Raw genomic sequence first — 111,988 nt, forward strand, 5'->3', positions numbered from 1 at the left:
TTTCATTTTATTCCTCCCTTTATGGTTCTTATAGAACATTAGATTGTAAAAATTAATGTTTTTTTTTTTATGGTTGGTTGGTTTTGTCTGTCCTCTCCACTGGTAGGGGGCCACAAAGGATAACTGAGGCCACCTTCCCATAGATGCCCTCTCTGGCAGTCAGGGTGACCTACCTCTTATAGGTTGTGCCAGTCTTGAGGGAGCCACACCACATGTGCTTGTCAAACCCTGTGTTGTATGTCATGTCTTGCTCCCATAAGAAGTTAGCACAATATTGTCTTGGATATGGATTAGTGTGACTGGTGTCTCTATATATCTCATCACCATCATCCTCAGCCTATATCGATCCACTGCTGCATGAAGGCCTCCCCAAAATGTTCCCACTTGTTTTAATCTACAGCTTCTCTTTTCCACGTCACGCCTATAAACTTTATAATTTCATCTTCCCATCTTTTATGTGGTTGTCTTTCAGGTATTTTTTTCATCTCTTGGGATCCATTTGACAGCTTCCTTTGATCATCTTTGAGCTGATCTTCTTGCAGTTTGTGCAGCCCATTTCCAATTTCACTTTTTCAGTGTCGTCACATTTTTTAATTTGTTCTTCGGTCCATTACTTTTATATATATATTATATATATATATATTTGCTTATTGCTAGCTAGTAGTTTATATATGTGAGATCAAGTCTGGTCACACTGAAGAATGCCTGGAAAGGGATAGCTGTTCAGGAGCTACAGCTTCCACAATACAGAGGAGAAGAGAAAGGGAGGTGTGTGGAGGGAGCAGGCAATAGGAGACAGGGGAGCTATATACATAGCTGTTAGAATGTAATAATGTAGCCTTTCTTTAATTTATACACCTCCTGTTTAGTGTCTGAAATGGTGCTGTATGATTTATCTGCGTGGCTCCTGCCTTTGTCCAAAGCAACTTGCGGTCGATAACACAGCGGCACTATATATATGGCAACACTAGAAGCTCGTATCTGTAGAGAAGAATTAGAGAATGGAGGATAATGTAATGAAATTCACTGCAAACTCTTGGCACTCAATGCTTTCGCTCTTCTGCTTCCTTTTCCTCTGCTTATGATGTACAGCTGTAAAAACCATATCACCTCAGGCCGAGCTGTACATAAACTGTGCTGACCAGAGATCAAAATAAATACATACATAAATAAGCCAATAAATACATAAACAGTAACTGCCTTTTCATTTAATTTTTTCCATATTTCTAGTGAACGCACCTCAATGATTAAACTGTAGTTTCAGCATCGTGATTATGAATATCGAGATATTTCTTGGCGAGGGCAGTCAATACAGAAGGACATCCTTGTTCGAGTGTGAGCTGAGACCCAGTGTGCCTGTTTCTAAACTGTGGAATGAAGAGATCTTAGCATGTGTGATGTTATATCTAGGATTGTTGGTATGTGACTAATATTATTATTGTTAATATGATAATTGCTGCATTACCCAGTTGTTTAATGATCCAGTAAGCAGCGAGATTCTGGGGGAGGGTGAATGTGTGAAAGCAGTGGGGAGGGGGGAAAGGTGTGATCCACCATCTGAAAAAGAGACAGGAAATACAGCTGTTTTTTTTGTGAATGTGGGATATTTCCATTCTCTCACTCTCTCCCCCCTCCTTCTTCCTCTCCCTCTGTGTGTGTCTCTCTTTATTTCTCTTACCTGTTCCCATTCCCCGCTCTCTCTCTCTCTCTCTCTCTCTCTCTCTCTCCCTTCCTCTCAGTGTCTTTGAACCAGCAGTGTAAGGCTGGTGCAGGCTGCTGCTTTCAGGTGCCTGGATTAAAGGATCTGTGTGTTTGAAAATGAGCACTGTGTGTACCGAGTTAACGTTAGCTGGAGGATGCCATTTCTTTTCTTTTCCTTTATTTTATCCTCCCTTGACAAACAGTGGGTCTCGGAGTTGGGCTAGTCTCGTCGTCTTGAGGGATGAAGAGATCTGGTTAAGCAGATTGTTTTTCTGTTTTCTTTTTGGTCCATTTTCACTGTTGTTCTTCAAGGAAACAGAGATACTGCAGCACTGTCATTTTCCAAATCCGTGTAAAGTTACAATGCTCTCTGTTATAAGTGACAATTTCTGTTAAGGCTGAGAACTGCACAGTATTTAAAGGCACTGATAAACTGTTTTTTGTTTTGTTTTGTTTTCACTCTTCAGAACATTTAACTTTATCACCTGTATTATGTGGATGAAGAAACTATAAACCACTATGCCACACAAAAGGATTAAGACTTTACATATAGGTTTGCAACCAACATCCACACCTTAAACAAGGAGAGTTATAGGGCTGTTTTACTTATTATTTACCCAGTGGCATTGCATTTTGTGAAACACAATCATAACGGCTCTGTGCTTGAATAAGCAGTTGCATAACACAGGAGGATATCTAGGATAAGCAGTCTGCAAAAATGAATAAATGTGTTTCATCTACACGTTGTTGGCTTTTGCCTCATCGCTCCCCATAATAAAATAGATGACATTATTTTGTGTCTAATTTGGTTTCCTGTAGACTGATGCTGCCGCTGTTCATATGCAGCATTTAGATGTGCTGTGTTGCTCTAATAGATTAAGTGTTTTCATTTTAGAGGGCTGCTGTTGTTTCCTCTACAGCGCTGACCGTGGTGCTGATCCATCGGGGAAGAACATTTGTGTTGCAGTCTGATCTGAAAGGCCAGATATGTATCCATGCAGCTGCAGATCTCTGAGTTGTGCACTTGTAGGGGGAATACATTGCACCATATAGGCCTTTCCATTGTAACACATGTAACCCAGTTTGGAAGCTTGGATTGAGACAGACACGCACGTGCAAGGACTCAGTTTCTTAATAAGCATAGTGATTGGTTTTAAGATAAGAGTTGTGTATACCCCTTTAAAGGAAGAGACAGGTAGGTAATAACACTGCACTGTTTTCACTCCCCCTTATGAGGAGCTGTGAATGCAAATGCCTGTGTCACACTATCCTTTTGTAATCCTCAGAGCTCAATAGACTCCAGACAAATTATAGCTGGTCTCTGTGTACATCGTCGAGTGCAGCTATTTTTATCTCCAAGGTTAAAGGCAGATCCCTCTTTTTTTCCTTTTTTTTATCAGTCACGAATTGCATAAAAGGATAGCTCTGCCTCTGAAGGTGGTGCAACCCAGACGTTGCTTTCGTAAAAACCAAGTTGTGAAGGGGAGTCCCCACGGGGTAGGGAGGCACCCCTGGGATAGGGTAGATTCCCAATTTGTGGTGAGATCAGGGACAGCTTCATCTGATGCCATCACTCTGCTGGTGGCACTGGGAGGGTACTGCATAGAAAGCAGCAGATGTCTTAGAGGTGCCTGATTGAAAGGGCTGGACATCTCGATCCGTGCCAGGACAAAGTAGGTAGCAGTAAAACCACACAAGAAAATAAATAGATGTGAAGCATACAATAAAAGAAACATGTTGCTGAGAATCAGCGGTGGTCTACATCCATGAAAGGAACATTTGTGTTTTCCTTGCATCCACTCGGTGTGTAAAAATAAGAAGCTTTGTAAAAAAATACTCAAGGTAAAGAGGAGGGGGGTATGCTTTCATTTCAGTACAGCCTGACACTAGACTGTCTGATCAAGCTGATCCAAACCAGAACAGTCACATAAGCACAATGAAATGTAAAATAAAATACGAATTAATACAGGCTTTTGTTTTCTCTTTAATTAAAAATGCGGAAGAGCAATGCGGCTCTTCAAAAGGAACACGCTGTTTAAACGAGAAGGTGACAGACACAGAGCTTTGATATTTCTGTCTCCCGTGTTTAATTGGTCTGTCATCTCGTCATGGCTAATACTCTGTGGGGCTCAGAAGCTACTGTGCTTTTATAAGTAGTTTCAAATTAATTCAGGTATATGTAGTTATAAATATGCAACCATTCAAGAATAAAAAATAAATAAAATGCTGCCTTCAAGCCAAGGAATCCTTGTGTGCTCTATATGAAGAAAACCAAGGTGACAGAACATGTTTGTGGTATGCTGTAGTTTGAACTTGCATATCTCTGTCTTAATTCAGTTTTGATTTCAGGAGTCTGTGAGTTTCTGCATTACTATTGCAGCAGGAATGTGGCTCCATAGACTGTCCCAGCTGTTATGAGCTGTTCTTTAGGTATAAACACCTGTATGCTGTGAACTTAAGAGGTGACAGGGAATGTGTAGGCTCTTCTATTGTATCCTCCTTGTCCTCTATATGAGACAGAAGATTGAAGTCCTCTCAGAAGCGACTCTACAGGAGACGTTCTCAATTAATATTTCAGACCGCTGGCCTCTGTGCCTTGTCTTGAAAGACACACTCATAATTATTAAGAATATTATTATTGGTGGTGGTGATTCTCAGTGCTTTTTTTGATTTAGTTTTTTTCCATTTGGATTCTGAACAACAAGCAACTAAATAAGTTGTAGTGAAGGCTGTTGGGGGAATTTCAAGGTGCTGTCTTCATGCACTCTTTCTCCCTGCACACAAATCAACAGGGATGTGTGTTTATAGAAAAATGCTGCTGAATTGTGCCGGCACACAGGCCTAAGAGACCATGAGATACATCTCAGTTTTCCCCCACATGGTAGAATTAATGCATTTATGCCCAGTGGATTTGCTTTGGTTTTGAGAACTGCATCCTTTTTTTAATTTACCGTATTTCTCAAGGTTTGTCCTTCTGTTGTCTAGCCTTAGCTTACTTTGTGAATCTGCCAGCCGTGAGCAGAGAAAACCAACTGTATAAGTTTTAAAGTAAGCTAATTTTGAAAGCAATTAATTGCTTAAGGGGAAATTGTTTGTTTCGATATCCAGCACGTGCTCGAAAGCAAACATAACAGAAGAATGTGACTGATGTAGTTCAGTTGTGGTCAAGGACACGTTAGATTAAAATGTATTCTACACCCACATATTAACTTTGCACTGGTTTTGGTACAGTTATACTGCAAAAATAGTGGATACTGGTGTGTTTTGTGGCATTCACAGATATATTTTGCAGTTACATAGATACACATACAGTGAGGGGAAAAAAGTATTTGATCCCCTGCTGATTTAGTATGTTTGCCCACTGACAAAGAAATTATCAGTCTATAATTTTAATGGTAGGTGTATTTTAACAGTGAGAGACAGAATAACAACAAAAAAATCCAGAAAAACGCATTTCAAAAAAGTTATAAATTGATTTGCATGTTAATGAGGGAAATAAGTATTTGACCCCTTCGACTTAGTACTTGGTGGCAAAACCCTTGTTGGCAATCACAGAGGTCAGACATTTCTTGTAGTTGGCCACCAGGTTTGCACACATCTCAGGAGGGATTTTGTCCCACTCCTCTTTGCAGATCCTCTCCAAGTCATTAAGGTTTCGAGGCTGACATTTGGCAACTCGAACCTTCAGCTCCCTCCACAGATTTTCTATGGGATTAAGGTCTGGAGACTGGCTAGGCCACTCCAGGACCTTAATCTGCTTCTTCTTGAGCCACTCCTTTGTTGCCTTGGCTGTGTGTTTTGGGTCATTGTCATGCTGGAATACCCATCCACGACCCATTTTCAATGCCCTGGCTGAGGGAAGGAGGTTCTCACCCAAGATTTGACGGTACATGGCCCCATTTCACCCAGTTCTCCTCTGAATCATTCAGATGTTCATTGGCAAACGTCAAACGGGCCTGTACCTGTGCTTTCTTGAGCAGGGGGACCTTGCGGGCGCTGCAGGATTTCAGTCCTTCACGGCTTAGTGTGTTACCAATTGTTTTCTTGGTGACTATGGTCCCAGCTGCCTTGAGATCATTAACAAGATCCTCCCGTGTAGTTCTGGGCTGATTCCTCACCGTTCTCATGATCATTGAAACTCCACGAGGTGAGATCTTGCATGGAGCCCCAGACCGAGGGAGACGGACAGTTATTTTGTGTTTCTTCCATTTGCGAATAATCGCACCAACGGTTGTCACCTTCTCACCAAGCTGCTTGGTGATGGTCTTGTAGCCCATTCCAGCCTTGTGTAGGTCTACAATCTTGTCCCTGACATCCTTGGACAGCTCTTTGGTCTTGGCCATGGTGGAGAGTTTGGAATCTGATTGATTGATTGCTTCTGTGGACAGGTGTCTTTTATACAGGTAACGAGCTGAGATTAGGAGCACTCCCTTTAAGAGAGTGCTCCTAATCTCAGCTCGTTACCTGTATAAAAGACACCTGGGAGCCAGAAATCTTGCTGATTGATAGGGGATCAAATACTTATTTCCCTCATTAACATGCAAATCAATTTATAACTTTTATGAAATGCGTTTTTCTGGATTTTTTTGTTGTTATTCTGTCTCTCACTGTTAAAATACACCTACCTTTCAAATTATAGACTGATCATTTCTTTGTCAGTGGGCAAACATACAAAATCTGCAGGGGATCAAATACTTTTTTCCCTCAATGTAGATGGAATACATGGAAAACACACGCATTTCAAAGAGTTTTGCAAGATAAAGCAAGTTTGTTCTTCCTCTCTCTGACTTTCAGTGTAGGGTTGTATTTATAGATACAACACCTTGCAGTTTACGCTGGAAACTAAATCTATCAGCTCACTGACAAACTGGGACGTTGTTAGTGCTGCCATGTATTGAGCACTTCCCAGCACAACAAGTACAACAGTGGCAAGGTGTTAATGTTATTTTTGCACTGACTGCAATGGTAAAATAAAAAAAGCCAAAAACATTACAAAAAAATTAATTGCGTGGCTGCTACAAACTCGCTCAGGGGGTTCTTCCAGTCTCTTGGGCATTCCTCACTAATAAAACTTGTTAATTCACTGGAACTGAAACTTAAATGGCTTGAGTCATGCATTGCAGTCAAGACGCGAGAAAGCTGGAGGTGTATCTTTGATTCTGACCTTCTGAGTTTGTATCTTTGCAGCTTGGGCAGTTTCCATTCCTGTCATTCAGGAAACATGGGCCTAAATGCAGCGACTTTTCTAAATCCGTTGTTTTTCTTCTTTTATTCACGTATATTTTTTATCTCCTTTACACTTGATCCCTGAAGTCAGGCTAAGTCTGTTTTGGTGGACGTTTGGTGGACAGAGATACATTGATGTCTAGAGAAACCAGACGCCTGATTCGAGTGATGGGGCTGGTATTACACACTGTAGGTGGTCCTATGAGTTCAGAAACTCTTAAAATGCCCTCTCCTTATCTACGAGAACTCCTTATCAATATGTTAATAGGATTTAATTATATCTTAAGTGGAAGCCTAACTTTCTCCAAAATATTTGATGTGAGAAGTTCTTCACTGTAAGAGGATCCAGCACGTTGCAGAAAGTCAAACAATGAAATGCCACAACATCTCAATGTGTCCTGTTTTAAGGCCTCTTTTTGCGCAGGGTAATGTGGAGGCTTGATGAAGATAAAAATGAACTGTTCTGAAAATTAAATAAACCCCCTGATTGTTTTTTTTTAATGTGTTGTACAAGGAGTAGAGCTTCTCACTTCACATGTGGTACAGAGTTCAGATGTGGAGTATTGAAGGGGGACTTCTGTCACAGTTTAAGAGTTTGTTTTTAAAGACCTGATGGCATACAGGTCTTGCCCGTGTGAGGTTTATTTTAAGTAATTGCCTTTCCAATGTATAAATTAATGTGTCTGTCTGTGTATTAAATGTTTGTAGGGGCAGCACAGCCCTATACACCTTTACTGAGTTATTTTTGTAGAGTTTTGTATTGTTTGTATTGGGAGAATAGCAAGGAAAGTTTAATGTGTGACAAAAACGGTTTCTTTTCAAGTGTCCCATAAATTATGGCTTTTGTTACCTTGCGGCTACCAGAACAGGCTCATGCAAGGCCCCCGTAATGCCTCATACACTAATGCTGGATGATTTTAGGTGAATTTGACTGCTATTGATTTCCCTCTCCTGTGTGGTATTAACACAGTGAGGCTAAATCAGTTGAATAACTAATAAACGAGTTTGTACATCTCCGGCGCAGCTCCGCCAGGCCCAGGAAAAATGCAATTGGAAGGGTATCGTCCATTACCTCATGAAAGCTGTGAGGGAACGAAACCGGTATGGCACTGAAACACAGACGGAGCGGCACGTCTGCAAATTAGAGCTCCATCGATCCAGACCACCTGTTTAAAACAATTTCTCTGTGTGTATTAATGAAGCTCAGAGGAACACGGCTCCTCCATGTGAGCTCGGGTCGGAGGGGGTGTCAGCGGACTGCCTATTTATGAAGCCTGTGTAACATAGCAGTGGAATTCACCGAATGAACAGAACCTGCTTGCAGTTAATGTGGTGTGTAAATATAAATGTGTACTGTTTGGCTTTGCAATTGTCTGAATTTTACATTCTCTTACACACTTACTAAAGGTCTTTCCCTAAGCTTACAGTGTCATGTCACTGGCTTGGGATTTGCATTTTGTGAAGGCAGTGTACAGCAACAGGCACTATATAAAAATAATATGGAAGCTTTCTGTCAGCTCAGCTCCTTGCACCGGTGGCAGCTGTTACAGACAAGCCTCCTTTTCCTATTCCCCATCCCTCTGGTGAGCAGACCTCCCAGTTTGCCTGAGCCTGGCCCAGATTCCCCATTAACCATTCCCAAGCAACTTTCAATTATCTCCAATCTTTCAAGACATAATAGCGACTAAAACAGCGGCGGCAGTGAGCAATGGGGGTTAAAGCTATGGCGGCAGTGGTGGGGAGGTACAGCGAGTGAAAGCAAATATGCCATTTTCATCTCTGCAGCAATTTAAGTGTTCCCAAAAGGATCCGCTGCAGCAGCCTAGATTTGTAACTCGCTCCAAATGGCCGCTCTTCTGTGTTAAGAAGGAAAAAAGAAAAAAGAAAGGGAGAGGGAAAAAAGGAAAAAAAATCTCGTTCCAAGCTGACCTGAATCTGTCCAGTCAATTTCACAACGACTCATCCTTTTCCTTACATGAGGCAAACTGCAGCGGCTTGTAGACTATTGACAGCGTGTGATGATTGATGGACATGCAAATGTCCCAGAACACACCAGACAGGCTGTGCAGCCCTGCCACACACGGGAGGTCACGCATCCTTCACCACTCCTTCTCTCTCTCTCTCTCTCTCGTCTTCCACTGAATGGAAGCTCTGCTCCTTTCTTCTGTCTACTCTCCTCCTTTCTTTTGAACCTGTTGCTGTGTCCTGCTACGATACCAACACAAAAACCATCCTGGGGGAGTTTGCTCCATCTGTGCTATGCATCTCCAAAATCTCGCAAATTTCATGGTGTACATGGATGAAAAGGAAGACACTTCATAAATTGGCATCCATGCTGTGCTGAGCTGTTTCTGGCCTGACTTTCAAAGGGTCTACTGGCCACTGGGAATCAGATTATTACATGCAGTGACTCTTGGATTTTGACTGCCCGTGTGCTTTAATAGCACACCATTTCATCGGAAATAAAGTTTGCTGATTTACGTAATGTCGAATCCAACTCCAGAAATGATGTGGCCTGCCTAAAACTTATTTCCTTCAAATAGGCATTGTAAGTGGTATATATTCAAGTGGCTGACAGCTTTATAGGAGACTTCACCCATCCAAGGGCATAATGACATTATAAACAAATTGTAGAAAGTTACCCAGCATAGAGTGTAGCAGAGAAAGGGTGAAAGTCAATTGTGCTGCCCCCTCTCCCCAGCTCTCCCTTGAAATGAGATCTTAATCTCACTAAACACAAAGTTCAATAAATAAACTGAAAACGTATAAGAAGGTGCTGTTGGCATCTCACCTTTTGTAATGAGTTCTGATTGGCAAATCCTCACTGTGCAAACCCTACATTAGACAGCTTTGCTTCTGTCCCCAGACGTCAATCTTTCAAAGCACTGCATCCATGCATACTTGTATTTCAAACTGGTGCCTTACAGTTCCTTCTTGCACTCCATTACCAACATATTACTGTAGTCGTCACTCGCAGCTTTGGCAGTATCCTGGGGCTGAACAGGATAAAGTAAGGTAGCGACTATATTAGAGGGATTTAGGGGAGGCTTTCCAAATTACAGTGGTATCAGGCCCAGCTGGTAGCTTTTGAGTCACTGGATAAGTTGTCCTGTCCAGCTAGCGAGGACTATATTGCGGCGCGTGCAGTTGTCAGCGAAACAGACACATCTCATGTCTCCCTGGTCTGCTTCACAATGTGGGGAAGATTACATTTCAGTATATAGCAGTTTTCCTGATGTGTTAGATAGCAACTCTGGTCAAGATTGTAACTCAATAGTGGTCTGTTATTTCCTAATGCCTAATTATTTGTTTTTGCTCTATTGATGTACGGTAGTTATTTTCCGTTTGCCCTTGTTTGCTGCAGCCATCAGCCTCTCTCTGCCAGCTTCACAAAGAGACACGTCGCTAAATGACACAGAGAGATCGTGGATGGTGCTTTCTATTGATTTCTGGATCCAAGACAGCGATTATTGCTTTGTCCGAGGACACCTGTATGAGTGTGAACAGCCTGGTGCTGTATCTGAGATCATGAGATGAATGCCTTTTTTCTCCTAATCTTGCCTCATTTGTTTTTTGGATTTACCGATCGTGACACTGGTGCTCGTGAATTTTGAGTTTTCCTTTCCAGTATGCAATTGGAAAATTATACAGTGAGGGTCAGGACACTAGTCGAAATGAAGAGTAGGTTCATTTAGGGCAGAACACATCAGGCAATTCTTTACACCTTGACTCCCCAGCCCAATTTGTAGCATTTTGAAGATCCCCCTCCCACCTCTCACCACCTCCGTATTATCTCCTGCTCTTTCTCCTTTCCCCAGCCCCAAATTAACTGCAAATGAAATTAGCAGCAGTGTTTATCTCTGCTGTCAGTCAATTTCAAACGGAGCACCATTACGAGGCAGGTTACAAGGGAGCAGGCCGGTCCCTCGGTCTAATGACGCCAAGGCTTGAGTCACGGAGTGGAGTAATTATGTGGAGATGCGATATAACAGCCACTGTTCAGCTAATGAGCGGGGCAACTGGCGGCTCCAGCCCAAAGGGTGCCCAGCGGCGTCACCCTGGCAGCACTCCTTCACCGCCTGCCCCAGGACTGGGCGCTTTGTCACTCACACGCCCCCACATTCCTCCCTCTCTCTCCTCATGCCCCCCTAGTGCCAGCCTGCAGCTTAGGAAAATAACAAACAGCTCTGACCTCAACTCAGGGTATTTTTGGTCCAAATCACCAATTATTTTTTCATTTCTGCTTGCCCCTTAGTTTATATACATTTATACAGTAATTTATCAGAGTGAAGCAGTATGCACACACCTAATGTGGATTAATAGTAGTCTCTGTGTATACACAGCTAGTATACAGGCGATTACTGGAGCACCTTGTGGACCCCTTTTATATATCGGCCTGGTAAACAGGGATGGGTTGGAGTCAGTGCAGGTTAACGCATGGCACAATGCTGTATAATGAAGCTGCAGTCAGCACAGAAGGAGGGACAGACAGGAGAGAGAGAGAGAGAGATGAGTGTGACGCCCCCAGGCAGTGCCAGCGCGTGCAGCAGTCTCGTGTAATTGTCCATTAATGGAGCCATTTATATTTCTCTTGTTTTAATTTGTTTTGTGCGCGGCCTCGTGCGTCCTGCATGATGATCTTGTACCGGCTCTGTGTGCAGGTCTGTTTGCAATGCTCATTATCAGCGGCAGCAGCCGCACCGTGTCCTCTGGCAGACGAGGCGAGCGTTCGACGAGCTCGGCACAGATGCAAACAGTGGGTAGAAAGGGCGTATGTGTCTAATACAGCAGACTGGAAGGAAATATCCAGCCCATCTTTCATCAAAGCAGTTAATAACGATTTTTATATATATTTTCCCACCTAGCTGATGTCAATTTCTAGCCTGGATCGACTGGACCACATTTCCAGGGTATAGTTACAGGACATTTGTTATTGGAAATACACAGCAAAAGTCAGTATGTAAAGGCGTGCGGCCCTCTCGGTCTGTTCCTACACAGAGCACGGCCATCTTGCTCTTGTAGTCACCTGACAGGGTGGTGTTCGTGCTTAGCGCTTCACCTGCCATGGCTCTTGAAGTTTGAGGTCTGACCTCCTCTGTGCCGCCCGGGTCGCTGCCCGAGCCCAGCCAAACCCCCGAAGGCATGATTACGGATTAGATTAATATTAGCAACACTCACTGAAAGCCTTTTATTTTGTTATTATTATTTTATTTTATTATAAAGTCCGATGTGATGAGGGTCAGGGCCGAGCTGGATCTTCCTGCTGACTCCTGGCTGCTTTTTATATTATCCTCCCACTTTGCAAGTCAAGTACCAGCTGCCATGCATCATTCATGCTTGAGGGGGCATGGAGGTCAGGGTGTAATCTTTCTCTCTCTCTCTCTCTCTCTCTCTCTCACACCTGAACACAGAAGCTAGTTTTACAGCATGTCATGCAAACTCCCCACCCCTGTTTACATGGGTTCCCAGTACTGAGAGATCAACCCCCCTTGTGTCTTCACAGGAACTTCTTCCTCTCTGTGTGGTATTTTATAGTGCCTTGTGAAGTTTAGTACCATCTCCAAGCACTTTCTAAAAGCATATTCCCTCAGTCAATTGACTTTAACCAAGATTCCAAGTAGCAGGGTTCCCATAATACGTTGTGGTATAAATCGCCTTTTGAAGGGGCCAGATATATCGCCAACTGTACTGCCAAGGTTTATGTGAAGACAAATCCAGAGAAAGATCAATATCTGGTCAAGATTGATGTGATTGTTTTTAAAACGAAATTGATAATGTTTATGGAGATTGTATATTTTGAATCATATTGCTTTGTGTATTAATTTTGACCCTTGCGTGTTCGGATTACACCAAGCCAAGGCAGTTTTTGCAGAAAGCAATGAGGTTTAATGACGAGTAGTCTTATTTACAGTAGTGCACATAGATACACTGTCAGCCTTTTTGTTTGTGAGGGACAGGTGTTTTCCTCTGGTGTGTTGGCGCCATACCAGATTGTGAATGAGCGTGCTGCCAGATTGGCGTGTGTGTGCATGCTTCTGCCATCATTAACTCTACAGGTGACAGGTGTTGACAAGAGTGTGGCAGGAGAAACATGCTAAGTGCTTGGAACCACAGCAGTCTATTGTGACTCCCCATCAACAACAGACATGTCCCCTGCATCACATTCAAGACCTGAACTGTATACTCTGGCTTGCTTTTTAAGCACTTATTAGAGCTATGTGCACAAAGAGTTGTGGGTGTGTGGATCAAATTCTCTATAAACACAAGGTTTTCCATGCCATGAGATTAAGCCAAAAGCATCCTCTGGTTTTGTATCATGTCTTCAGATCCTGTATCCGACAACATACAGGGCTTCATCAGAAACTGTCCGTGTCATCCCTAAAATGATATGATATCGCTTATAAAAGACATATATATATGGTTGCACAGTTTATCAAGCGTTCTAGCTTCTTGGGGCAAAAAATCCCCAGATCGTAAAAAAAAACAGTTGACTTCAAAAGCCAGGTTTTTCTCCAGGACAATCAGAAAACACTCATGAATATTTATCTAGAAGGACAGGGTAGGGGGTGTGGATTGGGGGAAATAAAAGTCAATTGAAGTTTTAACGGTTAAAAAAAGGATTTATGTGTGTGCCATAGATGGGAGCTTGCGAGCGAGAAAAATAAAATGCTTTGGGGCCAGCTTTCTCCCTGAGTCAGGACTATTGATGGGGAAGAAAGAAAGAGCCGTAGATTATATTGCCAAAACAGCCTTAAAATAAGGCATGGATGCATAATTAAGATGTAGAGAGATATATATTTATAGAGGAAGAGATCAATAATGCATGGACTAGAAAACTATTTGTTTCTTTGAACGTCCCCTGGCCATACCTAATATAATCTTCCTGAGAAATATTAGTCCCTTTACTTGCTTTGTCTTCAATTAGAAGTTGGCTGCTCACTACAGCATTGGCTGTGCTGACACAAACTCTGGTCTGTGTGTGGGAGGAACAGGGAACTGGGCAAAGTGTGTACCACTGACCCAGCATTCCCTGGTGCCCTACCTCAATGCTAATTCAGGCTTGCCCAGTCTGGCCTACCTACATTTCTCTAGTTTATTTGATTAGTCATGCCTTCCCTCAAGTGTCCAACTACCAGGGCATCCTGTTTCTGAGCTGCCTTTGAGTTATCAGGACTGCACAGCATCTTACCAGCTTCCGGCATCTCCATTGGACCACATCGGTTCAGATTAGTACCCATAGACCAGTCTGATCTTCTCTCCCATCTTATATTTAATCACTGTCATATGTGAAGAAATGTTTTCGGAGGGATTTACTTGCGAGGTAGTGTTTGTCAAAGCGTCTACGTTACCTTGGATGCAGGCATCTGATAAAATGACATACTAATAGTTTAACTGGCTATGGAATTCCCAGTCCCAAACCCGTGGGTCTGAAATGTGTTTCAGTAGTTGCTAATGAAGCCAAAACAGTGTTCCTCAATCAAGGAGAAGACCAACTCTGTGTGTGTGAGGTCAGGGAAGGAACTGAAAGAGAGACATGGGAGAATCATATGTAAATCAATATGTCAGATGTCAATGTGATTCAGTCTGATTGAATGGCAGTTTGGCTGATTATACATAAAAGTACACAGAAACAAAATGCATATAGAGGTACATGACACACGCAAGCAAGAGCATGGAGAGGTGCAGATGGAAGTTGGGGGAGCATTCCTCCAACTCTGATGAAAGAAAGGCTGATGATGATGATTTTATAGGAACTGAATACCTCAAATACAGGTTGATTTGGGCTAATAAATCCCAATAATGGAGGCTGAAGACATCATTGCTCTCCAGAGGTGTATATCTGTTTTCCTTTTTCTCACCTGAACTTATCTTTTGTTTCTCTCTGTTTGTCTGCTATTTCTGCCTCACTGACTAGGCAAGGAAGCTGTGGCTGGTCTACTGCCCTGGGCCAGACACAGAAGAGACAGTGTGTGAAGGTCCACAGCCTGCCCTTGGCCTGTCACACGGCGCACCCACCTTCCACCAGGTTCTGTGTGTGTGTTCAGCTGCGGCTGTGTGTTTGCTGACCTGTCAGTATACGTTCAGGCCACAAAAACTAAACCAAAATTGACAGTAAGATGTTGTCGCAGTTACAGTTTGCACCGTTTTTTTAATTTCACAAAAAAATAGCTGAAGCAAATCACTGTTGGTGTTCAAAAACATCTTGTGCCAGATTTACACCTTTGAAGTTATTACCATTACAGTCTGGGAATCTGTGGCAAATGTGATTTGTTTTTTTTTTAAAAACACAATCTATTATCTCCTTGTGTAGATTTAATTTAGAGCAGTTAGGAATAGGAAATTTAAAATATATGAGGTAGAGGATTGTACTGCCAAAAACGCTACAGCTTGGGTGAGTGTGTAGGTATATGTGTGTGTGTTGTCTGTCTGTGTTTGTACTGGGTGGTGGCGTTTCATGTTTTGCACTGTGGTTGGGCATGTGCCGGTCAGTGGGTTGGTTTTCTCAGCGGTCAGTTGTTTTTCTTATCTGTTTTCCTCATTTTCCCCCAGTTGATTATTGACTGCCACGCCCCCTGCTGTGGGGGAGGAGGAGATGCTCGATAAGACGAGGCGTGTTTTATTTATTTTTTTATCAATCCAAAGTGGTTATTTTAAATTCATTTTAATTTTTCTTTGGTTCAGATGAAGCTTAATGAAGGGCATTCGTTCCAGGAGAGAGACAATCCTGCAGGTTTCCCAGCTCTCTCAAATTGATCGATTAAATACCTAAATACGTTGAGTACATGGTCATTTGAACTAATTAAGCCCAATTATTCAATCAATCACGTTGGGATAAATTTTAAACCTGAAGACATGATTGCTTTGCAGGACCAGGGCTCTGGCAGTTTTCTTCTATTAGTTCAATTTGTAATATGTTAGAAGAAGACAATTAACAAGATACTTTTCTGGTTCCTTCACAAGGGTTCTTGTTATTGCAAATTCATGAACTGCAAATTTAACTAATGTCATGTGCTATCTTTGCACCATTCTCTCAACTCCCCAGGAGGTGTCGGACTGTCTCTGCTCAAGGGTGTGGGTTTAGCGCAGGGATAGGGAGCACTACGAATTGGATGAAGAAGAGGTGTCTGTGTGGATAATCCATGGCCCTGGGACACTCCTGGAGATGGGTTAAGTGGAATCTTTTAGAGCAACTAGAACGTTGTGAAAAAGTACGGGAGAAAGCTACAGAAGGTGCTAGTCTACATTGGAGACCCCACAATGCATAGCTTATATCCATGTCAGCAGTGGGTGTGGTTGGTAAAAGCCTAAATGTCCCAGCGACATCAGGGCATGGGGCGGCTGGCCCTTGAAAAGTACTGGAGGAACAATTACATCACACTCTTGTGATAGGATTGGTTAAAATGGATGTGAAAGGCTGTGCCACGTTTGGAAAGGGCATATTTTGTGTGTTATTTGTGAGACACAGTCAATAAGAGGACACATGCAATATAAAAACATATTTTAGCCTACCGGCTATGTTACTTTAACTGCAAAAGAAGATTAGGTTTGAATGGTTGTTTGTTTTTGTATGAGTCTATTATAATTACATTTCATTGCATACACCTTCAGCTAAGTGACTGGAGAAAAATCCATTCACAGACAAAGTGTGGTATCAGAGTTCTAAATTAAGATGCATTGTCGCCATGGTGCATGTCTGTGATGATTTTCAGGACTAGTTGCCAGCAGTGATAAGAAATGCGGGCGCCGCAATGTGTGCTGGGTTGCCGTATACCCTGAGACGGCAGTGTGTGGTATGGTGCAGATCTGACTTCTCTAGCAGAGACGGTATAGATTTGCCAGTTTCTCGAATGCCAGGAGTGAGGACTGGGCCTTTAGGCTCCCCTAGAACTCAGTCAGAGAGAGCGTCCCGTTCCCCTGCAGAATAACAACTATGAATAATTAACATCATCATCATCATCATCATCATCATCATAATAATAGGATCCCAAAGCCCTTTGCAGGTACAAGGGGATTCTCGTATCCCAGTTTTGGTGTAGTTGGCTGTTTAGGTGGCTTTTGGATGAACAGTGTTTCATTGTATGCTTCCTGTGAAAGAAAATAATACCACAGCATCCAGCAACATCTGTATTGAAGGATGGGGTATAAAAGGTGGCCTTGTGCTCCTGCTGTGATGCCAACCCCAGAGGACCGCATGCGTATGCAGCAGTGAGGGGTCTCCCAAGGGTGCCCACTCCAGCTCAGAGACGCTTATTTGTCTACTCATGATTTCTGCAGGTGAAAGTGGAAAACAGCATGTGTGGGAGGCGGTGTATTCCTGAATGTGCACGGCGGCCTTCCACACTGACCTTGAGGTAGCAGAGCACAGAACAAATATACATAACTATCGAATTGGAGTCATTGTTTAATTGATAAGCCATTCATTAAAGTGTGCTGGGGGGGTGTGTTTCTGATTGGCTGTTGGTAACGTAGCAGGGAGGCTGAGGATCATTGGGTGATGCTGCAGCAGTCGCAAGACTTCGATCCTGGAGAGCGAGTTGTATACGGATCCCTAAATTATGAATCTCCCTCCCTCCCTCCCTCCCTCTGCCTCTTATTCCTTCCTCCTCCTCTTTCCCCGTCTCCCCCCCCACTTCCCTTCCCCTGATCAAAAACAGTGTGCAGCACAAGTGTAACCTAACACTGCCCCCTAGTGAATGGCAAGATGAACTGCGGCTCAGAGGAGTTTTCGGATTTCTTTCAACCTACAGTCGTAGTTTATTTTTCTTGTTGTTGTTTTAATCGTATTGCATTGTATTGTGATTGGCAGATTGTTGTCACTGTGACTTCAGGTTAATGAAGGTCTTCCCCAATGTCGAAGGTAAGAACGTACACAAAAAATGCAAATGAGAGAAGACAGTTCAGGCCATGTTTCCTATCGGGTGGAAAGAAGCTAATCGTTTTTTTTATAGGATCCCAGTCAGCTGGAGCTACGTGGCCAGGTAGCTTGTTACAGTCCTCCAGCACTCCATGTAAAGAAGTGTCTCCTGTTATAATTCCCACATGCATCTCCTCTTTGTTCCCACTTGTGATCTTGGCATTCAGTTTCAATACCAAGTAGGATGTATGGTGTGGTGTGATTTTGTCAGCTTTGCAACACTTGAATCTAATACCCTGTTGCTAATAACCTCTTCTGGGAAGGACTGAGGAGATTAAATGTACCGACAGGCTGACCTGGAGCTGTCATTTCCTTCGAATGTCATTGGGTTGCGTAGACCTTTCTCGGCACCGCAGGTGTCTGTTTTAACCCAGCTTTGTACCTGAGTGTCCTTTGCTTAACCCCTCACTGTTTTGCATCACTCTCATTTGCGCTCATCCATTATTGAACTATAAAAGCTGCAGATGCGGAGTGACAAAGTGCAAGGGCTTCACGGCGGCCAAACCTTTGCACAGAGAGCCCTGGCCCCACTCCAGATTCATTTCTTTTTTGAAGAATTTATTTGAATCAATGCACATTAACAACCGCCTGAGGCCTCGAGGCCTGGCTTGCTGTTACGCATCTTAACAGGTTCCCCTGGAGTGTTCCAGAGAAATGCATAACGCAGGCGCTTGCGTGCATTTTTGATTGTCACTTCTTGTACATCAGGAAGGTGACACAAGGAAGGAGGACATGCAGCCCCCTTCTTGGCAGCAGCTTCCAGAGGCAGTAATGGCCATCAGATTAATACAACGTGGATGCGTAGCTGCAGCAGCTGTGTTGATCCCTTTTCTTGTTGTTGTTCCGGTTTATTCCCTTTCCAACTGGTATATTCCTGTCCAAGGCTACAGCTTGCACACGATCCCGGAGGTTTGTCCTCAAGGCTGCCGTCTTGTCTGACATCACTAACGGCCACCGGAGGAACACTTCTGCTCTGGGGTCACAATCTTACGTCCAAATACAACCTGTCGATTTCAAGTGCGATTCCATACCTGTGACGTTTTTTAACTTTTCAAAGTGAAATTTCCCCTCTGTGCATACACTTGCTCCTGATCAAGTTAGCTTACATGTTTAAGCCAACACACACACACACAGATAAGAACAATCCCAAACTCCCATCACAGCTGCAGAGCAGGGACAAGGATGCTGAGGTGATTTCTAGATGGCGCTAACAGCTGAAAAGGGAGTGCATTGGATATGTTGCTGTTGTTGAGGTGAAGAAGGGAAGAGAATTTCTGGTGATGTGTATCGCTGTGCACGTGGGAATGTGGGATTTCCTCTGTGGTGATCCTAGTGCCCCATCACCGCTCCTGTCGAGCGCCCGGGCGACTTGGCGCCCACTGCATGACTCGGCAGCTTGTTCTACACACCCACGACTCTCTGTGTTTTCCGGAGTCTGTTTGACAGATAAGACCATCCTTTCCGAACTCTGAGCAAAGGAACCTGGAGGGAGATTAGATCGAGGTGTTTCAAACTTGTAACGAGGCTCAACAAGACCTTTTTTGTATTTTCGTCTTCCTTTCCCTCTCGGACTCCTCAGGGGGAGAGTGTGTGATTGCGAATTGTTCTATATGTCCTGTCTGAAATTAATGGGAATGCAACTTGAAATGGTGGAAATCATGAATGGCATCGACCACGTCAAACCAGAGGAGCTCTTCCAGATCAGCAGGGACACATGCACCCGGAGACACAAATGGAAATTGGGCTTCAAGGCATTCAAGACAGAAAACAGGAGACACTTCTTCACACAGAGAGTTGTCACAATCTGAACAAACTCCCCAGCGATGTGGTTGAAGCTGAAAATTTGGGAACATTTAAAAATCGACTGGATAGGATCCTTGGATCACTTAGTTATTAATGGACACCAAACGAGCATGATGGAGTGAATGGCCTCCTCTCGTTTGTAAACTTTCTTATGTTCTTATGTAAATGGCTATATAGTTTTGTAAATGCCTGGACCTATGGTTAGACCATGTTGAGTGAAGTGTGCAGTGTAAAAGAAAGTTATTATGATGATGATGATGATGATGATTATTATTATTTTAGCATGAAGATCTCTGTCCATGCATCATACAGAGTACCTAACAATAAAATGCAGGTTTTCCTCCAGTGTGTTCAACAGTAGAGGTTCTCATTTACACAGGTAATGTTCTTTTAAACATAAGCTTTTCCACTTGAAGGTTATCGCTCTTGTCCAACATTTCCATATGCAGCTGTTTACCACTTCATCACAGTAGCATCACGTCTCGGTTCCTTGTTGTGTGACTTGTGTGCTGTGCTGTGTCCAAGTCAAGAGCATGCAAAATCATTCCCGGTATGATGTGTTTGGCCGCAGTATTTATTTATTCCGCTGATGTCTTTCATCCAAGGTGACTCATAGCAAAGAAAACAATCGCATTAGGAAGCAATAAGGAAATGTGAAAATAAGCGTAGAGTGGCATAACCACAAATGTAGAGCAGCAGTGTCATATTTTATACAGCGAAGCAAAGTCCTGCACACGATTCAGCATCTGCAAAAATTGAGCTGCAGGATTACAATATGCTTTGAAAAGCAAGCGTGTACAAGTACAAACGAGACCGGCTTGTGATGGGATGGCGAGTAATGGGCAACGCAAAGCAGCGCTGCACTCCCAGCAACCATTTCTAGGTATCGGTTGCAGTGTGGTCGAGGGCCAGCGTGGGTCTAAGCGGGGAAGTGGACAAAATTGCAGGATTGATTGGATGTAGTGGAGCGGGATAAACCACATCAAAGCTGAACTTTCACTTGTTAGGATGTACAATCTTGGGGGGACTAGAAACAGTCTTTGAAACAGCCTGTGTTAACCACATATTATGCTGGAGTCTAACTCCACAGGGCTTAAGACTTCCCCCAGCCTTTCTCACATGCATGATTGAAGAATGCAGCCAGCAGCATCCCTCCTATACCCAAGTGTATGAGTAAACATTACAGCACAAAACCTATTATCAATAAGTAAATAACTCTTCAAAAATTACAATATAATCAACATCACATATAACGTGTATATATATAAATAGTCAGTTCCTTCCTTTACTTAAAAATTGGTAAGTCTTTTAAACATATACAATCCTCCACAACCCATTTATCTAGATAAAATTGATACCATCACATGGGTACTACTCTTGAAGCAAGCTTTGATTCAAAATGGCGCCCACTAACATTCCTATTTCTGCTCCCAAATGGTGTCCAGCAGTCCAGTCCAGTCAGTCTGTGTTTGCTTTCCTTACATCTTTGCTGTTTTCATTTTCAAATCTTATTCAGCAGTCTTTTTAACACAGAAAGGTGCATCTCTGTGATGTGATGGCTCGTTGAACACTTAAATTCCTGCTTGTCCTTTCTCTGACAGGTTGTGCACAAAAGGCGGGATCCCGCCCCACGCAGGTGAGAAACTTTTACAAGGTCATCTCCCAGTGCAGTATTGACATGACAAGCTGAAGGCTGTGAAAGGTGAGTCTAGTGAGTCGGGTGTCAATCTACGCACTTGCTGTGAAAAAGTTTTAGCAGTAATTGTGGTTGTAGTAGTATATTATTATACTATAATAGTAGTAGTCTTATAAGTTTCTTCCTCACTTTGAGCTCAAATAGTATTTTGCCTATATTTATGCACGTGTGTGTTTTTGTTTGTTTCCTAAGAACTAAAATCCATGAAAAGGAAACGGAAATGAAGGCCGGGTACACCCTTGGATGGGATGCTGGTCCAGCCCAGGGCAATGAATAATTTGTTTTTCTTTGTAAGTAAATCTGAATACATCCATAACCTGTGGACTTGTGTATCATGGTTATGTGTGATGTGGTATCTCCCAGGATGCTGCCAGTGACAACTGAGCAGGAAAGCAACAACGTGTGATTGGAGTGCTGCCAGCGGTGTCGATTACCACCCAGACTGGCCAGCCTGGGTCTCCGGGCTCCAGAGAACAGCACAGCCAAGAGGCAGAGGTTGGGGGCAGGGTGGTAAGACGCACAGTACATTGTCTCCTCAGCTTTGGTCTGTAGTCTTTAATCAAAATTGTTTGTGTGACTGTCTTTCACTTTTCACCTTTCCATAGTTTATATCCTGACTGTGTATGTATAGTAAAAGTTTGAAGTCTGTCTGACTCGAGATGTAATATTGTATCATGGTTTCATCATGTGGTTGGATTTGTAGCTGTATGGCTGTGTATGATTTCACAGTTTGTGGTAAGAGGACACAGCTGTTCCTCTCCGCCAGATAAGAACCTATGGAGGCACTGGGACAGAGAGGGGCTCGGCTTAGCTGGTCTCTGGCTGGGAAGATGTCTTTGGGTAGAGGTAGGGGGCAGTGGAGGAAAAGGAAAACTGTAATAATTCACATCATATGTTTATTAGCAGACACCCTTAACAACTTACAGATTTCACAAGAAACATTTTCAAAGCATTTAAATTACAATCAGTCCAAAATACAATATACAGTCAGCATACAGCCTAGTACAAATGACAAAATAAAGTCCCAGGTATGTGCTAAAGGAGGGGCTTACATACAAGACATTACAGTAAAATGATAGAAGTGATAACAATACATTAGCAGTCAGGAGCAGATTATGTTACACGGTCAGGTCTCTCCTCGCTCGTAAGAAGACCATATCCTCTGGCGCAGTCTGAAAAGCACGATCCCGGCTTCCTCCCTGGCCCAGACGCAGTTATTGGGTTTTATTTAAGCGCTTGAATATTTGATGGAGTCGCCTGTGTTCTTTACGCACCAGTGGCTACCAGGAGAACAAGCAGCCTCCCTCGCCCATCTGGGGAACCTTGAGCTAAGATCCCTTTCAAATTACCTAGCAAGACAGAGCTCATCTAAAATAAATACTGCTCAATATTTCATGATTATTATATATGTGTGTACGTCTCCAAGAAAGATCCCTTTCCTTACGCCTTGCAAATGCACGACCGGCCTGTCTCCTGGCTGTGCAGGCAACACTGCCCTGCTAGAAAAAGAAAAGAGAGGAGAAAAAAAAAATAACTATTGACTTGACTTTGCATCATGGGGGTTCGGTCTGATTGATTCCACAGAGAGAGTCGGTCATTGTGTCTGGGCTCCGGAATGGATTTTTCCAGGTCATTGCCGACTTTCAATTTTGCATCCCTCGATTAGCTAATGTTGTGAAATATTGACAGTTTGTGGTGCATACTCATTTATTAAATAAAGTGGGCAGATGATGATGATAAGATATTGTTTTTGTGTAGTTCTCATCTACTGCAAAGCATCTCGATGTGCAAGACAGCTAGCCGGAGAAATGGATACCCAACTGTCAGGGAGATTTTGTTTGGGCCTCGGTCGGCCAGGTCGGTATAATATCATTCTGGGGCGTAGGTTTCATTTCAGAACTGGGGGGACACATCCCCTACACCTATGGAGCCGGGCATACGTTATTGGGTTGGGACACTTTAACATCGGGACGCGCCCCCCCCCTTCAAAACCGATGCCTATCATCTCAGTGTATCGTGAGGATGGGGGAATGTTTCTGTATTGACTGGAAAACATGACAGGGTCAGCATGCACAGCAGACACGGCCCTCAATAGACAGAATGGGCTCGCGTCACTTTTCCAATTAATGTCCCTTGCATATCATAAGGGATTCCCACCCCCACTCACTCCAGCACACTCAAACACACACACAGTATTTGTTGCCTGGGAAAGCCAGTGGTTTCCACTAATGAAATATGTCAAATGATTGATTGTGAAGGATGCTAAAGGATTCAACTATAGAATTTTCAATTTTTCGAATTGTATTTGCAATCAAATGTATTTTCGTATGTGTATCGCAATGGCTGAGTGTTTGTTTCAATGATCCGTTTACAGCGAGGAGAACCATTTTAAAACCGCTGATTGGTGCTCCGGTCTGATTTTCACACAGGTGCACTTAGCTGCTAAAAAAAGCTCACAAACAACACACACACACACACAATCCAATTTAAAGTAGAAATGTAATGTCTCTGCTGTGGTATGTGCTGTCCCCAGTGTCTGCCTCTTATAATTTATCTCATTGATTCTGCCAGCTGGAAGTGGGAATGCTGCCCTCTAGTGGCCTTATTATGTCTTTGTAGAAGGCCTGTTTAGTAAAGAAAAGAGGTTTTAACTGTGGTCAACGGGGACGGAAAATCTGCTGTATTGGAGCCGAGTTCAATATAACTTGTGCTTTTTGAACCTCAATATTGAATTATGAGTGAGATGTGATCTTTCTTTGATGGTAGGCAGCACTGAGAGGAAGCCTTCTAACCACCTTTGGGCTTTTAAAACATCCCCGGCTGGACTGAACTGGCTCGGACAGAAGTGGACCAGGTCGCACTTATGGCACATAACTATATATACCTGTATATGATATTTGAAAGGGGTTGAGGCCAGGCAAACGGTAAGAGCAGCACAGTGATTTCCACTTGCTGACGTGCAGTCAATCGTCTGATATCAAGTGTGCGGCTGAGCGTTTAAGGGCAGTAGCCTACTCACCACTCTGACTCTATTTGGGGAAATGTTACCATGGCATTCAGTGATGTGAAATGGACAGAAAACATACCCACTGCTTGCTCTTTTGAAATGTTAGCCCAAGGGAATGGGTTGTTGTTTGTTCTTTTTGAAGTAAGGCCCAGAATAATTTCCAGTCAGGGCTATACATGTGACCGGCAGGCTGTATGTGCAGCAAGCAGCACGGACACAATGGGTCTTCTGTTATTAAATCCAGAAGCTCATTTGTTGTTGTTTTTTTTCCATTTCTGTGTAATCCAGTTGTAGATTATAGAGCATTAGAAACAGTGAGGGGAGTTGGTGATCGGTCTTTTTGCATGCAGCACTGTAGATTGTTGGTTACATACATATTGTAGTCTTAACTGAGTTAGACTGGAGAAAGCTGGTGTGTGTGTGTGTGTATATATATATATATATATATATTCACAAACAAAATAAAACATATCGACTATGCTACTAAAATAAATGTAGAATTGCATTGTGTTGTTATATGGCATTCACATTTTAACACAATTTGCATTGCCAATATGCATTAGCATTAGCATGTCTTCACCAGTGTTCTGTAAAAATGCTGCAAACACAGATGTCGCTCAGATGTTCTAGATCTATATTCATTCTAGATCTGTGCCCGCCCTCTTCACTGATTTCGCCACCTGTTTTGTAGCATAACAACAAACTTAATCCTTAGTATCGTACTAAAGCTGGGGATCAGCTAGTCTCCAACTTTATTCCACCTCTTTTTTCATTTCAATGGGTACTAACTTTAGTACACAGCTGGGGATAATCCCGAAATTAGTACCATACTAACTCTGCAAGTTTGTTGCAATTGACCCATTGTGTCTGTGTAAGCTATCCTGTTTACTTTTCTCTTTCCTCAGCTTTTTTTGTTGGTCACCTGCACTCACTCCACTTCCTTTCATCAGCAAACTACTAAGACAAAAGAAGGCAGAGGTCTCGGTTATAAAGCCCAGGTTGATGAGCTCCACCCATGAGTGCTTGTATTGGGGTTATCTGCAGCAGTTATCCTCTCTGCTGCTCTGTGGAAATCTCCACACTGCTGTCCATGGTCCTGATGCTGGGAAAGCTCTCTGTGGTCCTGTAGACTAGAAAAGATAAGAAACGTTCAGATATATAGTGATGGTCCATGAACCAACCACTCATCCCACTAATATTTATACATATACAGATGGGTGACAAATTAAAGGAAAAACCTGAATAAATGAGTGGAGGAACATAATGAATGCAGATGCCTCCAAACAGGTGTACTGCATGATACAATTAAGCAATTAACATATATTAGAGTAGGGTTGCAGTGCATAAACCCTTCAATTCAAAGACAAATGCATATTTGAGAGTTTGCACATATGCAAAAACCATAGGCACTGTGGGACACCAAGAGAACGTTACAGGCCTGACTGCTGGACCCCTACAGTGAGGGGGTCCGGGGGCTCTGTTATGCTGTGGGGGGCATTTTCCTGGTATGGTTTGGGTCCACTTGTCCCCTTACAGAGAAGGGTCACTGCAAATCATTACAGTTATTCTGAGTGATCACCTTTATCTTCTGGTAAAACATTTCTATCCTGATGGGAGTGGTCTCTTCCAGGATGACAATGCCCCCATCCACAGGGCACGAGGGCTCACTGAATGGTTTGTTGAGTATGAAAATTATATGAATCATATACTATGGCCTTCGCAGTCACCAGTTCTCAACCCAATTGAACACCTATGGGAGATTTTGGACCAACGTGTTAGACAGAGTTCTCCACCACCATCATCAAAACACCAGATGAGGGAATATATTTTGGAAGAATGGTGTTCATCCCTCCAGTAGAGTCCAGAGACTCGTAGAATCTGTGCCAAGAGCATTGAAGCTGTTCTGGGGTTTGTGGTGCCCAACACCTTCCTGAGACACTTTGTTGTTTTTTCCTTTCATTTGTCACCTGTCTGCATGTATGTATTCGTATGTGTGTGTATATATATATATATATATATATATATATATGTACACACACACACACACACACTGTGATAGTGTGGTGGGTTAAACCCGGTACCGTGGATTTCAGGGTGGTGGGGGGAGGATTTGAGCCAAAGTCCTGTTAAATCAGCATATACATATGCATACACACACACATGCTATGTTTTAGGTATTTTTTGTTTTATCTGAATGCACTTAATCACTTTTTGTTTTGTGTTTGAATATAATTTTATTTTAATGTTTTAGAAATGATTTTAGAATTGAATTTTAACAAATTTTAATCACAAGTATTAAAATTGTGTGTTTTTAAATACTCACTCTTAATAAATAGTATTTCCAACCCCTCCCACTCTGCTGGATTTCTTTCTCTCCTTCACTCCTTTAACTTCTCTCTCTCCTTGTCTCCACCCACACAGAGGGCAGGCTGCCAGCTAGACCTGTTTTTCCCAGCTGTCTGTCAACTGTGCTACCTCCTTCTTTTCTTCATTCTCACCTCTCTCTGACTCTGAACTTTCCTCTCTCCTCATGGTCACAAACCTACAACGTGTACCCTGGACCCTCTCCCTTCTCGCCTCCTCCAAGTGACCGCTCCTGATCTTCTCCTTCATCTCTTTTTTTCCCCACCCTTCCTCACCTCTCTCATCTCTTCATCTCCATCTCCATCACCATGGAATCTAGTCTCTCCTTCTTCTTCCGCTAAGAACCTAGGAGTCACCCTCGATCCTGCACTCTCCTACACTCAGCACATCACCACACTGACACGCACCTGCAGATTCTTCCTGAGCAACATACGCCGAATCCGTCCCTTCCTCACCAACTACTCGACTCAGTTACTCGTCCAGTCACTGGTCCTCTCCCGTCTGGACTACTGCAACTCCCTCCTGGCCGGCCTGCCTGCATCTACTACCCGCCGCTCCAGCTCATCCAGAACTCTGCGGCTCGTCTGGTATTCTCTCTGCCACGATTCGCACACGCTACTCCACTGCTCCGCTCCCTCCACTGGCTCCCGCTACAGGCTACATGAACCTGTCCTCTTTCTGTTACGTTGTCTTAAATACACTACATATACATACATACATAAATAAATACACAAATGTATAAATAAAGGCTCCTTCAAGACATCACGTTTAAAATGTGGCCTATCAATTCGCCTCTCCATGGAATCAAATGAAGCGACAAATGCAGCGCTGTATACGGAACTGAGAGAATTAGGCTAAAGCAAGTGAATTACGGCTTCTGGAAGCACAGAGCCCGTGGGCTAAAGCATGCTGTTTGTGCACCTGGAAGTTGTGAGATGTAAGGCTGAAGCAAGTGAATGCCAGCTTCTTGGGGGCATAGGATAAAGCAGCGTGTTTATGCCTCTAGCTGGGATTTGCAGAAGTTGTTCCATAGACTACAATGGGGGGCTAAATCGTGAAGGCTCAATGCAAGTGCCTTTGTTTCTGGGAGCTACAGGGGCGCCTCCCCCCCCTTGCCTCGATTGCATAAAAATGTATTCTACTAGGCACTTTGATGCATGTAGAATCTCGAGGATCTGGTGATTGAAAAAGTGTGCTGGTTGGGCAAGGGGAGGATGCTTGTTTAGTCTGGGCAGTTGTGCCTTGTTTAATGCTGAAATGAACTTGTCCAAGTAACTGAAAACACGTGAAGAATTAAACAATTAGTGAATTAATCCAACCGCTAAAGCAACAAGTGATTTAAACAAGTGAATAATAGAAACATGCACAATAATAAATAAACCAGTGAAGTGAAAACAAAGAAATTAAATGAACCCAGCAAGCACCTCTCGTGACATAGTCGGTGTTATGCTGTTGCTTATTTTCTTTTGGCTGTTTGTTTTTTTGCTCTGAAATTTCTATTTTTGTGAAATAAATAGTTTCTTATTGCAAAACTTAGTGCAGTTCATCCCTGAAAAGTCAAATCCAGTCACTTGGCCAGGTAACATATACATGTATAGATAGATATAGATCAATATATATACTCACCTAAAGGATTATTAGGAACACCATACTAATACTGTGTTTGACCCCCTTTCGCCTTCAGAACTGCCCACATCCAGGGCACGAAGCTCCCGTTCCACCACATCCCAAAGATGCTCTATTGGGTTGAGATCTGGTGACTGTGGGGGCCAGTTTAGTACAGTGAACTCATTGTCATGTTCAAGAAACCAATTTGAAATTATTCGACCTTTGTGACATGGTGCATTATCCTGCTGGAAGTAGCCATCAGAGGATGGGTACATGGTGGTCATAAAGGGATGGACATGGTCAGAAACAATGCTCAGGTAGGCCGTGGCATTTAAACGATGCCCAATTGGCACTAAGGGGCCTAAAGTGTGCCAAGAAAACATCCCCCACACCATTACACCACCACCACCAGCCTGCACAGTGGTAACAAGGCATGATGGATCCATGTTCTCATTCTGTTTACGCCAAATTCTGACTCTACCATCTGAATGTCTCAACAGAAATCGAGACTCATCAGACCAGGCAACATTGTTCCAGTCTTCAACTGTCCAATTTTGGTGAGCTTGTGCAAATTGTAGCCTCTTTTTCCTATTTGTAGTGGAGATGAGTGGTACCCGGTGGGGTCTTCTGCTGTTGTAGCCCATCCGCCTCAAGGTTGTACGTGTTGTGGCTTCACAAATGCTTTGCTGCATACCTCGGTTGTAACGAGTGGTTATTTCAGTCAAAGTTGCTCTTCTATCAGCTTGAATCAGTCGGCCCATTCTCCTCTGACCTCTAGCATCAACAAGGCATTTTCGCCCACAGGACTGCCGCATACTGGATGTTTTTCCCTTTTCACACCATTCTTTGTAAACCCTAGAAATGGTTGTGCGTGAAAATCCCAGTAACTGAGCAGATTGTGAAATACTCAGACCGGCCCGTCTGGCACCAACAACCATGCCACGCTCAAAATTGCTTAAATCACCTTTCTTTCCCATTCAGACATTCAGTTTGGAGTTCAGGAGATTGTCTTGACCAGGACCACACCCCTAAATGCATTGAAGCAACTGCCATGTGATTGGTTGATTAGATAATTGCATTAATGAGAAATTGAACAGGTGTTCCTAATAATGCTTTAGGTGAGTGTGTATATATATATATATATATATATACACACTCAGCAAAATGGAAAAATGTGTCCCTGAACAAAGGGGGGGGTCAAAAATCTAAATCAAAATCAAAAGCTGCATTAAGTACTGCAGTGCATCTCCTCCTCATGGACTGCTCCAAATTTGCCAGTTCTTACTATGAGATGTTACCCCACTCTTCCATCAAGGCACTTGCAAGTTCCTGGACATTTCTGGTAGGAATGGCCCTAGCCCTCACCCTCCGATACAATAGGTCCCAGACTTGCTCAATGGGATTGAGATCCAGGCTCTTCGCTGGCCGTGGCAGAACACTGACATTCCTGTCTTGCAGGAAATCACGTCCAGTGAAGATGGGTTTGTGCCCATAGGCGACGTTGTTGCCGGTGATGTCTGATAAGGACCTGCCTTACAACAGGCCTACAAGCCCTCAGTCCAGCCTCTCTCAGCCTATTGCGGACAGTCTGGATTGTGCGTTCCTGGGGTAACTCGGGCAGCTGTTGTTGCCATCCTGTACCTGTCCCGCAGGTGTGATATTCAGATGTACCGATCCTGTGCAGGTGTTGTTACACGTGGTCTGCCACAGCTGTCCTTCCTGTCTCCCTGTAGCGCTGTCTTAGGCGTCTCACAGTACGGACATTGCAATGTATTGCCCTGGCCACATCTGCAGTGCTCATGCCTCCTTGCAGCATGCCTAAGGCACGTTCACGCAGATGAGCAGGGACCCTGGGCATTTAGGCATTTAGGCATGTGACTTTAATTGCCTACCGTCTGTAAGCTGTTAGTGTCTTAACGACCGTTCCACAGGTGCATGTTCATTAATTGTTTGTGATTCATTGAACAAGCATGGAAAACATTGTTTAAACCCTTTAAAATAAAGATCTGTAAAGTTATTTGGATTTTTACAAAATTATCTTTAAAATACAGTGTCCTGAAAAAGGAATGTACATTGATCAGCCATAACATTATGACTACCTGCCTAATATTGAGTAGGTCCCGCTTGCCACCAAAACAGCCCTGACCCGTCGAGGCATGGACTCCACTAGACCTCTGAAGGTGTGCTGTGGTATCTGGTACCAAGATGTTAGCAGCAGATCCTTTAAGTCCTGTAAGTTGCGAGGTGGGGCCTCCATGGATCGGACTTGTTTGTCCAGCACATCCCACAGATGCTTGATTGGATTGAGATCTGGGGAATTTGGAGGCCAAGTCAACACCTTGAACTCGTGATTCATCAGACCAGGCCATCTTCTTCCATTGCTCCGTGGTCCAGTTCTGATGCTCACGTGCCCATTGTAGGCGCTTTCGGCAGTGGACAGGGGTCAGCATGGGCACCCTGACTGGTCTGCGGCTACGCAGCCCCATACGCAACAAACTGCGATGCACTGTGTGTTCTGACGCCTTTCTATCAGAACCAGCATTAACTTTTTCAGCAATCTGAGCTACAGTAGCTCGACTGTTGGATCGGACCACACAGGCCAGCCTTCGCTCCCCACGTACATCAATGAGCCTTGGCCGCCCATGACCCTGTCGCCGATTCACCGCTTTTCCCTCCTTGGACCACTTTTGATAGGTACTGACCACTGCAGACCGGGAACATCCCACAAGAGCTGCAGTTTTGGAGATGCTCTGACCCAGTCGTCTAGCCATCACAGTTTGGCCCTTGTCAAAGTCGCTCAGATCCTTACGCTTGCCCATTTTTCCTGCTTCTAACACATCAACGTTGAGGACAAAATGTTCACTTGCTACCTAATATATCCACCCACTGACAGGTGCCATGATAATGAGATTATCAGTGTTATTCATGTCACCTGTCAGTGGTCATAATGTTATGGCTGATTGGTGTATATATAATTGATCATTTGCTGGGTCTGTACAGAGTGACATTTTCATGGTTTAATAGTAATGTTTTATATCTTTGTGTTTGAGTAAGTGTGAGAACATATTTTACAGACAGAATACATAGCCCATTTGCTTTTGAAGGGGCTGCTTAACAGGACATGACAACATTCATAGCTTTTCTTTACTTTTTACAAGCACTTTTCCAAGTGAGGTGACGTGTGCAATGGAGATTCAATTCCAGTCATTGCGTTTGTGAGGGCATGTCTCAGGATCGACCATTTATACGTTTTGATGAGCCTGATGGGATGTCACATAGAAATATGCGTCAGGTGTGATCTGCTTTCACAGAGCTTGGTAACAAGAGGTCTGACGTGCTTCTGTGGGCACACTGTCAAAAGCAAACTGTAGAGTTGTCTGGAGAAGTCAGTCCTCCGTCATGAGAATGAGAACAAAATGTCCAAGAAACAGTATGATTTGTGTTTTGTTCTTGACACACGTCTCCTGGTGTTTGAAAAGAAAGCGGGGAAATTGAAATACATGGTGATGTGGTCAGTGTGGAACATAAAACCACATAATAGGTCCTGAAATAGAGAAGAGCCCCTGTCCCAGTTGTGTGTAATGCTCCCAGACTATGTGATTAATGCTTTTCTTGAAAAGTATTTAACCATCCTCTCCATTGCTTACGCTGTTTGTCCTTGAAGTTTATAAACATTTAGTTGTTTAACATTATTTCCATCTTATTTACAGTATTTTAACATTTAAAATGTAAAATAATGAATTGTTATGGTTATTAAACAATCAGACTTTAAATCAACATTCAACACACTATGTAATGTTAATTTTCTGTAATCTCACTGTAATTTTTATAGTTATTTAAGTGTGCAGATTTTGTCCTGGCATGTTCTTCAAAACAGAGTATGGCAACTAAACGTTACTTTGTAATTCCCACAGCCACAATTTAACGATCATTAACTGTGTGTTTTAATTATTGACATAACCAATGGCTTTTAACACAAGAAGATAAATACGTGAAAATGCCATGCCACTTTGCTGATTGCAGCTGTTTGTACATTCATTTTCACTGAATTAATATGATTTACATTATATTGTTGGTGCTAATAATAATAATAATAATTCAATCAGCATTTGTAAGTCCTTTATTCCAACTGTCCCCTTGAACAGCACGGCTCCGAGCTTCTGGTCCAACACATTGAATCTCAGCAACAACATGAAAGTGCTTTAGTAACATTTCATTATAAAAATCTAATTACAGCTCATGCAGTCATCTCCTGTTTTGACACATTATTTTGCAGCCCTGACACTAGTGCATCTAGCGCACACAGGCCATCCACTGTGCGGTGCAGATCAAATTCAGAGCTGGGCAACCCGGCCGACAAACTATACGGTTGGTTCTGCCGAGCCGAGTATCGTGGCACTGATTCTTCACATGCAATTGAAGGGATTGCCCTTTTTAGCATGTAAATAGGAATAATTAACTTGCAAATGCAATGTAAGAATTGATTTTGTAGATTGTATGTTAACATTTGAAAATCATACACCGCCTTGGATAAAGGCATCTATAATATAAACTGGTTGGCATTGTTAATGAGCCACTGGCATCTGATTGGCCACCCCAGGTACCACCCCAAACTTTCATTCAATACTGGCAGTTTGATGCTGACTGACATCTCATTTCACCTCTTGTTGAAAGAAGCATTTATTTTGACATTTGGCGGCACATTTTTCAAATCGAGGACAAAGAAGAGAGATATTAACGTTGGTTGTGAGATACAGAAGGATAAGAATAAGAAGAACATACAGAAGAAGAAGAGAGAATATCTCCATAGCTCCACGAGCTCTTTTCGCGATTGTTGAAAACATCATATTTCAAGTAAGTTTTAAGGTTTAGCATCAGGTTTAGGTTTCCTGAACAACTTTTACGAAAAGCTGAGTCACTGTGTAAGTTAACGTTAGACCTTTGGCTCCATTAACAGACTGTTAATCAGATAAGAGAGATCGGTTCTCAATTTAGCCTAAGATTATGTGTACGTCTGTGCTAGTAATACACGCATATATAGTGCAGTGTCATAAATTACAGTACACGAATGTTTAGCTAATGTGGGGTAACTAGTAGGCTACAGCTGTCAGTGTTCAGCAAATTAACATTTAGCTATTTGAAAACTATTAACATATTTTCGTACTTGAACTCAAAACGAACAATTGTTATTATCAATTTGTTAATGTTACTCAAAAGATGACCACAATTTGCACACAGCCCGTTTGCTATCGTAAAGGTGTAAGACATTATAGCTAGCTAAGTTACTTATTGCAGAGTAGGGTTAGCCATTATCTAACTAGTAATTTAGGATTAATTAAGATTGAGATTGGACTAAAATGTGGGTAATTGGATGCTTAGATGTAACCTTATTTTTGCATAGGGTCAGTTAAACATGAAAAGAGAGATATCAGACTTTGTAAATAAACTATGCAATCTATGTAAGTAACACACAAATGCTATCTTATCTCCTTGGTGCTTGAGCTTTATTTTCAGAAAATATTTTGGATGTTCAACCCTTATAGACCCAGATTATATATTCATGAAAACAGAGTCACAAGTCTCTCCAGTATGTGAGTACAGTACAGTGTGTGTGTGAGAGAGAGTGAGAGAAAGAAATTGAGCTGCAGTTCCGAGGTAGAGACACTGACTATTCATAGCATGTTAAAGAATTCTAGTGAAGTAACCCTTTTGGACCACACTATCTGCCACACTGAAGAACTCCGGGTTAAGTCAATTATCACCTCTAATCAGCAATCATAGGATTCATTCATGCTCCTTAGATGACAGGTTAGGGTTACACACTAATTTTCTGTCATGGTCTATGCACCCCCTGAAGTAGCCTTGGCCACCCCCTGGCCACCCCATGTATAAAACTCTAGTTCCACCACTGTAATGAGCCATGCTTACTGAAGAGGGTTTTTGTGTTGTGAATAGTTCTTATAGTACAGAGGAGCAGTCTAGGGGTACCCTGCTCATACACAATGTTGCCACAGCATTGTGTGTTAGCTGGGTAGGTGGCTGCTATAGCCAAATAGATTAAACCAGCAGGTCCAATATAGGTGCACTGTTAATAATTTGTGTGAAGAGACCTGCAATAATAATCGATGTTGCTTATCTGGGGTTGTATAGTATTAGATGAAGGATGACTGAGCAGAATGCCCATACCTGTGGAAGAAAGTCAGGAGCACTAGGGCAATATTAGGATTTAGTTATCCTAATCATTATGACCCTGAGCCAGGATACTAAGTGATAAAACAGCGCCCTCTGCTGCTCAGATCAAAATTCAGCTCCGTTTTAGCCACACCAGCCCCCCCTAACCTAACCACAAACAACCCCACCTCCCCCCAGCACCGTCTGTGTACCTCTGTTGCACTCACCTCTGACCTGTCTCTGCTAAACCTAACATCACAGGGACCAGAAGAACAGACTCCCTGTACTGGGCCCAGCAACATCCTAGTTGTGATTGAATAACCGCATATATTAGACAAAGAACATCACTAAATAAATGCCTAATAGCTAACCAGTGACACAATACTTTATAAGGGTCCTGTGTTTTGGTTGATCATGTCACATAACCTTAAAAAAAGAAAAGCTTAAAATTCAGGTTATCAAACTATGTCAGATGGTCCAGCATGATCCTCAAACAGTTACTTTCAATTTCATTCTAATTATCATTATAAATTGTCAAAACTGTTCTCTGATTAAGGCTTTGTTTTTATTTTGAGGTCTGCACATCTGTTGTGTATGAGTATTTTATTACCCATTGCGGGAGATTACATCGCTGACAGACAATGCAGATTACGTCTGCTGCCTGTGTAACACCTAGACACTATCTCAAGTACATAAGTTATTCATGTGTTCTCCCGACTTGACTTCTCTCTCCGCAACACTGCATATCTAGAACAGAAGCAAACAAGCAAATTAGCCGTCATTTGTCTAAATTTAATCTGCACGTGAAAAGCATTTACGAACAGAATATAAATCAGATGTTGCAGTTAAACGACATTCAGTGTAAAAATGATAAATCCTGATTTATAAATCCGTGTATCTAATTAAAACCAGCGACACCCAATATAATTAAAAAGTACTGTCGAGATTTGGCCCTTTGTTTACCTTCGTTGTTGGAGTTCGTCAAGATCGGCAGGAGTAATGGAGAGGACTCGGACGAACAGGAACTTTTTCTGCACGGTGCTACTGAGGCTGGACAACACTTCTCAAACACAGTACCCCAAAACACCCCCACTCAGCTCACTGGACTGCACTGGACCGGGCACCCCTATTTAAGTCCTCTGGCCCCGTGACTGGCTCCTCCAATCACGGAGCCCCTCGTGTTTCCACGCGGGGCTAACCCTTAACCCCGGAACTAACTAGTACACGCATGCACGCACACACATACCATTAACCATCTTTTTTTTTTTTTTTTTTTTTTTTTTACAATCCATCTCTAATTAATGACGCCAAAAGTGAGTCTCATGTGCGTTTGACTTTTTTTGAATTTACATAACCATGAGCTCTACCTCCTCCTTAGCTAATCAGAAAACCGGGTTGGCCATTGCACACGGATCAGCCACATGCTCGTCATGACAAAAAATAGGGCAAAAACGAATTTCTATCAACTTTGACTGGCCCACCTAACTAAGAAAATGGTACAGAATTGCCAGATGGCCAATCCACAATCAACAAAAATAAACCCAAAGTCCCTCCCCAAACCCACCATTCAAATCGGCATGCAGGGAAATTGATTGTACAACATACAAAGGTTTATACATCTCTACTTTAAATAGCATCAGCATAGACACATGACATGTACATTCCTTTGCTCTACATTACATCTGAAACATTTACACTACCTAGCCTACATACCTAACAAAAGTTACCAAAATCTCACGTACAACTCCTAGGTTTAACTCCGCACCCTGGGGGGCAGATGTTACGCAAATTTACTGCCCCCTAGGAATCATGTGTCCCTGATTGGTTTGCACATGATCAAGAAATTAATTTTCTTAGCAGACATCCTTACACAGGGTGTCTGGGTAAGAGCAGATAAAATACACAACTTCTATGCTGATGAGTGCAACTTTTAAATATGTATGTATACAGCTCGATAATCACCATGTAGTAAGAGTACATACTTACGTCCTAAGAGTGACGCGTCCATAGGGGGCAGAGTCGTATTAACACACCGCCATCTACAGACAACGAACCCGATTTCTATGGGTTCTAAATTAACACATACTGTTAATGACATGTTACAGAAACTACACACACAACTACAAATTTAATCCTGTATTTGCAGATCTATATTGTCTTGCTATAGTTGGCTAGAGACTTGACACTAGATATACACACATCTCTGTGTATGTGCATTTCTCCTGCATATCCGTTCGTATGTTACTATATATTTGAATTAAATACATGTATGGCGTTTCAGCTGTTAAACTCATCAAAATTAATGAGCTATAAATACGTTCTTCTTCAACCGCCAGACCCGCAGTTTATGTGAGAGGCTATAGCCTGAATATAATAAATATAGCCGACGATATGGGCTTTGCAATCAAATTAGTAATTGTGAAAGATTTATAATCATGTTGCTTGGTGAAACACGCTATTTTCTACACATCATATATTACTTATGTATTGTATTAGATTTGCACTTGATATATCGCTGGTCTGATCGGCTCAGCGAGTTTCTAACCTTCCTGTGGAATTCAATCCTGATCTCGTTGTAAACCCGGGTCTCTGGATCAATGCCTTGATCATCACTGTTTGATCATTAATGCTAATTGTTCATTCCGTCCACGTAAAGCAAAGTACATTTTACTTTTCGTCCAAAATTGCCAAGCACGAAATATGTGGGCATTTCGTAGAATAAAATGTGAATTATGTTCACGAAATGCAAATTATATTAACGAAATGTGCAGTTCGAGGGACAAAATACTAATACTAAAATATTATGTGGACAAATGCGTTTCGCGGATGAGATGTCACACGTGGTTTCTCTGCGGCGGCGCTACACACAGACGCACACCGGTCTCCACTGCTCAGCCAATCAGCGCTGCCGACGCGCAGGACGCACAGACGCGCTGTTGATCTCGGAGGAGTGACGTCGGCGCGTCGGCTCCTGTGCGGACTACGCTTACCCAGAAACCCCTGCTCTGCGTCGCTACGCAGACACACACGCACAGACATACGCAGAAGTATAAATCGGCCTTTACACTTGCCAACATCACCAGCGGACATAAGCAGCGTTATACCTCTAACTCCACCTCATTATATAGGGCAATTTTAAGAATTGAATTGATCACAAGTATTAAAAATTTGAATTGTTTTTATATGAAAATGTAAAATACTATACACAATAAAACATTATATAGGGCACCTTCACCGTAGAACTCTAACCGTTGCCCTTGTTGACAAACCAGACCAACAACTGCAAGCAAATGCCTTCCTCTAACTGTATGGCAAGCCAAATTATCATTTAGAGATATCTCTAAATCATTTAAAGATATCTGCAAATCTATTAGAGAGATCTGCAAATCATTTAAAGATCTCATTGAAAAGTACATTTAGAGATATCTCTAAATTATTTGCAGATATCTCTAAATGATTTGCAGATATCTCTAAATCATTTAGAGATATCTTCAAATCATTTAGAGATATCTTCAAATGACTTCCTGTTCATTTAGAGATATCTTCAAATAACTTCCTATATGGAGCCCAAGATTATCACTTCCTGTTAACTTGTTCATTCTTTTCTTTTTAACTGAATAAGGAAACAGGAAGTGATAATCTCAGCCAAAATACAGGAAGTCATTTGAAGATATCTCTAAATGAACAGGATGTTATTTGCAGATATCTCTAAATGATTTGCAGATATCTCTAAATCATTTAGAGATATCTGCAAATCATTTAGAGATATCTTTAAAAAGCACCTTATTTAGATATCTCTAAACCGTTTGCAGATATCTCTAAATTATAATTTGGCTTGCCATACTAACTGCCCCTTTGCCCCTCTTCATGGTCTGAGAGATGCACATAAGATCATAAAGTTTACAATTGAGAGGAGGCCATTCAACACATCATGCTCGTTTGGTGTCCATTAATAACTAAGTGATCCAAGGATCCTATCCAGTCTGATTTTAAATGATCCCAAATTTTCAGCTTCAACCACATCGCTGGGGAGTTTGTTCCAGATTGTGATGACTCTCTGTGTGAAGAAGTGTCTCCTGTTTTCCATCTTGAATGCCTTGAAGCCCAATTTCCATTTGTGTCCTCGGGTGCGTGTGTCCCTGCTGATCTGGAAAAGCTCCTCTGGTTTGATGTGGTCGATGCCCTTCATGATTTTGAAGACTTGAATCAAGTCCCTACGTAGTCTCCTCTGTTCCAGGGTGAAAAGGTTCAGTTCCTCAGTCTCTCAGTAGGACTTTCCCTTCAGACCTGGAATAAGTCTGGTTGCTCTCCTCTGAACTGCCTCTAGAGCAGCAATATCTTTCTTGAAGTGTGGAGTCCAGAACTGTACACAGTTATCCAGATGAGCTCTAACTAGTGCATTGTACAGTCTGAACATTACTGCCCTTGTTCTCAATTCTACACTTTTGACAATATACCCTGTTTGCCTTTTTATTGCTTCCCCACATTGTTTGGATGGAGAAAGTGAGGAGTCCATGTAGACTCCTAGGTCTTTCTCATGCGTTACTTCATCTAGTTCTATTCCTCTAATAGTGTAATTATAGTGGATGAAGAAACCCTCTTAAATTGATGAAAACGGCAGCGCAGGAATTGTGTTGCAAATGGAAAATAAGTCTTTTATTCAGGCCGGCACGGAAGAACAGAGCGAACGTGAGGCGGTCTCAGGTTAAAACAGCTTTTCTTACAGATATCTTCCAGGTTTGCATTTTTATAAACAAAAGGTGCATAATGTGCAATCAGCAGATGGCAGTGTCCCAGTACTAACTTCTCTACTTCCTCTTCCTCCTTTGGAGGGTGGAGTTACCAAGCATCGGGGTGACGTCACTGCTTCCTCTGCATAGCATTCTGGGATGCACAAAGGACTGTGGGGGAGAGAGTGGTTCAACGTGTTTTGCACGTGGAACCAGACAAAGAAAAGTGGCTGCAGGGGGAGGGGAGAATGCTTCAACGTGTTTTACATGTGGAACCAGAAAAGTGTGGTGGTGGTGTTCAGGGGGAGAGAGACAGACAGACAGAACTATACAACAACATTTTACATATGCCATTCAAAGAAATATATATATTTCATATAAACTTGAATATTTATGCAGAGCTGAAAATTTGACAAGACCTCAGGTCTTTCAGTGGACATTTTTGTTACCTGCATGTATTACCTTGCACTTGTCCACATTGAATTTCATCTGCCAGGTGTCGGCCCACAACTGAATATTATCCAAGTACCTTTGAATAGCCTGTGCTGCCGAGATTGTATCTGCTGAGCCACCTATTTTAGTATCATCTGCAAATTTGACAAGTTTGCTAACTATCCCAGAGTCCAGATCATTAATATAGATTAGAAAAGGCAAAGGCCCTAGTACTGATCCCTGTGGATCTCCACTCCAGTTAGAAGAGACTCCTCTAATCAACACCCTCTGTTTCCTATACATCAACCAGTTCATAATCCATCTACTTACATTACCCTGAATGCCTACAGCTTCCAATTTGAGGATCAGTCTTTGGTGTGGAACCTTATCAAAAGCTTTTGAAAATCTAAGTTTATCATATCATATGCTTTCACATGATCCACAGCTGCAGTTGCATGTTCAAAAAATTCAAATAAATTAGTAAGACATGATCTGCCTCATCTAAACCCATGTTGACTATCTCCAAGAATACAAGTACAAGTACGTAGAAAATATCCCATCTGGCCCAGGTGATTTGTTTGTTTTTAATTCTGCTAGTCCCTTTAGTACCTCCTCCTCATTTATCCTGATCTCTCTCGGGGTTTGGCTGGACTGGTTCTTAACCTGTGGCATGTCATCTGTTTTTTATTTTGTAAAAACCTCTGTGAAATACTCAGAGACCATTTGCCACATCTTGTTCATTTTCCAAGATACCTCAATTTCTTGCCCTTTATCTGTTTCACTTCCTCCTTTATTGACCTCTTGCTGTTGAAATATTGAAAAAAGCTCTTTGCATTAGTTTTAGCTCCAAGAGCTATGTTTCTTTCCATTTCCCTCTTTGCTCTCCTGATCCCTTTCTTAACATCTGAGTTTTTTTTTGTATTTTTTGTATTTTGATTCGTCTGCATCCCTTTTGTATGTGCTATACAACATTTTCTTTCCTCTTATATTTTTTGCTTTCTTCTATTAAACCATTTTGGCCAATGTTTTTTGGTCCTCAGTTTGCACAGTTTTGGTACAAATTTCTCCTGGGCTTCTAATAGTATATTCTTGAAATATAACCATCAATTTTCAACTGAATCTGTATCCAGCAGGGGCATTGTGGGACTCTATTTAGGGGGGCTTCAGCCGCCTGTGTTTTCTCTCAGCCCCCCTAAAAATAATACAACAAAAGAATTAAGAAGTAACCCTGTAACAGTAACACTGTCAGCAACGCCCCCGCTCCCCTTTTATTCAAAAGTTTAACACACAAAGATTGTTTTGTTACTGGGATCTAATTTGAGTTCTTCTGCCTCAATGTCATTTCTGATATATGTTGTGGTCAAACATGGTAATATTTGCAGCATTTATCATCTCTTTGGTGGGTCTGAACCTTTTGCTGTCACTCACTGGTATTTTCAAAGTCAATATCAATATCTGAGTCAGCATTTCTGTTCATTTTTTTTTTTTTTTTGGGTTTTCAACTAAATTGTTTGTAAGGTTAGATATTAAGTGTATAATCGATTTCACATTGACCTATACGCTCATCATCAAACTTGTGTTGATTTTTTTTTTTTTTTTTTTTGTAACTAGGAGGAAAGTTTAATGGCAATCCGACATTTTGCAAAGAAGCAAGTAATAATATTAACGGGCCATTTTTGCGGACAGTCAAACGTTTTTTCACGCATTTACGGACAAGGACAAGCCAAAGGATTCTGTACTGTACGCACATTTACGGACGGTTGGCAACACTGCCGCAGCTGCACCACTCGGTCTGGAGCAGTTTATTATTAATAATAATATATACAGATAGATAAGACATATATTACAAAATACTTGTCTTCATACCGTCCTACTCTTGAGCATACGGCATGCATGTGTGTTGGGTGATGAAGCCTACTGTCCCGCTTAACCAATACGATCAGACGACTCCAGCACATCACCTCCTTTTCGCATTTCCTGAAACAATACAAAACAGCATAACGCAACATTCAATCTATAATCGACGTTTGTGCCAAACGTATTCACCCGTCAATTTGGTAGTTCGTTTGACAGTCTATTCGGCAATTCATGAATTTGGCCATTCAGCTGGCAGTTTGTCCATTTATTAATTTGTCCGCTGTGTCAATTCATCCATAAATGCCCTTATGGGAAAAGAAAATGTACAGGTGTCCTGCAGGAAAATGGTTTGGAAATCCTATAGCATTTCCTTCAGGATATTTTTTTTTCTGTAAGGGTGCATGCGTTGCTTTTCCAACTATAATGAATGTGACTATTCATTAATATGAAACTCGCAAATAAACAAACTTGTGTTTTGTCATTGGTTTGTCTGGAAGTTTGACTATTTATGTGTAGTAAAAAAAAAACACATTCTTAATGAGCGTCTTTCAAATGTTGTCTATTCCTCCAGCAGTTATACTTCGTCCACTGACAGTTTGTATTGCAAACATTAGACCTGTTAAACACATTTTGGACCCACTCCAGGTCCCTACCACACATGCAAATCTGAAAACACACATGCATATCTGTCATTACAGTAACGCTTCTCATTGAGTGCCTACTGCAGCTACAAATGCTATTGCCTGTGTTTGTTATGTATACATGCATAGCTGTGTAATACCACATCATTCGACTGCTTTCTGAAAACATGACACTGCTTGCACGTAGTTCACAAGTACTTTTATTAGCAAACGACCAGAGCTGTCCTCAATCCATTCCGCATGTCACTGCTCAGGTCAGAGTGGACGGGGAGTGTTTTGGGACCCGTGTCTCGCCGGCCTGCCTCCAGCCGCGCCTCCGCCTGGCACCCAGCGCCCGCCCGCTGCCAAACCGGCTGTCTTCCGCCCGCGCCGCCGTCCCCGGCCCCCCTGCCCGCACTCGCCCGACCTTAAATACATCCCCGCCCGCACCGCAGCTCTCACACCCTGCGAGACACCGCCGCCGCCGCAGCCACCGCACCCTCGACGCACGGACTTCTCCCGCAACACACACAGCCAGCCATGGATCTGGATCTATCCGCAGGTACCTCTTTTCCTCCTTTCCCGGTCATGTGTGATGCTTTAACGGGCGTGTGTTGATTGTAGACTTGGCAGCCCCGCACTGTCTGCACATACGCACTGCGTGTAGCCTGCGACCGCACTCCGGCTCCTCCACACCCGCCCTGCGTTCAGTGTAGAGCCGTGGATCCCGCTCTCCATCTGCCCTCACCGCAAGCGCCATCAGCCGGCCGTCCAGTTCCTCATCCTCGCCGACCTGTCCGGCAGTGGGGACGGTAGCGAGCCTGGCCCGACGGTGGTGGGCTGTGTCGCATTACGAAAAGCAACCATCGTCATCACGTCATGCTCATGGATTGATGGATTGATGGATTGATTGATTGATTGATGGATTGATTGATTGGCACACGATAGGCACGAGATCCAACATAACGTCCCTCTCCAAGGAGGGAAAAAAGGGGAAATTAAACACTTTAGTGAGCGGGGGGGTTGTAAATGTAAATCGCGTGGAAACAGCTGCGATGAGGCTCGGGATCAATAGCATCGATGCGGCGAATGACGCACAATCAGTAGTCGAGGCAGCCGTCCCAGCTGCGCACGCAACAGGTGTCCCTTGCCGCGCACACTTTCTGCGGTCCTTTAAGCTGGGGATTTGTACTTGCGGATACGTGTGCATTTCGCTCTCCACAGATGTGGTTTCGTAACTGTAAGCCGCTTTCAGGACGCGGTGAGCGCTGGGCCCGCCGCGCCCTGCCCTCGCCCGGTTCACCTGCGCCACGGCGGTGCGGCTCCGCGGGTTGTGTCGCAGCAGACACGGAAGCCTCGCTTTTCGCACCGCGCCGACGCGCAGACCCGTCTGGTCCCTGCAGGCTTCCGTAGCCGAGGCGACGCCACTCGAGCCCTTGCCACCAGGGAGCGGAAGGCATCGCCTGCGTGTGCGTGTGCGTGTGCGTGTACCTTTGTCACTCGCTATCACTATCATATCACATGCTCCCAGCAACACACCCGCCAGCCAGCCAGAGAAAACATGCTTCACGATATGACTTTATGTACATACATGCGGGTGGATGGGTGTGCATAGTCGCAGCATAAGCAAAACTACCTTGCAACCGTGTTCGACACCTATTTCAATCATGAAATATCGCTGTATGCATCAGTGTGCTGTACAGAACATTATTCAGAGAGATGAAGAACCGCTTACAGCAATATTCCTTCCTGACAACAGCAATGTGCATAATATTTCAAATTAAAAATGCATATTAACAGTAGTCACAGGATAATGGTAGTATTAATAACCATAATGCATTACTGTAGTCTTTATAGGGATGGATGTTTGTGCTTTAGGACAGTTTTGTTAGTTTGTTAGCCGGAGTCAGATAAGTGAAGACAGAAAACAATAGGCACACCACACATACGTACACACTACACAAAGCCAACACCATCATCCGACATTACCACCGTCACCACAGCATCTCGTAGTGCGTGAACAACACCTGGTCATAAGGTTAGCCTGCCCCTTCTGAAGTCATCTCTAACCCCGCCGTTCTTTCTCCAGCGGCAGGATGCGACAAGGACAAAATCGACAAAAAATGCGCCAGCAAGGATGAAGCCGGGCACAAGAAAAAGGAGGGGAAGGGAAAGGTGAGTGTGAGAGCCCAGCTCGGTGGCATATTTGCTGCTTCTGCTACTATTTTTCCACAACGTAAAACCAATTAAAAGCTGCTCCTGCTCCCATGGTACTGTGCCCACTACAGCACCCCGGATGCCAGTGCATACAACATAATTGTGCCACCCAGAAACTGCCATGACCCTCCGGTTTGCTGCTGCTTTAGGCTTTTATTTTTGAATGCAACAAAGATATCCTTTACAGCATGAGATAGTGTGCGTCTCTTCCACTCCCAGGACACACACATCATCTGGAACGTCAAAAGCATACTCGAGTTTGTATACTCAACACATTTAAAAGGGCAAAGAAACAGCAACAGATACCTTAAATTGGTCTTTATTGAAACAATACGCATGGTATACTTTTAATCCGCTACATTCGAAAGCATAGCTACACATTTTATTGTTTATGACTCATGTAGTCAGACTAACTATTCCCTTGTTCATACAGGCTCATTTACTACATAAAGTACACGATAACAGTACAAACGCTTTACACTTCATAAAGCGTGCAATTGACGACAGTCGGTTTCACAGGTCATCCGATAGCGTAGGGCCACACCCTCTCATGCAAAGTCCCCACTATCACAGAGAAACAAAACAAGACACAGAGGCAGGGGGGAGGTGGTGGAAGGAGGGGAGAGAGGATTGACAAGAGGTGGGTAAAGTGGGTTACATTTGGGGGAAAAGACTGACCAGCTTCTCTTGCAGGACTGCAAGGATCACTGCAAAGATCACAAGGAGCACGGCAAAGAGCATAAGGATCACTGCAAAGACCACAAGGGCCATGGCAAAGACCACAAGGATCACTGCAAGGAGCACAAGGGCCACGGCAAGGAGCACAAGGGCCATGGGGGCTCCTCTTCTTCCTCCGACAGTGAGGGCGAAGGAAAGGTAACGCTCCCCACGTGCTACAGCACACACCTACACCCACAGCCCATTAATAAGAGTGAAAACATAACTTACCTACGTCTCACTGGTCAGTATACAATACATTCTTTGGGGATCCATTTTTAAATAGGCTCCAAAAATACCATACCAGCCCCTTCAGACCTGCCTGGAGTGAGCCAGTTAGGATGTCAGTAACGCCTCAACACAAGTGAGCAGGGTACTACACAAATGCAAGCTTCAACTTACCATGAAAATATATAAACAAACAGATCCCCTTTACAGCTATAAATACATCTAGGATTCCCAGGGTGGTAATGAGACTAATCTCTAACGAGACTACTTCTTCAAATGCAGGAGACGTAAAATCGACAGTATGACAGGTTAATAACCATCTCCCTGCATGGGCAGCCACCAGCCCCTTGTCCCTCAACAAGGCCACTGTTTAGTTAGAGGCTGTTATTTGCCTTTACACTGCCATCACACCCTTTCACTCAGCGACTCCACAGTTGCGGACATCAAAGCAGAAATACAAAAACAATGTGACGGTTGAACAGGTTCCGACCAGCTTCATCGCACACTCTCCTCCTAAACGATGGCAGTAAAAAAAAAAAATCACACGCATCTCCACAGACCGGGTGGACACAGAGATTGCTCCTGTGAAAAGAAAATATTTTAAAAATTACTCTAGCAAAGGGCAGCATTCACAAAAGTCATTTTATTTTTGTAATCTTGTGATTAAAAGAGTGCCACCACATGACTGCTATTCTGCTCCAGGGCCTTTTCCGTTTGACACTGCCGTGCGTTTGTAAAGGTCGACTGAGGGAGCGGAATGGAATGCACAGCGAACAAACCCACCCTGTATTCCCAGCTCTTCCGCAGGGCCCTGGAGCAAAACAGTCACTGCCATTTTGACATCACCTGCTACCAAAACACACGCATCATCTTTCAAATACACTGTGGCCTTGTGGTTCACTGCAATACAGACCCCTTCAGAATATCGACTACTGCTTACCACCACGCTGCTGCATGGTGTCAGATGCTTCAGCTCTGTCTCGCTTTCTTTCCAGCAAAAGAAGGACAAGAAAAACAAGACCAAGAAACACTGATGACTCAAAACCACCCACCCCCTCCAGTACGGCTTTTTCTCCAGTGTGAAACGTAACCGTCTCTGCCATTTGGTTCTTTTAATGACAATTAAAACTAATAAACTGTGGCTCTTACCTAACCTGCTTCTGTCGTTCTTTCTGCCGTTGCCTACTCTGCAGATTCACAGGACCCCTTCAGTGCTGCTTCTATCAACTCCAGCAAAGCACCCACAGTCTGCGCAAATACCTATTAATTCCCTATTACCTACCTATTAAAATGTCATTTCTTAAATGAAATCACAAGTTACTCCACTCGTCACCCCAGCCTCAAACTCACCTCATTGTACCTCCTCCATTCCAGCACAATTCCCCACTCTATCTTGGCGCAATAAAGAAAAGGAAGCCATCATTATATATAAAAGAGGATAAATTTATTCTTTTTCTGAAACAAAACAAGGATAAAACGCAGCAACACGGACATAGATGGCCTCGGGCTCCGTGTTAAATGCGAGGCGTGGCTGGTGTGTACACTGATATAAAAAAGACAGGCAAAGACATACAAGACGAACAAAACAACACAAAAACTATTTACAAGTCAACGTCAACTCGTGTCAGCACTCTGATCAGGAAATGCTCAGCGGCTGGTAGTTTTTAAAACTATTGGTTTAAAAATAAATATAGCCCTCCCTCCCCCCATACAAACCCTGAAATGAAAAAAAAAAAAAAAGACAAACGCATTGCACATTAGAACAAAACTTGACAAACATCCTAGTGCCCAAGATCTATCTAAGATAAGAACCTGTCTGTGTGTGGCAGAATAGTCTGGTGACAACAAAACTGATAATTCCCAACTGATGAGGGACCTTTAAGCAGGCCATACTTACAACAAACAAAACAACCTGCAGTTTCTGAAGTGCAATGGCGCTTGGTGAAATGGCGACTAACATGGCGATATAAAACGAAGGCTCGCCTTGGTGTTCCGCTCCTTCTACATCTCGCGTTGAAAGCAGCACGGCATGAAAAGTAGAGCATTTGTAAAACCAAAATTAACCAGCTGAACTAGTGTGCATATATTGGATTCCCCACTGTCACTAGTCTTTGAGGAGGAGATTCGAAACGGATCTGGTCCACTGCTGATCCACCAGTAGTACTACTATTTAAGGACCCAGCAGCATTACGATCGTCTGTTTTCCACTTGCTTGTAATGCCATTTCCAAGCAGTAACCTCACAGAATGCATACAACACAAACACTACATATGATTGGGATATCACTGCAACCGTTACAGTTATTGTTCCCCCAACTGGGTTTTTAAAGAAAAGAAAAGCCATCCTACAACTGATTTAGACTCATCTGTGTTCGGACGACAGGAAATCGGTGCTGGGCTAACGGAGTTCAGTGGAAGGTAGACGTCGATTCGTGACATTTCCGTTTCTAGAACCTCCACTTCTCGGGTACGGTCGAGGGGGAAGAGAAAAGGGCGGGACTTGGAGGGGCATGCGAGGCAAGCACCGAAGCAGAGTGGCACAACCTTGACTCAACGCTGCGTAACTTATTTATTTTTAAACGTATCCGGGGAAAAACAAAAACATAATAAACGTTAAAAAGACGCTTTAAAATTATAAACATGGGCTTAACCGCAAGGGACTTTACAGGTTTCAGAACCACAATGTAGCTAAAATGGAGGGAAAAATAACAATAAATACCCTAAATAAATACGCAAGAATCATAATTAATCTAAAACATGATTGGCAGAGTGAGGAAGTGAACCGAGATGCAGTACGTGCTGCACCCGTTACGGCTCGCCTTATCTCAAGTCTGAGCGGCAGCGGGGTGGGTGGGTGGGCACCACAGTAGGCCGATGTGCTCGTGGACGGTGGTCCCAAAGTCCACCTTGGGTGTGGCGTCTTGGTTTTGTTCCCGCACAGCTCTCAGTTTCTGAATTTTGCCCTGGACTCATAATGACTACTTTTTTCCTGCATGTGCTTTTCTTTGGGAGGGGTTTGGACATTTATTCCTTACACAGCTCAGGAGTTCATGTTATCTACAACACATACAAGGAATCTCACAGACAGTTACAATACAGGTCTGACTATGGCTTCTTTTAAACACACGATGGGGAAACTAAAGTAAGATGAGGCACCGATGGATATCCGGGACCGGGATCCATGGTCTCTGGGGGGTTTGGTCTGGGCAAAAGGCAAATCAGAGGGGCGAGGGGTGAGCGGACCCCTCAGTTACAGTCCAGTTTCCTCTCCGTGATCCTCAGCAGCATCTCGGAGTACCTCTCCAGCAGGGCCACGGTGCGCTCGTCCTTTAGCTGGCGGGAGGGCGAGGGCGTGGGTGAGGTTTCCGGCCTGGGCCCAGGGTGGCAGCTCTTGTTCGGGCTGCACACGCCGTCCAACTCCACCTGGACCGCGGAGAAGGCCTGCGAGAGGATCGTCCTCATCTGCAGCTGCTGCTCCGGGCTGTCTGACGCCGAGCGCAGCTGGAGAGGGGAGGAGAGATGGATTGAATAGCGCCAGAAAGAAAGGGTGGGGTGGGGAAGACGTGAGAGGAGAGACTGGAATAAGCAGAGACATCAATAGACATAGCAGATGGACTGGGGTTCTGTCAGAGGTTAGAGCAGGGGGCAGAGGGTGAAAGGGGGGGATTGACGAGAGGTCTCCGCGAGCTGGAGGGGTCGATCTGTGGACTCACCTTGCCATACAGGCACACCGCTTTCTTCATGCACTGCTGCAGCTCGTTCACGATCTGCTTGCAGGTCTGCAGGTTGGCCGCCTCGCTCGCGACTCCTGGACACACACGGAGGCAGAGAGAGGAGAGTCGTTATACTATTACTGGCATTGCTGTGGACAAATGGCGGTTGAAAGTTGAAACCTAAAACGGGGCAGGGGACTTGTGCGTTTCAAAACAAATCTAAGCAAACCACTGCAGGGGAGAGGAGAAGGAAAATGAAAGGCCAGTTGTATGTAGGCCCGACTATGCCCAATCTGCACGTCACAATCCACATTGGTCTTTAGCTCTAATGATCAAGCTTGCAGTACAGGGGCTCTCCTGGCCTGGTGCCCTGATATGCGGTGTAGTAAGGACACTCTGAATGGCTTCCTCTGTGCTCGACTACAAGGAAAAGCTGAAATGCTCTCAACTACAACTCAAAAGGGGCCAAGACTTGGCGTGTCCGGCATCAGAACAGAGTCAAAGGGGTGGCTACCTGTGTCCTTGGGAGCTGCGTGTTCAGCAGGCGGGGGCCCGGTCTGCGTGGAGCCCCCGGGGGGTTGGGAGGGGTAGGAGGGCCGTGGCTGCTCTCTGGAGTTTTCCGACTCCTTCCCGACGGGGGCAGGCGTGACAGTCTCCCTGGGGGCCGCTCTGGCCTGGGGCAGCATATGGTTCTGCAGTCTGGCAGGGGTCTGGGGGCTGGCAGGGCTGCTGCCGGCCATGCTGCGTCGGAGTCGGGCCGGGCTGCGGGGCATGGGGCTCAGGATCTCCTCGATGCTGCTGATGTAACTCTTCCCTTCCTTGCCCAGCGACCTCATCTCAGTGGGGGTGACCAGTGCGGGGGGGCGGACTGCATCGATCGAGCGGCGCCGGGGTTTGGGGGCCACAGGGGGCGGCTGGGAGGCGGCGAGGGGGCATTCGGGGACGGGAGCAGGTGGGAGGGGCAGGTCGAGGTGGAGGCCTGCCCTGGCGAGGTGGTTGCCTGGGAGGGGAGGGGGCTGAATGTTCACAGGAGCGGCGTGGTTACCGGCCGGGGGCAGGTTCTCTTTGTGTTCCTGGTCTCGGCCCAGGTCCGCCATGGAGGACGATCCTGGGTTGTTGGCCTTGGGCGGCTCCTCCGTGGTCTTGTTGAGGTTCTCACCCATGGAGCTGCAGCGGGACATCTTGGCGCGGGAACTGGCCGTAGGGCACATGTAGCTCTGCCGGGTTGGCCGGGCGGGGAGCGCCGGGGGCTCCTTACTCTGCCCGGGCAGAGACTGTCTGCGAGCCGCGGGGTGAGCTTTGTCCTGGGACGGCTGCAGGGTGGCAGTCTGGGAGTCGCATGAGACCACCGTCAGCGGGTTTTCTTTGAAACGATCAGGAGACGATGTCAAAGCAAAATAAAAAAATATATACAATTATAGTTAATATCCTTTCACAGGTGTAAACGTCAACAAATATGAAAGGAAAATCTGAGACACACTGGTTGAGTGCAAATCAAAGGAAGAGAGGACTCGGAAGTATGCATTCATGTTCCAAATGAAATCGCCAACTTAAATTACACAATTACCCACATTTTGATAATTTTTCTCCCTTACATTGATTTTGTCTTCCTTCAGACTAATAACTTGAGACACCAGAAAACCCAATACAGTGCAAATCACACATTTCAGGCTTTCACACCCCCCCAAGAGTGTAAAAGTATTTTGAAATGGAGAGCGCTAGAGTCCCAACCCGGCACCGACACGTGACAGGTGAGCCGCAAGTCAGAACATCATTTGCCATTTCAGAGAGACTGGCGCAACACAAACTCTCTATATCTACTCCCATACCGCCTCTTCCCAGGTTGCCCAACGAGCTCCGTGGCCGTCTACAGTTCGTTAACGAGGAGCTTCTCTTCCGTGCTGCGGAGAAGGGAGGTGTCAGACGCACAAAAACCTCTCCACGTTGCCCGATAGAACGTAACTGCCAATGGAGAGCGTCCATAGAGCACCGCCCGCAATAATGGAGCCTTCCCCTCAAAATACACATGCCTGACCCGGACACTCACCTCTGGGCTTCAGTTCTTTCTCTGAGCAGGACTCTTCCGAAACGGGCTTGTAAGCGACCTGAAAGGAAAACAAACTCATCAGCGTAACAAAACGCACCACACCTCTCCCCGCTGTACGATTCCAATAATCCGCCTTAATAATTCACATAACCCCCGGACGTAACTGTAAGAACACATTTCAGACTTATTTTAAATGTCCATCCGTGACCAAACAAACCCTGAATATGAAGGAAATGAGAGGAACTGTTTTTCCCCCATTACAGCTTCCTCACAGTTTCAATCTCAGGGTTTCAAATGACCTTTAAAGGGGAAAATTCACAAATGCTTTAATAGCAGCATCCCTCTCCCCAGTGGAACCGCTGGGTATGCGTGTGGGTGTATCTCAAGGCAAGTGGACTGTACCTCAGCAGTGCTCTTGGCCTGGCTGGGGGGCCTGCTGCTCGCATCCTCCTCCGAGATCCTGGAGTGGGACGCTCCCAGCCGGGGCACAAAGGCAGCACCCAGTCTGACAACACAGCACATGCAAAATCACAGCGTTACTAATGCACAACTCTGCACAGAAAAAATAAAACGCTAACCACCACCTTCGGACACCGTCGCTCACCTGGTGCGGCCCAGGCAGCGTGACAGGAAGCGGGTGGAGATGCTGAGGCGAGGGTTCAGGAAGATGTTCTCTGTGGACGGCTTCAGGTCCCGCAGGTCTGTGTCAAACTTCTCTGGAGGGAGGAATGGGGGGAGAAGGGTGGGAGGTATGCATTTATTAATCCTGCAACTATCTTGTTTGATGGACTCTCCCTGCACAACTTTCAAACTGAAACCACAAGTCCCTTGCCCTTGTCGTATAAAGCAACAGGGCTCTAGTGAGAAGCCCACTGGGTTGTGATGCAACCCAGAACTCCCTGCTGCTCTCTAGTTGCAGCAGACAGGGCTGCAGTGGGCCGCAAGCTGTGGGCCAGACGTACCATTGGAGAGGTCGTCCCCCAGCATGCCAAAGTGGTGCAGCAGAGAAGTCTCCTGTTCTGGGGTCATGCCGGGGCGAGGTCCTGCCTCCTCCTCCTCTTCCTCGTCAACTCCAGAGCTGCCCGCTGAGCTCACCTGACTCAGGGAATCCACATCTGAGAACGCAAGAGCGAGAGAACGATGAAATATGAAACCTAGAGAAATATGCCTATGCGTTTGTGATCTGTGTGTGCCACATTCCGGGATTCGGTCCGTGCATGTGTCTGCGTTCCCCAGAGAGAGGTGGCACTATGGCTCACCGTCTTGGTGCTGATCCTGGCTGAAGGCCTGGCTGCCAGCCGAGCCCACGCAGCAGGCGCTGTCCGGGCTGAGCCCCTCCACTCCCCAGGCGCCCCGCCTCCGCACCGTGCCCTCCTTACACAGCTCCTTCACATCAAAGTCACTGTGGTGACACACACACACACACACACACACACATACATTACAGCACAGCACAATGCCTATATTGTTATAGTTCAGAGAATCCTTAAAGAGATCAGTAATTCAAAAGACATACAATATCGGTTACTAGTTACTAGAATCGGTTACTAGTAATGACATCAACACTATACTTAGCTATACTACTTCACTCTTCATGTTTGTAATCTCATCACAGCTTCTACTGTCGGGCCCAACATGTCCTTGGGGACTTTCCCAGCTGAGCCACTTCAAAGCCACATGTTTATAGAGCGATCGAGGCATGTGTGTTTTTGTGTGTGTGTGGTGCCATACCTGTCAGTGGCAGTGGACAGGGCGGTGCTGTTGGCCGGGTACAGCACGTCGTCGCTGGTTTCTGGGGAGTCCAGATCCTGGGGGAAGAGATCCTCACAGTCCGTCAGCTGCAGGAACCCCGGCCGCTGGAAACTGCCCACGAACTGGCCCTCTGCCACCTGCAGCCACACACCGAAAATGCAGGGAGGGAGTTATGTACAGTAAACTAATGAGAAAGGGAGACAGGCTGAAGGATAGACTGCTCCCCCACCGCCCCGCTCACCCTCCGCCTGTCAGGCACAGTATGGTCAAACTGGGCACAAGTACCAAACTGAGACGCGTTGCTGCTCTACGGTACTCGCCTGTCTTCCAGTGGGCATCAGTGTCTCTTGGCTTCTGCCCACGTCCCTCGGTGTCTCTTCCCCACCCCCACTCTCTCCCTCTTTCAATCTCTCCTCTCTCTCACGCTCTTCTCTATTGCTACTGTGTCTGAATTTTCCTCAGTCCATCTCAGTCTGCTCAACTGGTCGGTGGACGGCTGGTGCTCTCTATTATAGGGAGCACTGGACTGCAGCTGTCTTTTAGAGTGCAGTGCTGAGGCTAGGAAATCCCCTTTCACTGTCCCCCCCCTCTCCATGTCTGACATCATCCTTCACTACCAGACTCTGACACCACTGCTCACACACTAAAGGGGAAGGGGGGATGGGGGGGGGTGACGTAATGGAGCATTCCAGAGAGAGGGATACTAAGCACAGACAAACTCCATAGAAAAACACTTTAAAAAACAATGGCTTAAAATGAAAGCGAAAAGGAAAGGAACGGACGTGCAACTTTTCTACAGACCCTGGCAGCGACTGTCATAAAAATGTCTGATCCAATGCCAAAGCAAAAGTGAAAAAGATCAATTGAGAGACTGTCTCGCTCCCCACTCCCTTCTGTCAAATAGGATCTAGTAAAAGAAGGGGAATAAAAGAGAAAGAAAAATAGGACACTACATAGTCAGACACAAACAGTCAGGACTGACCTCTCCCTCTCCCTCCTTCTCCTCCTCTTCCTCCTCCTCCATTCCCAGCAGACTGTCCAGGCTCTGGGGGTGGAAGTTGGAGTCATCGGGGGCCGGACTGTCCTGGGAGGGGCCTTCCTCTCTCTGGGGGCTGGGGGACATGGGCAGCTGCAGGCTGTGGGTGGCCAGCACGGTGCGGATGGCCTGGGGATCTGACTGCTCGGCCCAGCGGCCCCGTGGACGGTAGGGGTTCTGCTCGGCGGCAGGCTGCTCCACCGTCTCGTCCGCTGAACTCTCGGCGGCACCCTGTTGCACGCACGGACAGACACGCTCAGTCAGACGCACGTGGTGCTGTTGGCATGTGTAGTGAAGCAGATCACAGTTGTTTGCCACTATACAGGTATGCATGCAGAGGGGTCTTCTGAATATCTATTAGAAAAGGCCTTCTCCACTGCCCCTTTTCCAATGGCATATCCAAACCGAGCCTGAACCAAGCCAGAACCTAGCCAAGCTGGTCGGGTACGGGCTGGATGGTTTTCCTCTGCAGTACCTGAGCTCAGGTAAATGACGTCACACACTGTAGACATTGAGAGTCGTATGCATGATGCTAAAAGATAGGCAGGCTTTTCAAATGACAGCAATGCAGAATCTTGGGAGTGTGGTTGTTTTTACATTACATTTTTATATTTTATTTTTTGCAAAATGGAATTGAGAACCAAGATAAGAGATAAGAGATAAGCTTCACAACTCAGACAGACACCATTGCCTTCTCATTGCTATGTGATGAAGAGTTCAGTTAACTCCTCCCCCTGACCCTGGCTTCTCAGCTCCGACCCAGTACCAGGTAAGGAACGGGGACAAAAATTCTTCCTGGTTCAGGGTGGGCCCAACAAAATTGCCAGTGGGTCAAGTGCCGCATCACGCCAGCCTGGTTCCAGGGTCGGGTCAGATGCCACTGGAAAAGGAGTATAAGGGCACAAACTGGGCCCTGTAATCCAGAGATTGCTGCTGGGGCTTTCAAGATACAGGTGGCTGTGACATTTCTGCGTGCTGGGATATTAAAAAAATTCACAAACATCTAGGCTGTAAACCTACAGGAACACACTTCCACCATTTGACAAAAAATAGGTCTCGTCTCACACAGACCTAGCCTTCCAAAGAACAGTTTCACACACTATTTATAGACAAAGCACTTGCCCTAACTGCAAATTGGTGTGCTGCCTTAACCCAATGAATGACCTCAGTGAACTGGTCTCACTTTGCCCAAGGTTACAAGAGGGAGATATTTCCCAGCACTCTTGGGCAATAATGCACCCCCACTATAACCCTGTCCCATGTGTTGTGTAACTCTGAAGCTGGGGAAATTCCACCCTAGTAAAATTCCACTGTTTAATGTCTAGTCTGCCCAAATGTTCTTGGGTATTGCAGTGTTTTCACTACCATTATACTCATGAGCCGCCCCCCTTGAACAACACGAGGGAAAAAACCTTGGTCACCTTCTATGCTAATAGGCAGCTGCCATTGACTGCTCTTGTAGGTGGGGTACTTTGGTTGGACAGGGGTTCAACTCAAAAGCTGACTTGTACACCAAGTCTTTGTAGCAGTTTTGCCTAGCTGTATACAGTGCTTTATATTCTTGACTTAAATCGCAGTTAATCTGAATGGTCTTGTATCAAGTCACTTTTATAGGAGGTTCCTTTCTTACAGTTGTCAAAGCATACACAAAGCAAAATACCCACACAATTCCTTTTTCCTTTTTGAATACATCATTAAACTAAACAAGAACAAGAAAAATACAGCGCAGTACAGTGCTCTTCAAACTAGATATTTCACAGGACTGATAAAACTGACAGCACTGTGAAAGGATTTTTAGACCTCAGCTAGGCTGATAAATATGAATGAGACTCTTTCCAAGTCAGACTTACCAGTCTTTTAGCCCACATCGGCAATCTCCCATTGGTCTGCAGGAACATAGGGTCCAAGAAATCTGAAGGACAAACGGAAGAGAACCTGTGATGGGGACTATAGACCGAACTATATTTACAGACCAAATCAAAAAGCTGTGGGGTTAAGAGTACTCTTTTCAAAATAAACTTTAATTGACTGTACCTGTAATACAGCAGCCTAAATAAATAAGGTTCATTCCAATACGAACTGCCTCATTTAAACATCATATCACCCAACGGATAATCAAACCCCTGCCCGTTTATCCTCCCTGTATCTTTTGCTCCCTCACCAGGTTGGGAGGTGTCCCTGGCAGGGGTCTGCAGGGACTCTTCCTCCTGCTCATCCTCACTGATGCCCCCTTCCTCCTCCATCGCCTCTTGCTCCTCGCCCGTCTGTGCCAGGGTGCTGCGGGGCACGGCAATGTAGGTCTGTCTCCTGGGGTGGAGACACAGAGACCATAAGACACGTCTATATAGGACTGAATATTGCAAACATCCTTCTTTAAACAGAAATCTGTGGCTGGCCAAACAAACTGCCTTCCATGTTAATGACAGCAATTTGATAACACTGCAAACAAAAACACGTCATGACTATTAGATTATACGAACATAGCCATAATATACATATTTCACCAAGCAGATTACAATAAGCTATAATAAATACAATGTACAACTAATTAAAATGCGTCCAGTAACAGATCCGCTCACAACAATACAGACTACAACATTTCAACTTACTCTACCACAGACACACACACACTGGGCAGCAGATGGCGCTGTAGACTACTGTAATCATCACTTACTCATTTTATTAGTTCTGTTCTCAACTGTATTCACATGTGGAGTCACTTTTGCATAGTGATTATTTTAAGCTCATTAATGTTGTGCCTGCAGGAGATTGTAAGCCAGTGCTTGTACAATGAGTCTGCTAAATGAGGTCTAACCCACTTAGGTTCAATGAAATTAAGTTTTAGTTCATAGGAATGCGACTGTATTATGGCTATTCAGATTCCCATTGACCTTGTAGCAAGAACTAGGTTTCACAGGAATGTGCCAGAACCAGCAACAGGAATGTCAGCAGGATAATGCAAGATATTAAGGCTGACTAACAAAGTTGGCAGTAGACCTTGCCCTGTAGATTGAGATAAACAGCACCTGAAAATATGTGATGGGGAGATTGTCTTTTAGTAGGACTCTTGTTTTTCTCTGTTCAGGAATAAGATCACTGCTGGTAGACAGAGAAATGTTTTTTTCCCTGAAATCTTACACCGGTTCTTGATTTAAATAGACCTGCAAAAGGTCCAGGGCAGCCAGGTACATCTCTGTGCATAGGTACGTTAAATAAACCGAGAATGCAAATATGGGCTGCCTTATTCATTAAATGTGTTCACTGTCACTCGTCCTTGTGGGCGGTACCTGATGGGGTCGGGTTTGGCCGAGGTCTTTGGCGCCCCCTGCTGGAGCCCGCTGTGCCTGATCTCAGACAGCCTCTTCCTCATAGAGTTGGTCATCTGGGAGTCCAGCCGCCACACAAACACGCAACTGAGGAAGACAATCACGTGCATTACACGTGCACGACATGAACACCATGTCACCGGCTCCAGCTCACTTCAAAATCCTCAAAATCACCTGTAATTGCATTTCCTTTCATCTTTTCCTTTTGCACGTACACAAACAGCAATGAGCGCTTTACTGTGCCTGCCACTGACAAATCCCAGTCTGAATCGTTATACTGAGAAGGATTTCAATAATCCATCAAGATTATCCCTCAACTCTGAGAAGATTCGGTAAAAACAAACTTTTAAGTGTAAGTAAAGGGATTATATGAAAGCATATCAAAGTAATCTTCCAGAAACTACTGTTACTACTGTGTATGTATAACTGTGTACGTGTGTGTGTGTGTGCGTGTGCGTGTGTGTGTGTACGTGTGTGTGTGTGTGTGTGTGTTTACCTGTCTCCTGCAACAGTGATCAGGTGCCTGCAATCCTGACTGAATCTCATCCCGGTGACAATCTCTGAGGAAACAGCACAGAGGAACCATGACGAGACAGACTAAGAGACAGAGACACGGACAACACTAATGCTGCTGATGCAGCAGCAAAGGGTAGCCAGTGTCAGAGAGACACGCAGCTGGACAGACGCTGGGTACCTGAGTGGCCGAACACGGTGGCCACGCACTCGCCCGTGTAAAAGTCGAAGATGCAGATGTTCTTGTCCGAGCAGCTGGTGGCCAGGAACATGCCAGAGGGGTCCATCTGAACCTGAGAAGACGAGCACAAGGCACAGAGGGGAGAGGGACGTTAACACCAAACGTACATGGACACTGCGCCATCTTGACCGATTTCATATCGCCAAGAAGAATCGCAAGACGACAAACTCCCATGCAGAAGGCTGGCTTTTATATTGTGTGCTATGGGGTCTTCTGTGGAAAACAGCACTACAGACAGGGTGTGGATTCTCAAAGTGCCGGGCTCTATATACACAGAGAAAGTCTTCTGCCACAACAACAAAAGGATTTGTTTATAATTAAAGATCACAAAAATGACATTTTTCAAAAAATAAAAACGCTTACTGCGCTGATCTTATAACAATTTTTGTGAAATACAAAAGCTCATCAGATGCTGCTTCAAAAATATACACCTGCAAAGTGTTTTGGGTCTCTTCATTTTCCCTGGTTCAGGAAAGTGGTTCCCTTTCAAATCGAAAGACAGCCGTTATCAAACGGGAAGAGCCTTCTGACCTGCCAATCAGTGAAAACATGTACCAAAGATGCCCAACAGGCGTCTGGCTGAGTGACCCCCGAATGGTAATGGCTGTTTTTCTTTTTCAGGGAACCGGGGTTATGACAATAACCCATCGTTATAGACGTCGTCGGTATGGTTGAGAAAGTTCATTGGCTTCTTTCCTTACCTTCAGCAGAGTCCCATCGTCGCTCAGAGAGCCCTTGAAACATTTCTTCAGCTTCCCGCTCCTCACGTTGTAGATCCTGCAACGAGAAGATGTCTTTAAGACCAGCGCTCCAACACACTACCACAGAAAAGCACAGGACACCTACTTTAGCAAGAAACTAATTCCAGGAATCCACAAATATGTTCAACTCTCACTCGCTCGGTGTGGCTTAATCAATTAAATAATATATCCACGTCTTTGGGCTCCTTTTTTTTTTCCATACCTATTCCACACACATTTGATCTTGTACTAGTAGTATTAAGGCACAGATGTCGTGAGTGTGACTTAATATGAAATCCCCTCCACAGGAAGTGAAGAGTCTAGAGGGTGGGGGCAGAGTTGTGCCATGCAAAATGCAAGGACACACATATTTAAGCACTTAGCCTAGTGTCTGCTCTCCAGTCGCACCTGATGTTCCTGTCCTGGCAGCCAATGGCGGTGAGATTCCGTGTGGCGTCCAGGTCCATGTCATACAGGGTGGTCTTCTCCACCACGTGATGGGAGCGCGAGAAACTCAGGCCCTCCGATGTCTGGGGAAGGAGGCACACACTGCATCTTCAATATACACAATCTGCAGGGGCGCACAGATTTCTTAATACACCAAATCAGGGTTGGAAAAACACTGCTGCATTGTGGGGATCGTTAGGAAATGTTTTACATCCCCACTTGCAATTGTGAATTCTTCCATATGTGTGTGTGTTTATAGAGAAGACAGTCAGCCTTTGATCACAGTGGAGGTGTGCTCAGCGTCACAGCAGCTCACCTTCTCTGCAGAGCGGAAGTAGATGCTCTTGTCGGCTCCGCAGCTCACCATGTGCACCTCTGGGTGAACACCTGCACACAGCGAAACAGGGACACGCCCACAACACCGCCCAGTTACTCTCATGGTAAACGGATAGATCTCCGAGTGCAACATCAGCGAGGCGATTAGTGTGCCGTGGACTCGGAGAAACTGTGAATTTGACAATAGATCGAGACACACACAGACACTGACAATAAGACAATCAGTGGACAGAGAAAGACAGACTGATCGACAGACCTGTGAACTTGACAGCGGTGATGGAGGAGGAGTGGTCGTCCAGAGTCTGCTCCAGGCTGTACTGTTTCTCCACATTGAGGATGTGGATGAGACGGTCACGACTCGCAGATGCCAGCAGGTTCATCCCTGCGCACAACAACACCTTAGACAACATGGACACTGACCTCCCAGAACAATAACACTATACATCTAACATGATCTATACATCTAACTTCATTGATGCATACAGAGGAGTCTAAACTTGAACCTGAACCCCTGTGCTAATCTTCTGCCTTGCAATAACCTTTGTATGAAAAGCGCAATATGACTGAACGGTGGAGTTATTATGTTTAAGACGACATGCATTTATGAAAACAAATGCAGAGATAAAGATAGAAAGAAAGATAGGAGGCAGACTGGCACAGACTGACAAATATTGCAAGACAGGTAGACAAAGATATCGAGCTAGATATATTAATAGATTGATTTACAGAAAGATTGAGGTAGACCCAATGAAAAAACAAACACGGTCAGCAGATAGACAGGACCAGCCCAGAGCATGACACTCACCTGTCTCTGGCCTGGAATACTCCAAACACAGCACTTCGGAGTCATGGGCCTCCACCTTCACGAGCTCGTCCAGGAAGTCCAGGCTGTAAATCCTGCAGGAGTTGCACAGACACAGAAACGTCAGGCACAGCAAATTCCTTTCTAAAATCTCTCGCTAACCTTTTCCAAGTTAACGAATCATGACCAAACCCATCTACCGAACAGGAACGCAACAGTGTGTCCTTGGATTTTTTGGTTGTTGAACAGATTCTGGAAATGTATCAACAGAGAGTGGAAAGTGGCCTGCTAGGTCTTCAGTTCTACAGAGAGCACAGTCCAGTTTTGCCACTGTGGCAGAGTCCGTTTTCTGCACTTTTATTTAACTTAGAATGCAATTATATTTTGGAAAATGAATCACCTTTGCTTAAGGCATTAACGTAACATACAAATCACATTAGGGGTGCGTCTGGGTGTGGTGTTGGTGCGTGTGTATATAGAAGTGTCAAAGCTGTAGCCTCACCTCAGGTTGCCACTGCGGTCTCCGGATGCCAGGTGCTGCCCGTCAGGGCTGATGCCCAGGACCCTGATGCCCGCTTTGATGTCGGCCGCAGCTCCGGCCTCCCCCCTCTCCGGGCCCTCCTGGAGGTGCTGGGTGCTGTTTCCCACATACACGACTTTCAGCAGGTCCTGCGACAACACACACACATACTGTACAACACAGTCTGCGCTGACTGCCCTGATTGAACCCCTGCCTAGGCTAAGATGCTTTAGTGTTAAAAATCTGTGTTTTGCCTTGAAATGTGTACATTTATCCAATCACAGGGGAACATGCACAGCTCTCTATCTAGGTTTCGAGACGCACACTGCAAACAATTCAATCTCAGTATGTTAAACTGTTCTGTTTTTCAATATAGCAAATTCATCCTAATTTAAGAACATTGTATCAACCTCTTTAAATGGTATCTGCTTGCAGAGATCATGTACCTGGTAGATATAAAATAAGATAATGCAGTACAGCTAAGTAAAATCATTCAAATATTACTACTCTGATATCATATTATATATATATTTTATAAGTTTGCTTGCAGAGTGAGAGAATGACAACCATCAAAGTGGAAAAGCCAGCACGGATTAACAGAAATCAAGACATAACAGCAACTGCACAGTCCCAGACAGGATCAGTTTCTTACATGGCTGTAGAGGTTGCGGTGGTAGCCGGAGCTGGGGAGGGGTGACCCACTGTCACAGTGCCACAGCCGGATTGTGTTGTCGGAGGAGCAGGTCAGGAAGGAGCCAGGGGGTAGGCAGGCCTGAGACGAGTCATCAAGTTCGGGGTAGGTCTGTGGGGGGAAAACAAAAAAAACAAAAAAAAAAAACATCATAATGTAAATGAAATGTCTCTCTGCCTTTCAATACTTTTTAATTAGAAGAGGAGCATTAACGTTTTAGATCTGCATTGACCATTTCCAGAATAAAAATCAATCCATCCAGCACCGTATCATTGCATTAATAAATACTGCAATAAAACTGGACCATGGGAGACGGATCTTTTCAACTTCATCATCGCATTGTATATCTGTTTTACCTCCACGCTCCAGACGCAGCTGTTGTGGTAGAGGGCGGAGTTGACCTTTCCAACCTTCTTCATCTCTCGCACATCCCAGATGTACACGCTGTGATCACTGTACACGCAGGTTAGCCAGCAGCTCACGGGGTCATAGGTCACCGCCAGGGTGTCAGGGTACACTGCTTCTGGGTTCCAGGCAAACAGATGGCTGCAGGGAAGACGACAGGACATTTAAAGATAGGAAAAGATTTACAAATGAAACTAATGGGTCTTTGATTTACCCACACTTACAACATTTCAAATTTGTATCCATTCAAGGTTGATTGTATTGTCAAAGGCCACAATCTACCATTTAAAATGCAATTGGAGAGAGGTTTGTAATTTAGGAGTTGTGGGTAGGTCATAATTATACAGTCCAGGAATATCGCTGACACTGAAATGCAGGGCAAGCTAAAATCAGCGAAATTGGTTCCTACAATGCAATCCAAATGAAACTCGCAGTACAAACATCAAGCTTAGAGAAAAAAAAAAATATATATATATATATATATGGAACGTGAGGCTTGTCTGGCGTTATACCCTGGCTCGATGCCCTGCGCGATGTCCACGCCCAGGCAGTGCGGCCGAGGCAGAGTGGTGATGTAGTGCAGGGTCTGAGGGCAGAAAACACGTACGGTGCCGTCCGCACAGCCACAGAACACAAACTCCTCGCTCACCGACACACAGCTCGCATGAGATGTCTAAGAGAGAGAGAGAGAGAGAGAGGGGGTCAGAAGAGGTATATGTGCATATGCATGCCTCGTGATGTGAACACATGCATCAGTCGATGGCATTTCCAAACTGCGTGGAAGGGGACTGCCAGAGCCGGCCCTGTTGTCTGACCTTCAGGTCGATCCAGGAATCCAGGAGCCTCTTGTTGTTGAACTGGCACAGTAGCCCAGAGCTGGTCAGACAGAAGGTGCTCTGGGCCATCTTCCCCTGGCCGCATGCCACGCCGCAGAACAGCCTGTTCCGCTGCTCCCCCAGCAGCCCAGATCGGCCAATCAGGGGCACTGTGCCATTCACCTGGGGTCACAGAAGTCAGAAGTCATGGAGGAAAAAAATACAAGGTGTTGCTACAGCTGTATGCAGAAAAAAGGACAGCTGGTACATCAACAGGTTGCACATCAGTGTGTGCACACGAAAGGGTTTGCTCAACAAAACTAAACAAAAACACTGATTTTTAACTAAACTGTAAAGGGCAGTGTAGGTCCAGAAATATCAGGACAAGAATCTTTCCCACACTCGTTCCGTGCGTGTCTCACCCGTCTCTCCTTGGAGGCATCCAGGTACCAGAACTTGACGTGTCGGTTTCCGGCGGTCACAAAGTAACTGTTGTCCTCCGAGAAGGACACCGACGTCACGCGGCTGGACACCTTGTTGGAAGCGATGACGATACCTTTCTGCAGTGGGCACAGCACCACGGGAAGAGAGCGTTAAAATCATTTGAGTTCCATACACAGATGACAGAGAGAGAGAGAGAGAATGGTAGAGAGAGAATGAGAGAGAGACAGGGCAGAGAACGAATACCTGCCAATTAAAATGATCACAGGCATGACAGACACATGCAGAGGACTAACACAATCTTTCTTAACCCCAAAACATGTTCTGGAAGGAAGGCTGTGATACCACAGATCTCCCAGTATTCTCCACTCACCCTCCACTCCCACACGTTGACGGTCATGTCGTGCTGGTAGCCCACGGACACGATGTAGCTGCTGTTGGTGGAGAAGGCTACGCATGCCACGCCGTACTTGTGACACTGCACCTCTGCCACCTGAGTCCTCTCCACCACGTCCCACACCCGCACACAGGGCATGTGACCGCACTGAGAGAGAGACCGGCCTTCAGTTACGAAATTGTCAAAACAGATTTCAGTACTAGACAGGGCAAAGGTGTGTATACAGTTGCGCATACTTTCATTAATTCCTTTTTTTTTTTTTGTTTCTTTTTGCTGTAACATTGTTCCCATCAGGCAATGAGACATTTAGCACAGGTTTGTTTAAAGAGGTACCCTAAAATGACTGCATAGCATCATTCTCTGCACCTTTAGTTCACAGGCCTCTTATTGTGGACACACAATTTGGTCCAGTCTAAATCTCTGCTGTCAGCCAGTTTTCCTCTGTACTCTTAACATATTCTCCAAACAAACACTGGAATGCTGCAAGAACTCAGCTGGTGTATAAACAGAAAAGCTGTGACTCATGTATTGACAGTATTTTTTTATTTTTATTTTATTTTGTACTGCTGTTGCAGTAACGTCGTCCTTCCTATCCCTCCCCATTCTCTCACACCAATGACATACAAACACAAAAAAGCAACCTCCTGATTCTACATTCCAGTAAAACACATCTTCTTAAATAACATTATCTCATTAAGATACTGTCTGGAAGTCTGTTTTACCGAGTTTAGTCATCTGTTTTGGTCTCAAAGCTCCTAAAAGGACAAGGCCTCCCTGGAAAGACCTCAAAGAACATAAAACTGTAATCATTTCTGGGGCTCACAGCGAAGAACTAAACAAATTGACTCGGTTTAACTTCAAACAGTGGAAGTGGCGAGATTTCATTAGAGTATGTAAAATTGTAAAAGGGATTAGGAACAAAAACAACCCCCCCCAACTAAACTAAACGAAAACAAAGGACTACTTCAAAACAAGGCAAAATGAAGCACATCTGTTTTTAGGAGTGAGAAATCGAGAGCCACTCTTCTTAACACAAAGGCATCAACAAACTATCCCCCGTAATGTTTGCCGAAGCCGATCCTTGGAGACGTCAAGGATATTTCGATTCTGGGATGTGAAAGGGTGATCTGCTAGGGGCGAAATGAGTGATAAGGACCAAATGGGTTTCTTCTGATTGGAACCTGCATCTTGTTCTGATGTAAATGTGTGCGACAAAGGGTTTAAGGGTAGGCTAGGTCAAAGATGGATTCAGTCATGGATAGCTGGTAGGAGGAAGTTCCAGAGCCTAGGAGCAACCCTCTAGAATGCCCTGACAGTGAAGATCTGGAGCTTGGACATCTGGAGCTTTGACAAGGTGGCCTGCTGTGGTGGAACAGAGTAGCGCCAACGGTGGATTTGGTACCAATGAAGAGGAGTTCTGTTTTATCAATGTTGAGCATGAGCAAGTTGTGTTACATCCAGATTCCTATTGCAGAGAAGCAAGATTCAATGCAAGTCATTGGAGATGGAGATGGGGCAGACTTTATTGAGCAGGTCTGGGCTTTCTTAAGATGGGGGTAACTGCAGCTGCTTTGTAGTTGTAGGGGACAGTTCCTTGGGCAAAGGGAAAGATTGACAATATGGGTGGTATATGAAGAGAGAGCAGGGAGGCATGTTTTGATGAGAACAGTGGGGAGGGGATCCAAGGAGCAGGTCGTAGTCTTGGATGACATGATGAGTTGGAAAGTTGACAGGGAGAGGAGGCCAAGGGAGACTTATCAGTGAGAGTTTATTTTGACGATCTTGTCCTTGAAAAACTGAAGGAAGGAGTTCAAAGCCAACATAAGCTGTCCCCTCTCAGTCTGCTCCTGGCAAAAGTGAAACTTCTGATGCAAGCATTTGTTTATGAGAAAAGCATATTTGGTATTGGGGAGATCTCAAACAAAAAAATATGGAACAAATGACTCAATATGTAATTAAAATGGTAGGGACATGAAGACTAATAGAGTACAGAGAAACTGCCATCTAATTAGTTTCCTATGGCATGGCCTAAAAAGCAAACCAAGGTTCTCATTTGTGGTGATTAACCCCATTATTTTAATCAACATTACTTCTAAAAGTCAGCAAAGCACTTTACAATTTCTCTCCATTTAGTCACTATAAGACCATATGTGTCAGCTTTACCATTCCTTAAGGTGAAACTCAATACAATTACATGGTGCAATTGAGGGGAAGGGTCCTGTGTTGTAAAGGATCTCCAGGACAGAGGGGGTTCATGGGCTTGATATTGGGGGCTTGTAAATATGGCAAATTACTTCCCGCCAGCGAGATGGGCGGCAGCCAAGGGAAACAGCCCAGAAACCACTGCGCAGAGTTCTACCCTGCTGTCTTTACACAAACCACAAGGCATGTCGAGGACGTCCTGTATTATCGCACGATTACAGAAGGCAGCAATTACCCTGCGACTGCACACACTCGCTCAGACTCCATCAAACACACACACACAATCACAGACTCTCGCACAGCCTCAAACAAATCCCAAACGGAAAAAAAATAATCAAGTAGTAAGCTTTATTGTAGAGGTTTTTTTTTTTTTTCCCCTCTCTCTCTAAATGTTTCTTTTTTAATTAATGTTTCCAAACTTACCTCACCAGTGACCAAGTATTTTCCATCCTGTGAGAATGCCAAGGCAGTGAAGGTTTTTCTGGAACAGACAAATACACAAAGCAGGCTTAATGAAGGAGAGGCGGGGGGGGGGGGGGTGGGGGGTGGGCTTTCTGCAGTGCATTAAGGCGAAATCAGGACATTCAGAAAATTGCATGCAGCTGTCCTCCCCTGACTGTAATTCCATCGCTTTAATTTCACTGGGGACCCTTCACATATGAATACATAAGAAATCTACTAGACTGATAATCTGGAAACTGAAGATGTATTAAAGAATGCAGTGTGAACGTGTTTAAATTGAAAACATTTCACGCCAAAAAAAAAAAATTCACAGCTTAGAATGTGTACAGAGCAAAAATCTGTTACTACTAGTTATGAAAGGTCAAAATCTAGCATTTTGTGTTTTTTAGTTTTAGCATTTTTGGGATTTTTTTCCCCAAGTATGCATAAAGGGCACTAGAATTATACAATTAGACAGACAGCAGATGCATTATCCAAAGTGACTTGGAGAGAGCATGGTTTGAAGGGACTGCATCATTAAATGCTGCAGCAGAATCACTTACAATATGGCCATGGTTATACATCTCTAGTAAGAAGGAGATGACTTAACTTCCTCAGGGTGAGTCAGGGCTTGCAACAAGTACTTAACCTTAACCACTGCACCACATAGCACCCTGAACCCAGTGAATGTAATGAATTAAAAGAAGTCAAGGAAAACTGAGGAATGCTTCTCGGGCATTTTCACCCTATTCAAGTTAAAGATCAGTAAATACTAAACGTTTGGTCTCCCTTGGGGGGGCAGGAATCCAATCTTTTGTCAGGACACTCCCTGTTTTTGGAAACACTCTTTTGAATCACATTAGTAAAGTTTTAAAATTTTATTTCATCGCATACTTGTTTTGGCTGGCCTTGTTCAGGGCTGCACAGTAGCTCTTTGGAGTGTGAACTGCACCCGGGGAGGCAGCAAGCTACAACAAAGCAAAACGTATTGTGCTGCCACCAATTTCAGCTTCCAAATAGTTTGGGTATTTGTTTCTCCCGATGAAACGTGTCAGCTCTTGTCCGTGGCTTTCAACAGGGCGCTGGTCTGTCTCCTGGGAGCCTGCCAGATTGAGATCACAGGCCAGCCTTCAACCCCCAGTGCCCCCTCTCATGAACATGCCCTGTGGGGAGAAGGCCGATTCTGGGCAGAGGCTGCCAATTCAAAAGGTAAATCCGGACCTTGCTTCTCTGTCGGAGATCTCTGGGAAGCGTTACAGTGCCACAGCCCCCAGCACTCACTTTCTCAGCCCACAATCCACCACAAAACCCGCCCTGCCCTTCAGCTCAGGGATTTCTGCACAGAGCGTGCCAGGGTTTACCAGTGCTAGGGAAAACAACATTCACTTAATCTTTAAATTGCCACTGTGTGCCTCTTCTCTTTTTAGACCTTTATACCCAGCACAGGCAATTGGGGCTCCAACTCTACCTCTATGTACAGAGCAGGTGGAGCAGAGACAACAGGGGCTCTGTGTCCGTCCCTGTGCCTCTATATCCCTTTGACAGAAATCAATGGCGGTTTTATTTTCACAGCTCCAGTGTCTTCTGTTCAAACCCACTGGAATCTTTGCAACTCTCTGTAGGCTCCATAAGTGCACAGCTTTAAAAAATATATATACGCCATGAACAAGTTTAGGTGCATTATTGATATTTATTCTGCTAAACACTCACAGTCTCTGCCTGGCCCCTTCTGCTCTGACAGTATGAGTATGTTGTGTGTGCGTGCGTGTGTTTATTCTCACCTGGATACATTTAGGATGTGGGTCTGTTTGTTCTTCTTGGGGTGCAAGAGCACCACGACACACCTGCAACAGAGACAAATGTTGAGTTTATTCGAAATAATGAAAGCGAATATATCAAATATAGATTACGTTCTAACATAGGTTCGTTTCTCATTCGTGCCCATTTCCAGTCTCATGGTCTGATCCATTTGAACTGCATGGGAGATCTTAAAACTAGAAATTGGTTCCGTTATGCCATTTGTAGTAGCATATTTAATTTTTCGAATTAACAAAAACATGCAAATATTTATTGAACCATTTTAATCGAACAGGTCACATCATCGATAGTGAGATGATCGTTACAAAAAGAGCATTTTAAGTTTTTTTTGGTCGTTTTCAAAACATATAGAGCAAAGTGTTGTAATTTTCAAACTGTTTGAAAAAAGTGGCACCAAAAGGATACAACACGTCAAATATATACCATATATAATTGCCTGCTCAATCTAGAATACTGCTATATATTTTTGGGGGCCATATTGGCCACCCCACACCGACACTCACAGACTATCGGCATTTGAGTTATTGGCAAGTCCAGCTTGGCAACTTACTAAGGATTCCCATGCCATACAACTATATTGGTATAAAAATACATAGTTAAAATACATGCTAAGAACAATCAAAACCACTCCTTATTGATGCTGCACTGTGCGTAAGCTTCGTGGTGTGGTGTCAGCGGTGAATTGAATTGAGCAATCGCTGTACAGTACAGTATATGTCAGAATGTAACACCTGTGTGGGAGAGGAGATCCAGATGGATCCCCACAAACATTTCAATCGATGGCCTTCCTCACCCCTGGGAGAACAGAGAAGGAGTAAATATTTTCACATTCCTAGCCCAGGATGGAAGGCACAACATTTTTCTCCTCCTTCTCTCTCTAACTCTCTCCTTCTCTGTGCTCCCTCCCGCCCCCCTCCTTCAGTCCTTGGCCAATCCTTCTGAAGGTTAAAATAAAAACTGTGAAAAAATGTCTTCATCTAGTCTGTGGCTGTATTTTTCAGTGAACTGGAGCATTCAAACATAGTTTAAAGATGCAGTAATCGTAACTAAAACAGTTATGATGCGAATGTTACGGTAAGTCGAGTGATGTTGTTTTTTTCACAGTGTTGTATGTTAACAACTAATCTCCTCCATTTTAACTGTTGTACTAAACCACACCCAAACAAAAGATTTAATTAAAGTGATATTTCAAGAAAATTCAAATAATGACATTAAGCTGCTAACCTATATGCTTAATACATGGGATCTTACCCAGCAGGATAGGCCACTAGTCCAGTTGAGGGGTCACAGGTTAAACCACTGCTGCTGGAGGTGGTAATACCCAATACTCTCTCCAGTGTCACCTGGAAGACACACATTCAGGGTTACACTGCACGCACACACACACGCAGACACACCTGCAGATCTGTTCAAAGCCCATGATGTTGCGTCTCTATGCTGTCAGAAGTCCACAGTCCAGCAGGCACTCTAGGTTGCTTTTAAACAGCAATTGCTTAACAGCAGGGTCAAAGGTTAAATCAATTCTATCTAGTAACAAGCATGCCAACAGAGCAATGTTTAAAAAAGAAAGCTGGCTTATGTAGCTACTGCATCGATTCTTGAGCTAAACACCACCAAGTCTAGCTAATGACATTGTTTCATCTGTAAACAAAATCATCTTTGCTGCTTCTATACAGTGTGCACAAGAGCTTACAGCTGGTTACCCAAAAATAGAAGAAAATGCATGTGGGGAAAAAAAAAAATCAGAAACAGTGTATCTGGTGGGACAAACATAGCAGCACATCGACCAAAATACAAGCGAAACTCGACCCCCTATGAGCCGAAAGTGTCCAACACAGAGACAGACGTGCAGACATTGGGTCTCACAGCAGCCCGGCTTGGCACACTGTGCAGGTCGCTTACCAGGACATCTGCAGCCCGTTTGTTCATCTTTTGGTGACACTACATCTTGTCATCACATCTCACAGGAAACCAATGCTCTGGGCTTTGTCAGGTATTTAGTAAAGCACTTTAACTGTGCATATAAATCATTTTCACCTACTTTGATTGGGTGGCCACCAGTTTTGGAGATGATCTTCGAATCAATATTTTTTAGCAAGGTTATTAAACATTTGAAAAGCTTCAAATAGCAAATCAACGTCTGAATCATCTGAAAGCCAAACCACAGCCTATACATGACTTGTATAGTGGACTTTCGTGTGCAAGACAATTAAAAGCATGGTGTGACAGGGCCACCAAAAACTGAGCTTCTGCACAGCACGTTGCATCTGGTCCTCGCGTTAAATGACCACAAAGGGTTGAGTTGCAAAGTCTTACTTTGGATGAACAACCCATTACTCAGACGTCTTGTCCCAAACCTTGTCATATTCTGCCTTGCCTTGCCTCCAAATCAGCGTGTCAGACTGCAAGGGCACCAAGCCATCCACATAATAAATCTGGTCTATGCACTGCCAACTGAATTGCAAAGCGGTGATTAAAGCCGGAGTCACACTGAGTCAGGGTGCAGATGCATACTTCTGCACACCGACTTTAAAGGCTTGGTCTGATGCATAAACAGGATATTGACAGCGAGAGACATTGCATTAGTACAAGTCGACATTAACAGAAGCGAAACACATAAAAGCGGTCACTCCAGCTGCTGCCAACCAAAAACCCGTTTCCTCCCGCATCACTTCAACTTTCTGTTTTTTTTGTTTTGTTTTATTTTAGGTTTCAGAAAGTCTAACAAACAAGGCGTCCGTGCAAATAAATCCAGCAGGAGCACGTCTTTAAAAACCCGCCACCGTCTCACCACACACCCGGTTGTGCATGCTCCGTCTGGGCGGTTGCTGCCGACTCTTCCTCCGCAGATTGATGGAAGGAGGGGAGTTGATCAGCTTCTTCATCCGAGCGCTGATGTGGTTGACATGTGTAGCAAATGCTCCCTCCGCCATCGCGGGGGTGAACAAATGAAGAAAACAAATCGGCAAATAAAGAAACAAATCAGTCTAAACCGTGAAGCGGAGGGACGCGTCTGCCAGCATGCACGGTGTCCCAAAAGTTAGCAGCTCCAGTGCAACTCCTCCGTGTGTGTCTGGGTCCCCTCTTGCTACTGCACCCTCTCCGTTACAGTTGTGCTGGGGGGTGTATCCCGCTGCACTGTCAGTCGAGGGCTTGTTTTAGGTGAGTTAAATCCCTCCTTCGTCTCTCTTTCTCGCTGGAAACTCTTCGGAGACACTTCGGGAAAGTACGGAAAGTCCGGGGCGTAACGGCACACTGACGCACGCAGACGCCGGTCTAGTTACCGAGGGCGACCGCGGTAAACATTTTCAAACCAAAGCCGCCTGCGCCGATAGGGTACTTCCTGAATGAGCGACAGGTGGCTCAGCCAATGAGCAATGTAGCTGCGAAACACAGCGTGTCCTCCTACCGTGTGATTGGCCCTCCCGGCTCCGACTGACAGCAAGAGCATCCAGTGATCTTTGAGGCTTAGTGGGGAAGTGGGCGGGCGTCTAACGCTTATTCGGAATCTAGTGAACTTTAATAAATAATAATAATAATAATAATAATAATAATAACAACATTTGCTCTATTACAGCCAAAGTTACTGATTACTTTAATAACTTCACTAGTTACTGTTAACTTAAGTGTTAGCTACCTTGCACTCGTAATAATGTGAAAAGGTTATGTAAAAAAGTATCTAGCATTTGCTCAATATTTGAACTTTAAACTACCTAGCTAAATGTTTGAAGTTTTAATAATGTACCCCTCTAAGTTAGTAAAATAAATAAATTATGTTAAAACATGGTACATTTTGATTCACTTTGTATCACTCTTGTATTTTGCAAGACACCCTGGCTATGGATAAGGTCTGTTAATAAATAAAAAAATAAATAAATAATAAGCACATATTTTGATATCAGTACAGTCAGTGAATTATAATTTCCCACCTGTATTAGTGTACGAACCGTACACACAATGGAACCACCATGTCATATTACTTATTAATTAATGTATGCATGCTGGAAACATCATAATCCAATAAAGTAATTCAAAATACACTGAACAAAAATGTAAATGAAGCATGCAATTTCAGAGATTGAGTTACAATCTGAAGTACAGTTCATAGAATGTAATCAGTCAATTAAAATAAATGGATTTCAAGTCTCAAGTTTTGAGGACGCATGCAATTGGCCTGGTGACTGAGTGTCCACCAGAGACATTCTCTGAACCCACGCTGGAGGTGGCTTGTGGTAGAAAAATGAACATTCAATTCTCTGGCAACAGCTCTGGTGGACATTCCTGCAGTCAGCATGCCTATTACACCCTCCTCCCTCAAACCTTGAGACATATGTGGCATCGTGCTGTGTGACAAAACTGCACATTTTAGAGTGGCCTTTTTTTGTCCCCAGCACAAGATGCACCTGTGTAATGATCATGCTGTTTTATCAGCTTCTTGATATGCCACACCTGTCAGGTGGCACCTGTCACCTGTCTTGGCAATGGAGAAATGCTCTCAAAAACAAATTTGTTCACAATTTTGAGAAATAAGCTTTTTGTGGATATGGAACATTTCTGGGATTTTCACTTAATCTCATGAAACATGGGACCAACACATGTTGCGTATTTTTTTCAGTATATTACATTTTCTCTTCTGGTTGAAACACCTGATACTGATTAATGCTTTCTGGCGCCCCCGTGTACTAGAAGCCCAGAATATCATAAAATAAATGGCATTGATACAATTCTTTAATTTGTTTATTATATTTGTCAATACATTTTGTTGTTCAAACAGTTTAAAAAAAAACTAACCAATTTTTCTTACAACATTCAACTCCTAAGCAATAGTGGCACAGTGTCAGTTGTGTACAGAGCACAGAAAATGCCCTTTGAATTCCACAAGGGTACAGCAGAGTCGGAGACATTTACTACAAGAGCCTTTCTCTGCTCCCCAGTCACAGATTTTACAGCCTCCACATGGAGTAATCTGTGTGGAGTTATTTAGTATTTGCACCACTTCCTAAATCCCACCTAGTGCAGCTTTTCTTGTTACCATTCTCCTGCCGTTTCTTCAAAGGTTCAGATTTAGTGTGACAACAAACTGAATTACTATACCAGGAAACAATAGCATTTCATCCCATGCAAGGCTGATTGCTGAAATTAGGTGGAGTAGCTGGGGAAGTATATTAGTGTGACACAAGCTGGTGTCAGTGCACAGCACTTCAAAAAGAGGCTTCAGAGCAGCTTTGTGAGCAACACCAAGATGCTTCCCCCATTGCACGTCCTCATAGTCACCTCTTGAGATGTATTTGCAAAACTCATTTTTTCTTAAAGCAGGGGAGGAGCTGACAGAAAACAAAAGTTAATAAACATTACTCAATACCCAGTGTTGCAATTATTGTAACACCTTAGGGTCCAATTGTGACACCCCAATCAATAGTGCAGAAGTCCCATGCCTATCCATCTCACAGTTGTGAAAAACAGAACAGATAGGCATTACCAAAATTGAAAAGTCAGATCCCACAGACTACTGGAAGGGATTGAAAAATACGCCCCCTGGCAGGTATCAACGGAGAATAGACCTAATAATGTCTTGGTATGTGCAATAAGAGGATCCCTGCCTTTTTTTCATATTCAGTCCACTTCTTTGTTAAAGCATTTCAGTCAAGTTTTAACAGTTTCCCCTTGTGTTAAGAGATACTCCTTTGGAAGGAGTTTAACATGGAATATAAACGAATCTCTTATACTTTTACACCACCCGTGTAAAGGAGACCAGCTGCTACAGGTACAAACAGAAAAAAGGATGATCAAAAACCAAAATCTCTCATTATGGACAAGACGGAGCTCCAAAGCAATTGGTCGTTCTAGGTAAGGAAGCAATATACACAGCTGCCAGTCCTACAACGGCTCCTAGATTCGTCTTCCTGCCCCACTGTGACCCCTAGCCATGATCACAGGAAGTCATTAGTAATAAGGGTGGAAAGGCAAGTGGGAGGTTGACTGAGATAAGAGAGCAGTAGTATTGGCTTCACCTGTGCAGAAAAGACTGAATAGTCAAACGGATACAAAACAAAAGTCACTGAATTAATCAAGTCCTTTCACGTTTCACAAAAAGGGATGCCAGTGTGTCCACAGAGACAAGAGATTGACAGAGTGTTTCAGCAGCCCTCTTTCTCAAGGTGACGTGAGACTATGAGTGGGCTCCAGCCGCCACATGTTGATTCCCAGGTGTGGCTTCTCTGTCAGAGATGGGGGAAGGTGTGCTGGATCCCAGCACTTTCACTTTCAGCCCCCAGTAGACCACGAGTGGAGGACCCATCCCTGAAACAGGACTGCGAGTGGGCATATACAGGGCTGTAGGGGGGCGTTGGGGGGTCGGTCTTGGTATGATTAGGGTGTCCTGGTGTCACTCCTGCTCCTCAGCTTTTTATCTCTTGCCTGCCCTCCTCCTCCTCCTCCTCTGTGGAGGGGACAGTGTACAGGTAGGTAGTATTCTCCTCCTCACAGATAATGGCCACCGTCTCTCCTGCCTCTGACACCACTGCACTGGTCTGAAGGTACGCCTGGAGAGGAGAAGAGATTGATTATTATTTATTATTATTATTATTATTATTATTAGAAGGCTAGATTATTCTTAGTAGTCCAAAACATTCATTTTGCCTAGCTCACATTAGCTTACAAGTATACAGTGAGTGCAGAGGGTGTAGTGTAGTGCAAAACAGTGTGTTGTACAGCATTTCAGATTACAGTACAGTGTGTACAGTGTGTAGTGTGAGTATGGTACAGAGCTTGTACAGTGTGAATACAGTTTATAGCTGGGCTCTTCAATAGGCGGCCCCTGGGCCACATCAGGGGCCAGTTGCATAAGAATAGACTAAGTCTTTGTCTAAGTGCAATTATAAGTCATACTAATGATAGACACTCAGGTAAAACCATTGCATAAAACAGTCTTTCCTTAGACTGCTATAACTTCAATCACACAATGCATTCTGGGAATGTTAAGACACTTGAAGGAGAAAAAAACAAAACAAAAAACATGATGGACACTTCTCTAAAATAGTGACAATCCCACAGTAGTTTTTATGCTATCAACTAATTTGCATCTGCCTAGTTTAACTGTCAAATGTAAGTGTGAGTAAAGCGTGAGTACAGTGCGTCTGCGCTGTCCTACCCTCTCCAGCAGCCTCAGCCTCTCCTCGCTCAGCAGGTTGCTGTGTCTCAGCTGGCTCACAGTGCTCTCCAGCCCCAGCAGCTTGTCTAGGTGCCTGCGGTGTCTCTGCTGCAGGACCTTCACTTTCTTCTGCAGCTCCACCACAATCGCCTCCAGCTGCTCCTTGCTCAGGCTGTTCCTGTGGTACCTGAAGAGGGACACAAAAAGTCTGATGCATTAGAACAGTCACGACAGTCATACTACAGTGACAAGGCACCGATTGACTTTAATACTGCATTTCACTGCAAATGAACAAACTCACGAACCATCTACACCCCTTTCCCCCTTGCCAGCCCCACACGCCCCCCTCTCACCGATGCTCTTCCAGCTGCTTGCCCTGAAGCTCTGGCTGATCCCCCTCTCCATCGCCCTCCTCCTCTACCTCCTTCTCTCCTCGCTCCACCTTCTCCAGGGTGAGCACCAGGGAGCTGGGCGAGGGGGTGTGCTTGGAGATGATGGGCAGCGTGGACACAATGGGGGGGCACAGGGCAGAGGACAGAACGGTGTCGGGGGGCGGCAGGGAGCTGGTCTGGGTGGCGGGGGGCAGGATGGTGGCGTTGGGGATGGTCTCGAAGTAGGCGATGATCTGGATTCCTGGGTCTTGCAGGCCCGGCGGTGGGGGGAGCAGAGTGGGCTCTGGCTGCACTGGGGGGGGCTCCACTAGGGTCTCCAGGGCCACGTTCTCGATGACCAGAGCCGGGCACTGCGCTGGGGTGTCGGGGACGAGGGCTGAGGCCATGGTGGGCACTGCCTGGCTTGCCCCGTCTCCTATAACCACCTCCTGGACCTCTGTGGGCACCCCAACTCCTTCCTCTTGCTCTGAAATCACCACCACCTCTGCCTGCTCTCCCTCCACCTCCCCCAGTCCATCCATTCTGTGGAACAGTGCCACAGGGAAGCAGTTCAACGCCTCTGCCCCCGTCACCGTTCCCTGCCCATCCACCACAGGCAGCACACTCTGCACAGTGCCCGTCTGGGGCCTCAGAGCACTGGCCTCCAGAAGTAGGGGTTGGCCGGGCTGGGATGGGTCAACTGTTATGGTGTAGAGCTGCAGGGTATTGGCGTCAGTGTCCAGGGCCACCGCCTCCCCCACAGGCACCTCTCCAGTGCCTGCCGCCCCCGGTCTGGCGCTCCCCCGGGCTCCCCGCTTGGCTTTCCTCTCCGATTTGTCTGTGCATTTCCGTTTCTGCTCGTAAAATCACAAAAATAGATTAATGAAAGCAAAAACACAGTAGATTCACAATTCTTAGCTGCCAACTTCACAAAAAGGGTCTATTGTGCTTTTGCATGCAAAAAGAGTTCTACTGATAGAGGTAGCACACAGAGAGACAGACATGCAGAGACAAGGACAGGAGGGACACATAGATGCACAGGGCCAGGTTTCCTAATGAGCAACTAGGAGCTAGGCTTTTGTTTCCCCAGCTCTCCATGTAATAAAAACACAATCCTATACACCATATTTCCCTGCTTTCTGCACCTGCTGCCCCAAAACCCTGTCTATTTACGACATAAGAGCATTTTGGAGGGAGTGGGATGAGGTCACTTTAGTATCGGCTTCCTCTGTAGAGTGCAGGGTGACTGAAGTGCAGTCAAACCTGCGCTCTTTGTTGTAAGGTTTTGCATGCTGCGCGATGGGCACCCAAGTAGATGATGGCATTGCTTACCCCGGAGCCGTCGGAGTGCTGGAAGAGGGTGGGCACAGCGTCGCTGGCCAGGTAACGGATGCCCCAGCGCAGGTCGAAGCAACTGGGGGTAAAGTGCTCGTTACACAGGTGCTGGTACTTGGAGGGCAGCCAGTCCTCCCTGCGCATGTTCACCAGCCACTGCCGCAGCCGGTCAGGATCATGCAGGGGGAACCTGGAGGAAGGCGGGACAGATGGCAGACAGGGGGGAGAGAGGGAGTGAGCCAGGTAAGAGACAGACTGAGACCCTTGTAAGATGAGCATTACTGAGACAGAGAGAACCTGTTTGTGACACAACACAAGGCAGAAAAGGGAGCAGACCCCAACACAGTAGTAGGTGGCAGCAGAGACTCAGTAAGACTGCAGAGCTTGAAACAGAAGCTAGAAGGCTACACATTGCTGGTGTGTCGTATTATCAGCTCTCCCTCACTAGACACCACCTTCTGGCCTATTACTGTCCAAGAGTTCTCTGTTATTACTCCAATGTGCCTTTATTGTGGGTGTCCTAAGGTCGTCTTCCAGTCTCACCCATTCCATTTATTTAGTTCGGCTCTGTATCACCGCCCCCTCTATTGCTAAGCAATAAGGACAACACACAGGGAAACACGATTAGAACAGAGGCCTATTCTTCTTGGGAGAGATAAGATTAACTGCTGCGTAGAAACTCACCAGGTCGACGGCAGTTATTTTGTTTCATGTAAAGTTGGCTTTGTAAGTTAAACTGCAAGTGAAACAACAAGCCGTGATGGCAGTGCACTCCTCACTTACATACAAGTCAGTGAATGCAACTGTGGGTGCATCTGCACTTGCCCATAAGAGGTGATCTGCAGGGTTAGCCTAGATGTGTTCACCTCCATTCCTCTCATTTAGTGAAAAGCCTGCAAACTACGACTGGTGGCGGTTTGGTGGCAAATCTATAAAATGTGTTACAATGAAAAGAAGTTACTGTAGCAAAAGTCATAAAAATAGTAATCTGCAACAAGGAAGGACACATTTATCTGCCATAACTTTGAGTGCAGGGAAGTATATTTTAAGTAGTATTTTACCCATCACCTGAGCATCTGGACCAATGAGGGTAAATAATAAAAAGTAACGAGGCCGGAAGCATCTCTGCTATACTCGTCTCTGGTACCACATGGTTGGTGGCAACATCCTGTAAAGTGACGTATGGGGTCACAGTATTCTGTCATAGGAAATAGGGTCCACGTCTTTAAAGTCGCTCGTGTTCTTATATATACGTGTACATTATAACTATGAATATAACACAGATGAGCAGTGCTGTATCCTCAATTTCACCTGTACCTCAAGTGAGAGGCGGCTCTTCCACAGACATGCGTGAACAACGTCCGCATCACACGCGTGTTGTGCAATAGGCGAGGCGTGCAGTGCGGGATATAACTAGCAGGCGACTGATGCTCAGACTGTACTGTAATTCACCATAGCGGTTGTGTTGCCGTTACAATAAGCCCCCACTGACATGAGCCGACTCAACCGGCTTTTAATTCTTACAATCCCGGTGCAGCGCTATCACTTATCCCCAGGACGTGACATTACCCATCTCCTTATCACCCAAGGTTACTGACACAGGGAGTGAACGAATGAATAACAAGTTTATAACAACGTGTCAAAAGCCCGAAACTGCTGAAAAACAGTGCGCTTTAACACCCCAGTGTGTACACAGCGATTACTTATCAGAGCTTACGCAATTTTACAAGCACCTATCACCTTCGTGTCAGTGTCCATCGATGCGCAAACAACACGCAGTTTCTGCAGACAGTATTGTGCTTTTGCCCTCTTGTCGATGGCTATGTGAAGCAGGCGTTGATCTAATACAAACTATATTTTTACAACCTCTGAACACGCTATCCCTCCCATTGACCGTTACTGGAGATCACCTTCAGGAGTTGAGACAATGCATGGTGTAGCCTGTGTTGCTGCACTTCTGTCCAGTGCCAGGTGGTGTAGTGCACGGCCACACCGATATGACACACAGCCCTCGGCACTGAATGAACTCGGATACAGCATGATTACCGACCAATCACTACAATCTTATTCTCGGTTATCATTATGATAATAAAGTCTATACTCACTTGTAAAAACTTATTTTTTTGTTCGGGTTGGGGTGTCCAGCGCTATTGCTGCAGTTGGGTGCCGTGCAGTATTTGGGCATTTTAGACGAACCACCTCAGCGTTGTAGAAACACGGAAAACGCCACCAGAGCTGTTTACGTCGAGCACACATGCCCAGAGGTCAGCTGTGACGGCTCTGCCAGGACACCGTCACATGGTCCCGGCCAGCAGCTTCAGCGCGAAGGGGTCAAAGGCTAAAGGCTACGGAAGCCGGAGGAAGCCATCTTTGAGAGTGGCAGAACCGCGGCGAGGTCCATGCGTGCTACTCGAAGTTGTAGCCACCTGGCGGTCTTTAACGGGACACTGCAGTTCAACAGCTTCAACGTTTCTAAATATCAAACGCCTGTTAAGTTTTATTTTCAATATTTTACTTAGGGGTACGCAGATATATTTTACTCACATAATCTTTCACAAGTCACGCAATATCACATCATGTCAATGCTCAGGAACACTGTTGAGAATGAGGAAGCCAGGAAGGGATTGAATACATCAATATTAAAAGTCTGAAGGGAGGAGCATGGTGATGTATATATAAAAAACATTCAACATAAAAGGCACTGTAATAGCTGTAGTTGTACCTCTGACTTTTGGCCTAAGCTTTTACAGTACCTGCACTAATTACAGATCATTGAATCACAAGCCCATGCAGTCTCCACCCACACATATAGAATAGGCCTGTATCTCCAAAAAGTGAGTTACCCATGTGAGCCATTACTCTGAGACAGGGTGCCTTCTGGGTGCTTTCACTCCCAGGACAGTCAGTGACATTGTTCTTGTAACATGATAACCATCACATTTTAAATCAGACTGGATAGGATCCTTGGATCATTCAGTTATTAATGGACACCAAACGAGCATGATGGGTCGAATGGCCTCCTCTCATTTGTAAACTTTACGTTCTTATAACTGGACACACAATTCAACCTGCTGAGGTCTTTCAGTTTCAATACTGCTTCCCTAAATGTGAAACATTTCACTCCACGTTGTGTACAGTGGGCATTGGACAATAACCATATCAACAGGACTTTGTTTTTCCCATGGCTTCTTCACCTTCTCACCATTTGGTATTTACACAGATCCCTACCATCTGCAAGTGCTTTACACTTCAGTATTGTATAGAGTTCTTCATTCACACAATCTCAGCTGAGTTATCTAACTTCTAACTAGAAAATAAAACAGAATATATATTTAATATACAGGTTTCTTTTCTTATTGGACCAAAAAGAGTCAAGTCATTGTTTAAAATCACTGGAGAAGACCGTTTTTATTTATTTATTTTTAAACATGTACACTGGAATCTCAAATGATATACAGTATATATACATACACATCTGTATATATAATATGACTTAAAAAGATTGGGACTTGCGACAATGGTGCTGCAGCTATGAAGAGACAGGTCGGGTTCTAAAAGCCTATGGTACATCCTGTGGGATCCTGCAAAAATGTGCAACATCAATGTGGAAGAAGAATACAAAATGGATTCTAGGCTCAAGTATTTTAACCAAACACTTTAAATATGAAGATGGCTGTTGGGAATATTCAGGAGGAAATTCTAGAGAGACAACATGAAGGACAAAAGACTGATCCAGATTAAATCCAGAATCTCCAAGACTTGAAATCAAGAAACACTATGGAGACGGGACCAAATTAAATGTAAAATGTCTGAAAGCGGTGTTCTACTGAACAGGAAAATCTCACTCTCTTCCCCTGTTATAAAGGTGCCTTTGAACAATTTAATTTCTCTAATGCTCACCCCATGTCATACCCCCTACGCTTATGAAATGGCTATGAATTAAATGAAGAAGCGAATGTTTGAATAAGGAGCATGTATTAGCTTCCCTATTATGTCGGTAAAATTGTCCTCATTTGGGCGGGGAAGAATGAATTGAAGATTGAGATGTCATTTTTCTTTCTTGTGAAAGAAAAACTAAAAATACAGTAACCCATTTAAATTCCCCTTACAGTTGTTCAGTGGTACAGTTTAATCCTGTTCTGTAGCTGCTGATTGTAGTCCCAGACAGGCTCTAAATGGGCATTACTGCATGAATCCACTTAACCAATGTGTGAATTTCATAGCCATTTCATAAACTACAAATACCTATAATGTCACACATCCCCCATGAAAAACACCACGAGGCAGCACATGACAGGTTTAAATGCTAGTCTACCTAACGAGCTGTGGAGAGCGGGGTCTGTCAGTCTGCATCACCTCAGTGTACAGTCTCCCTTGGCATAATGCATAAGGATAAACTCACAGCTGTTTTGTTTCTGCAAATACTAGGAATGATAAAAAAAACACTTTCTGTAAATGAGGTCTAGCTTTTTCTGGCCATCTTGATTACAGTAAAAATAAGGAAATTATTATTATTATTCATGGCTAGAATGATCTAGCCTCAAGCAGCAGAAGAGTTTAATCACTCTCCTTCCATGGCCACACGCTGTGCAACAGCAGACAGAATTCTGGGAGATGCCACAGATGTGCCAACAAACACAGAGGCCGACAGGACTGCAATGTCATCTCGCAGTACTGTCCTTCACAGATCCATTGACTGAATAAATCATGTACAAAAAAAAAAATTAACTATTAGCAATCCAACAATTCTGTTCTCACAAACACCAAAAAAGTGACCAGGTACCCAATCACACACTGAAGGGGATCTGTGTACATGCTCACTCCCAGTGTATTTCCATTCAATCACACAGCCAACATTTCAGTAGCGCGAAGACGTTGGTTTTTCGACACATGGCACGCATCTCAGGTCGGTTTTAGAACACATAAAACACTGACAGGGTCAGCTCTTGTGCGTTTGTGTTTATTCCAGCACCAACTGATGTGCCTCAATTGTAACTATTGCCTTTCACTCAACCACTAAGTCGTTTCCGGATTCCTACACAGATTTAGGAACATTCAAACGGATTCTTTGTGGGAGTGCAAAAAAAGCTTCTCATTTTATAATCTATGCCATTGCAAATAGGAGAAGTTGACTTGACCCCTTAGGCATGTAGGTGAAGCTTTCAGATAAAAGTCAGATAGGACTGGATTAAATACAGTTTAAAAAATACTTCCATTCAGCAATCGTAAATTCTGGACATAAGTACATCAGAGCAACCAAGATAAATTTAGGTAGATGGTTTTTTGGTACACTAACAGAGAAATGCTGAAAACTAGCACTGTCACTGCACCCAGCTCCCTTTATTCGCACTATTATCCAGATATTCTTCCTGAAATGTTGACTCTGTGATTACATATAATCTTTGGAGTGGGATTAAGTCCGCCACATGCCTTTTCAAAAAGAAAATAAAAACAAAACAAAACAAAACAAAATCAAGGGTAAGCCATTGCTGTGTCCCCCACCGTCCCCTGCCAATTTGGTGTCTCAGTGACCCCTATCGGGCGTACTGAAGTCCTCACGCCCATCCCCAATTAGGTCCCACTGACTGGGAAACCGAGTCCAGCTGGCCCAGTGCAGCCTGTCCTACAGCTGAATTCATTCAAAATCTCAGCCAAGCTAAAAAAAAAAAAAAAAAAAAACTAAACTAAATTTCTTTCAGGACCAGCCTACTTTTAGGTTTAAGAGCTGTCTGACTCATTTAAAGTAGAAATGGCTTGTAAGTTCCCTTATTAAAGAAAAGGGGGTGGGGGGTTGGGGGGGGAGACATTGGATCTGGTCTCCTGCACCTTGAGAAACACAGGTGAAATGTTTGTTGGCTTCCCAGTATTTGTCTGTCTTCACATTGTATAATGGAGTGTCTGATGTTTTTGCGCAGAAAAACAAAAACAAAAAAACCCTCACAGACACACACCAATAAAATATAGCACGGTTTGTAACTGCTAGTGTGAAGAGCCATGGACAAGCACAATACCCAAGCACTTTTTGGTAAAAACTGAGGCCATAGCGGGGTATATAGTCTCACTAATAATATCAAATGTGGATTGGAATAGGATTTTTCCCCCTCTTTAATCCGACAGTCCCCCACCGCCTTTCGCATCTAAATAAAACACAGTATGGGGTCAACAACAGCAAGAGCACCAGTTGTTTGTTTTTTTGTTTAGATTTTTTTTTTTTTTTTTTTTTAAATACACTTAAACAGAGTACAGAGATGAGGTTAACAATTTAGTTCAAAGTGCTGTTTTTTTTTTTTTTTTTTTCTTATCTTTCCTGACCTGGCCAGTAAATGGGAGATGGGCTGCAACACAGGGGAGAGTGAGAGAGTGAGAGATGAGAGACTGGGCCCAACACAGGAACTGGGAATGGAGAGAGGTTGTGTAAGACAGGGGAAGGGGAGAGATGGGGACAGGACAGGGTGTGTGGAGATCACGGGACCGAGGGGAGGAGACCGCGAATGGACAGGGGGACAGGACGCCGCTCCGAACAGCCGAGGATTACATCATGCCCATCTGCATTAACGAGTTTGCGTACGCCATGGGCTTGACATTTGGATGAGGCTGTAGAGAGAGAGAGAATTACTGCATTTAGTGTCCCAACATTCCTAGCCAGTTTCCAGCTCTATTTTACTATTAGTGAGCATCTACCTATGCTTTAAAATACTGCAGTCATAATCAACAGCCATGCCAGATATAGAGATGGAGATGGAGAGAGAGATTAAGAGGGTAAAAGACAGATAGAGAGAGTATAGTTTCAAGAAGAAGGACAGGAATGCACTCACCACAGCAGTGAACTGGTGAAACTCTGGTTTAAGATCTGATCCCCTGAGGTGGATGTAGGCTCCTTTATTGGCCATCTGGTCACTGTAAGGAGAGGGACAGAGGCAGGGTGGGAGAGAGAGAGAGAGAGACATCAACCTGACACCTAATACACAGGATCAAATCAAAGCTGAACTGTCAAAACCAAGGTCGATCAATGATTGCATGATTATTAAACTGATCTAAAGAACGAATCCATGGTGGAGCGCGAGCAGGGCAGCAGACTGACCAGTAATTGGGGGCGGAGAAGACGGTGATGCATTTCCCTGAGTGGGTGACCTCGTAGCCTTCGCTTTTGACCTCGTGGCTGCGGATGATGTAATCCAACTGGTTCTGCTCCAGGAAGCGGGAGGTCACATCTGGACCAAATTGACAGCTCACCCCCCGTTTACTGACCGACCGCCCGTCCTGGACACACAGAGAGATAGAGGGGTTAAAACACACACTACACAGAGACAGCGAGAGTGTTTAATACATATAGACTGTGCGTTTATACTGTACTAACTCAGTGTGAGATGACAGTGAAAAATCTATATTTATCAAACTGCTGTGGAGGGTATGACTGACCTGGAGCTGAGGGTCTGACCATAGGAGATCACACATGGGCCCTGCAAGAGAGAGAGGGAGAGAGTGTCAGTGGGAAACAGTGAGTACAGCACATGTGTGGCTACAATGTTGTGTACACTGTGTGAATGCATTATCGTGAAATTCAGTGAAGAGAAGACAGCGTTACGTACCCGAGTCAGGGGGCTGCCTGTTCCTGTTGATCTTTCGGATGTCGTCCAGCGTGACCCTGTCCTCACTGAACAGCCCCCCGTGCATTACCTGTCAACACACACAGCCACCGGGTTACGGTAAAGCACCACCACCCACGCACATACACCCCCCACCCTCAGGTTAAGGGAATTATCCTCGGCCCAGGCTTGGCACAACTGCTAATACACTCTGCTGTGCCACGACCCTCTCTGTCCCTTACCAGCACTTTGCTGTTGATGCACTGTGCCAGGGGCAGCCACTGGAAGACCTCGCTGAACAGCTCAAACATCTGCGCAGTGTACTTGGCCTTGACCTCGCCCTCGAAGCCATACATCTGGTTCATGTTGTCCGTCTCATGGTTCCCTGCACACACAGATGGACGCATTGGAAACTCAGTTCTTATTTTTGAAATCGACTTCGACATACACATGAATTGCAACCTGCCAAGTAATAGGAATGGATTGTTTCTTTTTGCGAGTATGATCCTAGCATTTTAGTTTTTTGAGTGCCCCCCCACCCACCTCAAATCACTTCCAAGATGCCAGTTTGCATTGGGTAGATGGGCGGATCCATAACGCTGCCATCTGCCCCTGCCATCTGCTGCCCCCCCCCCCCCCCCAAGATAGACGCACTACGAATATGGAAGGATATGGTTCTCCCTACCTCTCAGCAGGTGGAAGCAGTCGGGATACAGCAGCTTGAAGCCAAACAGCGTGAGGATGACTTCTACAGAGAAGGAGCCACGGTCGACGAAATCCCCATTGAAGAGCTGCAGCCAGGGGTTAAGGAAACTGGTGCCATCACAGAGCAGTGCAAAGAACCAGACAGGTCAACCTGTTCCATGCCCCCGCTACTCTCCACACACAGTACCGCCTCCTGGTTCCTCACACTTGCGTTCTTGTTTCCTTGAGAAGATGAAACGGTAGCCCTATGGGTTAACTACCCATACCCAAATGGAAACACCTCTGAATATCAGCTTTCCAAGACAAGGCTTGGCTGTGTACATTCTGAATTGTGCATCTCCTGGGTCATGCATCTCATTTGGTTGCAGGCCAATAGTAATAACTAATTGACCCAATGATTTAATCAAGCTTTTCTAAGTGATTAAAGGAGGACAATGATGAGTCAACATAAACATCTTAAGTCCTTCTCATAAGCAGCTGCTTCAAGCTTCAAACTCCCCCCCACCACCATCTTATATTTATAATGCACATACTGGCTGCCTGCATGTAGCACTCTGCATTCAAATGAACTTGCCATGTGTCCACCCAGTCCTCAGCACTGTAATTTTTATAATGAAAGGAAGCGCACTGTTTGTGCCTGGTTCCAACTGTGTGGAGTCAATTTCTTTATCTTCCCATTATTACAAATGATCACTGTGTACCAGTCAGAGACCTTGTTTTACACAGCTGTATGACTGTGTGTGTGAGAGATTGGGTCTTAGAACAGCAATACATTTGACCCCTTTCTATTGTTATTTAATTTCCATTTCTTTATTGGACCCAGACATACACTTTTCAATAGGCTGGCGTGAGTAGAATTCTGGATTAATGGAAAAAAAGGTAGAAGTCAATTATTTGCCCAGATAACTCATCTGTGACCAAACAGGGTTGAAACCAAAGGATACATAAGGGTTGGTCTCAGAGGGCAGGCCGTTGAGCTCGAATATATTTAGGAGATCATAGTACTGACCGTGAGTGTCGCCACATATAGTGATTTTCTCTGACTGAGAGAGAGAGAGAGAGAGAGATTAGATTTCTGTTGTCTTAAGGCTACGTACATATTCATTACATTTCTCGGTTTGTCTTTGCAGATGCAGTTACTGAAAGCAACCTATTCCTCAAATTTAATGGAGTTTCAGATCATCAAGTATTACAGCGAGGCCCTGGAAATCAAACCCGACAATGCCATCTACTACAGCAACCGCAGCCTGGCGTAAGGTGTACTTGCTTACTACATTGTAGGTTTTCTTCCCCATTCATTTTGTATTGCCCCCATGGGAGTATTAAAAACAAACAAGCACTGCATTTATGTGCAACTTACCTCTTTTAGTGTTACTTCTACAAGACTTGGGAGTTTGGCTAAAACCTCTTTTACTTGAACCAAAATCTGCAAAGGAAAGACGACCATACAGATTGGAGATTAGCAGCACAGGAGGATGAATGTCAGTTTCCTATGTAAAGGGTTTAAAATAATTAGCACATATCAAACTGCAGTGTAGGGAAAAGCTTTTCATCTTTTTACATTTTTTTTTATGTAATTGCATGCAATATTTTTTCAGTACAGTGCAATCTATTACAGCAAATAGACAGGACAGCCCAAGTCAAGACACCAGCTCACCTGGTAGGCACACTTTCTGTGCAGTTTTTTCTGCTCCTTGAACCAGGTCATCATCTCTTTCATGAACTTCACTGTCACCTTCCCTTCTTCCAACTTGGGCCCCGTGTAATCATCTTCGATCACTGGTGGAGAGGAAAGGAGAGAACAGGGGAGGGGAAAGAGAGAAGAGGACAAGAGAAGAGAGGAGAAGAGGAGAGCAGGAGCCAAAGCGTGAGAAATGGGGTCAGCATGTCAGTATCCCATTTGTGGAGAAAGGCAGCGCTGGCTGTGCACTTCAAAGAAAGACATACAAAAGGCTATTAGAAGAGCCCTGTGTGTCGGTCTCCCAGGACTGGGATTGAACAATGGCAACGAAAATAACAGCGGCAACAATCACAGCTCTGACAAAAGCAGCCGTGCTAAGAGTAAATCCTGTCATCTCCAGAGCCCACAAACTGGCCCTGCATGTTTTGGATCAGTTTTCATTGTCTGCCTGTAGCCCGTTTATGGTCATCACAAACACTTCAAATACAAGTCTACGAGTCTGAGAGCTCAGGATCTTGGGAAGTAGGAAACGCAGTGTTTAAAGAGCGCACTGATAGGATAGTAGGATACTTCCCATGATGGTGCTTTTTTCAACCACTTACATTCAAGTGGAAGGTTTTTGTCTGAAATCAGTCTTTTCCATTGTCCCCATTGATGAACACAATAAGTAATAAGAGTTTGTACAACACTTACCAAAATAGCATTTGCACTGTGACATCAATTTAATCAGCAAAGACCACAACGAATCACTACAGTACGGTCTGAAAAGAGCGAGGGAAAACTGCTGACAAGTTAAGGGCTTATTATGTGCAATCTGCTTCTGTTTCCAATGCAGTTTCTACAGTGATCCAACCTTTATGTTCATATTCTTTCTTTATTGATCTCTTCAGGATTTCAGGGCTTTTGCAGTTCCCAAATTCATAAGACAAAGCTATCAACTGATACTCACGTTTGCATTTTGCTTCACCATCATTTCATTGAAAATGTAAAGCCTCCGGTATGTTTTAAAATAACGCCACCACTGCCATTTCACAAAATCCCCCTTCTTTCTTTTAAAATGCTCACTTACTTAATTCAATTCCTGCCATCACTACCTGGAATCTCCTGACAGACCCCCCACCCTGTTCTGGCCCCCCAGTCATACTCACTCATGCTCTCGATGTCCAGGGAATCCACCACCGATCTCTTGAGCTCGTCACTGGCGATCGCCCTCTCGAAGGCCTTCTGCTTGACGATCTTACTACACTCCTGGTACTTCATCTTGGCATCTTTGTCATTGGGACGCACCTTTACCACCTGTCCTCCACCCAACGTGGGAAAGACACACAGAAAACAATAGTCACATCAATCTTTGAGCATACTCCTCCACAGGGTTATGAACAGGGGAACACACTCACAGATGATACACAGAGATGCTGGAAAGTACCTGATATTTCATGGAAAGAAATATTTCAAAAATGCACTATGTGGGCTAAACCACCCATTATAAATGGCAGGTACTTCAGGTCTTTTGAACTACATGGCCCTATTTTAATTGATTCTTATATTCCTATTAGTATATGTGTGCAATCACTGTAATCACTGAAATATTTGTCTTAGGATAGTTTCTCCTCACAGATCACACTATCTGACTTTCCCAGTTTGGTTATTGTAGACTATAGCTTTACACACACACACACACAAATCAATCTATGGATCATAATCATTGTGTCACTAAAGTTTTAAAGCTATTTAGCTGCCCACTCTTATCCTGTGTGTGTTTATCCCATCTGTAATCTGCTGATGGTATTTAAAGCCAGCACACTTAAACCCATCTTTTCCTATGTGCCACTACCAGTGCAGTAGAAACCCCCCTCGGAGTGAACCGAATTCAGACTCTAATTGCCATTAGTGGATTAAAGGATTAACTGTGGTCTCAGTCTTCCGCCAAAGAAAAAAAATAAATATAAAAATGCCCAAGGGGGGATTAAAATAAATAAATATAAAATAAAAGCTAAAATTAACACACACTATTTATATATTTTAATTGAAGGATAATGCAAGAGATCAAGAGAATGGAGAGGGGACAGAGAAAGAGACCGAGAGGGAGGTGAAGTGAAAGTGTGACCCACGGCGTTAATGAGAGCTATGTCAGAGGCGATAGCAGGATTTTTTTAGTGAGGGAGAGAGAGAGGGAGGGAGGGAAGGAGAGAGGGAGAGGGAGAAAAACTGGAAACTTAAAAGACTTATGACCGTTAAAGACAAGATGCCTGGACAAAATTGGTGATTATTTAAAAAAATATGGAGAGCAAAAAAAGAAAATGATGTAGCTTGAGAAAGAAAGAGTGGAGGATGAGAAGAGGGTGAGAAAAGTGCATGCTGTCTTTGAGCACAATAGGAGAAAGAAAAAGAGGGGGTCAGAGTGAGTGAGGTGTGGAGGGCCCTCACAGTCTTTTAGTCTGAGTACAGGAGAGTAAAAAAAGGACAGACAGCAGAACAGAGAGAGAGTGTGTAGCGGCGGGTCAGAGAGTGCCAGAGGTCCACAAACACAGATACTTCTGAGTGCTCAAAAAAATGAAATAGACAGACTACAAAACACAAAGATAAATTAGTAAAGTAGGGGGGTGGAAGTGAGGTGCTTAACACTCTCACAGCAGTGTAGTCTTGAGCACAGTACGGTAATAACAAAACAAAAAAAGACTAGACACAGGCACAGCAAGAGACAGACAGAGAGAGAGAGAGAGAGAGAGAGAGAGAGAGAGAGAGTGCACAGCAGAGGGTGCATGGACGGGGCCCTCACCGTCTCGTAGTCCTTGAGTGCGGCCTTGAACTTGCCTAGGGCCATGTTGGAGGTGGCACGGCGGTAGTAGCCCTTGATGTAGTTCTTGTCGATCTCCAGGGCGCGCGTGGCGTCTGCCAGGGCGTAGCCGTAGCACTCAGTGCGTAGGTACGCCAGGCTGCGGTTGCTGTAGTAGATGGCATTGTCGGGGTTGATTTCCAGGGCCTCGCTGTAATACTTGATGGCATTCTCGTAGTCCTTATCTGCGAACACGGGACACCGATCGGTCAGGCTAGATCATTCCACCCCTGGATTAGTTCAAAACTTCCACACACCCCGCCAATGGCAAATTCCAAACCCCCCACCCCACCCCTCCAAATTTTATGGCGGCTCTTTGACCCGCCTTGCTCCACCCCCCACCCCTACGGAAAGTCGGCACCGGACACCGGAGTTTGGAATCTGGGAAGTTGGCGAGATATATATATATTTTTTTGCGCATTTAATCCCGGCCTAAGCTTGTAATCGTATGGAGGGCTCCCTGGCAGCAGGATGCATCACGAGCGGGTCATTTATCCATGGCACTCAGAAACAGCAGCAGCAGTCCAGGATAGGATTACAACCATTTTGTTTTGTAATGCACACTACTGCTCTTAGTTTATTTGTTATAATTAGCCCTTTACGAAAGGCAAAAGAAAGCTGAAGTTGAGTAAGCTTATTTGCTCTAACGAGAACGGCATAGATACCACCAAGTCATTGCTCACATGGGAAACTCGTACCACGGTTTGTTGAGGTGACTAAGGTAAACAGTACAGTGAGGTGTAGAGTGATCCGCATGTCCTGCTAATGGTGTTTAAGAAATACAATGAATAATTGTATATATTGTAAGTCCCCTGGATAAGGGCGTCTTCCAAGAAATAAAAATAATAATAATAATATTTAAATAATTATTTAAAGTAGATTGTGCATTTCAATGATCCAGTGGTAGTGATACTCCGGGGGATTTGGGCAGGAAGAGGAGCCAACAGACAATTCTGACCAAAACACGGTGCCAGGCCGCTCCTGCAGAACCTTTGATCAGCCTCTCTGCTTTGCCAGGCTATAAACTGCTATCACAAGCACAGTACTATTTCAGACTGCCCTCCACGGAAGATAAGAGCAACAGTTCCTATTAGTAACCTAGATTGAGAGCGATGCATTTCCTGTCAGAACCAATCCTTGTTGACCCTTCACCTGGAAGCAATCACCAGACACAAAACCACCCGAACACCAGCTGCTGCCACTTCACACCCAACTGGGATGACAATACACACCTCACACCTCCTCTATTACAGATATCCAACATCCTAGAGGGAGGAACTCTGAGCAGAACAGCTGAACTGACACACAAAGAGTTAATGTTATGTACAGGCTGTATTTAGGTCCACTCACTGAAGGGGCAGCTAGTCTGATTCTTATGTATTTAGACAACTGGGGAGAGAATTTTTAAGTACTTTTTTTTAAGCCTGGAATGCATACCATGCACATATCTATTATCCCATATCATCATCAACAAATAACTGTCAATGCACCACAGGATTAAGACTTGAACCTGTCATTTCCCTACAGAAATATGTGAAGGCAAAAGCTAAAGAACGAAGAGTGAAAAGGAAGATTGCACAAAGCAGCGATGCACTCTGGAAGGTGATTCAGACTGAACAGTCAAGAAACAGATCCATTTAAAATAAACAAAATCGGTAATAGGCTATTAAACTTAGTTACGTCATAGAATGCTGGATACATGCTGTGATTGCTAATGTGGGGAGGGGGTGATATTGTGCTGGGAAAAGCAGAAGGAAGACAAATACTGTGTAATTAGGCAGCCTAGTTAGAACTGGATGTAACTGGATGCTTCTTTCTAAAGGCTGATTTTTTTGTGTCCATCCTTCTCACTCTTGTCTTAACCCCCCCCCCCCTTGCCCTAGTGTGGCATGATCAGACAGTTATGACACCAACTTGGAGCATGCCATGCTGAGTGAGTGCGCATTTGTGGGGGGGGAGAGAGAGGGAGATAGAGAGTGTGTGTTTGTGGGGGTTAGTCATCCTGAATTAAAAATAAACAAATGCATACACAAAACACTGAGCGAGGAGGATTTGAAACGCCATCTCAGCAAGTTACGATAGGAGGCAGAAAAGAGAGGAGGAGAAAAGGGGGTAAAAGGTGGTAATAAATAAATTTATTTGGGAACATTCATCATAGTGTGAAATCTGACTTCACTGCCCAATTTCCCTTCCTTAGGAAGCCTACTTTCCACCCTTCTGTGACAACTCCCTCCCTCTCTGCAGTCTACAAAACCAATTATATTTGCTATTCCTTTACTATATATTCCATTACATAAAATGAAATGATAGAACCAGACAGGACACAGAAGACACAGAGGCACACAGAACTGAAGCATCAGGAAGGTGTTTGTATTGGGATCAGCTCAGTTGGTATTCACCATGCTGTTTTCAGCCAAGGGATCTGGTGTTTGAAGTCACCGCTAAATCAGGAACAAACAGTTGGCAGCACTGAGCGATTGTGACTATTTTTCCCCGAGTATCAGCCAGAGCAACAAGAAGAGATGGGAATAACATAGAGCTCCATCTGTGTCCAGTCCCCCCACCCCCCCAGTACTGTCCAAACACGTCATTCAATTCGCTCTTTGTTAACACTGTACACACACACACGAAATAGCTTCTCCCTTCTAGAATTTTCCTACAAAGCCATGCAGGAATTGGATGAGAGACACTTTCCCCTGGCAAATCCAAAGAGCAGGTAAAATGCATAAGAAAGCAAGAAGCATGGGAAATGCGAACAGAGTTTAAATGGTTTGGGAAGACCAGTTGGGCACTCTTCTCTACGATAGACACAGTCCTAACCACTGCATACAGCACCCTCTAGGAGGTGCTGTCTGTTGAATGAGGTCTGCTTGTGGTCAGTAAGAATCCCTAACCTAAGTACCTTGTGTAAATGCATAGCCTACACAGCCGTTTTCCTCTCTTCACCTCGTTATCTATGACAGGTTTCCAGATTCTTAAGAGGTTAAAAGCACTATATAAATGGAAATGCTTGTTCATTATTATTACTATTATTAAAGACTTTGCAGGCAGGAGAGCATGTATAGTACAGTGACAACATGCAGAAGCCTCTCTCATGATCAGCCTGTGTTTTTCTGCAGCCCTGGACAAATTCTCAGAACTCACTTGCCCCAAGGAAAAACAAGTCGTACTATTTTCGTCCATGCATTGCAAAAAAAAAATGAACATGGGAGGAGAAAAATAAATAAAAAGTATGAGCAGCATTTTTCAGCCCCCCTCCCCCATCCTCTCCCTCTCTTCCCCCCCACCAGCTTCTTGCTCAGAGCCTGTTGGAGGGGACTTGTATTTATCAAGTTTGCAGCAAAGAAAGACCCCATACTCTCTGGAAGCCAGACTTGAACTATCACTGGATGCTGTACTGTTAGTTTATAGCAGAGCCTGAGGTTTTGTCTGGAATTTGTTTCCAAAGGATGCAACGCAGTGTTACAGCTAAATATCATTCATATGAAAAATGCTCCATTACCCTTCCAGAATGTGAGTATGCAACATACTTTACATTTTTCTATAGTTAATTAATATCCTTACATTCATTTGACATGCCAAGGCTGTAGGTTTGGTGCAGGGGTATATGGTGTCCCCTTTCACCCGTACTAGAAGAATGTGAAAAACATTATATTATAGGACTAGTGCTTTGCTTTGCTATTAAAGCTTGCTTTCCCGGTGACACTGCAATAAGGACGTGTGACCACGACCATTCCCCACACTGAGAAGTATTAAAAATAGCGATTGCAACATTTGGAGAAACGTAAAGTGCATGCTTTGAAAGCCACATGGATGAGACTCAGAGCAGCCAGCCTAACGAGCTTGAATCGAGTGCCTTCAGGTTCACTGTCATGCAAACACCCCGTCACTCCCAACTTGCTTTGCCTAGGACAGCGGTCTAATTATAATATAGACCTACAGACAAGGCAGATACTTTTATATACAGATGCATAGGCAGTTGCATACATAATATAGTTAATGTAATCGTTTTTAATATTGTACACAGAGAAATCGCTCTCTCATCGTGGAGCAGTGCGTTTCAATTCAAAGTGAAAGTGACGTCTCCGCCGCACGCCGTGATTGGGAGCGACACGCCGCCGCGCCGGGCGCACTTCTTCCAGCAGCGGCTCTCTGCGCGGCGGGCACTGGGGCAGCCACGGCCCCCACTGTGGACATTACACACACGTCTGCCATGACGGCTCCGCGATACATTTTAATGCTTTTCTTCAGCTAACACGCTTCCCCACTACCGGCTTATTCAAACCGAGATCTGCATCTTCACTGAGCAACACGGGGCGGACCCGCTGCTGCCCGCTCGCCGGCCCCCTCGACGGCACCCCTACCTCTTTCTGTAAAATGCGTTTTGTTTTGTTTTACCTTTAAAGTATTTATTCGCCTTCTCCTTGAGTTCTTCGGCACTCCGCTCCGCCTCCGCCATCTTCACACTGCCGCTATCCGTTGTGTCCGCCATTGCCGGTGGGGTATGGTCGCAAAATCGGAGTCCGTATCACTTCTCTCCAGCACACTGCCGCAAAGCGAGGCTTCAGGAAACTGACAGCATGGTGAGCCGTACCCGAGGCACGCCTGCTGCGCGCCGACAGCGGGAGCAGAGCCACAATGGCGGTCACGGGTTTACAGTTTCCTGTAGCTGTAGAAAGGGGTAACTATCGCATGACGTCATTTTCTATGTGCAAGTCTGAAAGTTGAATGCCATCTTAGATGGGAGGAAACTTCAAATACAGCCCATACTGTCATAGTGCTCTTATGGCTCTGAAAACTGGTCACAGAACAGAAAAAATAAACAGAAACAGGAAACAACACTGTTGCATTTAAATACAAAAGAGAAGAAAAACACATAATTGGATCCCAGAAAAAACAAAATATAACTGAAAGAGATATGCACAACCTAAGTATTTGATAATTGTTATATACTTTCATAGTCATATGTTCATATTATGTGTATATAGAAACAATATAACATGAATTGTTATGTTTATATATATATATATATGTGTGTGTGTGTGTGTATTAGTAGCAGCCATTATATACACTGAGTGTACAACACATTAGAAACACTGCTTAAATAGACCAACGAGGTGAATCCAGATGAAAGCTATAGTCCCTTTTGGATGTAACCTGTTAAATTCACTTACATCAGTGTAGATGAAGGAGAGGAGACAGGTTAAAGAAGGATTTTTAAGCTTTGACACAATTCAGGCATGTGTATGTGTGCCCTTCAGAGGGTAAATGAACAAGACAAAAGATTGAAGTGCCTTTGAACAGGCTATGGTAGTAGGTTTCTAGGCACACCGGTTTGAGTGTGTCAAGAACTGCAGCTCTGCTGGGATTTTCATGCTCAACAGTTTCCCGTGTGTTAAACTAAAGGCCATATGAAACGCACCTTTCTTCTGTTCTGCCTGTCATTTAATCCTTGAGACAATACTGCTGTTTACCATCTCCATCAGCAGATGGCAATGCTGCCTTAAGTTAAGTGAGTACTCCTCCAAAAGAAACTGACATTTTAGCACCTGCAACCTGAGAAGCTCATTAGTTGTGGTTTACTGTTTTGTTTGTGAAAAACTTAACAGTCATAACAACACAAAAACATGAACAATACTGCTCCTGATACTGATAACTATAAGTACACAGTGTATATTTTTTTCATTCATTTTTCTTAAACATTACTATTCCACTACCATACTAGAGCAGATTTTCTTTTTTATTCTTATTATTCTGTTTAGATTTGTTTTATTTTGTCCCCCATTTCAAAACTGGCAACACTAACGGGGTCTCATAGTTACAATGCTGATCATTTCTGTCTTTAAACGGTAAAATGGACACAATTGGAGACTTGAAAACAGCTCTCTGTAACAACAGGAGATGGCAGTTAGTGAAATTCACCGATGCTTGTGTGTGTTTGCAGGTGGCTGGACAGCTGTCACTCTCAGGCTGCACTATGAAGTCATGTTGTCCCTATCTCAGTGCCCTTTCAGCCCCGGCCCGACACCCCAAGTGGAGAAATGCTTGGAAACAAACTGATAACACGGCTCTGGTTTCAGGCTGCGATCGATGGCTTTTGTCAGCCGCGCGCCGGTGTGAAGTGTCAGCCCCCAGCTCGCGTTGCCGGGAGAATATCGATGTGTTGCCGATCTCTATCGCACTTCCCCCTCTTATCACCCCCTTGCTGCCTGCCCTGCTGCTGAATTAATCATTGTCGCTTCCTGCCGCTTCCTTGACTTAAAAAATAAATATATAAGTAAGACGAAAAGAAGGGACAAAATAACTTTCAGATATGACATGGAAAAAAATAAAACCCTTGCAACTTAAATAGCTGGGGTCTAAAGTCTTGCTCCTGGAGAAGAGCAGGGCCTTGTTTACCTTTTCCTTTGATTTACTTAATTAGACCAATTGTGTGCTTAATTAGGGCAGGTTAATGTGTTTTCATGTTCTCCACAATTTGGACGATCTTGCTTGTTTGGTTGCTCTAGTCTAGATAATCAATTCAAACACAATGTTATCCAGATGTTTTGCAAAGGATCCCGCAGAATCAGTTTTAAGAACATGGCTGGGTAGCTTGTTCCCATCCCCTGCCACTCTTTGTGTAAAGAAAGGGCTCATATTTTCAGTTCTGTGCTTCATTGTGCACTTTTGTCTATACCTCCTTGTTTATGGGTGGAAATTAAGAGTTGGTGCCTTTAGGCATGAAATTAAACACTCCTGAGGCTGGGCTTCTGAAAAATGGGGGGAGGTGTGCATGAGATCTTGGAATTATAGCTACTAGCAGCAACCAGACAATCTATTGTTTGCTGTTATTACTTATTACTCATATTCTTAGCAGACTGGGTGATTTACAATTGTTACATTTTACCCAATTAAACAGCTGGAGCAATCAAGGTAAAGTACCTTGCTCAAGGGTACAACAGCAGTGTCCCTGGGATTGAACCCACAACCCTCCACTCCAGGCTCCAGAGCCATAACCACTATTTCACACTATTGCTGTTCTAAAGACAAACCAGAAATGTAATTATGAGATGGAAGATTTTTAAAGCTTCCTCTTTTGTATTTTTGCACAGACATTTCCCAGTAAGAAACTTAATCTTGGGGCCATAAATCAGTGCTGTCTCTGTGCGTCTGACAAGAAACCAGCCTGTGGACAGCGCTGACTGTAAGCCTGGAGCCTGTCTTGACAGAGGCTAACCACAGGTGCAGTAGGACCAGAGGGGCTGGGGAGGAAGCTGTCCCAGGACGTGAGAGCTGTCAGCTGGGGGAGAGAGAGACTAGCCCCCAGGCCTAGGGTTGAGAGGGAGTCAAGTAGGCCAAACTTCATGGGAGTCCTTTCTAATATTGGCGAATATAGTTGTTTGTTGCATTTCTGATTTTTGTTTTTCTTGTGCAGGTTCACACATGGATTAACAGGGGGTTTCACACAGGCGATTAAAAAGGAGTGGTTTTTGTTTTGTGTAATGTACCATTGTAGAGGATTGGCATTACTGGGGAGATTAGCATTTGGCCATGCTCTGTTGCTAATACTGCAGAAACAGCTGGAGAAAAGCGTCTCACAGGTGTAGAGTAGGCAATGTTGTGTTGACATATAGCAACCCAGTTGGTTCACAGTTAACAGACCCTACCACTTACAAAAACACGTTCTAAACGCAGGTGAAACTTGGACCAGTGTAACTGCCATCACAAAAATAAAGTTATTTTCACCCAGGCCACCTCAACAAGATGTGGATGGATTCAATGGTTAGGGCAGATTCCACACACTGACTGAGATCCCCATAAACACTGAGTGTGAAACTGCCTAACACTGAACTAGCTGAAAAAATCTGGGTTAGTGGTCATTTGCCTCAGGATCACCCTAAAATGATCCATATAACGCACCATTAAAATATATTTCTCCCTAGACCAAGGGTTCCTAAACTCTCTGCTCCTACGAACTTGCCAGATCCTCAGGAATTACCCATGGACCACTATCTCACTTATGTAATATATTTTCCTAAAGCTCCAGTACAAAAGTGAGAAAAAATAAGTGCTCATGATAGTTATTTTCCAGAACTTTCTTCTGGCTTAACAGGAAGCAAATCAAATTCAGTGCAGGAAAACAATGCTTAATGAGATGGTTGGACAAGAAACCAAGGGGTTGTCTCAGATCCAACTGGTTTCATGGTTTATATGGCCAGCAACTCTTATTGCTGGACAACGACAAAAAGACCAAACTCTGAATCAGAAACGATGGAATACATCCGGAAAATGGTTTGGATGCTTCCATATGAGTTCCCAATTATCAAAAACTTTGGAACACCTGGATTTGTGATTATTAATTATGTTATTTCATTATTTAAATGTTATATTTTCCATGCACCCTCCACGGACCCTGTGGATCTACCCCATGGACTCCAGGTTAAGGAGGAAACATAACCTATATTGTTATATGCAAGTGGCCACACTCTGTGTTAGGAAGTATTTCCTATTTTCAGTCCTAAATACACCGTGGTCTAAAGCAAATCAAAACCTTGACCTCCCCGCAAATTGCAAACTACAAATCTGTGCACCACTGCCAGTTAATTTCACTGTCAGAACTCACTTTCTACTTCTTATACATCCAATCCTAAGATGAATTTCAGACTGAAAATAGGAGGCACTGCTTTACATTAAGAGTTGTGGGGGTCTGGTTTCAACCTCAAACTTGCAGAAGTCCTTTTGGGGAGGACAGGTTGACTTCTCAGAAGACATCAATGACAGCCGTTAAATAAGCAACAGGTGTGAAACTATATGATCTTTATTTATATATAAATAATTATCTTTTGCAGCCTTTTCGAACTGGGGGTGCTGTAATGCAGGGAGGGGAAAACACCTCTGCCTCTGAGCCCTGAAGTTAAAACAGAGACTCATCCAGAAGGAAAAGAATTGAGTCTTCAAAACATTACAAAGAGAGAAGAAAGAAAAAACAAACAAAAAAAAAAACTTTTGAACCGGGAAGTCAGATCTGGCAGGCTGGGTGTGTTGTGTCGCGCAGGCCAGGACTGACATGTCTGCGTGTATCGGATCTCTCCCTGTCGCTGGCACACAATGAGCTATTGTCTGTACCAGAACAGTGTCGGCAACATCTTATGAAAAACCTGCACTGCACACAAGACAGTGAGCGCAGCAACTCCTGACCTCAGACAGATGAGCGCCAGGGCTTGGTGTAAGGGTTAGAGATAGCGATGGGGTCAAACCAGGGACTTGGAGGGGTAAAATCCAGGTTCTAATTATGATAATGATTATAATTATTTGATTTTCTAATGCTTATAATGGCCAGCAGCTGTAGCCATAGTAGTTGAAATAGTAGCAGTAATAGTTGTTGTAGTAAGTACTCCGTTACACAATAAAACCCATACTAGGCTGACCCCCTTCCTTCACCTTCATAAATGTAGAAGATCCTTTAGGAAGCCTGCATTTTTATATGGGGCTGTCTATGTATCTGGGCAATAAAGAGATGCGAGAAAATACTCTGCAAAGATTCCAGCCCTCAGCTCAGACATGAAGCTGCACCTTTTCATTCTTGCACAGATTGTGTTTCACGCTTAGAGGAAAAAATTCTTCCTTTTTACAAGTTTTTTTTCTCTCTCTCTCTCTCATCACCCAATAAAAACACAAGTGCCGGGCTGACAGTTCCCAGTGTCTATATATGTTGGTTTCTTAGTCCCTCGGTGGGCCACTGAGTTCAACTGCAAGGTGCGAGGACTGATGTAATGGGGTGACCAGGGTTCAAATCAGGGAGGCTGTGGGCATTTGTGTGTGTGTGTGTGTGTGTGTGTGTGTGTGTGTGTTTTGGGGGGACGCAATCAGCAGAATAACCCAAATTTACAGTTGCTGAGCTAGGAGCAATGGACTCTGACACCTGGCCTCCCTATCTCTCGATGGTTAGAGACGGGGTAAAAAGACGACGAAAACACAAAGACGCACTATCAAAAATAGGTTCACAATTGCCTCACATAGGCTACATAAGCTACTGTTACCGAGTTGTGTTCTCATGTACTTTCCTTACATTCCAGAGTTTGGTTATGTGCTCCTTATAAATATGAACAAAATGCATCTCTAAACCATTATTATAATTATTTAATTATTATTTTGGCTAATTGCTCAAGATGTGCCTTGTTTCGGATTGGCCCTAGAGTGCACCACTTTTTTTTCCCCACTACACTCTGTAATTACTTTCGCCTGCAGTGTTGTGCACAGAACCTCAAACTGCGTGTCTGTCTCCTTGTGTATCCCGGTCGTTAATACTGCCCTACCCAGCAGCTTGGCCCAGTGCCCAGGTCGTACTCCCCAGTGGGAGACACAGGTAGTTCAGTGTAGACCCGGGGAACTCAAACTGCTATCCTGTTCACCAGTGACTCATCCACTCCCACAAGGCAAATTGCTGTACACGCTCGTCAAAAAGGCCAATTAATCAGACAGGTTGTTCTCTTTTTATATGTATTCTTATTTAACTGTAGCTCTGAGTAAGGCCCAGGGGCAGCTGGTGACCTTTCACCCCCTGCTGTCAACACTTCCCTCTGATTGGCTGTGGATTGGGTTACACTGACAGCAGGGTGTGAGAGGAGAGATCTGCAGGTCAGATAAGCACTGCTAGAACTGACAGGTTTTATAATATTGCATATACAAAAACCTTAACAGTGTGTATAGTGAGTGTGTATATATATATATATACATATATTTATATATATATGGGCACACACATAGATTGGATGAAGGTACCCAAAGGCAGAAGTGCATGCAACATTATTGGGATAGCCTTCATCTTATCTGAGGCCTAAGATGACACAGATGAGACACTATTTTACCAAAAGTAAAGTGAAAGTGAAAGGTGGGGACTGTGTGACAGGCCATGTGCTCTGCCAACAAAACCGCCAGTGCACCCCGAGGACGGCGGTGACAGAAGGGATTTTCAAGATGTACCTCCGTCTGCCAATCGTCATAGTGCGTTACAATACTTGTGAGTGACAGTGAGAAAGCAAAGCCGACAGCCCCTCATTCCTCTAGTCTAGAGAGAATCTCAGGCTTGTGCAGAATCCTGGGGGCTGCTTTCTGGAGAACACACAAGAGATACAAACTTTAGTGCCAACTGGGACTCAATATCAGTCCTCCACATTACTGATCATAAGCTTTTGGGATAGTCCAGCTAGATGCCCTGAATGCAGCCCTGTCTTTGTCCCGGTCATCTCTTTCTGGACAGTCTGATCTCCACAGTCTGTCGAGGCTGTGTGGGCCGACCATGATAAAGCCCCCCATCAGCACATCTGGCCACATCAATAATTCAGCAGCCTTTTAAACGGCAGTTTGTTGCCGCTATTGATCGCTCCCTGGCTGTAATTAATACTTTAAGTAAATTTGTTTTTCAGAGCGCTGCTCCGAGGTGTCGGATTTTGAGTAGTCTGTAAAAACAGCGGTGTACTGTTTGAGTCTCACACAGGGAGGAGGTTGTGTGTGTGGGGGGAGGGGTTACCCAGATACAGTGACCTGGTGCCCGGGTTAAAGACCGGCTGTACGTGTACTAATCTCTTGGGTCCTCCGGGACAAGGAAAGGCTACAGAAACGGTAGGTATTACTCATTTGTAATTGTTATCGTTATGTCAGCAGCTACACCACTTTGATGGGAAAAAACCTCCAACTAAGATGTAATAAAGTCAAGAGACTAACAGACATCTTTATATTGGGATTTCTCAGCCAGGTGTTTTCCTGCAGTTCATTAGGTGAGTGAGAGAACCACACTAAATCACTCCTGAGCCACTCACCTGAAATGACTCATCTGTGGTGAAACTGTTGCCTCCACAGTTTAGATTTTTATGATTAAAATGCACCGCACCATTGTCTCTCTGCCAGTTTAAACTGAGGGTGGCTCTGAACTGCAAGTGATCTGTTGAAAACGATTCGCACAGGCTGAGAATCCCTATATGAAGACGTACAGCACAGTTGGAGAGCCAGCCAGAGACAACATTATGGAAATTATGAACTAAAATGTAGTCATACTGGCACAGTCCAGGTTAGGTTCACTGATCCTTGGGCCCCTGTGTATTCTGTCAAGTCTCACCACAGTTCTCAGTTACTCAACTGAGGCCTTTATTTACAAATCAGACTACATTTTACAGTTATCAAATCCAAAACTGATAAAGATTTCAAGGTCCCTTTACTTATATGTACAAACAAAAAAGTAACAATATCATAAGTGTCTGTAATGCCAGTATAATCAGGTACAAATTAACTATTAATTCTTAAAGTTCATACAAAAGCAAGCAGCCAATCACAACAAGTCCTGCATTTCCTCATACGATTTCCTGTATTCCACATGAAGGAATCACCCAAAACGAATAAATAAATAACATGCAACTTCTTCTAGGAGCTGAAATACTGACACAGGTCCAGCTGCTCATACACTAACTTCAGTTTAACAAGAACTCGGCCGGAACGAGAACCTCAAGACACTGGGCCTTTTGAGGTTCATACCGGTCTAGACCGCTGGCTGTCCCGTCTTGAGTAAGCATCTGTGTTCAAGCACTCAGCAGTCAGTGTGTGAGAACACATGGGGCTACACACAGCAGCCACCCCCCCGGGACCTGCTCCATAATTAATGGAGAGGAAGTGTCTGAGAGTGAGGTCATAATGGCCCTCTGACTATCGCTTTCCTCCCAACCTCCAGGCAATCTGCCCCCAGTCTCCTTAACACCGGGCTCCTGTACAACTTGCTTCCCAGTATGTATAGGTCCTCCAACTCAGCATCCCAAAACAGTTGCCCCCCACCCACCAACCCCACCCCAGCAGAAGACTCTTCACCACCTCGGCACTTCTGAAACAGTATACATATCTATATCTATATGCACACACACAAAGCTCATAGTACACAACCTGTAGGCCAGACAGAGCATGAGAAAAGGCACACACAAGAGACAGCTAAAACCCAGCCAATGCAAAGGGAATGTAATACAACTCCCCACCACAGTGTATAAACAACCCACACCTTGATGGTACATATTTATCATTGTGTATAATTTCAAAACTTCTCCATAAGAATATTCTAGCTCTCAATGCTGCTTGCACTACTAGGGTGGAAGATGGTACTTTTGAGGCGCTCAGCAACCAAATGTCCCTGACTTCAACAGCCAATCACTCCAAACCTGCAGTCTAGTTTTAGGTTTTATTTTTGGGAACATTACATTGACTCTTAAAGGATCTCCAAAAAACAAAGGCCTACAGGCAGGAGCGTGGGTGAGGGTGAGGGTGCCAGAACCAGGGTGAGCAATCGCTAGTATATCCTCAAATACTAGCAGCTTTAAACCTGAAATTAATTATTGGGTTTTCCAATTGAGTATTCATGATGCATTTCATAAAACACTGCATATGTTTATTATAAAAATGGGACCATGAATTTCAGAAACAGAGGAGCATAAGGGGGTACAGCAGTCTTTTTATGTTGTGGCCCAGCCTCCCTCTCTAACATGGTGTTCTGAGCTCAGAGAATTTTACCTGTTGAAACAAAGACATCTTGGGGCAAACAATTATCTGGAGACAATAGGAGAGCTGACAGAGAGGGAGAGCAGGATTGGCTGCAGCACAGCAAGATTATATTACATCAGAGAGAGAGAGAGAGAGAGAGAGAGCACAGCGGGGAAGCTGAAAGCTAGGGGTGTTTTGGGACCACGGAATTTCAGAATTGATCTGCGTAACCAGAACCACTCTTTCAGATAGGCCTGCTTCCTAACAGAAATCTACAAACCTGCCCTCTGTGGCACTTTCTTTTTTTCCCAAATGCCTTTCTTCTTGTCCACATTAGAATGACTATCAAGTGTAAGCAGGTGGACCGATGCATTCATTTTCTATGGCCTCCGATCAAGAATTTGGAAATGAAAAGTTGAGAATAAATGGTAGCTCCTTGAACCCAAAAGAGAAAGAAATCAGGTCCTGGAATTGCAAGTCTTTTCTCCATTACTGTTCATAGATGCTTCCAGTTATTGAACTAATCATGTTCATTTACCTTTTAAGGACATTTATGCTAGTTACAAGTCAGATTGTTTGTTCCTGAAACAAAGCAATCACAGGCAGAAGGTGTGGATAGACATAATGAAGGCAGTTTTCCCCAGTGTAAGAATTCAACATTTTATTTTAAAAAAAGCAAACATTTCTCACAAAAATAAACCGATCAAAGGAAACAAATGCGTACATTTCACGGAGCCCTTGTTATTAACCCCAACTACTGATGGGTCTATGAATTACATTGGTAACACTTTATATGAATGCACTTGGAATATGTTGTGTAAATAGTGTCAATAACCAATAAGACCAAGTAATGATCATTAGGAGGTTATTAAGTCAGCTCTCACACATATACTTTGTAAATAAAATTTTAATAACTTGGTTTTACATGTATGAATTGTAATTAATTTACCCTTCAGTGTTACCAACACATTAATAGCCACCACTCCATCCACACCAGTGCTGATGTTCTGTCAGATGCCTTTACACTATAAACTGATTGATCTGGGACCATCTTAGTCAGTGGAGCTCTTGTATCCCAACACCAGACTTCTATGCAATTGCACTCTGCAGCTAAACCTAAAGTATGTTGCAGCTAGAGTTTAACTTATTTTCTGGAGGGGTGCAGATATACATTATTCTCTGGGAGGTTTCCTGACAAATTATTTTAAGAAAGCACACAAGCTATTAACCTGAATGTCCTCCACTTCTCTGCTTCAGCCTCTATGACCTTGCTGGACTGAATACTGCTGGAACGCAATGGTGTGCTTATGGTTTTAACAGAGGCTCTTCAAAGCCTGCATTCCTTTTGGGTTGATGGGCAATGGGTGTAGGCTACAGATCCCCAATGCTGGTCCTGGAGAGAGACGGTCTTCTGGGTTTGTGAATCTGTTAAGCTCTCAGTTACACTTTACATTGAGGAAATCAGGTATTTTATTACCCATTGATTTTAGGTCTCAAACAGATGTGTTTTTCAGGTCACATACAAGGCTTGTGAATAACATTAAGAGATCTGAATTGAAATATATCAACTTTCCTTGCCCAGTTATGAGACTGCATAAAAGTGAGGTAGCTCACAAACCAGATACTGTGCACTCTCCGGGAGCAGGCCTGGGGCTCCCTAGGGTGGGCTGTTGTGAGTGAGCGATGAGGTGGGGTGGGGGGGCGGGAGGAGAGGAGAGGGTGGCTGAGGCGGCTCTATTTCCCGGTGATCAGGGGGTTCCTCAGCACCACGATGACCGAGTCCCCTCGCAGGAACATCTTGGAGATGTAGCGGTCCTTGTTGACGGGCTTGGACTTCTTCTTCCCTTTGCCACTCTTGGGAACCTCTGTCCACATCTCCTTCACGTTCTCCAGCACCATGTTGCAGTGCCTGCAGGGGAACAAATAGACAAAATCAAGACACAGACAGACTGAGGTCAAAGTGGTAGCAGGACAACTTTTGGCTTCAGAAATATAAGCTACATACCGTCCAGCGGTGGTGCATTAGCAACTGCGGACGGACAGAGCACCATCACATCTGAAGGATGCTAGGAGTTTACACTAGCCTACCTATTCTACAACAATTATCATGGCTTGGTAATGTGGTGATCCACAATCACACTGAATGATAAGTACTGAATTTTGTTGAGCTTGCCAAAACATTTCACCCGCTGGCAGAAAACTGCAGAAAAATGAAAATGATAACAGCTCTATACAGCTCTGCTTCCACTTAAGACACTCAAAAAGAGCAAAGGACAAAAAACATGAACACACTTCCTCAGACATGAACTATGCCCAGACGCACTTAAACACATCTGTGTCTCGCAACCTCTGAACTGCTACGAGCAGCACTGCATGGACACTAGCCTGCAAGATAACTCTGGATTTTACTAAATTCACTCCTTTCTTGTTGAAATACTGTGTAACATTTTAGTTTCCCAGTTAGCTTACATTGCATCAGTGTTAAATGGAAGCCAGCATGGATAAAGGATACATGCACACAAGAAAACTTAATAGCACTACACTGCTAGAAATTAGCTGCTAAATCTACACTTGAAAAATAGGAATAAGAAAAATATTTTCCTGCTCTTAATGTATTATTTCTTGAAATGTGTATATTCAGTCACAACTAAGATGCTCCGAGTAAGAAAGTCTGCTAACAAATAAACAGGTTGCAGACTTTTCTTATTATTGACTATGGGGACATCAGGAGCTTGTTTTGAGCTTTAACAAGTAGTGCTGCCCAAAGATTCAGCATCGTTGGACCAAGTCCTCTCAGCCCAGCACAAGCTGTGTGGATGTGGACTACAAAAAGGTGTCTCACTATGGCTGGTGCGCATCTCCACCCCAGTGTGTCAGAGCGGGCCCTGCTTACCTGTCGAAGGCCTTGACACGGCCCAGCAGCTTCTTGTTGTTGCGGCAGTTGATGAGCACCTGGGTGTTATTCTTGACCGACTGGGTAAGCACAGACAGAGGGCCTGTGTTAAACTCCTCCTCCTCCCTCTTCTGCAACTCCTCGGGAGTCATCTCAGACTTGGGCTTATTTAACAGACTCCTAACCAAGCAGAGACAGAGAGAACAGCATGAGGATCAAGATTGAACAACTAGATCCTGCCACACAAACAGAGAGGGGAAAGACCCAACATGCCCTTTGATTATTTGAAACAGGGTCTTGCCACTCTCCACGCCAACCCAGTAAGAGAGTGGCAGATGAAACACTAATAATTAGCACAAGTCTTACCACACAGACAATGAGAAACAAAGCATTGAAGTTGACGAAATAAAATGGGGCCATAAAACACAAGGCTTGTTACACAAAGGACAGTATTAACCCTGACATCGAAACACTGGAACAGAAGAATAGCTAGAGATACAGCCCAATCAAGCCAGTGTAAACAAGGCTCTTGCAATCAAAAGGAGGGGATGGGGTTGGTGGACTCCGGTATGACCAGTGCAATGATCAACCGACTCCCACAAGAAACACCAGAGAAAGACCAGTGCTTTAAAATAGTGTCTATACATAAATCTGTACCCCCTTTTAAAAAGAATAAGTGCAAGACTTTACATAAACCTATATGTAGTAACTGGGCAACATAGGAAGAACACTTTATTTGACAAACTTAAGATGTAAAGTTATAACCGTACCTACACAATTCGTACATAATTATAAATAACGTAGTGGGTTCAAAAGAGGTAAGATACCTCCAAACTGCGCTTAAAAATGCGTAAAACGTAGTCAGGCTATACCGGCCTAGTTATGATATGAATGAAACCAATGGAACCCAGGCGTCCAATATCCTGACTGCATTCCCTACATAAGTACAACAGATAATTATAAAAATATCATATCGAGTTCAAAAGATACAACTCTGGATGTATTTTAAGCCCAGAGTACTGCCTTCAAGCACACAACGCACTGGGAGCGTAACAAAGCCAACACACTGCGCACACTAGCTGCTTAAATAACTAAAACGTAACTCGGCTGCTGTAAATGTCTTCAAAGATTATCAATTACTTCGTTCATACTTACATGTTTATCTTTTGGCCACGTTGTTACTTTAAGATGCCAAAAATAAGCGTTTAAAAAAAAAACGGCAACTTTCGTATCTCCAGCGCCGTGCTCTTCAGCGATTTACAACTGCTTCCGGGTTACCATGTGAGTTTGCAGAAGGACTTCCGTTACTCCTCTGCGCCTGCGCGAGTGAGTGGGCGGGAGCGATGGTTTGTCAATGGTCGGGGTCGTGTAGCGCAGACTTCCGCAGTTCTGCGCAGATCTGCTCTGCTGCAGCTATGGGATCGGTGTAATTCTGCAGATCTGCGCAGAACTGCGGACACCTGTGCTACAAGAACGCGACCTATATTCAAATAAATATTGCGATCGCTTAGCCTTCGATATAGAGGCTTTTGCATGTTTTTTCTTTTGAAGTAGTGAAAATGCATTTCATTAAAAAAAAAAATGATTTATGCGTTCATTCAAAATTGTTCATGTATTAAAATACAAGGGTTTATTGACTGTAATTGAACTAATGTATTTCTATTTTAAAATGTTACAATTCTCATACAGATATTTGAAATTCAATAGTATATTACCTATAAACACTTGGTTCACCCCCTTCAAAATGCAATAACAATAATAAAGTCACAATTAGACACTGCAGTGATACACATCTAAGTGAGAAAAGACACAAAGGTCACTGTCAAATCACACCTGGATATCAGGATGTTCCCATTCATGTTCTATGTAGTTCAGGTTTCACATTTTAGGTGCACTATCCAGCTATGGACACATACTTTTGTGAGATTAATTTCCTTTTCCTTACTGTGTGTTTCATTAGTATGACTCAGTCTGTCATTCAAAATGAGCTCATAGCATACCTGCAGGAGTCAAGGAATTAGAGGAAGTACCAAATTCTTGTTTACCTTTTCCCTCTGAGATTTATTTCCCTGGGAAATCCCAAGTCTAATTTCCTGTTTCCTGGAGAGGGGTTGGGTACTACATTATTGGTTGGAGTTCTATGTTAAAACACATATTTATATAGCTTTTATTTCTGAACAGTTGTAATATATTCTTTGTCATGTTTGTAACTGAAACTCACTTTCCCCATACACCTCTATAAACTGTGTGGATATTAATGGTAGTGTTTCCCTGTTGCACATGATTCACCACACTGGCCAGCAATAAAGAAATATTTACACCCATTCTGAATTTACACTTGTTTATTTTTTTTATTTTAATAAGGGAGTTGTAGAATGTCACCAGGTATAAGTAGTAGCAGTAGGGGTTGTAGGACTATTAGCAGTGTAACTAACATATGTCTTTATGCATAGTAATTTAAAATAAGAATGCAATTGCCTTATATAAAGCAGAACAGTGTATGCTTGCAGTGAGTTGCAAAGTGCAATACTAAATAGAGTAGTCTATTTATTTACACACAAACAAAAACCTGCATGATACAGCATAAACAATAAGTGCAAGAAGTTACTCAGTGAAGCAAAGAAAAATAACTGTGCACAATACAGTTTAGGTAACCACAGCAAAACAAAGGTGCAGAATTACTGTACAACAGGCTGGAACAGCGAGACGGCAACGGAACAAAGAGTCTGACAAAAGCTGCTTGTGATCTGAGCTCGCAGGACGCTCATGTAAGAGTCCCCAAAGGCAGTTTAGGTGTTTCTTTTGATATTTGCAACATTAGGAGTCTGCATCTCCTTTATTTCAGAAAAGTGTGGTAAATGTAGCTCTTAATCTCACAGATAGCCTTCAGAGTGTGGCCTACACAGGCATGCACCTCACATTTCCACTACTGATGCTGTAAGCGGGAGTTCACCAAGTCACCCATCTCTTTGAATGCTTATGGGAGTCTCTGTAACACCATTCATTAATTGCGGTGATACTAATATTGATTTTACTGTGAAGGAATTATGGAGGCAGTAACAATAATATAAGATGGTACGCTCACTACTATTAACCCCCTCTCCCCCATCCCAATTCCTAATCGATAGAGAGAGAGTGAGAGAGAGTGAGCGCTGGGTGCTAGGAGGAGGAGGGGAGGAGGTAGAAGAGAGGGAGGGGAGAAGCAGAGAGAAGTCAGACAGGTGGCTCTTTGTTGTGAGCTGGAGGAGAGGAGAGGAGTGCAGGGGAGAGCAGAGGGGAGGAGATGGCTATCTGAGCGGCTCAATACTGAAGACTGGCGTGCCATTGTTGGGAGCCCGTGGGCACAGACTGCCCGGGATTGGCTTACTGGCACGAGACAGCCCGGCGCCTGGGGGATTGCCCGCCGCCTCCCCTCCCTTGTTAACCCTCTGCACACGAGGGTAGTCGTGTGGCTCCCTGCCCCTGGGGCCTAAAGCCACTACAGTGCAGTGCAGGCCTAAAGCCCACAGCTCCGCCCCACAGGTCTCTATTAGCACCTACACCCAAGGTTTCCCAGGTTTCCCTCGACTGAACCTACACTCCCCTGCACACACACTGGGGGTATTCTTATCACAGTGCTCAAGCTGCACAAGTTAATTATATTTTGTTTATATAAATTGAATACATAATATATAAGTTGATTTGTAGTTTTTCCCACCTTCTACTGGCACTTCCATCACATCCTGGTATGGAGAATGGGATTTCTCAAACACAGACGTCTCCAGCCCTGGTCCTGCAGGAATAAAGGATCAGCCGAGCTCTCACTTCACACGACTGGAGCAGCTCGCTACATGGCTCAAGACTGATGTGGTCTTTCATTCAAGACTCTTTGACAGCTTGTTGGATCATGTAGCTTGGCAAGAAGGGTGAGGGGGCAATATATATATATATATATATATATATATATATATATATATATATATATATGTATATCTCCAGTCAATCCACTTTTTTCAGTACCCACCCCCCCCCTTGGAGAACCTGAGTGAGAATCGTATTCATTGTTTTTCTACCCGTCCCGCATCTGATAATCTCACATATCCCCCCCACCCCTCTGTCTCATTGGAGAATCTCTCACCCAGCTGCCTCACTACGATGCTGTTGCTGAAAATGGAGATCAGTACAGTTAATATTCTGAATTTCTCTTAGACCCCCCCCACCCCCCTCCAGGAAAAATAAAAATAAATCATGCCACTGTGTTGGACTGGGGCTCTATATGACCCAGGCCTGAAGAATATTGCAATAGAAGACAGACAGCAGCCTCAAAGACAGACCCAGCCTCCCCTGAACTAATTAAACCTGACATCTTTGAAGCAACCACTTCTAATGTATCAATTTAAAATTTGAGCAGGATCCACAGCACACACCTCCAATAAGATAGGTAGTGCCTAATAAGGAGGGCACTGATAAGGACAAACATCCGATCAATGCTACATACTAGACGTCAAGGTCAAATTCACTCATTCACATCAGGCATGGTGCTGTAGAACCAAATGATGTACTGGTTTTCAACCCAATCCAGATCTACTGTATGGTACTTACAATGTATGGTCCTTGGCTTCATTAGATTACATCTAGAAAGCTGACCTTCAGAGCAACCCTTAACACACCAGGTGTCACTCAAACTAAATCACCCTGACACATTTTATTCAGATCCCACACACTCTATGCCAGGGAGACAGCTCCATTGATCCTAACAGAAGTCTAAACTGGATTATTTAAGCCCTACCTAGCCGTCAGTGGTTTATTTAAGTCCTAGTCTATCTGCTGTCCCTGTCCTGGGGGCACTGTGTTCTGTGTGGTCCAGGTTTAAGCTGGGGACTGTGGGCACACACACACACACAACTTCCCCAGGCACCGTCATGGAGATGTACATGGGCTGGGGTGATGATTTATAGTCTCCTAGGTGTTGAGTAATTAGCCAAGGATGCCGTCGGCTCGTTATTTATTGCCCTGATTAATTCCAAACAGGCTCGCATTACTGGAGCCTCAGGACTTACTAAGCTAGCTCTACACCTATTCTCTCTCTCTCTCTCCCTCTCCCCCTCTGTTCCTCCTTCGTCATCTTTCTTTCTTTTCTCTTCGTGATTCTCTCCCCTTTCTTCCCATCCTGCCCGCCATCTCTCACTCCCCTATCTCATCTTCCTCTCCGTCTCTCCCCTCTGTCTGTCCCTCGCTCTGTTCTGTCAAGTCCTTCTCCTCTCCCACTATCTCTCTCTCTCCCTCTTATCTGCTCCCCAACGCTAACAGTCACTCTCCTGCCTCTCCATGTCCCCCTGTTCTCTCTCTCTCTTCACAATCACCCTTTATCTCTCACCCCCTTTTGGTCACTCTTTCCATACTCAGTCTTTTGTCCCCCTCTACTTAGTGGTATAGTGAAGTCCAAGATAATTAGGGAAAGTAAAGAGGTACAGCATAGGCAATGGTAGCATGCATGTCTCTGTGTCTGGCTGTATCAGATCAGAGACTAAAGACAGCTGCTCAATCAATGACTGTATCAGATCTCTTTCTCTAACTGTCCATCTCAGCTTGAAGCCAGAAGATAAAGCAACAAACCATCAACTGATCAACTACTGTTGCTCCAGCCCAGCTTTGAGTCTCTGTAAGAGCCCTCTATCTATACGTCATCCATTACTTGACTCACACTCAGTCTCACACACACACACACACACACACACAAATAGAAGAAAAGGTGAGAAAAAGTTCATCTCAATCAGACGATGATCTAATCCCTCTGTGTAACCATAGAGGCCGATTCATGATCTCAGTGCTTCTAAAACAAAGAGAAACAACCTGTTTTTGTTGCCTTTTTTTCTTGGCTCTGGAAAGCCATCAAAAGTCCCCGGTCCTGTGTCTGTACAGCAACAAAAGGCGTATTTCATGTAACCTGTCTGATATTCGATTTCTTCTGTGTCGTCTTA

The 111,988-nt window shown here is 44.2% G+C and overlaps 5 protein-coding genes and 1 long non-coding RNA gene across 8 annotated transcripts; 1 reads left to right on the forward strand and 5 right to left on the reverse strand.

Annotated features, from left to right (window-relative positions):
- Positions 1-22,220: 22,220 nt before the first annotated feature.
- LOC136749574 (uncharacterized) lies at positions 22,221-42,495 on the reverse strand. Its single transcript, XR_010816765.1, has 3 exons — positions 42,350-42,495; positions 41,520-41,630; positions 22,221-25,478 (listed from the first exon to the last, which is right to left on the reverse strand). It is a non-coding gene; the product is annotated as an uncharacterized LOC136749574 (long non-coding RNA).
- Positions 42,496-42,520: 25 nt separating this feature from the next.
- Positions 42,521-46,445, forward strand: LOC136749573 (uncharacterized). The gene is made up of 4 exons (XM_066703993.1): positions 42,521-42,692; positions 44,220-44,305; positions 45,041-45,223; positions 46,288-46,445. The coding sequence occupies exons 1-4, from the start codon at positions 42,671-42,673 to the stop codon at positions 46,324-46,326; spliced, it is 330 nt and encodes a 109-aa protein (XP_066560090.1). The 5' UTR covers positions 42,521-42,670; the 3' UTR covers positions 46,327-46,445.
- wdr62 (WD repeat domain 62) lies at positions 46,294-71,226 on the reverse strand. Of its 2 annotated transcripts, XM_066703990.1 has the most exons (32): positions 70,773-71,226; positions 69,226-69,317; positions 67,938-68,000; positions 66,139-66,196; positions 63,490-63,660; positions 63,098-63,235; positions 62,676-62,858; positions 62,373-62,533; positions 61,812-62,001; positions 61,417-61,566; positions 60,747-60,913; positions 60,248-60,339; positions 59,699-59,824; positions 59,423-59,493; positions 59,068-59,189; positions 58,621-58,696; positions 57,860-57,971; positions 57,662-57,725; positions 57,127-57,252; positions 56,001-56,146; positions 55,690-55,751; positions 53,786-54,070; positions 52,783-52,940; positions 52,311-52,453; positions 52,014-52,166; positions 51,656-51,767; positions 51,454-51,556; positions 51,052-51,109; positions 50,834-50,905; positions 49,519-50,367; positions 49,005-49,099; positions 46,294-48,792 (listed from the first exon to the last, which is right to left on the reverse strand). In XM_066703990.1, exons 1-32 carry the CDS (start codon positions 70,905-70,907, stop codon positions 48,538-48,540), a joined length of 4,788 nt encoding a protein of 1,595 aa, XP_066560087.1. In that variant the 5' UTR covers positions 70,908-71,226; the 3' UTR covers positions 46,294-48,537. The 2 variants fall into 2 exon arrangements, with proteins under 2 accessions (XP_066560087.1, XP_066560088.1); XM_066703991.1 differs by lacking the exon at positions 50,834-50,905 and having other exon boundaries at positions 70,773-71,225.
- Positions 71,227-72,693: 1,467 nt separating this feature from the next.
- LOC136749575 (THAP domain-containing protein 5) lies at positions 72,694-79,132 on the reverse strand. 2 transcript variants are annotated; one of them, XM_066703994.1, is made up of 5 exons: positions 78,936-79,132; positions 76,828-77,020; positions 75,478-76,349; positions 75,125-75,311; positions 72,694-74,516 (listed from the first exon to the last, which is right to left on the reverse strand). In XM_066703994.1, the coding sequence occupies exons 1-5, from the start codon at positions 79,013-79,015 to the stop codon at positions 74,373-74,375; spliced, it is 1,476 nt and encodes a 491-aa protein (XP_066560091.1). In that variant the 5' UTR covers positions 79,016-79,132; the 3' UTR covers positions 72,694-74,372. The 2 variants fall into 2 exon arrangements, with proteins under 2 accessions (XP_066560091.1, XP_066560092.1); XM_066703995.1 differs by lacking the exon at positions 78,936-79,132 and adding an exon at positions 78,741-78,820.
- A 1,077-nt stretch (positions 79,133-80,209) lies between these two features.
- Positions 80,210-94,148, reverse strand: ppp5c (protein phosphatase 5, catalytic subunit). Its single transcript, XM_066703996.1, has 13 exons — positions 94,037-94,148; positions 89,582-89,823; positions 87,951-88,098; positions 86,779-86,900; positions 86,482-86,547; positions 86,066-86,164; positions 85,102-85,207; positions 84,659-84,801; positions 84,420-84,507; positions 84,250-84,290; positions 83,912-84,090; positions 83,646-83,727; positions 80,210-83,424 (listed from the first exon to the last, which is right to left on the reverse strand). The coding sequence occupies exons 1-13, from the start codon at positions 94,128-94,130 to the stop codon at positions 83,362-83,364; spliced, it is 1,473 nt and encodes a 490-aa protein (XP_066560093.1). The 5' UTR covers positions 94,131-94,148; the 3' UTR covers positions 80,210-83,361.
- A 9,633-nt stretch (positions 94,149-103,781) lies between these two features.
- snrpd2 (small nuclear ribonucleoprotein D2 polypeptide) lies at positions 103,782-107,328 on the reverse strand. The gene is made up of 3 exons (XM_066703997.1): positions 107,184-107,328; positions 106,029-106,208; positions 103,782-105,044 (listed from the first exon to the last, which is right to left on the reverse strand). Coding segments are annotated over exons 1-3 (357 nt in total). The 5' UTR covers positions 107,186-107,328; the 3' UTR covers positions 103,782-104,869.
- Between the last annotated feature and the right edge of the window lie 4,660 nt (positions 107,329-111,988).

The sequence above is a fragment of the Amia ocellicauda genome, chromosome 5, assembly GCF_036373705.1.
Source record: "Amia ocellicauda isolate fAmiCal2 chromosome 5, fAmiCal2.hap1, whole genome shotgun sequence".
NCBI classification, from domain to species: domain Eukaryota; kingdom Metazoa; phylum Chordata; class Actinopteri; order Amiiformes; family Amiidae; genus Amia; species Amia ocellicauda.

Coding starts and splice junctions, on each gene's coding strand:
- snrpd2 (XM_066703997.1), bottom strand. Junction 105,045..106,028: donor CGTGTCAAGGCCTTCGACAG/GTAAGCAGGGCC, acceptor GTTCCCCTGCAG/GCACTGCAACATGGTGCTGG.
- LOC136749575 (XM_066703994.1), bottom strand. CDS start 79,015: ATGCCCAAATACTGCACGGCACCCAACTGCAGCAATAGCGCTGGACAC. Junction 76,350..76,827: donor AGCACTCCGACGGCTCCGGG/GTAAGCAATGCC, acceptor TTTTACGAGCAG/AAACGGAAATGCACAGACAA. Junction 74,517..75,124: donor GGCTGAGGCTGCTGGAGAGG/GTAGGACAGCGC, acceptor TCTCCTCTCCAG/GCGTACCTTCAGACCAGTGC.
- wdr62 (XM_066703990.1), bottom strand. CDS start 70,907: ATGGCGGAGGGAGCATTTGCTACACATGTCAACCACATCAGCGCTCGG. Junction 56,147..57,126: donor GCCAAACCCGACCCCATCAG/GTACCGCCCACA, acceptor TCTCCACCCCAG/GAGACAGACCTACATTGCCG. Junction 51,768..52,013: donor GGGGGACGACCTCTCCAATG/GTACGTCTGGCC, acceptor TCCTCCCTCCAG/AGAAGTTTGACACAGACCTG.
- ppp5c (XM_066703996.1), bottom strand. CDS start 94,130: ATGGCGGACACAACGGATAGCGGCAGTGTGAAGATGGCGGAGGCGGAG. Junction 85,208..86,065: donor CCTCTGAGACCAACCCTTAT/GTATCCTTTGGT, acceptor CCCTGGCTGCAG/CTCTTCAATGGGGATTTCGT. Junction 84,291..84,419: donor CAGGCAGCCCCCTGACTCGG/GTACGTAACGCT, acceptor TCTCTCTTGCAG/GGCCCATGTGTGATCTCCTA.
- LOC136749573 (XM_066703993.1), top strand. CDS start 42,671: ATGGATCTGGATCTATCCGCAG. Junction 42,693..44,219: donor GGATCTGGATCTATCCGCAG/GTACCTCTTTTC, acceptor TTCTTTCTCCAG/CGGCAGGATGCGACAAGGAC. Junction 44,306..45,040: donor AAAAGGAGGGGAAGGGAAAG/GTGAGTGTGAGA, acceptor CTTCTCTTGCAG/GACTGCAAGGATCACTGCAA.